This window comes from Hypomesus transpacificus, chromosome 19 (genome assembly GCF_021917145.1).
Source record: "Hypomesus transpacificus isolate Combined female chromosome 19, fHypTra1, whole genome shotgun sequence".
NCBI lineage: Eukaryota > Metazoa > Chordata > Actinopteri > Osmeriformes > Osmeridae > Hypomesus > Hypomesus transpacificus.
Window position 1 is genome coordinate 3,053,639 of NC_061078.1, and position 141,824 is coordinate 3,195,462.

Sequence of the window (141,824 nt, forward strand, 5' to 3'; positions counted from 1 at the left end):
CCACCACCACCCCTCCAACCCCCTCACCACCACCACCACCACACAGACTTGTGGACCAGCCTGCATTTATGAAAGACAAGAGGTTGGCTATATGATTCTTTAAATAATTACATTGTGAACTGATTCGGTGCAATTCCCCTGAGATCCTCTGCGTCTGTAATTCCTCTTGTCTGCAGTGTGAAGATTGACTCTTTCTGTCCACCAGAGGATGCTATCTTTCAAATAACCTGCTGACACAATTTGTTAGCGTTGCTAACTTCTCTGTATTTTAAGTATCCCTGCAAGGATTAATTTTTCTGCCGGGGTTTCAAGATTCTGTGAGAATATAGTCATGCAGTAGAATACATACAGAGACGTACATCATCCGCTTTAAGGTAGTCTTTTAAACTATACTTTGATTTAAAGAAGGTTCAGTTTTAGGCTGAAATATTTTCTGTGCTTAAAATAACTTTGTTGTGTACATTTGTCTTAAAAAGCTATGGCTGTTGACTAATGCTCCAGTGAGTTTTCTATTTGTTCATTACAGTTTGGAGGTGATGATAATGGCATATTATGCATGTATTGCTCCATAGCTTGTTGAAAGTTTTCTTACAATAGGAAGTACCTTAAATAAAATTAAGGAATAATTTAAAAGATTCATTGCAACATGCCCTCAGAAATAATGTTTATACTGGCAAATTAATCGTCATACATTGTTATGGTGCTTGGTGTGTGTTTATCTGTGTAAAAGATCGGTTTCTACCACCTGTGACTTCATTTCCACTGAAAGAGAGACAAATGGCCTATTACTACATATTGGTATGACTATAACGAGGACATGTGTTATATTACTGTCACCTTTTGTTCGTATAAAAAAAAGAGCATGTTTTTTTACATTGTCTTCTTAGTAGCTGGGAAAGAGATTTGACAAAGCAGATTCTAAACCAAGAGTTCCAGCCTTGTTTTCGGATCCAGACAGTGACATGGCTGATGTAGAAGCACAGAGGACATCTAGAAGAGTCTACGCTGGTCAGGTTTCTTTTCCTCCGCAAGATACGTCGGCCCTCAGTGCCTCCGCCGTCTCTTTCAGAGGGTGCGTGTGTTGTTGTGCACTGCGGGCGGCGAGCACAGGCTCTCTTGCAGCTTTGAGTCTAAGCGAGGCAGACTGTGAGAGGGTTATTAGTCCCTTCGCCTTCCTCAGGGCATGGCAAAGGCAACTGTGGCGAGACTGAGACACAAATAGATTTTCTAAATATGGGGGCCTCCAATAGAGAGAAAATGCAGAATCTAATATTGGGCTTCTGAATCAAACATGTTGGGGGAAGAAACAAAAATAATCCGGGACGAATCGAACCATAGGTGACATATTCAGGATGTGTCAGTGTGTCTGTCTGTGCTTGTATGGATTTACATTTTGTGAAGCCACTTTCCTTAGCTTGCCCACATTTAGACTGAATTGGTTTTAATTTGATTCGTTTGTAGATTGTGTTAAACAATATGTGATGCCTGCCCATTCACAAATACTTTGAAAGACCGTGGATGACGAGACGATGGACCAATCTGCTTCCATCCTGGAGGGAATCTAAATGTCAGGGAGGCACGTGGCGGAGCAAGACATGCAGGGTTGGAGAGGGGCAGAAGAGGGTAGACATGCAGGGTTGGAGAGGGGCAGAAGAGGGTAGACATGCAGGGTTGGAGAGGGGCAGAAGAGGGGGTAGGTGAGAAAAGAGGGCTTTGATTATTAGCTGAGAAACAGGGGTGTTTGTAGTACTGTCACTAAAGCTTGTGACATCTCAGCCGTATGTTGGGGTCTACTTTGGCAACCCTGAAGTCAGGCAGAGGAGCTGTCATTCAACGGCGTTACACTGTCGGGGAAGTCTGTGAGGGTTACGAATCCTTTCTATTCTTGTATATTTCATTGTACTTACATCGTCATGATCCTATATATTTGACTGCGCTCTCCTCCTTCCTTGTTCTTCATCCAGGAGGTGGGAATCTGTCACAGCAGATGTTGACTAAACGCTCGGTGGTCTCGGGCAAAGCTGTCCTCTGACCGTGACATCTGAGCGACATCTGAAGATGCGGCAGCCTTGTGTTCAAGGACAGTGCGGCTTCTCTGTCTGATTATGACACTTCCCCTTTCATTAATATGCTTAACCTCCAGCTTGGGTATATGTCATTTGCATGGCATTAGCATATATCTGAGGCCCAGCCATTTGTAGCTGCAGAGAATGGGGGTGGCGGGGTTTTCGGAATGGCACCTGTTAGGCATGGGGACAGATGCTGCTCCGGCAGGTTCAGAGTGGGGCCAGCAGGGGACAGAGTGGGGACTGAGCGGATGACTAACATCGATGAATCCACTTCCCTTCGGGTCGCTCCTTTCTCGATTACACTTGTTTGTAGTATTCTTCAAATGTGGATGAGTGGAAACGGCCTTTGCCTTTGCTCTTGATACTGCTGATGTCGGTCCGTATTGATATGAAGCAGTGATGCATGTACTGTAAAGGAAACTTGTAGGATTTAAGTGGGATTATCTCTTTAGCCGACATAGGGTAACGAGTCATGCTGATTCTGTTTGTGTAACAGTGCTGATCGTGGCTAGAGGTACAGTTATTTTCTAGCATGACGGACCTGCTAAGCAGTTTTCTTTCAACCCTCCTAAAATGAAGCCTTACTGGTAAAATTAGACATCAGCAGAGACACACTTGAAAGTCCCTGAAGGATAACAAAATGTTCACTTCTTATTGTGTCGCACATCTCACTGTCCAATTGTTGAGATGACCTTGTAGTGTGTACCATCATATGTTGCACCATCATAAATAATAACAATCATTTTATAACAAAGTGACATCTGACAGGATGGAAAAATGACAAGTGTGGGAAGCCCAAGACACTTCTGTCGAAGCAATTGCTTTAAAATAACTTAGTTTTCCTCTAAATCAAGAGCTTCAAACAGTATTCAGGCCAAGATAATACAAAATCCTCTCCATCATTTTCAAACAATGACATTTTTTCAATTCAGTGACTGCTTGAGTAAAAGGTCTGACTCACGATTCAGCAGTGGACTCCTGTGTTTGTGTTCATTTTGACCATGAGGTAACGTGTGGGCGGTGGGGTTGGGTTGAACCCAATCACAGGCTCACAGTGGCAGTCTGGTGGGCCTGCGTTGGTTGGGTGGAGGATGCTGCAGCCAGGTGGTGACCCTGCATGCAGTATCTGGCACATGGCACTCTGCCCAGGGCTGGGAGCCATGGCCACAGCCAAATCTCTGAGTAGCAGACTCTGGGGCCGCACAGCCACTCAGAAAAACAAGACTGGAAATATGGACACTGTCACTCTTTTGTACTGTCATCCTCACCACGACACAAAACAGTAAACACCACTTATTTTTGTTTATCTTCGCTGTGTGCCGACTTATGATAGAGATTAGAAAAAACCCTTGCTCTACCATGTGTGGATTTGTCTATCTCAGCCAAATAAAACACTCTGAAAATAATGGCATGCTGTTTAAAATTGAGCTGGATGGTACGATCCGCTATTATTAGATCAAATCAACCATAATGTTGCAATAGCACTTAGCTATGTGTTTGTGTGAGTTTCTGTGTGTGTTTGTGTGTCTATGTAGACACGTGTATGTGTTTAAATGCTACATATGTATGCACGCATGTCAAGAACTTCTGTCAGTGGATTTCTATTGTATCGTGCCCAGAATGATCAGACATGATGCGGCTTCTGTTCCCCCATCTTGCATTCCGACTGGATCTATGAGAGAATCATACCCCAAAATAGGATGCTGCTGTGACATCATGATATTACTTTCTCAAGCAAAAAGCTTGATTTGTTATGCATGGTGGCGTCTAGCTATCTCTAGTCTGATAGAATGGGGCAAAACTTCAGCTGGCCAGAGCCTGCATCCCTTCATGTGGTGCAGTGTGCCTATCTCAGCATGGCATGACTTGGCATCACAATGAGAGGCAGTATGATGATACCCGGCCTCTCTTTTTCATTCAGAAGATTACGTGACAAACAAACCGACTGGGGACTGTTAAAGGCGCACATAGAAATGTGTGCATTGAACCTAACAAAAACTGCGAAAACATCTTGTAGCCTTTTTTTTTAAATATTTTTTTCAGGTCCTCATAGTCTTCCCCGTTTTTTTGCAATTATATGTTTACGATCGACAAAATATCACAGAGCTGGACTTTAATTGATGTGGTCCAAGATGATTTCAGTACATTAACATCATGATTGTGATCCATGCATTGCTGGTACCAACTGCTTGTTGGCATTTCATAGGGAAATGTCAGAGTGACAACAAGGCTCTGCCTCCCACCCTTCTTTGCGTCTGAGCTCCATCCCTGTTGACTGACAGGCTCTCTAATGGGCCCTGACTCCAGAAAATCAGCCTGGTTGAAGGGACACAGCCGGAGACAGGGGCCGGCCCCTTGCCACAGGAACACCAGCAGCAGTCCGGGCTCCAGTGAGCTTACCTTACAACACCTCTCAGTCACTAGCTTTAAACATTGGTGCTCTGTCAGGCCAATACCAGACCATGGAAGTGGCAGAGTAATGTCTCAATGATATTGTCACACATCTGATAGAATACCTTTTTTTTAATAAACATAATAATACATGGCATGTCACAACCATGGGTTTGGGGGCTCTATTTCATCATTTTAATTAGTCTTTTAACATACCATAAGGAGCTGGTATTTGTGAATATAAAGAATATATTCCAAAACTGTAATGTTTCACTGAAGTCATAGCAAATACTCTGTTGCAAGGAAAGAGAATACTCTTGCTACATATTATGCCACAAATGGGACTAAAATCACCTGCTAGCACAGAATCATAAATCTGATCGCCACCATTCTCAACTAGTGTCACCTCAGTTACCTTCACTTCATCCATCCCTTAATGAAACAACAAACGGGGTGCTGTGATCCCACTAAGGGATCCCACTGAGGGTTATCTTGGTACAATGATCTCCCCTACCGCTTTCTGCACAAGAGAATCAACTATTGTTTGTCCTCACCCCATATGCTAATCCCAGGTTAATTATGGTCCAAACTTAATGAGCGCCTCGCCTTTCCCCCTCTGATATGTAAATGTGTGAGCTGTGCTGGGAGGAGACTGCTCTGCTCTCTGTGCGACAGGCAAGCTCCAGAGCAAAGGTGCAAGTGTGTGTGTGTGTGTGTGTGTGGGGGGGGGGGATTAGGCAAGGGAGCTGAAGTCCTGTAATGTCTACTTGGAAGCTGGGGGGGGGGCACCAAAAAAAGATAATGATGCCAAATTATTACTGCAATGCAGCTCTCTCTCCCTTTCTGTCTTCCCCTTTTCTTCCTTTTTACACAGCCATACATTTCCTCTGTTATTTCCTTAAATATCCACCAATAACCATTTCTCATTCCCTAAGGTTTAGCCACAATTCAATCCTAAAGAGAAATTGAGGATTCTAGAATAATGACTTACTGAATCCCCAAGGGCATCCTTCCTATAAAATATTGGAAGTTACAAAAACCTTGAAAACCTGAAGAAAGAGGACATTTATCATAGTAATCTAAATCTTCAACTATGCAGATTCAACATCCCAAAGACAAGGAAGAATAGAGTAGCCCAACACCAGATGCACCTGTGTCTCAAGACAGTGGTAATTCCATGTCATTTTATGTTGACCTATTTCATGACAGCATATTTTCAGACTGAACAATTAAAGTTAGGCTGCTTCCGTAAGTGAGAACGTAGGCCGAGCCTCCAGCAGTGTGCTTTTGCAACACGCACATGCCTCCTCCTTCCTACATGAGATGTAGGGGTTGGGGGAGGGGGGATCTACAGGAGGTGCGGATCCTCTCAGCTACTACAGAGAAGTAAAAAAAAAAAAAAATGCTGATTCAAACACTTGGCTTACTAAGGCTACTACTCCACGCTACTCAACCGCAACAGTGTTAAGGCATCGAAATCTCACCTATTGTATGCATACAAGAACCATCTCAAAGCAAACCTGAAGTAAACATAAAATGGACTTTCAAAGCAGACCAGAAGCAGTGCTGGAAGCAGGCATACAACCTATAGCATTAGCAAATGCAGGTAGATAAACACTAAACAAGTTATTAAACGAGTCACTAAACCTACATTATTGTCAATCATTGGCGAAACGAATAGAAAATGACAGCTTTATCTCGGATGATAACGCTGACAGGGGAGAGCAGAGTGGCAGAGATGAGTTTGTTTACTGGTTTATTGGGTCTTGATCGTATCAAATTAAGGAAACATGTGATCATTGTTCCCTAATAAAAATATTTTCCAATGCTTTTGCATTGGCATTTGATATGTGACACTCCACCTTAACTTTCAAACGGATCTCGTCTTATTAACCCTGATGGTGTGACCCCCTCGTCTTGATAGTTAGTGGCTCTGTCCAAGGTTCTGAAATCTGTGTCTCCTGGGGTACGTCACATGATTGCGCTTCCTCCCTTAGCGCGAGCAAGATGCGGTGTGCGGGCACTTCAGTCATCACCATGAACAATTCGGGTCAATGGAAAAGCGCTTTCAATACATCGTCCGGTTTAGCACACGCTGAGATTATGGAATTTGTTGTATAGGATAATTTCTTTTTCGGCTTTGCAGATTGTAGATGGTTAGTCTCTTCTTTTTTCTTCACTTGAGCATGGCAGCTGTAGATGGGCACACAGGAGTGCTACTGAGCGCTGCCCAACAAGTCGGAGACTGTTAGGAGGCTGAGGTGCTAAGAACATGTAAGCATCTGCAAGCATTTCCTCTGGTTGGAATCAAAACAAAAATGCAGAAAGGAATGCGGCTTAATGATGGCCATATCACCTATCTGGCTCTCCTGGCAAAGAAGGATGGCACGAGACGAGGTTGCCTGAGTAAGAAAAGCTCAGATAACACAAAATGGCATGCCAAGTGGTTCGCTTTGTTGCAGAATATGTTGTTTTATTTCGAGAATGACTCGAGCTCGCGCCCCTCAGGACTATACCTGTTGGAGGGATGCGTTTGCGATAGAGCGCCGTCACCTAAACCCTCTCTATCAGCGAAGGAATGCTTAGAGAAGCAGGTAAGACTGAAATTACAAGGAGTTAAGTTTAATCATTCTAAACGTGTTTTTGAGATAATGTTGTATTGTCTAAAGGCTGCAAGAGAAGCATAATTTTGCATGATGGGTCTACCTGTTTTACACAACGGTTGCCATTATTCTAATCACAATGCATTACTAAAGACGGTAAAAACTCAAGACACTTCCTGTATTATTTCCATTTCTTGAAAATAAAGTTGAAAAGCTTTAACTAGCTACAGTTGTAGCCGCTTATCACGCCAACAACTAGCCATGGATACTTTGATTGCAGTTTACTTGGCGTACAGTGTTACGTAATAACAATGTTATTTTTCCATTAGCACAGTCATTGGTGAACTTCACACATTAGTATTACATTTAATACAATAACGATACATTGCTGCCAAAGACGCCACAGAGTTGCATGAAAAGCAACATTTAGAAAAAAGACGAACAAGTTCTTGTGATCTGTAATTTTACGTCCAATTTGACATTTGAAATGAATATTTTCTTTTTTTTTGCATGATCTTCTAAGCAAATATGAGCACGCTTACGAGTGATATGACAAGGGCAATCAAAAACTTAAATACTATCCAAACTTCGTGAGTCGCCATCTTGTGGATAAGACATGCCCCATCGCTGTCCGTTTGACGTATTGATTTAATTCCTCGTGCTGATATTAATAGCATCCTACCTTGGCAACTGCGTCTCCTCGGTTTATAGTCGCTTGCTTCGTTAAATATCCCTTTTAATTATCAGAACCACGCTAACCAGAAGCCAAGCAAACCAACTATGGTTATCCCTTTGTTTTCAAACCATACGACTAAAAAGGCCAAGCAATCTTAGGCCTTTATGTAAACGTCTGAGTTCCTCGTGATTAGTGAATACATAAACATGTATCATAATTGCATAACTAAAAATCGCCTGAAGATGACCAAAATACACAACATTCAAAGTATCAATAAATAACTTTAGGATAAGTGGTACCGAAAACCTTTCTACACGCACAATCAAATCGTCAGGAAAGTCCCTGCTCACAATAGCTGCCAATAGCCAAATGCTGCATGGGACCGCAGTCACCTTCCCAAATCTACGCGGATGGCTGAAGAATGCTCAAGACAAAATATCCCAGGTTCGCAGTAATGTGAAATTATTTTACACATTTCTTCCGGGAAATCACCACACTTTTCTATTCTTCACCCACATTACTAGAATAGCCTATTAGTTTTCATATATTTTACAGTGCTAGAAAAAAAGAAGAAAAAATTGTCACAACATAAAAAGTTAATCCATTACCAGGGCTACAGCTTTCGTTTAACAAAGTGAATTCCAATCACTATCTTGACAAGTGCAAGTTGGTGTGGCATGTAAATTATTGCATTGAGTGATGAGAAGCTTTGATTAACTGTTGATTATGCAGTGGTTCTGATAGGCGGTTTCAGTCCTCTGCCATATTTATGCTGTCCCAAAATGATGATCCTCAGACATAAGAATGGGTGAAGTAAGCCTTTAGTTCTGGCAGAAAGGGAAAACACTGCATCTAGATGTATCAGGAAGCATTTTTTTGGCTTCTGTTGCTCCTGCTGTTGCCATGGAGAGAAGTCTCTAGTTTTTTGTCATTGCAGTCTTTAAACAATGATTTTGTCTTTCCTAATTTGATATTGCTGTCCAATGTGATGAACCATGCATCTTTTGATTGAGGCAAAAAAAATTCCTACCCTTTGTTGATTACTTTTGGCTACAGTGATTGCTTAAGCTAACACAATACAGTGAAGTATGGATGTTGTCATTCACTTTGAATGACATCACTGTGTTGTGACTCTTTGACTAGATTCATAGCTCTATATTAACTTGGCAGGCTAATGATTTTTTGATGTCTTTTTATTTCTGCCACAAATAAACTGTGTGAAAATCTAGTACGTAGATACTTTGCCGTGTAAACTGAAAATTCAGGTATCTACACCAGCACATCAATTCATGTAAAATGTATCCACTGGCAATCTATGTACCTACACTAAGTATACATACAGTCATATTATATATATATATGTAATAAAGCATTGTTTTGAAATGCACAGTCAGAATGACAAGGAATCAATCAATCAATAAAGACATAAAAACATAAAGAAAAATAGGTTAACCTTTTGAAGTGACTGTGTGGTGTTTGTGTGTGTCTCCGTGTGTGTGTGTTTGTGTGTAAGATGGATGCATTATGTGTGTGTGATTGTGTGTGCAAGTTTGAATGAACATAACATGATTGCTACATTGTATGTTCCTCCATATCTCAGTGGGTGCAATCCATCAATCCAGACAACTGCTAAAGGTTTAAATGAGGACACAAGTGATCAATCATCTGCTGGTTGTTAACACATGGCACATGCCCCAAGGAAAGTGAAATAACACAAAAACAGTAATTATAGTAATAAAAAAAGTAATAACATTGGATATTTTTGATGAATCTATGTTGGTCTGTCAAGCTGTTTTCTATCAATTCTACAGTAAATGTTGACACAATTTCTATGAAGTCAGTGGCTGGTTGATGATGCAATGGTGTGGGTTTGTTTGTGTTGCCTGTTGTTTTTAGTCAGACGGTGTAGGGGTAGACACTGAATGTAAATCCCTGACCAGTGGTCTGTCCCTGACCAGCCAGCCACAGAAAACCACAAGAGTAATGGCCAGTCTGCTGGATCTTATCTGTGTGTGTGACACGGTGAGGGACAACACAGAGAATGGATGCCAAGCCAACTGCCACCTCACCTCACACGGCTAGGGCTTTTTATAGCCCAGGGTTTCTCTTTCTTTCCTTCTTCCCTTCTCTCTCTCTCTCTCTCTCTCTCTCTCTCTCTCTCTCTTTCTCTCTCTCTCTCTCTCTCTCTCTCTCTCTCTCTCTCTCTCTCTCTCTCTCTCTCTCTCTCTCTTTCTCTCTCTCTCTCTCTCTCTCTCTCTCTCTCTCTCTCTCTCTCTCTCTCTCTCTCTCTCTCATATTCACACCCCCAGTCCCTATCTCATTTCTTATTGTGTTCTTTGAGTGATCCACTTTTAAAATGTTCTTATTCCCTATTTAAAAAGAGCTACATTTAAGCCCACAGTTACTATGGCAACCCCTATTTGCATCTGAAAAAGTGTGTTTGAGGGGCCAACAAAATGTGCAACATGGCTTGGTATTGTGCTTCGCTTAGCAAATACTCTGCATTTGTTCAGAGATGCATTTTACTAACGGGGTTGGGGGGGGGGGGGGGGCAGCATTTAATAAAGGGTGTTCACTATCTGAAAATCAGAACAAGTGGAAACGATTGATGGGCTGCGATGTTTCTCTCCAACAGATAATGTCTCTGGCAAATATAGACTGCTGCATGCTAAAAATAGCTCCCTAAAAGGCTTGACACATCAATTCACAGGAAGCATAGATAGAAAACAAATTATTGACAAACTGTGTTATGCTGCTTATCAGGAAATATGGAACATTACCTCTCACTCACAGCTGATTCGCTGGTTAAATCCAATTGAATCTAACATGTTGGATCAGGTAATACAATGGGAACCCAAGTAAATATCATGTTATTTATAGTGTTTAGGAGGCTGCCTCGCAAAGCTGATATTTAAGATTAGCGAAAGTGTCGTTGATGTTGACTGATGGAAAGGCAAGATGGCGTTGAGTTAGGTGATTGTGCTTGTGACTATGTGGAGACAGAATATAGCCAAGCAATCGCAGCAAACATGGTACTGCTCGCACCGAGACAGAGGTGAGTTGCCCGGTAACAGATGGAACATACAGACGGTATGTAATGAATCTTCCAGGACTTCATCTGCTGATGGCTTCTCTCCCAGGAGATCAGTGTTGATCTCCACACATCCTCACCTGTTTGACCAAGAAAATATCCTGTCTTGACCTTTTGCGCCCCTACGAAACGTTCTTTTTAGGTAAAGAGTGCAGCAAAATGGAACATGATGCAATGAACTAGGGTTTTTTACAAGGCTAACGATGCTCCTGTATGCCTGTGTTTCAGTACTACTTCACGGTCACTTTCAACCATGACAACCAGAAGGCCCTGGAGCTACGGACCGAGGACGTGAAGGACTGTGATGAGTGGGTGGCAGCAATAACACAGGCCAGGTACCGTTGTGACCCTAACCCTCACCTCTGACCCCTGAGTTGTTTCTAAAACACAAGGACGATGCCTTTACTGAATGCAAGAGGCTAAGCAATTTTACAATAGTTGAGGAATACCATTGTTGTGTCAGGCACAACCATTGAAACACAGTTAAAATCTATTGATTTCTCAGATTAATTAAGAATCTTGTTGATTTGTGCTCACTCAAAGACAGGGTTATTTAATGAAGCAGGGTTTTATTCACATTTACAGTATTGTAATATGCAGAGTGTAATGTACAGAATTACAAATCATGTTCTAGAGCCAGATAATACACAGATTTTGCTGAAGGTTCATAGTATTTAGCAAAATCTTGCGACGTGTGTGTGGCTTGGTGTTGGTTTGCTTATAGAGCCTCTATCTGGCCAAACACACATTGATTTGAAGTCTGGCTTTGCTTTGATAATCCCATCATGAGCTATGTGTACTAATGAGGTGCTTACCGTGTGTGTATTGCGTGTGTGTGCGTGTAGTTACAGGAACCTGGCTACTGAACATGAAACCCTCATGCAGAAGTATCTCCACCTACTCCAAATAGTGGAGACAGAGAAAACAGTTGCCAAGCAACTTCGACAACAGATAGAGGACGGTGAAATTGAGATAGAGCGTTTAAAATCTGAGGTAACTTGTATTGTTTTTTAATGCTACTCTGTGTATTTGAATATCACGCGGGTGTTTGTATGCACGTGTGTGTATGTGTTTGTTTGGGCCTATAATGGTGCCAGGGCATGTTGGAACGTGTGTGCGAACATCTTTTAAATACAGTTGAGTTCTGAGGGGGACTGGAAGCAGGATATATGTACTGTCTGGTTGAAACCTGTTGAAACCTGTTGAAACCAGTTGAAACCTATAGGAAACCTTACAAAATCAGTGTTGAATGTTATGTTTCCTCTGCATTGTATAAACCAGATCAAATACTTTCCCTTCTCTTTAATGTGCTAATGAAGAGCACCAAATGAAACGTTGTGCTCAATATGCATGAATCAGGTCCTATTGTACCTGCTGTAGCCTTCTCCAGAGTATTATAATGAACAGTCTCTGTCCTTGCATAAGCCATGGAAAAATTTAAGACAGCAGCGCCTGCCTCTTATTAGCTCCTAGATTCAGCTTGGTAATGTCTTAAGGCCTACTGGTTGTCTAGAATGTCATTTGTGCATAATTGTTTTGCCCGAAATGTTCTCTTTACATTTTTCGATTTACAATTAAACTGTTATTTTGACAAAATGCAGTGCCATACATGATGTCTCTCGTTATTTTACGGAAAGACTTGAGTGTGTTTTGATGGCTTTGGTTAGATTGCTGGACTGCTCAAGGACAATGAAAAGATCCAGTCGAGCCCAGAGGTTCCCCCTAGTGATGATGACACTGAAATCAAGAAGATCAAAAAGGTACATTTTGGTCACAACAGCGTCCACAGCGTGCTCATAACACCACCTGTTTAAACCACCTGTTTAAACCACCTGTTTAAACCACCTGGTTAAACCACCTGGTTAAACCACCTGGTTAAACCACCTGGTTAAACCACCTGGTTAAACATATGTTAGACTCATGGGTGAGAAAGTTTACAAGTACAATCAGTGATTATCAGTCAGCAATATACATATCAACAATATGTATCAGTAAACAAAACATATAAACAATACATATCACCTACAGCAATGCAAACATCTCACAGTTCTAGACTTGAGCAGTCAACCTCCAATCTGGATTACATTTTCAACCTTTGCTGTTGCTTTGCCCTTGTTTACCTGGGCAGGTCCAGAGCTTCCTGCGAGGCTGGATCTGCAGGAGGAAATGGAAGACCATCATCCAGGACTACATCCGCTCTCCCCACGCTGAGAGCATGAGGAAGAGGAACCAGGTGGTGTTCAGCATGCTGGAGGCAGAGGCAGAGTACGTCCAGCAGCTCCACATTCTGGTCAACAACTTCCTGCGGCCCCTCCGCATGGCCGCCAGCTCCAAGAAGCCACCCATCACCCACGATGATGTCAGCAGCATCTTCCTTAATAGGTTGTTGAAACTTACTAAGACGAGTCATTTTGGAGTGATTCGTAAGGTTTAAAAGTTTTAAACCTAATTGTCCAGAGAATTCCAATGATTTCCCCCATTTTGTTCTCTCTGCAGTGAGACCATCATGTTTCTCCACCAAATATTCTACCAGGGTCTAAAGGCCAGAATAGCCAGCTGGCCAACTCTTGTTCTGGGTAAGAACTCTGTGTACTGTATGATGACTGAGAATGTGTCCAAAGTTACTCAAGAGACTTTTAGCTCAAACTAAATAATAAACTGTCTGATAAGCAGTCCAATTTAATTTACCAATAATTGCACTACCTATTTTGCAGAAAATCCCACAAGTTGAAAGCAAATAGAAATATTCCCCAATATAAATATATGTAATCCACAATCAGACAAAATACTTGATAAATATGTGTTTCTTTGAGAGATGAGGAGATTGTTGGACAGTAATCCGATGGAGTGCCTCTTGTCTCCACAGCTGATCTGTTTGACATCCTGCTGCCCATGCTGAACATCTACCAGGAGTTTGTGCGTAACCACCAGTACAGCCTGCAGATCTTGGCCCACTGCAAACAGAACCGGGACTTTGACAAACTGCTTAAGCAGTATGAAGCCAAGCCTGACTGTGAGGAGAGGACCCTGGAGACCTTCCTCACCTACCCCATGTTCCAGGTGAGAGCACTAAAGCGCTAGTGTAGCGTGGCTGTAGTAAAGTGATTCACTGCACTGTGTAGTGTCATCATACACTTACTCTGTATTCTCGGAAATCGTTGATTTTGGTCTGTGTGCTAACAATTTGCTTGGGGATGCTCTATACGTGAAATCTATACGTTCTCAGAGAAGTCCAGGAGAGGGATATGTGTTAACCCATGTGTGTCTCCCTGACCAGATACCTCGCTACATCCTGACCCTGCATGAACTCCTGGCCCACACACCCCATGAGCACGTAGAAAGGACCAGTCTGGACTATGCCAAGTCTAAACTGGAGGAACTTTCCAGGTACAACATAACTCTCCATTGCTACAGATTGAAAGTCAAGTACAGTTAAAATAATGGAGCGCTGATTTGATAAAGTATTCAAAGGCTATAGTTTTCCCGTATTCCTCGAATTTAACACATGACAAATTCAAAGTACCTAAAGATGCGTACTATCGTCACCTCAGAATCATGCACGATGAGGTGAGTGAGACCGAGAACATCCGGAAGAACCTGGCCATCGAGCGGATGATCGTGGAGGGCTGTGAGGTGCTGCTGGACACCAGCCAGACCTTCGTCAGACAAGGTGAGGCCAGAGAAACCGCCAGGCCACACACTGAGACACCATCGGTACAGGGTTCTTTTGATCTACGCTGGTGACCAACTTTGTGTGATGGAAGCTCATCCCAATGCATGTGTGTGTGTGTGTATGCAGGCTCCCTCATCCAGGTGCCCATGAGTGAGAAAGGGAAGATCACCAGAGGGAGACTGGGCTCTCTGTCTCTGAAGAAGGAGGGCGAAAGACAGTGTTTCCTCTTCTCCAAACATCTCATCATCTGCACCAGGGGCTCTGGAGGGAAGCTGCACCTCACTAAGGTACAGTCATCTACATACAGCGGGTATTCACACGGCTAGAAAGTTAATGTGTCAATGTAAGATTTTCTCTCCTGTCCCACCCTTCCACCCAGAATGGAGTCGTCTCCCTCATAGACTGCACGCTGATGGAGGAGCAAGAGGGAACAGATGATGAGAGTAAGTCAAAAGTATTTTTCTTTGTTATTTTTTTAAAAGCTGTTGTTGTATGGAGGACATTAACAATAGTGACATTGTACCATAGACGACAAAGTAAAAATAACATAAATATCCTCTGGTCACAGCCAAACCGGAGAAGAGTGGCCAGGATACAGAACACATGGACTTTAAGGTCATCGTGGAGCCTAAAGACATCCAGTCCTTCACTGTCATTCTGGTGGCATCGTCACGGCAGGAAAAATCGGCCTGGACAAGTGACATCAGCCAGGCATGTCCGGATACATTGCTTCACCCGCTCAGTTTGCTTCTTGACTTGTGTCACCCAGCTTATGATGAGCTAGGCGTAGCTTCCCCTTCCTTTGTGTGCTAACAGCGTGTGCCTTCTCTTTTGTCACACAGTGCATCGACAACATCCGTTGCAATGGGTTGATGATGAATGCGTTTGAGGAGAACAGCAAGGTCACAGTTCCCCAGATGATTAAGTAAGAGCTAGACACTAACGTAGTAGAAGCTCTCATAAATACTTTCAATATTCCTGTATAATGAAATTAATAAGACTTTATTGATATGAACATTTCATACAATAATTGCAGTTCAAGGTGCTTTAATGTGCTATATAAATAAAGTCTTATAACAATGAAAGTAGACTCGTTGGTTAAAATGAAGTGTATTTTATTTCATTTTTTATTTTTTATTCTAAATCCCCTTAGTATTAGCTAGACTTTGCTCTTTTTGTATAGTTAGACCACAAGATTCCTATATGTTTAATGTATGCACCTTCCTGCCAAAGTAAATTCCTTGTCTGTGCAAACATTCATGGCGAATAAAATCCCTTCTGATTCTGATTCTGAATCCGTGTGTTCACACCCGCGTGTGTTCGGGTGTGTTTCTCCCAGGTCCGACACCAGCCTGTACTGCGACGACGTGGACATCCGCTTCAGTAAGATGATGAACTCCTGCAAGGTGCTGCAGATCCGCTACGCCAGCGTGGAACGTCTGCTGGAGAGGCTGACAGACCTGCGCTTCCTCTCCATCGACTTCCTCAACACCTTCCTGCACTCCTATCGCGTGTTCACCAGCGCTGACGTGGTGCTCGACAAACTCATCACCATCTACAAGAAGCCCATCAGTGCCATACCCGCTCGGTGAGGGCCGGCAAGCGTTCTGTCTGGGGTTCTGCCTGGGTTCCTCAGTGAGGCTACTATGATTAAGCTGGCATGTCTTGCAAGCCATTTGTGTATTTGTTCTTTCTTGGGAGTTTACCTGAATCACTAGAATCCTTTATAGAATAGTTTGACACACAAGAAGAAGTATAAACATGTGATCTGGACATACGATCCAGCTGATTTGTTAGCTTGTGGTTTATTGAGAGAGCTTTTAAAGAATACTGTACTGTATGTGTCTACAAATGATAGGGGCCTCCATCCTGTGTGTTTTCAAATTCTCCATAACTGGCCCACTATGCTATCATATCCTCAGAGAGTGAGAGGGGGATAGGGGGAGAGAGGGAGAGAGTAGAGGTGGGAGGGGAGACAGAGAGAGGTCACACAGTTGATTCACTTCTGTGTGTTCTACTCGCCACCAAAGTAATTGGGCCCTGCACTCGTTTTTTTCTCACTGTCTTTTTCTCAGTCTCTCTCTTTCTTTTTCTCTCCCCCAAAGACCCCCCCCCCCCCCCTTTTCTTTATCAATCTCTCACGCATGCACACCAGTGTGTACATACACACTCCTTCTCTCTTTCTCTCTTGCTTTATTCCACTCTCTTTATCTCTCTTGCCCGCTCTCCTTTTCTTTCTCTCTTTCTCCCTCTTTGCCCTCGTCTGACCATCCCTCTCTCCGCTGCACCGTCACCATAGCAACCAATCACTCTGCTGCAGGACCCCACCCTCTCCCTCTCTCCCTCTCTCCTTCTCTCCCATCGTCTGCAGAGGCTCTACAGTATTAAATATTGATGGCGGTGCTTTGCGCCCAGACCCCCCTCTCCTCTGTGATTCAACCGAGGAGGAGACACAACATGGCCGCCGCCACTGCTGCAAACGCCACACAGGGCTGGAGGCTCCCCGCTCGCCCACTCCCAGCAGCCCCCACTGTGGTGGAATCCATTCCTGCCCTCTTCCTCTCTCTCCCCCCCCCTCCCCCCCTCTTTCGAGCTCAAGCTCAGTTGCTATCTCTCTCTGTCTCTCTCTCTCCACCTCTTTCCCTCTCCCTCTCTCGGTGTCTCAGTAGGCCTCCCCTGGGCTGGTTGCTGTTGGCAGCACCCGTGCCTCCCACACTGTCACTTGACACACTATTTATAGGCCTTCAGAGGGGGTGGCTCTTACTGCTAGGAGGAGGCTGTCTTAAACAATGTAGCTTAAACAAAAGAGGCAGAAGCTCCCATGGAGCCTCCGTTGTGAACACGCTCTCCCGCGTTCAAACGCCACAGCCCCGTGATTCCCCCCGCGCTGTCACCTATTTGTGTCTTAAGCGACGACTCCACAGTAAACCCCCACTCTTTTGCATCCTTGTGTCCTGTGTCGATCCGCGTTGAAAACAAGCACTATTGTTGATGTCGATTTCTCTCGCTCTCTCGTTCTCCTCCTCCTCCTCCTTCTCCTCCTCCACCCAGGTCCCTGGAGCTGTTCTTCGCCAGCAGCCAGAACAACAAACTCCTGTACGGAGAGCCTCCCAAGTCCCCACGCGCTAGCCGCAAGTTCTCCTCCCCTCCCCCACTCTCCATTACCAAGAACTCGTCACCCAACCGTCGACGCAAGCTCTCCCTGAACATCCCCATCATCACAGGGGGCAAGGCTCTGGACCTGGCTGCGCTAAGCTGCTCCCCCAACGGCTATGCAAGCATGCACTCCACCATGTCCCCCTTCAGTAAGACCACGCTGGACATCAACAAGCTGTATGTGTCCAGCACCATGGCCAGCAAGATCCCAGACGAAGGGGAGACCAAGGCCGACGGCAAGGCAGAGGAGGCCATCTTGAACAAACAAGGTCTGAGCTGCTTTGAGGAAACACCAGTAGGAGTCTGGTTGTAAGATGTTATGGGGTCACTTAATGGCTTATATTGTGTGTCTGTGTGTTCAGATTTGTCAGTGAGGGAGGAATGTGACGTGGAACCTACCCAGAGTGACGAGGCTGAGACTGAGATGTCCCCCCCAAAGTCCCCCACTACACCCAAAAATGTCAAGTCCAAAAACTCAGGTGTGTGTATGTTTACGTATCATAATCATAACACCTATAATACACATAATACGCATAATATGTACCATAATATCAACATATGTTCCCTTTTCACAATACTCTTGAATGATGTAATCTAATCGATGTAAAAGTTAAAATGTTTTGAGTAAAAAATCAACCAAGCCATGAAGTGCACATCTTCGTAGATGTATCTATATTTATATCACTTTGTATTAAAGTTTGTGTTAGTTAGTCACTGTGTAAAACCGCACCCCCAGCTAGTGTGCAGGGATGGGCCCACTAGTCAAGCAGAGTTCATCTTCAGTGCTCACTTTCACAGTGCTGGATACAAGGGATGCCAGTGCTTTTTGTGAGTAGGAGGAAGGAAACCTTGTACCTTAGCAACCATGTGCGTGTTTCTCTACGCCGCCCCCGGTGTAAGGAAGGCAGGCAGGCGGGCAGGCGGGCGGGCAGGGAGGCATGCAGGCACAGCACACTGGCAGGCTAGGCAGGCAGACAGGTGGGCAAGCAGGCAGGCAGACAGACAGGCAGTCAGGCAGGTAGACATGCAAGCAGGTAGGCAGACATGCAGTCAGGCAGGTGGACATGCAAGCAGGTAGGCAGACATGCAGTCAGGCAGGCGGGAAGGCAGGCGAGTGGGCAGGCATGCTGGCAGGTGGGCATGCATCATGCAGACAGACAGGCAAACAAGCAGGAAAACAAAGGTAGTTAAGCCTTCTGGAGTCTGGTCAGACAGGAAGGTCGGCATATAGGCAGACAGACAGATAGACAGGGAAGAATACTGGAGTGCAGTTCTAGCTGAGGGGGACACGCGATGCTAAGGTTCACAGAGTATTGAGCGTATTGAGTCGTGCACTCCCTACACCCCCTCTCCATTGTTAGCGTGTATATGCCTGTGTGGACTGCTCCTCCTCAGTTCCACCCACTCCTGCTCTGTACATAGGAGACAAGGACAAAATGCTGCATTGTAAGGCAGTGAGCATCACCTTTCATGTCCAGGAAAAGAGAGAGGAGATTTCACGGACAGGCTGTTGTCTTGAAATGTCATCCTCTGTACAGTAGTTCTTCACAATCTCCTTAGAAGTTGAGGGGATGGCAGCATTATCAATACTGCACAAGTTTTCAGTGGAGATATGGGAATGCATATGACTACAGTGAAGGTGCAATGTATTTTTCCTGGATCTGTGCTGCTCTCTAGTGGCCATGACCTATAATTATATAATGACAGATCATTTTCAACATTTATAGGCCAAATATTATTGTTTCCAAAGACATTGTATTGTTATCCCCCACCCCGGATGGAATTGTGTGTGTGTGTGTGGGGGGGATATCAGTGTGCGTGTGTTTGTTTGTACGTCACACTGCAATGTTTACTTTGTGCCACAAGGGGGCAGTCATTTTGGCTAAAAGTCTGAAATAAAAGTCTAAAAGTCTCAAACTGCAATATAAATGCAGTTTTTTGTAAAGATTGTTCAAATGTTCTATACTGTGTTCCATCCCCCAGAGTTCTCTCTGTTTTCTTTCAACAACGGCATGGTTGTGTCATCGTGCCGGGAGCTGGACAACAACCGCAGCGCTCTCTCTGCTGCCTCCGCCTTCGCCATCGCCACCGCTGGCGCCAATGAAGGCACACCCACCAAGGAGAAGTACCGTCGCATGTCCTTGGCCAGCACAGGTTAGCGACTGTTCCACTCCCTGTTCAAAACCTCTGCCTTCCTGAACCACTGTCTCTATATTGCACCTGTACAAGGACGTTGATTGATGTCATGTTTTTTATCTTGGCCGCAGGCTTTCCTACAGACCAGAGGAATGGGGACAAGGAGTTTGTCATCCGGAGGGCTGCCACCAACCGGGTCCTGAATGTGTTGCGCCACTGGGTGTCCAAACACTCCCAGGTACACTGAACACAGACTGTGAACACCGAACATCATCAGTGTACTGTAACAATACAGCATGGTTTAGCTTTCACTTTTAGAACCTAAAAACAAAAAAGTACAAGTACAAAGCGTTTTGCAACTCTTTACTCCTTTTAACAACATAAACCTCAGTTTGCTGTGCATTTTTCATGGATCCTCCTTGAAAGAAAGCAGCCCTGCATGATTAATCAATAAACACCTGGATCTAAGGGCTTTATGTCTCTGATACATTCCAAGACTGATACAATCCAACACTGATGTCTAACATGTTGTTGTTTCGTTTCTACAGGACTTTGAGCTCAACACTGATCTCAAGCTAAAGGTCATCAGCTTCCTGGAGGAAGTGATGCATGACCCCGAGCTCCTGACCCAGGAGAGAAAGGCTGCTGCCAACATCATCAGGTTTGACCCAACACAACTAGAATATGCCAACCTTTACACTTTCAGCTTTCAAAGTTTGTGAATGTCTTTGTTTTGTGTGAAGAACGCTGACACAGGAGGACCCGGGAGACAATCAGATCACTCTGGAGGCCGTGACCCAGATGGTAAGGTTAAAGAGGCAGTTGGTTCAGAGTGATAATCTCATACCCAAGATAGACGTTTGGCTCTGACAGTGTGTGTGTGTGTGTGTTGTGTTGTGTTTCTCCCAGGCTGAGGGCAGTAAGACAGAACCGTTTGAGAGCCACTCAGCCCTGGAGATTGCTGAGCAGCTCACCCTGCTGGACCACCTGGTCTTCAAGGTCATCCCCTACGAGTGAGTGTGACACGGAGACAACACACACATTCACGCCCCGTGTACACACACAACACACGACGGGGGTATTGTGTCAATTGTGTCAAACTTATCAGCTGGGGAGATAACTTGTCCGGGTATGTTGCATTCCCTGCTGTCTGGATTCCCCCAAATAACAATCCATGCGGCTAGGTTGCCGTTGACTTGTTTTTGAAAGTGCCTCATCCTGTACTCCACAGAGAGTTCTTCGGTCAAGGCTGGATGAAAAACGACAAGAACGAGAGGACCCCATACATCATGAAAACCACCAAGCATTTCAATGATGTAGGCACCCGTTTACCTCAACAAAAAATCACCTCCAATTTGTATTCTATCTCGATTCCACATGAATACATTCTAATTTGCAGATTAGTAACCTGATTGCCACTGAGATCCTGAGATGGGATGATGTGAACATGCGGGTGTTGATCATGGAGAAGTGGGTGGCAGTGGCCGACATCTGTCGCTGTCTCCACAACTACAACGCGGTGTTGGAAATCACGTCCTCCCTTAACCGCAGCTCCATATTCCGCCTGAAAAAGACCTGGCTCAAGGTCTCTAAGCAGGTAGATACTTGGCAGACATCGAGGTGTGATGACAAGCCTTTGAAATATCGCTTTAAAGGGAAAGGCCCTTTTTGTATATTCCCGTTGACACACTGTTTTAATTCTAGACCAAGACAGTGATTGACAAGCTACAGAAGCTGGTGTCATCCGAGGGGAGATTTAAAAACTTGAGAGAAGCTTTAAAAAAGTAAGTATGTGAGCAGCACGTTAAGTGTTCTTTCATGTGTGTGTGTGTGTGTGTGTGTGTGTGTGAGAGTTTATGTGTGTGTGTGGATCAATTCTGACCATCTCTGTGACCTGTTCCACAGCTGTGACCCTCCGTGTGTTCCGTACCTGGGCATGTACCTAACTGATCTGGCCTTCATCGAAGAGGGGACACCCAATTACACCGAGGACAGTCTTGTCAACTTCTCCAAGATGAGAATGGTAATCCATGTCCCTTCATGATACAAAAACCAGTTGTACAGTGCTCATCATAATATGACTACAGACTGTTCAACTCTGTACTGTTCTATACTGAGTGTGTTTTTATATTTTCTCTGCAGATATCTCACATTATCAGAGAGATACGTCAGTTTCAGCAAACAGCCTATAAGATTGATCATCAACCAAAGGTAATACAGTATGTTATGTTCAACTGTTTACGGTTTACGGTTACTGCATATCAGGTTTGGAATTGATACTGTAAATTGACCAATTCTTTCTCTCTCACCTCAGGCGGTGCAGTATTTGCTAGACAGCAGTGCTGTCTTGGATGAGGAGAGTCTATATGAAGCGTCTCTAAGAATTGAGCCCAAAACATCTTCTTGAAGTGGGCCCTGCTCTCTCCAAAGCCTATGGACTGTACAGGGACATAGTGTACATAGATGACTATTTGTATTAGATTATGTTAGAATGTGTCCCTTTAGTGTGTGTTCCTCAAAGGACTTGTGTATAGAGTCGTTTATTAGACATTCAGTAGAAGGCTAGGAAGGTTTTATTTCTACAGTTACACACTACTTTCTATGTTATTTCCTGTATTATGTCTTAATTCATCTTATGATGGTCTTTTTCAACCACAGATAAAACAGAGTACAAAATATTAACAAAATGTGAAATATATATGTATCTAAATTGAATGTTCAGTGGGGTTCCCAGTTGATGAGAATCGTGGGACACAAAGAGTATAATTATGATAATCAAATCCCACATTGTTGCTTATGCTACAACCAAGAGAAAATTCCTTAATATCTTTGTATCATACGTTATGACATCATATGTAGCCGTTTGGATTCATCCAGTACAAAGTAAACACGTGATGCTAACATGAGTCACAAGTAGGTTGCGATTATGTTGCTTTGCAACCAGCAAATGTGGCTTCATAGCGGGTGTCTTATTATTACTTATTCCTATTGGACAAGATGACTTTGCAATGTAGGCAATGTATGTAGCAAATATAATCAATTGAATCAAACCACCTAAGGAGCCAGAATGCCCACATGTCACTGATATAATGATGACAATGGCCATGGTTTATTTTCTCTTTACAGTGCATTGTGGTTTATGCCTTATCACAATCAAATTACAATAACTTAATAAGACTATATCACATAAATGTAAAATATTTTGTCCTACACTTTGCCAATGATGCTGAGATGTGCTGTGTACAATATTGTGTACAGGCAGTTTAATGCATTTCCTAATATGTAATGTGTTGAAAGCATACCCTAACGATTTGTTATCAAAATGTTCAACTCTTTTATGTGTATGATATTATATAACACAAATGTTAAAGACAACTTATAAGTGTAACACATACTGTATCCTGTCTATATAATTGTTTTAGCAGGAATATAGTAATATTGTGCTTATTCTTTAAATATTTCTATGTATTTTTTACAAAGCTTTGTATAGAAAAAACACCCAAAGCTCAAGTGGCAGGCATGTGCCACTTTCACGTCTTATCCAAACTATATAGAACAGTATGTGTAGGCCTACTGTATTGAATTCCCACTCAAGCACATGTGAACATTATTTAACAGAGACGCGTAACATGGTTGCAATGAGCAATACCCAGTGGTATGACAATTATATTTCAGTCCTATTTTAACAGCTTGAGAAGTATTTCCAGTTTTGTATAAAACTGTTTTCTTTCCTGGTTACCTCTTGTTAATAAATCTATTCTATCTCAGGGGGAGACGTATTTTCAAGTGTGTCAATCTATTGTGTCTGTGTGAGAGTTACGTATTATCACAGACAACGTTTGGGTAACAGTTTGGTCTACGACATCGCTTTCATGACTGACATGACAGAAGGAGTTGGCTCTCAATGTCATGTGATGCATAACGTGCTTTCGAAAGCATTAAATAAGAATGGCGCTGTTGAGCGCCACGTTGTTTACACTTGCTCTTTTTAATGTGGCAAATTTGACTCCTTTGAATTTACCTGAAGGTAGGCACATTTCAGAAAATTATATGTCTGGTTGTGTTACGTAGCTGACCTGCATGGAAGCTCGGAAGGGTATCACGTGCCCCTACTATGAATGCAGCTCTTGTTTTGATAACTTCGTAAAATAATAATAAGTGATAATAGCCTTTAAAGGTATTGTCGAACCTTTGAGCATTGTCGGAGTTAAACAATAAGATAATTAGCTCTGAAAGGACAGATTTTGTTACGTTTTATTCTTCACTCGCACCACATCTAACAATATATTGTTTTGTGCTTCTTGCAGAAGAATATCAGTTCAAAGAATGGATGTTACAGGTTTGCAGTAGGCTTGTGTTTATGAGCCACAATTATAGGCTACAACATATGTTATGTTAAACATTAGTCTCGGGCTATGTATATAAACATAAATCTATAGCTTGCTTTTTACACTTTAACAACAGTATTGTAACACTATTTCCCACGTACAGTACAATAGAGCGTATGACGTAGAAGACTATTCCCATCGGCTGCAGATATTCACCGAAAATAAGCGAAAAATCTACCGGCATAATGCACTGAAGAGCTCTTTTAAAAGTACACGAACATAGCAATTGCAAACATTTTACAATTCGCTATTCAGATATGTTACGTTTTTAACATATATGTTTTTTTTAACCTCTAGTGGGATTGAATCAGTTCTCTGACATGACCTTTTCTGAATTCAGGAAGACCTTTCTTTTGACAGAGCCTCAGGTATGTGCGCGAATTTTCATTGGAAGAAAGTCATTTACAATAAACTTATGGTTTTGATCCAAGCTGAGACCAAGCATAGCCAATGTTTATCTTCATCAGAACTGCTCAGCCACAAAAGGGAGTCATTTCAGTGGCGAAGGGCCTTATCCTGACTTTGTGGACTGGAGAGCAAGGGGAAACTTTGTGACCCCTGTAAAGAGCCAAGTACGTTGAATCACTTATTTTTCATATATTTAACAAATGAATGGATTTGTTTAACACACTCATGAACAGCAGTAATTGGTTTTATTGATATGACAGTTGTATTCTAAATCCCCTCAGGGTCGCTGTGGAAGTTGCTGGACCTTCTCCACCACAGGATGCTTGGAGTCTGTGACAGCTATTGCCACTGGAAAACTTCCACTTCTGGTGAGATTTATACAATATGGTTGTGTCTTTTACAATATTGACTCACCACTGCATGTTCTTTGGTTCTGAGGAATACAGTGGCCAATTATTTTACTTCATATAATCCTATTTGACCCATCTGATTTGTGTAAAAAATTTACGGAGTGAAAGTAAAAAGTTGTCAGAAAAACAAATTGTGAAGTAAAGTACTGATCCCAGACAAATCTACTTAAGTACAGTAACAAAGTATTTGTACTTTGTTACTTCCCATCTGCTCACCATTAAGTGCCCGCTGCTTGGTGATTGGAGGTGATTTTACAGTACGATAAAGATTTCCATTTCCATTATCATTTTAGTCGGAGCAGCAGCTGATTGATTGTGCCCAAGACTTCAACAACCATGGATGCCTGGGGTTTGTGACACTTGAGACATGTTAATATGATCAGCCCTTTCCATATAAAATTTTCACTTGGGCAATCTGACAGAATGATTGCAATGCAAATGTTGTGCTTGTTTCAGTGGACTCCCTAGTCAGGCATTTGAGTACATTAAATACAGCAATGGACTTATGACTGAAGATGACTATCCCTACGTAGGGCATGTATGTAATTTGTGTCATCCATGTAAACCTTTTATTAGAATTTATTTTTGGATATATATATTAAGCCATTTTCATGTATTTTCCTCCTGAAGGACAAGCTTTGCAATTTCAAGCCTGAGTTGGCAGCTGCTTTTGTGAAAGACGTTGTCAACATAACAAGTGTGAGTACGCTCTGAATTGTCCCACAGCTTATATATCTGCAACACACACCACAGCCTTGAATTATTTTGTTCATTTACTTTTTCATTTGCCACTTTGCCAATCGCAGTATGATGAAAAAGGCATGGTTGATGCTGTGGCCAGACTAAATCCGGTCAGCTTTGGCTATGAAGTTACGGCTGACTTTATCCACTACAAGGAGGGCGTTTACAGCAGGTAGTTTGTTAACATGTTCTGTCTTAGCTTTAATCAACTGTGTTTCAAGCAAAAAGCTTTCTTACTTAATATCACAGGTCACCTTTTGTGTAGTTAGTATTTCATGGTCTAAAGTCATTACTATTTCTCCTGTTACTTTTCCAGTACTCAGTGTAAGAACACTATAGACATTGTGAACCATGCAGTGCTGGCAGTGGGATATGGTGAGGAAGATAGCACCCCATACTGGATCGTGAAAAACTCATGGGGAACAACCTGGGGAATGGATGGGTAAATAAACTAGCCTACTTCTGGTTAGATTTGTGATGATGTGATGATAAAATAAACTTATGTCCGGTGGTCATTCTGTAGTACATCACTCTAGCAAGCAGACTTGTCACGGTTATGTAACCTGTTTCTTAAGCAAAGCATTATATGTGAATACATTCAGACTTTTGTTCTCCTGTTCCTTCCTCAGATATTTTAAAATTGAACGTGGGAAGAACATGTGTGGACTGGCGGCTTGCTCCTCTTATCCTGTGCCCTTGGTGTGATCCGTGAAGAAGAAAGTGTTTTGTCTGTTTGGAGGTCTCAATCATGCCTCTTCTCCGCTCTGAAAGCCGGAGGACCATCTTTTATAGGGCACAAGAATGTAAACATAGATAGTGACAGTCAGGCAGTAATGACGTTACAACAATCTCAGAGAAAATAATTCACAGCTCCCACCACATGACCACTCAGACTAGAGAGATCATAGTTGGAGCTCTCCTTGTTGTCATGACAAAGGAGGTTTACTCAGTACTTTCATCTGACCCCGAACATCTATTAACCCTGACACAGACACAATCTACTCTTATTAATAGCAAGCTCACATGAGAACATACTAACTAGTATCCAATGACTAGTTCTATTGATTAGTGAATAATGTAGGCACACAGGAAATCCCAATTTGGGACACAATCAGTGTGTGCTGAACTCAGGAAAGATCTGTCCAATAAGATACACACTGAGTGATAAAGACATATATGGTACAGTAGGGCCCACATAATTGTAACTGCAACTTTTCTTAGACTTTGTTAAAGGTATAATGTAAGATTTGTTCTGTAAAATAAAAGTTGTATCCCTTATAAACATGTTGTGTAAGCTATTAATGACCTCTGAGAGTGGTTGAGCAACACAGACAGCTCAGTGCCAGGGGAATGACGATATCTCCTCTACTGGGAGTCAGATGGCTAAGCAGTTAGGGAATCGGGCTATTACTCAGAAGGTTGCCGGTTCGATTCCTGGCTTTGCAAAATGACGTGTGCCTTGGGCAAGGCCCTTCACCCTACTTGCCTCAGGGGGGAATGTCCCTGTACTTGCTGTAATTCGCTCTTAGCATTGCGTCTGCTAAATGTAAATGTCTAATATTGGAGCCTCCCTTACATTCCAATCAATTATTGTGTTCTAGCAAATCGTCTTCGGCAAAGTGTGGCTTATTCATTGGTTTATTTTGTGAAGCCACTGTCTTTGAAAAGCTGGTTCAATTTAATGAATGTACAAATTAGAAGTGTGGCTATACATGTTCTCTATGCTCAGGTTGTGTAAAGGGACAGTTACACATCAGATGCTCTGAAATCCATTTAGGGACCTAGATGGTCTGTACAACACAGTGTTTACATTAGCTCTCAACAGACACAGCAACATGTAAATCAGGGGACACAAAACTAAACTTATTACAGGTCAACATGATACGTGACATAGGCATACTTAAGATCCAAATGAAAACACTGCATATTTGTTATTTTTCTAGCAAAGGTAGGCCTACAGGATTGGAGATATATTGGGTTTCTGACACCAGCATCATTTGTGAGTAGGCAATGCAATACATTTTATGCTTTTCATGCTACATAGGTCAGGGATTGTGTACCATAATCATTTGATCTACATAAGCCTGTCTGTTGTATACTAGGTGGTTACGTGAAAAGTTTGAGATGTCCTGGATGACGTTCATGTCCATCCAATCACTGGTGCTAAGTTACAAAACTCTCACGCCCATTAATAGTTAAGATCTTTCGCAACAAAAAAAGTTCGCTAGCTCTCAGTCAACAGAAGCTATCGTCAAGACTACATAACTTTGGCGTGACTGTAGAATATGCTGTGAAGCCTTTGTTTCTCACAAATTATACATAAAAAAAATATCATGATCCATATTAAGGAAATGACTCCACCTGCGGACAATGATAATGATGTTGGTGGACTCCGACGTTCTACAAGAAATAAGGCAAGAATGAAGCCTACAATTTTCGCTCCAACGACTGAAGGATTTGCACCAAGGAGAATTAAGTACAGCTCCAAAGACTATATTAAAGCAACTAAAAGAAAGGTAAGTTTATTCAACCAGTTTAAGACGGCAAATTGCTATAAAGTCTGAGAACAACTACAACATCTAAACTCCTTACATTTTTACCTCACTGTTTACATTTGTATAAAAAGGTGACGCATGTGGACTCCTATATTGAAAACAGCGATGCCGTAAGTGATTCTGTAAGTAAATAGGCCTACAACATGTTTGATTTCATAAAAGGAGATATTTTGATTACCTATCTGTTCACAGGGCCTACCTAAAGGTCTGTCATCTTATGAACTTGAACGATTAGAAAACATTCGACAAAACCAAGCTTTTCTGTCTACCATCAAACTGTTTGAGGTATGTAAAAAAGAAAATGGGCTAGTAGGCCATTAAGCTAGTATATTATTAGTATTTCATTTATCCATGCAAGCAAATGTCCTATTCACAATTCTAGAGATGTAATTGACCAAGTAATATTTTTCCCATCCAAAGGCAAGAGAGGAACTGAATCAGACAGCCTCACCAAAACCCTCACAGAGAGGTCGCAAGAGGTGGGTTGGCTGTATGTTAGTGTATGGTATGTCCATGCTTAGTGTCACTTTAATGATTAGTTCCACTCTGTCCAAGATAAAATAGCAGAAAGTCATGGCAGTTTTGGCTAATATGAGCATTCACCATTTGACATTCACACTGAGGAATCCTGTGTGCAGCAATTCAAAGAGCTCTGTGAGAGAAGTTCTGCCTCCTCGCAAATCCCTGCGCCTACAGAACAAAGATGCTGAGTCACTCCTGTTGCCCCCAAAAAGGCATGCAATGACGTCCAGTTATAAAGTAAGTGACTGACAGTTGTAACTCATATCTGCTGTTAAGTAAGTAAGTAAGACTTTATTTATATAGCACTTTTCATACAAGAATTGCAGCTCAAAGTGCTTTACATAAAATCAACAAAAACAATAATACAAGTGTTGATCGAACTAGCCGCATTCTATCTGCGGTCTCTCGACCGTTAAAATAGTGCAACTTCAAAAATTACATTGAATTGGAAGCCTTGTACACATTGTAAAACCTTATTTAAACTTGCGTTAAAACTGCATTAGAAGTCTTCACCAACTCAGAAACCAGAGGGTCCTATCCTAATGGTCCCACTTACCCAAGAGGACTGGAGCCCACTACCCCCAGAGCTGATAAAGCTGTGGACTGAGGTGGGAATTTATTTTTTCATCACATGAATCCTAGTTTATCTCCAACTTGCTACTTGGTCTGTGTAATGATGATGCTGTATCCTCTCATTGGTTAGGTCTCGGTAACAGAAGAAAAGCAGGCGTTGGATCTGAAAGAGTAAGTTCACAAATACTGAATGTGATGTATTTGGTACTGCGCTTGCTGTGCATGACAGTGTACATTCATTAGCTTCTTTTTTTATTTTCTTGTGATATTGTTGAGTCAATTATCACTCATTTGTCCACCTCCAAGGTAGTTCAACAAACTGATAAAAAATAAAGGATGTCATTATGACAGGCGGTAATGTGGTCCTAGGTACAGTAATGCTCTGAAACGCTTGCGGACGGACAAGACACGAGTGGTGAAGGTGGTAAAGGATCGGATTTTCTCTGCAGCCTTCCACCCTTGCACCAGCCGCCTGCTCTTGGCTGCAGGAGATAAGTCGGGTCATCTGGGACTGTGGAGTCCTGTAAGCTTCCCCCTCCATGACTCTCTTAAGTTGTGTATGCCGTCTGAATGCATTGATAGTGCCATGTTACAGTTACAAGCTGGGCATGGTAGAATAATGGTGACTATGTGGTGTTGTATGTCTAATGCTCTCCAGGACTGTGACTGGGGAGGTGACGGCGTGCTCCTGTTTGAGCCCCACCTGCATCCGGTCAGCTGCATGGCCTTTTCCGCCTCGTCCGACCTGCTGAGTCTCAGCTATGACGGCACACTGCGCAGCACCGACGTAGAGAAGGCGGTTTTTGATGACGTACGTGGGGACCGGGCTCACCATTGCGTCTTTTTTTAATGTTCCTTTTCCGCATTCACATTGGTATGCCTCCTTGCTTCCACCACCTAGGTGTATCGCGTCAGAAAAGGATTACATACCTTCGACTTTCTGTCTCGTGACTGTTCCACGCTAGTCGTTGGTGAATGGAATGGGGATGTCGCAATTGTTGACAGGCGGACACCTGGGTAACTTAGTTATTTGTTTTCTCTGGTTTGAACCTGGATTTAAGTTGCTCATCTAATAGGATAAATCTGGATGTGTATGTTTATACAGAACTTCTTACGAATCCCTCCATACGCTGGATTCTAAGACGATTCGCTGTGTCAGTGTCCATCCTCTTCACAAACAGTACTTTGTGGTAGCTGAGAACTGGTATTGTATTACAGAAGCATGTAAGATCCTCTTGAAGGACAGGGCAGTATTCCGGTGTTCAGTACATTTCTAATTCAACGTTTCACGTCGACTCCATTCAGGGTCGTGAGCATCTACGATGCCCGCTTTTTGAAAACCGACTTGATCCAGGCGGTCTCTCAGCTGCACGGTCACCCACTGAGCATCTCCAGTGCATACTTCTCCCCTAACACTGGGAACAGAGTTCTCACCTGCAGCTTCGACAACAAAATCAGGTGAACCTGTCTAATCTTAGTTCATGCTCCTATCTATAATAGCAAAAAAGGTACTCATTGCTGTTAGGACTGGCCTGTTTACATTGTGTGTTTGATTGTATTCAGAAATAATATGTACCGATATCCTTTTTTTTTTCCTCAAGGGTGTATGACACTTCGAGTATAACCTCCAATGCTCCACTTCTGACCTCGATCAAGTACAGTAAATCCTTCCACTTGCATAAACTTCCTCTCTGGCTCAGGTTCTAAACACCAGGGTTATGTATCGTTTCAATGAAAGGATGTATATCTTTTTTTGTATGTTTGCAGACATGACATGCAATCAGCGTGCTGGCTGAGCAAGGCATCCTGGGACCCTAAGCAGGAGGACTGCTTTCTCGTGGGAAGCATGGAAAAACCGTTTAAGGTGCAGGTTTTCCACGAGACCGGCCAACTCCAGCACTCTTTAAGGGACAAGGAGAACTTGACCACCATGCAGTCTGTCACAATGTTCCACCCCAGTAGGAATGCTGTTCTTGGGGGCAACTCTTCTGGACGCCTTCATCTCTTCACTGACTGAGAGAACCAGAGCCGCTGTTCTGGACCCAAAAACACGAAAGTGTTTGTTGAACTTATTGTTCGCTGAATTTGTTTGCATTAACCATTGTGTATTCAGTTTTTTTATTCTTATACTTATATATTAAATAAATATGAAGTTTTCACTTTGATGTGATTTCAGTTTGGTTGTGATGATAAAGGAAACTGGGGTCTGCTACTTTGTCATATCTCTAGATGGCAGTGTTTCAACTTGTACCAGTACTGGATCCAGTAAAAAAATAAACGGAACATGAAAGAAGAGCCTGGCATGTACAGCGATTTAAGAATATATTATATTTATTGATAAATCAATTGGATACACCAGTTTTCAATCTGATTAGAAACAATGCAGTCTTAGTTGAGGGTAACAAATGTAGAATACGTGCTTATAGGATCATCTGTGGAACAGGATCAAATCTCCGAGTCACAGCACTTGGCTGTAATTGACTGTCATAAATAGTGGATTCATTGCAAACCACATCCGAATCACATGTCAATACACTACCACTGGGTGCGGTGGTGCCTCAGGTCACCTACTCTGCAGTAACACACAGGTCATCTGATGTCATAGGAAGTTACATTTAACTCATCATCTGTGGCACTAATGGAATATAGGCAACCTGGAACGCCACTTAAGAGACATGCACTGATCGGCAAGTTCAACGGGAGAACATGACAAACACCTCACTTGTATTACCATTGGGTCTTTGGAAATATATATTTGGGAGGGGGAATCAAACCATCCATGTATGACCATATATATATTTAAAGTTATCTATATTGATATTATTGCTAAATTATTGTCAAAAATATTTTGTCATATACATGAACACAAAAAGGTACATAGCCAGAGCTATACAAATATTCATCTGTTGCTTTGACATTCTTCCACAGTTTCAAACAAATAACTTGATCTACATCCATCGGGAACCAACTAAAATCTTTAGAAAGGAGAAAAGTACCGCGAAATATAGCTGAACTCAGTAACCACCACAAGGTTATACAGGATTAAAATTCAAACTAAATGTTAAATGTCTTATTTAATTGATATGTCCAAACGGTTTATTGCATTGATGAAATCAATTCTGGATGTTACCAGTATCTGATTTCATAGCAACATGTGGGACATGTTGGAGGATACTGACTTTAGGCAGTTAAGTAAAGTTTCATAATGTTGATGTAACATGTTTTAAGTCTGTAGCTCCACTGTTGATAGATGAAGACCATCAGAATACAGAGGAATCTTTGGTAGACATACAGTAGCAGGACGATGTCATAGCAGACATACAGAAGGTAGGCCCACTGGGAGTGAAGTGCAATGTGAACATGATAATGACTGAAAACCTCAAATATTTTACCCTCATATTTCTGCAATTGTCCATCTGGTCCACAGTGCGGAAAATGTATCATTACATTTCCAATGATAAAAAATAACATATCAATTGTTTAAAATATGTTACAAAAGAAAACCTCTCTACATATTAGGAGACACTACATCGTACAAAATAAGCCAGCATGATTTCAACATTATTTAGCATTTATAAATAATCTAATGCACCCCAGGTTTCAATAATCTAATTTGAGAAAACAAACAGTCAACAAGTGTTCTGAAGCACAACTTATTTCTTTTCTTATACTATGGGAAATTAACTTTATGAAACATTTTATTTGAGGGTAAATTTTAGGAAAGTAAAAACAACTTGTATCAAATACCCAATCTTGGTTTCCAGTGTTATAGTATTGCACATCTAGTAAAAAGGTCTATGGTATCCAATGTAAAGCATAACAGCAACCACTCCGCTTCTCTACAACTACATTTCTATGTCACAAAACCCACACTTTTACATCTAAGGTTATTTATATTTTGTAAAAGTTTGTTTCAAAAACTGATTGCTCATCTTCAAACATTGATTTGAATTATTAATAACTGTTTTATTTCCGATGTTTGAAAATCTTCAAATACAGTACAACAGTTACATTTGTCTTTACTAAGGCTTAGATTATGATTTGACGCTTGTTCACTAGACAGTATTAGCAATGACATCATGAACAGATTTGCATGACATTGGTTGAATTGAAGGAACCTAAAAAGATCATAAACCATTAGTCACAGATATTAGAAAAATATTTTTTGAACAAGCCATCTTGCGTGACAGTTTCTACATTCAAAAAGTATTCTTCTGTTAAAATCCTTTCCACCTCTTCTCTGACTCCAGACCATTACTGTACAGTACATCCATTGGTGGTGGTGTGTATTCTAATTAATAGCAGCTTTAATTATGTTAGTTTTCTGCAATGTAATGACTAACATGAAAGTTTATGGAGGTAAAATAGAAAAGGACCTTACTCTCTCTTTCACTCCTCAACTCTTCTAACTCAACACGTACCAATTCACTTTTCCGCTCAGTGCTCAACACATGCCTCATGCAATGATGAATTATATTAATCAATAGAAAATAAAGGCAACTGTTTTCTGTGATTTCATGTGTTTCTCCTTCAAGTCGATGTAGACTTTGTGACCCTGTTGCCTTGGCTTTGTGTAAAAAAAAAAAAGTTCCTTGTGATGACCTGAAATTCCAAAGTAAAACATGAGCATTGGAAATGTCCTCATTGTGATGGTTCGAACAGGAAGCTCTTCTTCTGAGCCCACGCAGGGGTAGGTCCTTGGCTTGTGACAGGAGGTGCATCATGGGAGTAACTAGGTTCATGTTTAGATCAGATCTTCACTCCCTCCTTCCTTCCTTCCATCTTTCATTCCTTCCTTCGGTCCTCCCCTTTCTCAATTCCCTTGATGATGTCCTCTTTACTTTCTGTCTTTTTTCAACTCTTTCAACTTTGTGTCTCCCTCTCTCACTTGGTTACAAGGAACCCTCCCATCCAGCGGAACTGACATGCAAACCACCTCCGGAGAGGACAGAAGTACTCAAAATGGAATTGCTGGAATTCAGGTGTCTTACGAATGTCCCTCAGGAAGGCAATGTCCAGGTCTGACTCTGTTAGCATGATGAGGAGAAGCAACAGGGCAAACAGCAGTCCTATCGTGACCAAAAACAGACGTAACACACTCAGGATGAACTTATTGAGCTCCTCCACATCACTAGGGGGTGCTGACTTGGTCCTCCCCAGCCGCAGCACCCTGCCGTCAGGGCCAAACTCTGCCACCTGACCGCCCAGCGGCGTGCCAGCCTCCGACTCCCTCTCCTCCTCGATGCTGCAGGGGGCGCCATTGAGCTGACGCGACGCGGCCTGTTCCAGGCTGTGCTCACCCACCGGCGTGGGCAGCACACTGTCTGAGGGGCTGTAGGCCTCGTCAGAGATGACCGACGAGCCTGCCGCTTCGCTGCTGTCCACCGCCTGGCTGCGGGAGCGTGGCATAAAGGAGTCGCCGTGGGAGACGGAGCGAACTGGTGTGGAGTGGGCGCTGTCTCGCAGGGACTCCAGGCCTGGCAGGGGGCAGAGGAAAGGCAGGCCAATCAGATGCAGATATCAGATGAATATAACCTTGAGACCAGCATGACTACTGAGGTTTTACACACAGTGTTAGACAGAAATCACATGCGGACATCAAACCAAATGTTTGAGGTGCTTTAAAGACACAAACAGAATTGGACCACTGTAATACATCCATCCAAACGCAGCACTACGACACCCCTAATCCATCAATGCAAGCTGAGAACCAAAGCAGACTGTCTTCATGTTTACTTGAGACGTCATCATGTCACATAATACCTGCTTAGGCTAAATACTTCTGTCTAGCCTCTCATACCCCCCCCCCCCAAACCCCCCGCAGTGAAACATTAACACACAACATGAGAAGAGGTCCCTCAAGTATCACTCTTAGTCAAGTCCCTCTCCAGTCTAATGACTTTCAAAGCTGGACATAGAAAGTTGAGTGAAAGTCAAACACAGAGATTTGCTTGCGCTGTGTGACTGAGGTGATAAACCAATCCAATCCAGTCCTTTTGAAGTGTAGTCCTTTACCTGCAGACCTGCCCGGCCGTAGCCCAGGACTGTGAAACTGAGGAGGGACACCAAGTCTGGAGGAGGCCCTGGAGGTCTCCCCAGGGCCCCTGGGGAGGGCTGGGAGCAGAGGCATCATCCCCAGAGCCTTCCCCAGCAGCCTGGGCCCCAACGACAGCACGCGCACCTTCACATCCCGGTAGCAGTGGTTGATCATGCACAAGTGTACATTGACCGTGGTCTTGATCCTGATCAGGCACTTCACCATGGTGGCGGTTCGAGGTGACAAGCGAGCACTACGCCCCGCAGTAACCTTGCCAATGTCCTACCACCCAACCTCTCTCGCTTTCTGGCTTTCTGGTTGTCTGGCTAGCAGGTTGTCCGTCCTGTGACTCCAGGCTTCTGTTGTCCCTCAGTCAGGCTGGCAGGCAGGGACAGTTCCAGGGTCCTGGGAGCAGGAATGTGGCCTACTTGTGGCCAAGTGGTTACCTACCCTCCCATTGCTGACGTCCCTGACATTCATGGAGAGGCCCTGACAGGGGGGCTATTTTCAGATAGGATATTATTATCTCTGCAGATACCAATGCAGACAGGGCAATAGGAGAGCACAAGGGGTGGTTTGAATGCTGGACAGGGGGGTGTCAGAGTACAATAAGATGGTGTATGATGCTACAGACATTGTGTTAAAGATGGGCAAGTTCACCATAATGCACCTCACCCACAGAGCAGGATGTAACTGAAACTGTAGAGTTGACAGCTTTTCACTTAAAATGAAAATTACTGCCCTTTAGAAACACAGGGACTGTCTCCTGCAGTAACTGCCTCAGCATGACTACTTAAAGGACAGTAAAAATGACACAGAGGAAGATAGATGGGTGGCTCCTTAACTTCACTGTATGTGTGTATGTATGTGTGTGTGTGTGTGTCTGTGTGTCGGTATTGTCTGACTCAGTGTGGAAGACTACTGACGGGGATTGTGAATGACAAACGCAACTGTGGCTCTGTTCTCATGGAAAGGCACTCAGGTTACTTCACACGGCGAGAAGTGTGTGTCTGTCAGTCTGCATGCGCGTCTGTTTGTGCACATCAAGCAGTGTTAAAAGCCCCAAGAATAGAGCTAATGTAGGGCTCTTATCCACACAGATACAAAGCACGCCAGATATCTTTGATTCGGCTCAGTGAAATGATCCCCAACTATTCACATGATCTAAGCATATAACCTCTAACACTGGCCCACATCAGTGGGTTTATCTACACAATATATGACCCTGAGGCCCAAATGACAGACTGTGTGTGTGTTGCAGGGGCGTAGCCAGAATAATATTCACTTTGTGATGTGCACCCGGTGCATAATCTTTCAGATGTATTTTCGTTTTTGGGTAGGCCTTAGAACAAATTGGGTAGGCCTGTGCCTACCCCTGGCCTACCCCTGGCTACGCTCGTGGTGTGTTGTCGTGTGTCAGTGCGTGTTTTACCCTCCATGATGGAGATGTGCACAGCTCTCCGTCTGGTCCTGGGGACACTGGTCAGTCTGGGGCCATGTGTAATGGACGGGCAGCTCCTACTGGGGACCAGACCAGCCCTGTGGACACACAAGCACACAGAAACATGTCTTACAACTGGGTCTCAACCCAGTAACCCAGATAGTTGACACCTACTACTGAAGTGTCAATAGATTACCAAGTCTCACCTGTGAATTTCGGGTGGCTCCCGTTTGATTTTGGCACTTTGCTCCATCACTTCTTTGGCGACCCTGCCACTGAGAGGAAGATGAGGTGAATTCGAAAATAAACCGTCAAAAATGCTCAAAATCAAAACCCATTACCTCAGTGAGCCACATCTATCCACTCTAATATCATACCTGTATCTAAAACGACTTCCCTTGAAGAACAGATTACTGCTGGAGACAGTGCGAACCTGGCTGGACTTCTCCAACCTGCAGGCATTCAAAAAAAAAATGCCGGGTTGGTGTAAGGGAAAGATTACACACTCCTACTTTATGATGAAGATCAACTTCCACACCATGGATATATATGAGTTGGCTGGCGTGACTTACTTATAGAAGGCCTGGTGTTCCACCCCACACTTCCACAGGTGCTTACAGGCCTCCGGTGTGGGGGCAAAGTACGTCAGAATGATCTTCTTGTCCTGTTGTTCAAAGAACAGATCATGAGTCTCAGAAGCGGGTGTGTATTTTGTAGAGTGGGAACCTACATCTGATCAAAATCCTTCTTCAGTCATGTCTCGTTACCTTCTTATGTATGAAAACATCACATTCCCAGCCCCTCAAGGCAGGCCTTCCATGCATAAAACAAGGCCGCAATTATTTTTTGCCCGGCAAGGGAAAAAGAAAGCCGTCTAAATAATGCACGCACCCACCTCTTTCTGATTTGCATATATATGGAATGTCTTGGCCTCAAACTTCAGTTTAGTCACCTCGTCCCTGGACAGGGGAGAAGGCCTCAGTTAGAGAGGAGAACACAGAGATGGGAAGTATGATCGATTAACGCTCATGTTGAAGCTGTCAGTCCAGGGCAGAGCACTGCAGGATGGAAAGGATTAGGAAATGTGTTTTGTGCATGTTATGAATGTATACAAAAATACTGAGAAAAGGTCTTCACCAGCACAGATGCTGTCAATTCATATGACAGTAAGATATGGTACATAGTTAGGTAACTGATAAATATCTCTGATGGTGAAAGATAACCAGGCACCTGACATGCTGCTTGATGGAGGCAAACAGACAAGCCAGAAAACAACACAGCCATTTAGTAAAGAGGGTGTACTGAGTGTGTGTGTGTGTGTGTGTGTGTGGGAGGGGGGGGCATTTGAGACTATTAATCTGTACTAACCACTTGAGGAAATGGACTCTCCTGTTTCCCTGGAGCACAGTAAAGCCAAAGGGAGTGAAGGCCAGGAAGGCAGGGTTGCCCGATACATCCTGACAAACATCGAGGGAATTATGTCAGCATTTGATACAAGCTACTACAAGACTGACCAAGAGCTAATGTACAGTACACTACAGATAATGGCTTCCTCTTGTCCTGGTATTGCTACCTTGCATGGGTGAGGGTCAACACCAAACGTCTCCAACATCTGAGCCTTCTGCAGGAAGTTCAGTTCTGAGGTCTCTGGACTCTGTCCTCTGGAGGAAACACAACTTTTCATCAACCTGTCCCCTGGGGCCCATTATATAAAACACATTAGCAAAGAATATAGTGACATTGTATTCACAGGGAAGCCAGAGACACCACACTAGAGGGTAGTAAAGTACAGAAAATATGTTGTCTGCATGTGTTGTTCCGTCAGTGATCTATCTGAACTTTTTGTAAGTTAAAAATAATGCCTAATAGCAAAGAGAAAGAAAATGAGAAGAAGACTGAGAGAGAGAAAAACCTAATGACACAGCAGTATCAGAAAACACACACACACACCCTTATATTTCAAATACACTGCATATCATATCAAGACCCAGAACTAGACGGATAAAACATTGCTAGAAATAGAATAGTCAGCATATCAAGTGGCTATGGAATTGAATATCTGTGGTCTTGAATACCTATTTATTCATATCGTATATAATTTCGTTAAACAAAGATGACCTTGGGACACTGTGTGCTTTAGATTTTATTGAAGTAAGTTAGTATTTCTTCTGTAACTCTTTCCTGTTTGATATTTAACCTGGTATCTATTGTAAAATGCATACAGTACTGTGTGGTCATTAATCTCAAGGAAACTATTTTATGCAGATAGAATGGAATTGTCATTCCCTATGCCAGTACAGTACCAGGAGAAAAAAGCAACACATTTCTAATCTTTTCTCCTGAGACCTTGAGGAGTTTGAAATCAGACATTGGAGATGATGGCCAATTTAGCATGGACGACAAAAGTGTGTGTCGAACGTAGAAACTGGTTGTTGGATTGAACAGGGAAAACAACCCCGACAGGTGTCACCTTACATCAGTTCTGTCTTGTGGATGTCAGAGATCCTTCTCTCCAGTTTCTCCGAATGCTTGGGGAAGAACTGGAACTTGGAGCTGTAGCCCTCGGGGTGCTTCCCCGGGTCGTAGTCGCCGATCTCCGCTGGGAGAGGAAGGACACAACACACACGACTTAAGGAAGGCAGCAGGAGACAGATGGTCTTTTTTTCACAGGAAGTTAATTTGGAACTCTAGTCATCTTGACTAGTGGCAGAGGTGAGTCTACTCGTTGTGAAGGGCTTTGGGCAGTAGATGTTAAACAGGTTCAATGTATCTAACTTCCTATTGCTTCGAAATACTAATTTGTATGGATCCTGTTGTCACGGCAGCAGAGCCTCCACACCGTTGCTTAGCCAAGATGTTTCAGCTGAGCTTTTTACGCAGCGGCGGCATTGAGATTCTGGTAGAGCCTCAGACAACAAGCTGGGTGTGACAAGGGAGCCTGTCCTCCACAGCGAACTGCCAGCTGAATGCCAATGAGCCTGCTGCCTGCTCACCGTCCCTGCCTGCTGTCTCTCTACCCTGTCAGTCTACGCAGCCTGCTGTGTCTCATGCCTACCTGCCTCTTCTCCTCGTCTGCCTCTCCTGCCTATCTGCCTCGTCGGCCTGCCTGTCTGTCCTGCGGGCCTGCCTTTCTTGCTTGCCTGCCTCTCCTACCTGCCTCCTTCTGCTTCCTACACGCTTGCTTGCCGGCTACGGTGGCTGAAGTCTACACAGCAGGCCTGGGCTCTCCATTGCACAGCCCTTTAGATGTGATCACAACGCTGACTTAACATACTGACAGATGTTCGTTATAAGCCTGCAAGGTCATCCGAGGTTACTGAGGGAAGCTTATGGATGCCAAGGACTTGGTATGATACCCTCGGGCGTGAGAGGGAAGGGCATTGGGGTTGTGGTGAAAGAAGAAGAGAGGGGAGAACAGAGAAGCCTAAAACAGAGCAGAGTACAATAGAGTATAATATAAGACTCCTCATCAAGCAAACCTATTTTTGAAAAAAAAGAAAATAAGTTTTCAACCTTTTGAAAAATATATTTGTTCAACCTTTCTAAACCTTTTTATCAAAACTTTTTTTAAATATTTTTTCAACCTTTTAAAACTTTTTTTTCACACAGTGAAAAGAAAGGAGAGAGGCGGTGTACTGCTATTCTTAGGTGCTTGCCTTGAAGTATGTAGGCAGCCAACATGGCAGCATCGGAGGTCTTGCACAGGAGGCGGCCATGATACAGATCCCTCTTGATCTGCAGGAAGACGAGATATCTGCACAGGAACACAACATCATCACTGACTCACAGGACATACGGTGCAAATATTCGATCAAATGGCAAAGCAAAGAAAACAAACAACTCCTGACAAAACTATTCGCTGTTTTTTTTATCAACACTGCTTCCCTCATTGAAATGGATATCTAGAAACCCAAGAGGTTCTTCATTCAGTATAGCATTCCCTCTGTGTACGCTCTCCACAGCATGACATACTCATGTATAAGTTGGTGTGCCTAAAGTTGAGACGATTTCTGAAGTAAAGTGTTTGAGAAAGGTACACAGGAGACAGCCTGAGGCTGAGCACTGGGGAGTATGTGTGAGTTTGAGTTCCTGCCTCTGGCCTTGGGGCCCTGGAGACCAGGAGTCCTTTTGGAACAACAGAAGTACAGTAAAACAACACAAAGAAAGGATGTCTCCTCTATTCAATCAGGTACCTCATCACTCTACTCCAACAAGGATGAATTCCCCTTTGTGTTATGAACACATCTGAAATGAATCTTTCATCCCAACGCAAAGAACAATGCTGCATATTGTTGAATACACAATAACCTATTACTTAAGTTGCACAGGTTTGCATCACATATGCAGATCTACACAGCTATGAGTGTGTGTATGTGCCCAGGTGTTAGGATGTCTTAAGGTATGTATTATTATTGTCGCACGTGTGTATAGTCAGCAAGGGCCCCATGCCAGGTCATTCGTATAATAAGCAGACAGCATACTGTCCTCTGCCCCCTCTGTGACTGGGAACACTCTATTCCCAACAGTGGGCTAATTTTACCTCCGCAAGTCTACCCACCTTATCTAATAAATATATGGAAACCAGGCTTTTAGTCCCATCTCTCTATAATTAATACATTAGACAGTCTCTTCTCCACTCTGAACCATTAGCTGCACTTCGAACCACTACACCACACCCATACGCACACTCAATGGAAAACGATGATCAGTATGGATCATATGGGATATATTTGTATTATTCGTATCACAAGAGTACATTCTCTTGGTATCATCACTTGTGATTCAGTTATGATTCACATTTCCTTTTTTCTTATTGGTTTGGTTGTAGCCCTTCATGAGTCATCCAGTAGTTCTAGTTTTCATCCTTTGGATTTGGTCAAACCCTCAAAGTCTGAAGTCAGCCAGTGTTTATTTCACACACCACTGATTTCTATTCTCACACAGCAGCAATGCAATAAATACTGTTATTAATCATTATCTCAGATATGTCGGAAGTGTGTGTGTGTGTGTGTGTGTGTGTGAGAGAGAGAGAGAGAGAGAGAGAGAGAGAGAGAGAGAGAGAGAGAGAGAGAGTAACACACACAGACGGTTCTCTACGAAACCGCAGGAGAGACTAGGCTGGCTTCGACAGATGGTAGAGGATTTTGAAGTTTTACTGGCTGCTGTTATGAGAGAGGAGAAGGGAGACCGGCTGCTGACTGGCTGAAATGTATGGTGGATATCTTTGTACACTGAAGATGCACTGTGTCAAGCCCTCCAGAGTATTAATCTGACTGTCACAGTGCCCTCTATGAGCACAAAATAACCTGGAATTGTAGCTTGTAACAAAAAGAGCTCAAACTCCTTTGCAAAAGAAAAATACTTTGACATTACATGAAAACAAGGTTGAGGGCATGAGAGTACGGTATTTGATACTTACTCCAAAATATGCTTGGTTTTACCTGAAGGAAGAAACAGCATGAGCACCTTAAGCTACATTACTTAATGTCAAATTGTTCTCTTGTGCGTTGATAAGGCAGGGTAAGGCTGCCTCCCTGCTCTCCTTTTTTGGAAGATCTTTCCATCATGCCTGCCAGAAGCTTACCTAGTGATTTCCTCCTTCAGGGCGGCAGGGTCAGGTGGGTAGAACTTGACTCGCAAACACATGGTGAAAGGAGGCTGGGCTGAAAGGACAAGGTCACAGAGGGGTTGTTGAGAAAATGAATAAGTATCACATCACAGTCAGTTACTTGGGTTTAAGCTACTGTAGATGTCATGCTCTATCAAAAAGTGTGAATATTATCAAATCTAATACTCACATTTCATTTGTTTGGCAATTGACTTTGTAAACTCCAACCAGTGCTGAAAGACCAAAGATGAAAAATAACTACGTTCAGAAATTTTTCAGACCAGCGTGTTTTTTAGGAGTTAAACCCCCAGGAGGATGGCTCACATTTGCAGGACTTCAGTCCAGACTAAACTGACAGAACAGGCTTACTGCTCAGCAGCCAAGCACGATTACTTGTTGTCTGCAACTGGAGGGCATTCCAGAGCCACGCTCACTCTACCTACTCCTCGTTTATTTACATCACATGCTGAGGATGTGCTCCCACCCAGGGACAGTAGGGAAGATGAAAGCCAGCTCTTTGGAGGACTTTCAGAGAAACACTTGTTCTCTGTCAGCTCGCTAACAATTAGGAGGAGAAATGCTCAGAGGGGCTGAGGGAGCGGAGGCATTGCTTTTTGTTGACAGTGTGAACCGCATCTCCCAGCTTCCACCTGTCTCTTCCCATGATGCTCTGCTGTGGAAGGCTGAAAGGGCTTCACTGGTACACTATGGCAATGAGTCATCATAAACGTCACTACCTGATCAACTTCTGTAGCTATTTGACAGCCTGTGCAGGAAATTGACAATGGTTCTAAGGTGGGTTGAGTGACAGAGAGAGAGCTTGTTCAGTTTCAGAGCCTTGATAGGAGATTTCATATCATTGCATCAATATTCTACAGAAAGGGCCTATGACACTTAAAGTTAAACAGCTATACTTTAACAGTAGTTAAAATCATTATTATTCTAACTAAATTACATAATTCTATACATTCAGCCAACACCTATTGGCCTCGGCAATTAGATATGGGCATGTAGGTAATACTTATGCCTATTCAGGACAGACAGAGACTGTACCTGACGCAGTGAGAAATGGCATGCAGCTCCACTGTGAGATCTTGATACATCTGTCCAATAGCCGGCTGCCCTACTCTGGTTAGTTCATGGACAGATGAAAGTGATAGATGCCAGACAGAAGAACATCCCTCTGTCTACCTACAGGCCATTTCTACATCAACTCCTCCTCCTCAAGGATGCAGTTCTAAACTGGACTACAAAAGTGTGTGTGAGTGTGTGTGGGGAAAGGGAAAGAGAGAGAGAGTGAGAGAGAGAAAACAGTGAAGAGGGGGAAAGAAAGTGTGAGAGAGAAAAAGAGAGAGGGAAAAAGATGTACAGTACACTACTATTGTGACTGCATGCATAAAATCCATCGTGGGCATGTGTTTGTCAGTGAATGCTCATGAATCAGTCAAGAAGACAAGTTAACACACACACACACACACACACACACACTAATCACCCCTGGCTGGGATGGAAAACCCAGATGGTGTTGGGACTGCTGGAGGGAGACATGAAAGAAGTGGAAAAGTAAGAAAAAGAGAAAGAGGTAGAATTAAAAATGTAAAAAAAAAAAAAAAAAATGCTGTTGAGAGTGGAGTGGATAGGAAAGCAAGAGAATGCTAGAGATGCTCTGTGGCTGAGGTTGGGCTGTCTGTTCACACTCACCCTCTGTTTGTCTGGGTCCACATATCGGATGCCGAAGTAGTCCTTCTCCAGTAGGTTGAGGTGATGGCAGATGAGGTCAAAAAGGTATTGTCCTTTCGCATCACGCTGCAACACAACAGAAAAAAACAAAATAGATGAATCTCGAGATGACTCAGCAATTGAATTTACCAAATGACACATAATTGTACCAGACTGTAAATTCTAGAAAATATCGCTAAGGAAATAACTGAAGAAACATTTGAGAAAAATACGAACAAGAAACAGGAAAAAGATTTTTTGCCCAACTGTACCCTTTTTTGAGATCAGATGAGTAAAGTTTCAAAAACTGACACCAGAAAGTAGTTAATATTTTACCGCCCCTCAGGAGATGTCTGAGTATAATCAAATATTCATACACGGCAAACGCCATCTGTGTGATGTCTCAGTGCAATCTCCTCTGTTTGGAGGAAGCATGGAAGTAGATGGAAGAGGTATGGGTGAGAAACAGCAGAAATGGAGTGGAAACACACTTCACCTGCAGTGCAGTGCAGTCAGAGGGAAACGGAATGGGCCCGCTGCCCAGGCATTGGGTGACTGGGCTGAGCACAAGCCCCTGCAGCGTTTTCAGCCTGCAGCCTATCTGGTGGTGGTGCACAGCCCAGCCCAGCTCCTCCACCCCCCTCCAGAGCTGTGTAGTGAGTAAAGACGCGGTCTGACACAGCAGCAGCTGGATAGGCCACAGGTGTCGTCTCAGCCCCCTCTCTGTCCTGTTCTGCTGTTGTTGCACTTCATGGTGACTGATACACTGGCCAGCACAGAGGCTAGAAGCTTTTACAGACAGTGTGTGTGAGAGAGAGAAACTGAGAGAAAGAAAGAAAGAAAGAAAGGGGAAAGAGAGCTAGAGAGAGAGACAGAGTGAAACGGAGGTAGAAAATAAAGAGAGAGAGAGGGGACTAGGAGAGAGAGAGAGAGAGAGAGAGAGAGAGAGAGAGAGAGAGAGAGAGAGAGAGATGGACAGACTAATTCAGTCTTGCAGATTGTGCCAAAACAACACACAAAATAGCCTATTTCAGAAGCTACGCCAAACATTCCTGCACTTTATTAGGATTTTTTCTGTCCTTCTTAACTCTGTATCACAGTCACAGACATCCCCTGTTAAAGGATGGTTGATGGCTAACAGCCTTTTGACAGCGCTACAGCAACACTGGAACAACATTTGTGCACATTATCATTCATGTCAGGAGCTGCAGGAACGAGAGCTCTGGTCTGGTATAATGGCTAGCCTCAAGGCTCAACTCTGGAAAATGACTACTAACACTAAAACAAACATTAAGGCAAAAAAATAAAAAAATCTAAAAGAGAAATACCATTGGTAATTTACTTTGAAAACTTCAACCAGTGCTGAAAGACCAAGGATGAAAAACACCATCCAGTATTCAAGATGTTTATTTACTTACGTAACAACCAAGTGAACCATCATGGATACATCGAGTTTCCTGGCAAAAACTATTGATAATACAGTAGACCTTCAGGCTACTTCATGGATATCAGTTGACTGTAAGTAACCATGGCGGACCGTGTGGCTGCCTCCATGGTCTGACCTTTTCCAAGGGTCTCACATGTACTCGCCCCTGTCACTGTCCCTGCATGTCATTGTCACCATGGACTCTAGCAGCCACGACAAGTCCGCTGACTGGCTCTCCTTATAAATAGAAGCCCGTACCAGCACGTAGGTTCACCAGTCCCAAGCCTCCATCACTGGGGAAAAGAGAAATGCAGAGAGATAGATGGATGCATGTACACTATGGGAAACATACACACACACTCATGCACACACACACTCATGCACATACACACACACAGTACAAAACCATGCCTCAAGCACCTCCGATACCTGTAAGGCACTTGGGTAACATTCCTTGGATGCAGACTCTCTCCCACACTATCCATCTGTCTCGCCCTGTCACGTAAATTTCACCAAAGCCAAGAAACACCCCACTCACCTATTAATCACAGTGTTTGTGTGTGCATGTGCACGTTTGTGTGTGACGTTATTGATGATGGCCATCCATCCTTTGTGGACTAACTACACAACACAGAGAAAGCCCTAACAATCTAACAGTGAACAATTACGACACAAGATAAACAAACCGAGGACAAAATCTGCATAATTTGTTCATTAGACTCAATGGGTTTGATAAAACAAGCACAGCAGTGGCCGCATAAGCTAGCCTGAACACCACTGCACAAACAGCTGACCTCACCTGGCACACTTCACATGCTAATGCGGTTAATTCAACCCACAGCACCTTAGGGATGGAAACAACAATGCTAAAGCCGAGATGTATTGATCAAAGGTAATGTGTTTTCTATAGCATGACTATGGTCCTTTAGACCTAGGTCTGCAGAGTGATGGAAAATAATAATAATGTGGATGTCAACAAGCACGTTGTTCTGCTGCTTAATGAGGATTATGGAGTGTATAATGAAGTCTTGGGGATTTCTGTCTTCCGCCATATTTCGGTCTCCTCCTCACCTCTTTCTGCGTTGTTCCACAGTAATGGCCAGCTTCTGCAGCAAGGTATTGATGACTGGGGTTATTAAAGCGTTAACGAGTGGACTTGCAATAGAATGTCAATCCACATCTCATTTCAGGATGAGCAATAGACAACTTCGGCATTTCTCCTTTTAAGGCTACGTAGTGTCATTGTAGACCATAAGGATTTTTTTGTGAGCTTCACTCTGGCCCAGTTTGATAATTACAGCAAATTACGAAGGGCATTAATCCCAATCCCAATCAAATTGATCGCAATCCCTTAAGGAAGTGATAATTTACAAGAACGCCCCACTGCATCGTCTAGCCCCTATCCCAGTGTACTTTCACCAGATATAATTAAGCTGCTCTCAATTTGGCATCTCCTCACCAGTCACATAAGTCCTTAAGCCTTGCTTTCAACTTCTCCTAAGATTGTCCCAATTAATACCTACGGCAAGTAGTTTCCAGCTTCAGGGAGCAATCCATGTCATTTTACAGAGAGAGGGTTCTCTCTGCTAGGACTATATAGAGAAGGAAGGAAAGTGAAAAAGAGAAGGGAGGGGAGAAGGATGGAAGGATGGGAGGGGTGTTGAACGGAATGGAGGTGAGGAGAAAAATTGGGTGGGTTAGGGGAAGGTAAGTAAGGTAGGGGAGGAGAAGGGAAGGGCTGAGAGTTAATTTATGTGAATCATGATTTCTGGGAATCATGAGGTTAGTGGGAACAGTGTTAATTCATGCAATTTGATTTGAGCTGTTGGGCCATCCCTTCATGGCACGGACGAATAGTGTGTGTTTCATTCACCCAAAGTGCTCTCTGCTCTTGGCACATGCTCAAGGAGTGGGGTGCCAGTTCGAGTTTGTGTCTGTTCATGTGTGAATATGTGTATGTGTATGTGTGAGACACACTTTGTGGTCTGCTCTGCCCCTGTCTTGGAGGTGGGGGTCTAGGGTGGGCAGCCCTGACATCAACCGCCGTGACTCATGGGTAATGGGATTAGCAAGGGGCTGTCAGAGAGGAAAGGAGTGGAGCGGAGTGCCGTCACTGCTTTATGGAACGTGCTACCGCTTAATCATAGCAATAATAAAAGTGACAAATAGAAAGAAAAGAAAAAAGAACTGGGGCCAAATGACTCGACTGGTCCTTAGTTAGGGCATTAGCATGCTTCCCTTCGCCCGGCTAGGCCTATCGCTGGATTAATTATTAAAATGGGTTCCATATCAGCCAAGGAAAGACAGCATCAATAAATGATGGTGGGATCTTAAATCGCAGGATGGAAATCGTATCAACTGAGGAAAGGAATCTAAAACAACACACAGCGATCTTTGGGCTCGAGGGAGGAGAAGCTGTTGGGGATGTCTGCTTACATTAGCCGCTGATTATGACAATTTATCATACTCAGCTTCGGGAGGGTGTGGGGGGGTGGGTTAAGGGGGGGGGTATGTATATATACACATATGCTGCCTTGCCAGTCAGCATATATGTGCCACTGGGATAATCTCTTAGTTGCTCTCTGCACTCAAAAGTGGTATTTCAAGAGCATACACTGCTAAGCCATTCGAGGGCTTACTTTGAGGAATTATCACATGATATGGTTTGTATTTATTTCAAGTTCATGAACCAAAGAGTATAGTGGAAACACTATAATTTATCATGCGCTACAGTATCAAAAGAAGATGTAAGATGTAACATGTAGGTTACTGTACATAGCTGTGGGCATGGAGTTCCTCTTCACTGTAAACCAACAACTACATTCCAGAGGATTTCCCATGAAGGACGTCATCACTTCACACAATAACAAAGTCATATAGTACCACAGCACTAACTGGGTCTCCACTGAAGGCGAGAATAGCGCATGGTGAAGCTGTGCCCCAGAAACATTAAGCTAGGCTTTCTTTCACCAGCCTTTGATCAGCCTGGCCTTGGTGCAACTGAAGGAGCTAGGAAGAAGCCATTGTTCCTTGGGTGACACAGTTTCCATCCGGCTCATCAAACACACAAGAACGTCAATCTTTTTGCAGTGATGTCGGTTTGTAAGAAATGCTGAGTATGGATGAATATAAACCAATGCAATACCATTGGGATCATTCAACCCTATGGCCAGGGATTAGAGGCACTCATCTGCACATCATTCCTAAGGATTGGTGTCTACAAATCTATATTTAGCAGAACAGCTATGTTGTAGATTAATTTGATGTATGATGGTGATCCATACTTGCCCTATATTGCTCATCAACATCATCTCTAACTCAGACAACACCATGTCAACAGGTCTTCTGTACAAATGTAGAACTTGTGATGAAAAACCACTCTCACCACACCCAAAGCCAACAAGTGTAGTCTTCAGGTGGACAATCATCGATGCATGTCGCTTAATGTCTTCTGGCTGTCAACAAGAACCATGTTTGCATTCAATGTCTGTCCCTTGGAACTCTCAAATGCTAGGAGGGGAGATGGAAGAATTCCTCGAGACACAGTGCATCTTTAAGAATGAGCCATGTTATGCATGCTATTTGGCCTTGAAGTGGCCCTGTGGGACTAAGCATCACAGGGTATTAGTCAAAGTCAGTGTTGGGGTTCTTTAAGTCATTTCTCCAGTGAACAGAGTGGCTGTCCTTAGGGGCTCCATTAGGGGGATGATATGGCGGGACCACATAGTATCCTCCCACTCACGCATGTGCAAACACTGTTGTGGGCAGGGGCCAAACCGCTGTTCCTGCTCCTTGTGGCTGGATGCATGCTCTGATAAGAGATCTCTCAGCGATGAGAGGGGAGGAGAAGAGAATCTCCTCCTTTTTTCCTTTACCCTTTTTCTTTTAAGTGCGTCATTCAGTGTCCAGGGGCTCAGCCTAAGAGAGGGTTGGAAGGTGGATCTCAGAAATGGAGCCTGTTAACTCAGCATCTGCTTTCTCTGTCCTTCCTCTCACTCTCTGGCCCGTGGGTCTGAATGCTCTTACAGCCTGTTAGACCCACTACATTTTGTCATAAAATATAAAAATGTTATTCCATTCCTGGAATTGCAACATCGCTCAGTAGTAGAGTCATTAACGTAGATCTATAAAACCACTGTCGGAATAAAATAGTTGGACTGTCAGGTATGTCTCTTGTTTGTAACAAGGTTTTTTTAAATGAAACCAATTGTGGTTAAACCGTAGTCCATATGTAACTTTGGGAGTCTCTTTCAGTCTCAAATACCATTCTCCATGTCCTTATTTATCTCACTGAGAATGTATAGCACACTTATGCACAGATACTGTACTTACAGACGCTTACACAGTTCAAGCCATGAGGGGTCTGGAGGGTTGTGTCCACTCCGAGTGTTAATCTACAATGAGTGACTCTATGTCAGCTTGCATCTCCTCCACACACTCTGAGCAGCACACAGCCGGCGTGGAGGTTAACATCCCGACGACGGCACGACTTACCATCAAGGTAGAGAACAACGATGGGGGCTGTCCTCTGGATGGAAGAGGTCACAATGACATTCTCAGGAAGAGACAGGCAGACACCTATGAAATAACCTGGATGTAAGAGTCTCACGTGCACGTCCATACACAGTGAGCTTGCAAGGTGAGGAGATCTATACGGGCACTGTGACAGCAAACAATCGCAGCATTAGAGAACTGATGGTAGAGACGGGATCTAGGTCGTGAGAATGGAGATGATTGAGAGCCGTTTGGGAGAAACGATGTGGTGGAACGTTATATCTCAGCTTGAGATTCTTAAGAAATCAATACATTATCACTCATGTTTTATTAGATATTTGTGCTGGTGGCTGTGAGGTCCTTTTCAACGTTGTTAAAGCCAAAGAAAAACCAAAGCCCTCGAGTCTAGGGACATAACTTGCAAATTATCTCACGTCTGAGCATTGCCACTTTGAATGGCGCTATTTCAGGAATTAAAGGTCATTCTAAATTGGACCTACTCAAGGACATTAAACTGTGCTAAAAAATCTGGAGCCTCGCCTCTAATCATAAGAGACATGCTGCAAATAGGAATGAGCTACGTTTTTACTGCTCATGTTGCCAACCATTCCAACGTCTCAGCAGTTAAGCTCTATTGAATCATCCTCTGTTACCTCCAATTACACTACTCGTTATGATACTCGGACAAAGGAAGCTGGCCCAAACTGGTCAGTCTTTATTTTTGTAAAGGGGTTTGTTTAGTGTCCGACGGATTTGAATCAGGCCTATACGCAGCATGAAATCATCCATTACAGACATATGAAATAACATATATACACTCTATTTTCTTTTGCACATTCACTGTTCAACAGAATCTCACAAACAACCCCTTACTCACATCCACACATACCATGCCCAAAGTTGATGTCTGAGTGAGATGATATGCCAATTCAGTAAAGACAACAACAGTATGGCATCAGTTACTACAAAGATCCCTTTGTAGTAACCAATCAGGGGATGTCAGTCAACTGCACAATGTTTATGCATGAAAAACAAGACGATGATCCGGAGATCCAGGTACAGATACACAAATGGGACTAGCGTTCTGATTTAAATGATAGGGAAGACAGATTTGAGCCTGAAAAAAATCTCTGCTTCAGATCTGCATAATCAAGACGTGCTACAAACAGTAGGTTAAACATGGTGAACCGATAGGAGGTTTGAGAGTGGGCCTCCAGAACGCTTTGTATTTTGAGATTAAATTCAGGAAAATAACCCGTCAAAGCCTCAACTGCACACAACAGTGGTGCTAACACACTTTCATTTAGCATGTGCGATGTGTATATACATCCAGAATCCATCCGAGTCGCAGTGCCAAATCAGGCCAGTCAAAAAGATATAATTTCCTGTATCAAAGTAAGCTTAATGGAAAAATTACATTTTTAGATGATCAATCAGTATGCAAATGTGTGATAACATTCTGTATTTCTTTACTGATGGGCTTGCGAGGGCGAGAACAAATGTCAGGCCTTGGAGCTATAGCATTAATTCCAATAAAGTGCATGCAGTCATACTCCGTCGCTTGTGAACAGCAAGAGCTGATTGTTATTAGCCTGTGGGCTATCAGAGCTTGCAGACACCACAGACTGAGTCATTATATCAGTGTCAGTGAATGACAAATGGCCTAGCATGGTTAATGTTTTGAAAAAAGATAATGAGGGAAGAAAATTGTTTATTGTACTAATGGAAGGATCTGTGGAAGTTTGGATTGGGAGATATGATCTAAGATAGACTAGTCCAGAAAGTACACTGTGGCCAGTTGACATGTCCAAACACACCTTAGTCTTATGAATGATTCAAGACACTGCAAAGCCCTGGGTACAAGATGCTACTGGCATCATGTTTAATTAAAGGCAGCAGCTTGGACGCATAGCTGGGTCACAGGTAAAAAGACATCCAAGGGATTCTATGGCCTCGGATGTCAGCAAGAAATCGAAACCACAGAAAAAACTAGAACTTCACTTGACTTGCTCCCTAAAAACGAACAATTGTTCAATTACTCCTAACCAAAGAGAGAAGCACTGTATTCCTCAGACTCTAAAGGATCACTTTTTGAATTAAAGTCAGCCTTGATTTGACAGCAGCAAAAGCCAGCCATTCCCAAGGGTAGGTGGCCAGTTGTGAATGTTCTACAACGGCAAAAGTAGGATGAAGAAACAGTAACTATTGGTCACAATGTTCTCCACAATAAATCTTGAGGTAGAAGATCTCAATGTTGAGAAAATCATCCATGCCACTAACAACCATGACATCGTAAAATTCAGTCACACTGAATCTCATCAGTTACAGACAGGCCTACAGAGACAAATAATACGGAAAACAGCAGCCACAGATTTATTGTATTAGGCCTAGTTCTATGCCTCTTCCAACAATACAATTATTCTACACTGTAAGGGATAATATCTGGCCAATAAGGAATCCTTATTAAGGATATTATGTAATTCTATTGGATTTGAATCACTCCAAGTGAGAACCATTTTAGAAGCTTCACTAAGACTTGAAATACATAATCTTTGATATGTTCCAGAACTGTTTATTGCTGAAAAACTACATTAAAACGGACCAGGGAGACAGCTTTAAATGTAACTGCTTTGTCACCTGCTTTTTAATATAAGAGTTTCCTTAACTCCAGATGTCTTATTTCACGAACATCTTATGATAAGTCTAAGTATGAAACTGAGCCAAGCTAAACACAGGAAGCATTTGATTCGATGTACTTTAAGCAACCAGGAGGTTGTGGGCAGTATGTTGTCTTGTATAGTGGCTGATCCTGTCGGAACCTTTCTTCCATCCCACCAATGTAATCCTGCAGAGTAAGCATGCTTTCAAGGGATTGCTTTCCAGCTCAGATGTGTCAAAATAACAAATAAGCCACAGAGTGAAATTGTGTCCTGTAGCCTGAGCCTCTGGATACCTTGGCAACCTTGAATATGTTATGTATATACTGTATATTGCAAAGTTGTTTCTCAGGTCATTCAGCATATAGCCCCCAAAAATCTTTGGTTTTGTTGTCTTAAAATATTTGTAGACGTGACATTACAGGATTATCTGTGAAGTAAATTCTCTGACATTCTAAATTCTAATGTTTTTTTAGAAGTAGTCACATAGTAAACTAGTTGAGATCCCATTGGTACAATTATCTCACAAGTCTTAAAAGTTATTCGATTATTTTTTGTGGCAAGAATGAGTGGCTGCCCTAACAATGCAGTGAGGCTAACGGGAGCAAAATGCCCAAGGGGCACTTTAAAAAACAATTACACTCCGTGTTAGGCAGTGTAATGACAGTCCATTTAAAAGATTAACTCAGGGATCACTTGAAAAATAAGCTATTACAAAGCTGAGTGACTACCTCTTCTTCAATCAATGCTGAGGTTTTCAAACATATTGTTAAGCGTGACACTTCAAACAAAATGCAGTTAGCAGTTAAAAATGCAGTTAGCAGTTCTGTCCGACTTGCCTGTCAAACCATCAGGAATTTAATTTCACTGCATTTCCATAATTAGTTTCCCCCAATTCTCATAATTAGTACATAATCTCTTCACTGTGCCTCCACAGCAGCACCTAGATAATGTACAGTCGTGGCCATAGATTTTGGCAATGACAAATGTGTTTTGCAAAGTTTGCTGGTTCAGTATGTGAGGAAAATGTTTTCACGTTTCTATGGAATACTGGAATACAATAAGACACATTTCATATTTTGTAAAGCTTTTTTGGGGCAAAAATGTTCAATATATGCAAAAAGTCCCTTCTTTTACAGCAGTCAATCTGCTCTTAAAATCCAATCAGATTGATAGAGTGCTTTCACCTGGCTAAAACTAGTTCACACTTTCCCCTGTGCTGATGATATGACTTACTGAAATTATGTGAGCAGTCATTTTATGCCAAGGCCCAGCAAGCTTTGCAAACACAAAATGTATGTCGCTCCCAATACTTTTGGCCACGGCTGTACATCTGAGAGCACTGCAACTAGAGGCTGTCTGACACAGTAGAGGTCCTTCCTCTGCAAAAAAGAACCAGCAGTCAATAACATTGCCCTGACAGAGCAGTCAGCAGGTCAAACATGTTACTGATCACAGCCCATGATGGAGAGACCGCCCCTGCATCTGCTGTGCTTGCAACCTGACAAGGAGCCAGAAGGACATGAGATCCAATCCACCGGCCCCAGATCCAACAATCAAACACTCTCTGAGGAACAAAGACAAAGATCAACTCTTTTTTTCTGCACATGCTGTAATTATTTGGGGTGGAAATTCCCTCTACAAAATAACGTACTGTATCTTCAGCAATATCGGTAGTACAAGGACGTATGCTGTTCAGTTGTATCTACAGCTGATCTTGTCCCATCTTTCTGTGGACAGTGTGAATGTCAATGCATTGTCCAATACTCGGGCTTGCTGCCAAAACATTCATTGTGGGGAAACTGAGCCAGAGCAGCAGTGAAACAATTTACACTCTTGCACATCTATTACAGGGTGCTGTACATGGAACTTTAATAGGTGGGGAAACCTGAGAAAAATTACCTTGTAACTTCAGGAAGTACACACAAGCTTGAGCAAAGGGCATCTATGTTCTACTCTTCTATCACTTCAATAAATTTGCTCCAAAGTCCAATTCATAAACAGATTCATACACAGATTAGGGTATGTATATTGATAACCGTTTTGCCTCAACATAAACTAATGTAAATGTGTGATTTGTAACATAAAGACAGAAATAACAATGGTAGAAAATGGAAGTGTGGCTTTGATGAACAGTGAGTTTGTCTTGAGCCAATGGCCTTGCGGTTAATATCAACCACTTGTGTGGGTGTGAATAGCAAGAGTCTAAGGAAGATTGCTGCCCTGTGTGTATGTACATGAAGCAAAAAAAAGACACATAACCCAGATGAACTAAAGCCTACGCACCACTCTGCATGACCCACAACCATTCAAAAGTGTCTCATTTAGTTTGGTAGCGTTGTTTAATCAACCATGACTTTTATTCTGTAGACAGTCTTCTTTAGTCTTTTACATATGAAAGTCTAAGAATTTCACTTAGGAGATTCTGTCAGCGCAACGCTAACGGTTTGTCTAAAGCCATGGTGACAACCTAGACAGGAGAGTAAGGCATATTCTTCCAGAATATGACCTGACCATTTGTTATATGTACTTGGTACTGTGATGTGTGACCTGTTGTTTCCCTGATGCCTTCAAATACAATATGCGTCAGAGATTTTTTCTCATCAGCGGATCTCAGTGAACCAAATGCATTTGTTCATTCTTTACTTCAAATTTGAACCATACGTAACTTCATCCTCGGGTACCAAAAGAAAGCCAAGGAAACATACACTAGCCACAATACAGTACTGTCTATTGTCTGTGAAACTGCTGGCAAACTCACCCATATGACTTCCGTGCTCACTGGAATAATAATAACCACCCACACAAGACCTTTAACACTGCATATGGAACATAGTCTTTTTTGAGGCTAGCAAAGCACCCAGTCTTTGAAAAGTAGGATAGTGTAGTATCTGGAGGCACTACAAACCTGAGGTTGATCAGAAAAGCCGAATGGCGAACATCCAACATGAAACTAACTTGATCTAGGTCAAGTTAGAGGAGGATTGTTACAGTAGGCCGGCAGTCTTTCCTGCATGCTCACTGTGTTCTACAGATTGCCTTTCCCCAGATTCCTCAGATTGCGCATGCTAATCCAAATACCCATGTTTTATGAATGTTCTTTTAGTGTAGAGATGGCTGTTGATTATATGGTTTACATCAAATATTGTGTAATCAAAATCAGAATCAGAAAGGGATTTATTCGCCATGAAAGTTTGCACAGACAAGGAATTTGCTTTGGCAGGAAGGTGCATACAATAAACACATCTTAAATTAATCTTAAATGTAAATATATGGTCTAACTATACTAAGGATACATAAACTAGCAATACAAAGTGGAATACAATTAAAATTAAATATACAATAAAATAAATAAAATGATCATGAATACCGGTAGGCCTATGTGATTTACAGTAAGATTATGTTATCATGGCACGTGATCCTCAACATCAAACACCTGTCTATATGGAGCTCCAGATAAGCACAGGTCTTTGTGCCCACGAGACAAACACATTATCAAAGCACTTTTATTCTCCCTCGCATTCTGTTGAGCTGTTTGTGGGCATCCAAATCTTCTTGCCCTCATTTCAGAAGTATGCCGAGGGGCACTGCTCTGAACATAAAACCTTTTGCCAACTAGGCTTCTGGAGTTGTATCGTCTGGTTTATTTTGAGACACGTTGTGTATTATTTCCTGATATCCTTGGTGTGCCTTCTTACGTTAAGAAACAACATTCCATTTAACACTCCAGCACTCTCATTTGTCTCTGTGCTTACAGTACGACAGGAGAACAAGTCAATGTTGAGGTCGAAGGGAGAGAATGTGGCGAGGGTGTGACAGGATGACCAAAACCTTGCCTCGCCATCTCCAGGGAATCAAAGCAGGGGGAAGAAGCAGAACCTGTTCGAGGACAGGGTCAGTGCTCAAGGAGCTGCCAAGAGGAGAGACGTATTGCTTCTGCTTGGCACGCTCCAAACAGGGACCTGCTTGAAAAAGCGCTTTATTTACTCTGGGTGGTGGGGGTGGGGGACTCTGCCAGTTTGTGGGTAAACAGAAAAAATCCAAAGACGCGCGATCAAGCGAGAAGGGGCACTGTCTCCCCTCTTACGTTCTGAAGCCTGGGAATAACTTCACCTAGCAAAGAGCCGTGCGCAGTGAGAACCCAGTTGCTTTTTGAAATTCAGGAAGAGGGCGGCATGTACTTGACATGCTTGGGAGAGCGCGGTTCTATCACTGTAACATACACTGCCACACTGTGCTGTAGTCAAAGAAAGTGAGTCCATTTTGTTCTTTCTCATTTGTTGGACCAGAGTTGATTTTGCACTAGCTCCTTCCAGCTCCGGGCTTCTTCCAACACTGTCACATTTCATCCATAGCTTACTGCATATCTTTGATGACAAGGGTTCCTCCAAATCATGTCGTCTTACTAGATAAAAGTCAAGTTGAATTATGTCAATATATCCAACGTGTTAAATAACATTAGTGACTTAGTTTGAGATGTTGCATTTTTTTATTACATGCTCACCCAACCTTTTCAGGAATAAAGTTGAAGGTAAGTTAGTATGCCTACTAGTAACTAAACTCTGCCTTAGATTTGCTATATAATTCAACACAATCCATAAAAAAAAAAAACATGAAATGCCAGATTTCAACATTGGTTAAAATCCTAACCCCCACATCCCTTGGTATCCGGCAACAATAAAAACCAAACATGCACTGATGCAAGCCTCTGAAAACAAGGTAAAGGACAGAAAGATTGGGTCCCAGTTGGATCATCATCATGTCTCAGTGTCCATTATCACACTCTTCAGTGGTCCTGGCCAGTGCTGGTGGTGTATGAGGATAACAGGAATGGACCTGCCTCTGTGCCTGAGACGTTTAATAATGAGAGCTGAGTTGGCAGGCCCACAGAGATTTATCTGCGCATACTCCACCCCGCAGCCCATAATGCAGAGTGACACACTGGAGGAAGACATGCTCTTAGATTAGCCGCACAAAATGAGCATGCCTCACAATGGTGCTCTTCTGTCACCATTGAGAAATAAATTGTGTTTTTAAATGAGCAGTTCGAAAATAAAGGCAGCTCCATCTGCAGCTCAAGGCCACAGCAAGTTTCCTTTTCAACAAAGCATTTCCTTAAAGTATCCATCACCAGAGATAGGTATTGTAACTTGTCAGCTAAGGTCCCAAAAAATGATAAGTATGAATGAATATATTCTGGTATGTTCGCAAGTAATTATGCTGCAGTACCTTTCTATTTTTTATCTGTCATACAGCCTGGGCTCCAGTCAACGAGAGGCAGTTTTAGATTGAGAATGATTAAGAGACGTTTAAGAGAAGTTTGGTTGAGCTGTAGGGTTCAGCTACATTCCCCCAAGGACAACCCAGAACACCTTCAAAGAGTGAAAAACAATATCCAAGCCACAATAAAATGATAATTTGTCTATTTTTTAAGGCAAACTAAAATCCATAAAAACGTTATTACATTTTATACAATGCATTTTATTTTACTTTTAGTGTCCTCAATTCAATTCACCTAATTAATCCTAAAGGAAATTCACACCTTACTAAAATAATAATAAAACACAAGTAACACACAATATAATATACACAATAGCATCTATCAAATTTCAACATAATTGAAGTGTCATATTCTGAAAACAGGTGAAAACAGCAGCCAGTGTATTTTGGCCATATAGAATATATACTTTAATATGTTTAGAGAGGTAGTAGTAATTACATCAGGATGTCCTTCTGGCTCTGTCTCTGCTTGATTGTACATTACATATTGGTCTGAACTGGATTAATTCAACTGGAATTGAATCTGAAGAACCAGCTTCACCCAAGTATTGTGCCAGCTGGCTTCAGGAACAGGGCACTGCCCAGCTGTTTCCCTGCCATAGCAATGTGAATTGGATGTTTTTGTACAGGCACAGACCCCCCCCCCCCCCCCACACACACACACACACACACACTCAAGAGCAAAGCCAAATTGTGGCAGTTAAGACAAACTCCACCGAAATTCCAAACAGGAATGATAGTCCCAGTAGACCTCAACAAAAATGACAGACAGGTAAAACTGGCACGAAACCCAATTTCTTTTTCCAGAAAGAAAATGGGACAGTTCCAGAACTGAATTCATTTGTGAGGGGTTACTTTCCTGACACATCTTGTCATAGTCTCTCATATCTATCTGGCAAGTTAATATCTAATGTGTCACTGCAAAGTTAAAGGCAATGGTTTCAAGGTATCTGATTCCCCATGCTGTTTTTCAATAAAATCTCTTGTGGATAATGGAAGACGAGTAGCTAGGCTCACGTCACCAACTAAAGGGAAGTGCAATCACTGAGAGCAGGCACTCCATTAACGACAGACACTTAGAACACCTTTCAATTAACATCTCCAATACCTCTAAGACTGCAGTCAGTGGACAGAAGGAGGATTGAGGAGAGGAAAGGAGAAGAGAAAAAAAACTACCTTTAGGGCTGGATATTTCCACAGGGTTATCTTTTATCTCTATAACAGAGTTGGGTAGTACTGTAGCTAGGCCATATTCTATCCATGCCATGTTACAAATGTGTAGTTATTTCGGCATAATACAGAACTTGTGTGCTACAAAATAACCAGTCAGTGTAAACCCCCCACTTAAGAATCAAGAATATGAAGCACATCATGAGGCAAAGTAAAAACAACAATTAAAGTCCTGTCAAAATGAAAACATTTCACTTAAAAACACATAGCTAGCAGAACATCTCACATATCATTTTATAACATACTTCACAAGCTAAAATTATTATGACTGTCATAGTCCACCAGAAAAAGAGCTTGCCAATTCAACAAACCATGAATCTGTATTGTTTTCTGTCTTCTTCTTCTTATGTATTTGGCCAGGCTGGCCTTGTAGTGACATGGGGAACCTACAGAGCTTAGATTTAGTCATTTAGCAGACGCTCTTATCCAGAGGGACTTACAGTAAGTACAGGAACATTCCCCCCGAGGCAAGTAGGGTGAAGCGCCTTTCCCAAGGACACAACGTCATTTGGCTCGGCCGGGAATCAAACTGGCGACCTTCAGATTACCACCTTCAGCCCGCTTCCCTTACCGTTCAACCACCTGACTCCCTCTGAGTTTGTCCTCATCCAGTAAGTAATGAGGTTTGAAGGTGCTTTACTGATGAGCTCAGATGTCAGATGAAGGGACTGTCAGGGACCAATCATGCTCACCTAAGCAGTCTCCTTAGACAGGAGCCAGATTTCTCCCATAAGCACTTTCATGGTAGTCAGACTCCATACGAGAACAAATCAATTTTCCATCCGTCAGGCACATTTGGAGGTGTAGGGAATCTGGAAGGGGTTGTTGCCATTTTGCATGGTCAGCTTACTCTAGCGTTTGGCATGAGACACTGACCTCAGTGTGTGTTCGCCTCACTTATTGTAAGCCATGTTCAATCATTTCTGTATGTTCACACGGAGACAGAAAATTCACAATGAAGATACCCAGAAAATCCAAATGTTACAGGAATTTCAATGCTATTATACATATTTCACATCATTCAGACAAAACTAGACTGCGGTCCCTGAGGTCTGACAGTGTGAGTCAAACAGTACATTTAAGTAGGAGACACAGTACGCACATGTACATTTTGCGGGGTATTTTGCTTTTTGTAACCAAAGACAAGACCTTCTATTGCTTTTAGGAACAATGTTTTCATCAGGTCTCCAACAGAGCCTAACCACAGCCTTCTTTACAGGTAGGCCTGAAGAGAACGTTCTAGTTATTTAATTGCCAGGTTACGCTTCATTAGAGCAGAGGATATCTACACAGATAAGACATGGTACCCTCTCCTCATTACAGATGAGCTGTGTTCACCTGGAGGTGCAGTCCATAATTAACACATCTGTCCATCTCCTCCCCAGTAGAACCAGAATATAGAACTGTAATAGGCTTATCCCCAGACTAACTCTACAAAGGTCCATCTCTGCTTCAATGAAGCAGTCCCCTCTGTGATTGATGACTGGGTGATGGATGATTGATTTTAGAGGATGACTGAGGAGCTTTAGACTTTAGACACCGACGCAGGACGTGTGCGGGTTATTAATGGTGGATATTTATATCCGGTTTGGCTATATCTATATCTGTCTCTCTCTTGGTTTGCTTGACACTCTAACCACGGAGACAGGGGCGAGGGCTGGGACTGGCCTGCGTGACACAGCCCTCCACTCTCTCTTTGTGCTGCATTATTCTCCTCTATCAAGCCATTTTTATACATTTTTTATTTCCCCCCATAATGCCTCGCTGCAACCGCACATGCTGACACCCCAGGTTTTATTTGGGATTTTTTGTTGTTGCTAAAACATCAGAACCTGGGTTACATAAGCTGTGGATGAACGAGACGTAAGGGATCTTTCCTGTCATCAGAGCCCCACACGCTCACACTAATAGGGTTGTCTGAGGTCCCAATGCTGAGGCGAGGCTCCATCCGACGCAGCTCACCTGGCTTGGGTCTCCTCCTGGAGCCGGCAGCAGCTGGATGCAGAACACTCTGTGCACATTAATGGTTCATAAGCAGAGAAGGCGTGGTGAGGACAGTGTCTAGTCAGGCAGCAAGGTCGCAACGACCTCCACAGAGGAGGGATGCATGAGGAGCCCTTTGGGAGGAAGTGTACTGTCAGAAGGATGATTGGCAAGAGCAGAGGGCGTGAGACAAAGAGAAGTTCTCAACCTTGCTTGATCTTGAACAAGCAACCAGCCCCGGTGGGTGCAATACAGTACACAGTTTTCAAATCTGAGGTTCCAGACTGCCAGACCATCTCTGTCTGTACAGGAAAATAACACCACCACACCATAATAGAACCTCTCTCACAGACATCCATCAAGTCCCCTCTGTTGGGAGGCAACCCACTGGAAATTGGGCTACGACAGAACATTAACCCCATTTAGGAAGTTGTTCATTTAGGGGCTAACCTTCCCAGAGGAAAGATCCAAACTGGGGTAAAGACGGCCACACACCACAAGTAGATAAACTGGAGCACCTGACTCTCGGCACAGATGACGGCTTCACTGCTCTAATGCTGTCGACGGGTCATGGGGAACATGTGCTAAGCACATGTATTATTTGAGTGGGTGAGTAGGCTATGACAACAGAGTTGTGAGGTGAAGTTGTCAACATCAGAAGGGCCAATGTGCCTCAGTGTGTGGCTGAAAGAGGCTGCCAGATTAGGCCATATTAGGATGGCGGGGTGCTTGGCATGCACGGTCTTGTGTGAGCAGCGTGTCACCGCTGGGCGGCCGCAGAGTCTGGGCTTATAGCAGTCTGACGAGAGCAGCTGGAGAGCAGTGACGTATTAAGCTTGTTGCCATGGAGACCTGTGGTTCCCCAGCGTCACTGAAATCCAAGGACAGGACAATGTCATCATCACAGCCTGGCATCCTGGGAGGCATAACTGTGACAAACTGATTAACATTCACTCAAACAAACTGTAAACGTTATATTGTGCCATGGTTTATTCATTGTATATTGTTGTAAGCTTATCTTCAAGCTACAACCTCCATTATGCAATCCAATACAAAGTTATCTGAACTGTCAAAAACATAATTATTTCAGTAGCCAACACTTAATGCAATGTTTACAAGAGCTTGGGGGTAATGAATTTGCCGTAGCCACCTCAATCTGTTCCGTGAGAAACTGATATAAAGGTCTTGTCAAAGCATCATAAACGTAATGTTTTTCTCTTCTTCACCCAAGGTTTCTGACTGTTCATATTGCATGAGAGCACCCTGCCATGCTACAGTAATAATATCACCATACACAATGACATTTTGCCTTTTTTTCTACACTTTACAACGTCCAGCACCTTGGGTGAGTTAAGGCCTCATAAGGCTATGTGCCATTCAGTATGTATAGATGTATAGATGTTTTGCAATTTGCCCTTAAAAAAAAAACCTCAAACTCAAAGAATCACCTTGTCACTTTGTATTCAAAACTTAATCTTAAAAGTTACATGAATCCACAGCCCCTGTCAAACTAACAGTTCCGTGTGATTCTGCATTGCCACTTCAAACGATGACTTGAGACATTAATTTGAGAAATCAGTGCCAAAGCAGAATAGATGGACATGTTTTTTATTAACTCACAGGACTCCTTAACATCATCATCATCCCTAAAATAGTTTAGACACAACATAATTTGTCTCGGCCCAAGAATCAAACCAGTAACCTTCCACTTAATAGCCAATTCTCTTACCGCTCAGCCATCTGACTACTTTGTTTTGTTTATGTTTTTAGTCTTCATGGTGTTTTGTTTGAACCCTGTCGAGCTGATGCTCTTCTGTTGTCGAGGCTAGGATGAAGTGTTTCTGTGGAGCTCATTTGAGAGCCAGATGGGACTGGAAGAGGGGGACAGCCATGGACAACATTGCCTTGAATCTCATTACTGTGCCAATGGAAACATTTAAATTAGGTAAAGAAGGGGGGTCTCATGTTACTGTTGGTGCTATGCAGACCTGGGAGGATTCATTTGAAAAAGTCTGTTATATTCATTCAAATGCTGGGCAAGCCTGTTTCATAACATAGTACATAGCCCGTTGTCGTACAAACCCATGTTTGGAAATCACAATATAGAACTTGGCTGTTCATGAAACTACTCTTAAATATACCGTAGTCGAATTGCTGGAATATAATGGAGGATTCGAAAACAACGTATATCAACTTACTAAAATATCAATAACTTGATAGTTTCCTTCCATCACTCTCGTTACATGATGTTCTTCAAAAATCACAAGGAGAGAAATCCACTGCAGCACAAATTACATTCCAACACATTACTACTGATCAGTGCGGTGCCAATCTATCCAATTTCTGTGGCGCCTCCCGATCTGTATTTGATACTGTGGCCTGCAGTAGCTGCAGTCATTAAGGAGATGATGGAGAACGTGTCTGGAATGTATTCACCCCCAGCTGTGGCACTGATGATTTACAGTCCAACTATTGTGTCTCTGTCTAAGGAGGAGGCTGGAAGAAGTTATGGAACAGCCAGAGACACACACGTACACACATAGGTGCACACTCTCACACATGCACACACATACTCACACACATACAAACACTCTCACATCTACACTACAACTCCAGTACTCAGACAGGTTAAGCTACACCTTAGAATCAATACCATGACTGTACTTAGCAGTTATTGGAATGACAAATAAAGTAAACTGCTTGATCTAGTCTGCTGTATACTCCTTTATGCACCTCCTCAACAGTATGTCATACAAAATGTCAATATGTAAAAAAGGGAAACGCAGATACAGTACCGTATATTACAATAAAGAACCGAGTAAAGCTGTCTGTGACTGTGAGTCATTCATGCCATCCACCTATCTCAGCTGAGAGAAGAGGATCTCCCACAGGCCAGGCAAACACCGACCCCCTCCTCTTTCATCTCCTGCTCCACGCTCACTCACACACACACACACACACACACATACAAGACAAGAGAGTGGCTAAGCAGCCCATATAAACTCCCTCTCCCAGGGAAGTTTGGGTGTTACGAAACAAGCCCCTCTCCTTATTCAATGCAGTGCCTGGAGCAGGAATAGGCGTGGGAGAGACTAGCTGACGCGAGAGACAGACACATCGACAGAGAAAGAAAGACAAAGACAGACATAAAGAGAGATAGAGAGAGTGGGGGTATGCAATGAGAGGGGGGAGGCCTAATAGGAGAAAGAGAAACAGACAGAGAGAGAGAGACAGAGAACTTCAGTAAAGTGTCTGTGTGTATGGAAGTTGGATGGGTGAGTTATATCTATTGAGGGTTGGTTAGGAAGGTTCCTAGCTAGACGTGCCTTTGTAGTGCACCCTAAGATTAAAAACCAATTTAGCCATGGTGAGCACCAAGTCTACACATTATTACAGAAATATTATTAATCATGCCCATAATCATGCAATGAATGATTGGGTATAAATGGTTCCAACGCACTGGGATTGCAAACAGGGATTTCTATACATTGAGCTTTGTACAGTGAAGTAACACTGCCTAAGAATCCAAGCACTGGAGAAGTTTACATTGGCACACAAATTAAACTCATAATACACGTTGTTACAAATGATCTATGTAAAATAGAGGCAGAGAGACAACAAAATGATACACCCCTATACATAATACATCTTGCCAGAGTGATGATTTTTCACGTATTGACTTATTCCTTGCTCAAACCATTAGGTTCCAACCAAGATCCAAACAAAGTGTTAACAAAAATGTCATGCAAAGCCTCCGACACTGTGTGGGAGGGAAATACGGAATTGATCTAGGTACCAACTGCAAGCAGATGTACAGCCTTTCCCTACTGAGTTTAGGAAATCTCAACACAGAAAACTGAGCAACTGAAGAGGAGTGTTTCAACTTGCGTTCACTACGTTTCCTAGGAGCGGCAGCTCCAGCTGCCAGAAACACTCCATCCTAGCCTTTACAACAGAAGAGCCACATGCCCGGCCTGACAGGGTTCAAACAAAACACCATGAAGACTAAAAACATAAACAAAACAAAGTAGTCAGATGGCTGAGCAGTTAGAGAATTGGCTGTTAATCGGGCGGTTGCCGGTTCGATTTATGGCTGAGATAAATTATGTTGTGTCCAAAGTAATTTAGGGATGATGTTGATGCTAAGGAGTGCTGTGAGTTAACAAAAAGCATGTCCATCTATTCTACTTTGGCACTGATTTCTCGAATCAAAGTCTCAAGTCATCGTTTGAAGTGGCAATACAACAAGTGTTGCCAAATCAACTAGAAAATGACATTTCAAATTTGGGTCTGTAATCCAGTATAGTCCTCTATCCAAAGACCTACCCTTGAGGGTAATAGGAAGGAAAATGGATGGGACATTGTCTTGGGTAAATGGAAAAAAGATAATTCGTAACTCTGTGAGAAAAACAGCTCTCGTGTTTTCCATGTTAATCAGTCAAATATTCACACAGATGAGGATCATGAGCATGACCACCAAAAAATCTGGAGACAAAATCCTCAAAAGGCCCAACATAATCAGACCTGATGAATTAAACATGAAGCACACAGAAACAACACTATTTTCAATTTCAGTCATATTGCCACCATCATTTCAGAATCACCACTGTCTCTTAGCTGTTTTCCAATTTTCAAAGATACTGTCCTCCACAGCAAATTGCAGCACCCTCAAATCCGCCCCGTCACTCCTTTCAAGTTCGACATGAAAGCAAGAGCCTAGGCTGTGTAGCCGAAACACTGACACTGCACTACACTATGGGATAATATGTCATTTCTTGTTGCGAAATGGTTCCACTGAATGCATTTTAAGATGTTCTAATGTGCTTTAATTCCACCACTGAAGGACAGTCTTTCAATTAGAGCCAGTCATGGTGAGAATCTGCTGTCCACTTCCCCAGCAGTCTGATCGCTATCAGTCTCTGAAGATCTGCAAAACCTCTAACAAACACTCACCTTGGTGAGATCTAGTTTTGTCATCCTCAGTACCATTACATATTGGTCTGGATTGATGTCCTTTTGGGTTTATGTCATTTTCAGTTTCTGCTTTTGTTTTAACAAAACCTCTGTCTCCAATAGTGTGGAACAAATTACATTTGAAAAAAACAAGGTTCATTAAACAAACCCAATACATAAGACCTTGCCTTTTTGGCAGTATTTTAGGCAATAAAAACATCCCTATGTCTTTTTTTAGGACACAACTTGAGAAAAACATTTGTCAAGCGAATGACCCCTCCACTCCACATGCTTCTGTTTAACAGGGGGAATGTCGGACCAGTCTCTGTGATAGATAGGGACATGTACTCTGGTGACAGAGAACACAGACTCTTTCTCTAATGAACCATACAGTGGGAGGGGACATCAATGGAGCTTCCATAACCTACGTGTAACCAGGGACTCAGAGGCCAGCTTTGAGGCCCTGACAAGGTTGACGCAGGAGCTAACCAAAAATGAAATTAGGTTTCATTTCTAGGGATGTGTACAGAGAATGCATGATATGAAAAGGAAGGGAAAGGGATGACAATAAAAAGGCCAGAATCGCAAGAAAATAATTTAATATAAAAGCGAGTGTGTTTCTGTGAGAAAGAGAGAAGTCATTACAGTGTAAGAAGTAATCCATTCCTCAAATTCCACTGACCTGCAATAGGTCTGTAATCTTTGAGATGCGACGGTTCTCATAGGAGCCCAGAGATTGTTTAGCAGTTCTGCTGGTCCTTTTTCCCATTTTCTCTTGCATGCTTCCCAACATAAGAAATACATTTGAACATCAGCTATGGTGAAATGAGCCAGGGAGTTAGATGCTTATAGGGTAGTGCACCAAATCAATAAGTAATAACTATTGTAATTACATTGCTTGAACATTTAATTCACTAACCCTTCACCAAAAACGTATTATTTGGACTAAACTCTGTTTGGTTTGTTTGCATGTAATTGTGAGCTTGTGATTGGACCACCTATGTGTAATCACATTGCCAGACCCCACAGTGTGTGTCACTGAGCATTTGTGTGTCAGCACACACGTTTTGAAGTGTGTGTGTGTGTCTGTTCATGATGAATGATAACAGTGGGACAATGTCAATAGTGATGAGGACCACCATGGTCCCGAGCCAAACATAGGCCATCTGTTTGGGCCGGGCTGGAGAGGAAGCAGTCAGAAGGAGGCCAGGTATTCTGGGTCACTGGCACACAGAGCTGTACGAGGAGGGAGACTGGCCCCAATAACGGCATAACACAAGTGTAGGCAGGTCATGTGATTTATGTATACATATATAAAGGGTTATATGCAGTATATTTATATTATTTATGTACTATATATACATGCACTTGCTTTATTTGATCGTATCGGAAGTTATGTTTGACTAGAGAGTAGATTTTCCAGCCATAGCCATGGTTTGAGTAATGATAAATGTCCTCAGTGAGCAGCATGCAGTGTCTTTATTGCTGTGTCATGTACAGTGTGTGTGTGTGTGTGTGTGTGTGTGTGTGTGTGTGTGTGTGCGTGTGTGCGTGTGTGTACTGTAAAGTCCTGTGGTGTCAGGTTCTCCCTAGGATGGCTCATTAATCTGCAGAGCCGCAGTGCTAGAGAAGAGAGAGGAAGAGGGGGTGAGACAAAGAGAGGATTCTCTGGTGCTCAGGGGCCAGCCAGGGACCAGGATCTTAGGGACGGCGAATGGGAGAGGGTGACAAAAGGGGTAAGGAGGTTTGGTGTGACTAAGATCCCAACTGTAAGTGAAACTTTCCTTAGTGTTATTCATATCTCAAACGTACAGTCCGCTATGGGGACGTTTATTTGTATGACGTGTGCCTTGTCTTATAGTCAGTTTAAAGAATGTCAGGCAGGACTAACCCCTGAAAATGATGCAGACAAGTCTATTTTTCTCCAAATAAATGGGCGCCTCTTTTGCTGCTCTGTGAAAGTACAGTACAAACCGCCACTGCTGACTGCTGAATCCTTAGGCAGTGCAGCAAAGCTGCCTCTGTGACATCACCATGTAGGAGCTGTTGCAGAATGAGGAGGCAGATTATCCTATTGCTGCTGCATCCCAGGCTCAGTGTAAACACCACCAGCAACATGTGTGCTATTGTAGCACTCGAAGTTAAGGCCCCATTAAAAATGTACTCCTGGCACACATTTTAATAATTAATGTCTGGCAAAGCAACAACGCTTGAACTCTTTAGCATGCTTTTTTACCTCACTCTCAGCCATAGTTGCTGAAAAAAGCATGACAAACAGCTAACTGTTATTTGGGTTTGTGTATTTTTGTTTGCGTGTGAGCGCATACTGTACATGGACATGTAGTAGGAAGCCTTTGGCTGTCTTCAAATGCTTCTGGATCATCAGGGAATGTGTGGTTAAAGGTTCCCTTCTGTTATGTTGGCAAAATTTGAAGGTTTAAGGTTTCACATTTTGTCTTCCCCAAAGCTGGCACTAAACCAGGATGTTCTCGATGAAGCCTAATGTCTTTGCAGCTACAGTCTGCAGCTTAATATTAAGCACAAATTTCTTCAGATGCATTTTTGTAGAATGAGGGAAACCGCATTAACGTATCAGTGGCTTAAGGACCAAACACCCCCCCAAAAAAATTATAATCAAAGTTGTTATTGTTTTTCCATTGTGAACACACCACAATTATCAACATGTAACAGCAGCAAACACGCACTATACAGAAACCTGGGCAAAAAAAAGAAGTTAAAGGTCACAATTTAAACACATACACATAAATAATAAATAAACTAGGAAAAATAGGATGGGGGGGTGTTGGCTGAGATCAACACCCCGAAATTTCAATCATTTCAAATAATCAGAGCATATTTGCTCAATGGAGATCCCTGGGCATCATCAGTACAAGTTACAGAAGTGACATCTTTAGATGTACACTGATGCACATCCAATATGTAGGAGATTATTTTTATTTTTCTACATATGGATTAATATGGTATTTTGTAGGGTACCTTTCAAATCTAAAAGACATGTCTTTACCAAATCTCAGCTCAACAGCCTACTTTGGGTTGTCTAAAGCACATTCTACTTTTATTCTATATTAAGCCTGAGTGGTTAGGAAAAATCAATTTAAGGGTTCGGCATAAGCAGTCCATGGATTTTTACGGTCAAAACGCTCCCAGCTGAATACCACGTTCATGTGATATGTAGTGTGAATATGATCAATTAATGAGTTTTCCGGACAAGTATATACTGAAATGGATGACAGACAAAGCTGTCACACGGAAATAGAATATGAGTTTTAAAAGTTTAGAGAAGACTTCTCAAATATTGGTAACATCCATCCAGATTAAAAGTGGGAAGAACCCATTTAGAAGACAGAAATCCATTTCAATAATGCTTCAGAATCCTAATGAGAGAATCTCCTTCCAATTTTGGCATTTAGCTTTCAGAGAAGTCGGAATTCTGTTTGTGCTGCATAGACTGAGTCTTGCCTGTTCCCTATCATTTCTGCGCAAGGTGACTCAGTTATACTGATGTGCATTGCCTCTGTGGGATCAATATTACAACTGAGGCATAATTCATTTAACGGTGTATCCATTTATGAACACTCATATCAAGCAACAGTACAAGGCCTCAACAGTGCATGGAAATACATTTCATTTGTTCTAGTTTGACCAATGTAAAAAAGAATAATAACAATAATTATGTGATTCTAGAATGTTTCCCTGTTCAAATTCTATAGATATACACAGTGAAGTCTGTGCAATATACAAAGTTGACTAACATGCACTCAAGAACTGGAGAGCCAAGTTAGCGTTAAGTTCAGCTGATAATGGACATTTTGTAAAAGGACTAACCTCTTTAGATGCTTTCACCTCAATCTGTCTACTCTGTATCAGGTTCTTCTTGTCCTATCTTTCCATCCTTTCAGTCCATATTTCCCTTCCTTTTCTATACAAGAGTAGTATGGATTGACTACAACGTTCTGCTAAGATTATAATTTGACCAGCAGGACAAGGAGAATCCCTTCTGCCTCTTTCTCTGCCTCTGTCTGTCATTCACCTGCGGTCTTCTCATTGGGCCAAAAGGTGTGTTGCGCAAACAAGGCTTGTGCGACATTCGGTGAAACACTGTTTGATGAGTAGGAAAACATCCTACTTCTGCGTGACTAAATGGAACTGCTTCTGAGATGGATACTAGGTGGGCTGAATGGAGCTAATGAGGTGTGGCCCCTGTTCTGCTTTGTCACACCCCAGGAGGCCACTCATTCTGGGCCATGTCTCCAAAGGGAGTCAGGAAAAGAGAAAAAGAAGCTCTCACTTTAAATTGCCATAAAGAACTGTATAGGCAGCTATTCACATTGTCGATTATCTAACCACTGATCATAAAAGTCTACAATTGATGATCTCAACCCCAATTGTTCAGTCACTGTTTGTTCACAAACTGGCAAGGCTAGTAGACTGGAAGGAAATATAAGACGTTCACAAGATTGGTGTTTGATCCTGTTCCATTTATCTTCAGAATAAACCAGCTAAGTGTCCTTGTCACATTATAAAGTAGGCTTTCTTTGCGTTTGTTGTCATATCATACAAATGTGAGAATGGTGATGGTCTTTTTGTGTTATGTCATTGCGAATACTTGTGAGAAAAATATTTTAAAGTAACAACCATCAAAGAGCAACTGTTACATATCAGGAATCCAGGCAGACTAGAAGAACACAAACTCTCTCTCTCTCTCTCTCTCTCTCTCTCTCTCTCTATCTCTCTCTCTTTATCTCTTACACACACACGCACACACACACACACGCGTATGCACGCACACACAGCTTTTTACTGCTTCAGGTGTAGATTATAACTCTACTTATTGATTCTTTCCATTCCAATATAACACAAGTACTACAATTTATCAGTACATTTTTGTAAAGCTCCGTTTAACAGAGCAATGGGACGTTGGAGACATATATAAGGAATAGATAACAGTCAGATTGTCTGTATTCAGTCACAAATATAATTGACTAGCCATACGCAATGCAGATAAAACGCATTCTTGTGTTCACATTAATGCTGCCGTCATGTGATGTTCACAGGTATCCGCGTCTCGGAAGAAATCGGCATATGTCCCATCAGCGCAGAGCGACAGGCGAAAGATGCATAAAGCGTCAAAATAGGTTAAATAAATATTTGTGTAACTGACCTGAATCGTGCAGGTGTATTCCGAATCATCCAGCAGCCTGACGGTACAGTTGTATTCTCTTTCCAAATTCCTGATGCTGCCACTCATCAATCGACTCAGCATCTTTGTCTGCGTGTGGGACAACAATAAACTGTTCACAACAGAAGTATGTCAGATTAACGACGTTCTTCTTCTTTGGTCCAACACCTGGATCGCAACAAATGCAACCTGAGGCGGAGATTAGGCATCGTTTTCAATATAGATATCCTCACAGTGTGTTCCTGGTTGAACAACCACTGAATGTATCAGTAGCTAAGTGAAAAGACGGTTATGGTTCAGTCAAACACTTATCATCATACCTTTACCCTCGTCTCTACTGCTTGAAATGATACTGGGCGGGTCTGCGGGCGCTGAATGACGTGCCTTAAAACCAACGACAAGCGACGCCTCACATTTCTTTTTGGCCACAGGTTGGTCTTCCACACGCTGTAAGCCTTCCAAACCGCGGTAAGGAAACATTCTAACTACCTGGTGGATGTTTCATTAGCACAAATATCCTCAACACTCATATTACATGTTCATGCCCTTATTGTGAGTAGCTATAAAGTGCCTATAGTTGAAGTAAAACACCGTTTTTATGCCAATAGTTTCCGTCATTTTGTTGTACTCTGTCACAGTCACACGCATTTTTTTTTTACCATTGAGCGCTTGATGACACAAGACGTGATAGATAGACTAGCTCTCTGTTAAGTGATGCCCAAAATATGGTGTAGACCATATAGCCTTATAGAAACAGATTGGAAAAATCTAAAAGCTTTATCACAATTCCCTGCGTAGCCTACTGGCTCCCTCTGGTGGTCAATGAAGCTATACAAACTAAAGTCCTCATTTTGGTATGCGTATTCAATCTTTTGAAGTAGGCTAACTTTCCAACCCAAAAGAACTACTGCTATTTAAAGAACTTGTAATCAATCTTAAATAAAAGTGAGCCTATCTGCCGTGACATTGTTTTCGCAATGCCGTGACCCGGATTCGAACCGGGGTTGCTGCGGCCACAACGCAGAGTACTAACCACTATACGATCACGGCGAGCTACGATAGGCGTGAATACCCTTTAATCAATTTAGACACTAGCCCTATCGGCAGGGTTCTATTTATGGAGGGGGGCATGGGGGGGGGGGGGGGGAGGGGGGGGTTGACCCCCCTAATTAGGATTAGGAACCCACCCCCCCCGATTGTTATTGCATAATTCGCACTCTGCCTATCGGACACAAAAAGCGTTTGGATTGAGTGGACGTGAACAACTGAGAAATTTCGAATGTTTGCCGAATGTATTTGTTCATCATGTTCATTTGAATCGTAATAAAGACACGAGCTTTGCCTACCGGCAGTACAGAGAAACAGCAAGAAGAGGACAGTATTCAGAAACATACAAAATATCCCAAATGCAGCAAGACAATGAAGTTTGTCAATTGACACATTGTCTCGTGGTTTAGAATTGTGTGCTTGAGCAAAAGTGTACCCATCTGCCGTGACATTGTTTCGCAATGCCGTGACCCGGATTCGAACCGGGGTTGCTGCGGCCACAACGCAGAGTACTAACCACTATACGATCACGGCGAGCTACGATAGGCATATGTCTACACCAATCAATTTAGAGACGAGCCCTATCCGCAGGGTTAAAATTACGGAGGAGGGGCATGGGGGGGGGGGGGGGGGGGGGGGGGGGGGTATGGGGGGCATGGGGGGGGGGGGGCGGGGGGGTATGGGGGGCATGGGGGGGGTTGACCCCCCTAATTAAGATTTGGACCCCCCCCTCCCAATTGTCATTGCATAATTTGCACTCTGCCTATCGGACACAAAAAGCGTTTGGATTTAGTGGACGTGAACAACTGAGTAATTTCGAATGTTTGCCGAATGTATTTGTTCATCATGTTCATTTTAATCGTAATTAAGACACGAGCATCACCTACCGGCAGTACAAAGAAATAGCAAGAAGAGAACAGTATTCAGAAACATACAAAATATCCCAAATGCAGCAAGACAATGAAGTTTGTCAATTGACACATTGTCTCGTGGTTTAGAATTGTGTGCTTGAGCAAAAGTGTTCCCATCTGCCGTGACATTGTTTCGCAATGCCGTGACCCGGATTCGAACCGGGGTTGCTGCGGCCACAACGCAGAGTACTAACCACTATACGATCACGGCGAGCTACGATGGACTTGCACCGGGTGCCATTGATTTTGACTTTAGAGCTATCGGACTACAAAAGGAGTTTGACTTTTGTGGACGTGAAGAAATGAGTAATTTTAAATGTCTGCCGAATAGATTTGTTTATCGTGTTCATTTTAACCGTAATAAAGACACGAGCATTGCCTACCGGCAGTACAAAGACATAGCAAAAAGAGTACAGTATTTAGAAACATTCAAATTATCCAAAAGGCAGAAAGATAATAAGGTTATTTATCTCGTGTTCTATAAGGCTAGAATTGTGTGCTTGAGTAAAAGTGAGTCCATCTGCCGTGACATTGTTTCGCAATGCCGTGACCCGGATTCGAACCGGGGTTGCTGCGGCCACAACGCAGAGTACTAACCACTATACGATCACGGCGAGCTACGATGGACTCGGTTGTCGGCAGCGTCAAAGATGCCTTTTTGAAACTCACTTTCATTTTCTATAGTAGTTTAGGTTTGTTAATATGATACTGAATGATTGAAATGAATGATCTATGATTGAACCTAGATCACCTGCGTTTGGTCATCCGTTATTTGCTATTTTATCTAGAAAAATTACAACAAAATTAATTATTAAGGATTTTGGAGATTCTGTACTGAAGTTTACCGAAGACAGACACAGATTAATCACGCAGCCTTGTAATTATATGAGAAAGTAAAGTTTGCATCTGATTGTGCCAGGTACATGCTCAAAAGAAAATCATACAATTGATAGAATGCCAAACAGAAGTCAGTTATTTGACTCGTGGCATAGCCTACAAACTTCTATTGTTTCCCTTATTTCGCCGCTAGAGGACCTTCTATTTCAAATAGTGTCTCATCAAAAGTTGCTGTCGTCATTCTTTTAAAATCGACTTATTAACCTCATTTACTGTCTTTAAAAGAAAGGTAGCTTATGTTGTTGTAATGACGAATAAGAATAGCATGCAGACATAGCTGTTTTTATTGTTGTTGCAGTTTCACCAACAATTAGTGTAGCGATATTATATCATTGGGACAGACTGGGACGTAGGCCTATATGTTGCACCATTCTGGTCAAAAAATATATCAGACTGCCGTTTTCAACGAACCATCGTCATTTAGAACTTAACTGTTGATCACATATTTCCTGCACTTACAATAAACAAGCTTCATGTCAATTAGAAGTCAAATGTTACAATATATTGACCATAAACGGAACACTGCCCTTGCTTGTGATAGTGTTTATCATGTTATTGGTTAATGGTAGTATGGTTGTTTATAGTAGTAGTGTGTGTGACAGTAACGGTGTGTGTCTGAGAGGGTGAGAGTAAGGGTGACGCTCAGCTGTCAAGTCATCTCCTGTTTCTGCTTCCTTGGAGGTAACACTGGTGTGAATATTCAGTGGATGATGTCACAGTTTTAACACCCCAGTCTTACAAATCCAAGCCTAGTTTCCACAGAGACTTGTCAAACATCAAAATAAGCCGCAGAATGGGGGTGGGAGTGGGGGTGGGGTGGGATAGAGCACCCCAGGGCAGCCAATGACTGTAGGGCAGCCAATGACGGTAGCTCAGATGTCAACACATCATCATGCAAACAAGCTTGAATCGAAGACGTCATGTCCATTTAGAACGGAACAGTCTGTTCTGTTGATGTCCCCAATAACAAATCATATGTGTGCTGGGCACTACTGAATTATGTTGGATCTATTCCCTGGCATAAGCTTGTTTCATATATTGTATCATATATTCATCATGATCTCTTCAGTAAACAATGTATACACGCTAAAGTTTGTCAGTTTGGAAACCCTCCTTTTTCTCTGACGTGAAAACCGCGTCAGAGAGGGCACTTTCCAAGACCAGTTCCTGTAGTGGTGAAACAGCACGCGGAAGTACTGATGGCTCTTCACACACAGCACCTGTTGGAATGTCTGTAAGCTCTTTACAGAGGTTGCACCTGCCTGAAAGGATGCAATTGCTCAAATTGTTTAGAATTGCAGGAGTGCTTTCATGTCCACACATATTTCTCGTGGTTTAATTTGCTTATGTGGTAGGTGGCCCACACCTGTTTGTCTGATGCACTGCCATGCTGTAAACACTATTTTCCAGATGGCTTTGAGGGTATTTATGTAATCAAAACTAAACAACAATGTGTTCAATTAGCAGAAGTTTGTGTCCAAAGCAAAGGGGTATTAAACCTGTGACATTTTGTTTTGCAATCCAATGCTCTACCTCGGAGCTGCACCCATCCCTTCCTAGATGAAAGACCTAAAGAGCACATCACACATATTCCAAACTGATCAAATAAAAATAACATTGGAGTGCCTCACTGTGGTTGGAGTTCCCTGGTTGTACAAATGCTTTGTCTCAGTTGAAAGAAAGCTTAGTGAAAATGTCATAGCCACACAGTAAAGGTCACTATTTCTGATGTCTATGTAGTGAATTAGGGCCGTAGTGGAATCGAGATTAAATTACAGTGGTTTGGTCAGCCACATAACCTGCAGCCCATCGTCTCAGGTTCTTCTCCGGGCACAGTCCTCTGCTCATGTTAGACTGTAATTATATGGTGGCGTGAGGCCTTTAGGTCCCCAAGGTCCTTGTTCATTAACTGCCTCCTTGGAATTGATGAATCGGCTGTTTACAGTATGCGTCTCAAATGGCAATTTAGACCTCTCATCTACATTTAGGAAAGACACCCTTAGATGGTTTTGCTGTAGTACATCCTGTTTGAAGGAGACTAGTGCAACCCTTTTGAATAGGCAAAGTTTTATAATAAAGCTAAGCAAGTGCCAATAATGTTGTCCCTACTGTATGTCCCCTATAAATCTGTCAAACAAAGCCACTGGACTATAGGAACTGCTATATATAGCAATGCACGTGGCAGAAAAAAACGTCTTTCTATGAGACCATTTATAGCCATTTGCTTCTAATGAGTTTGTTGGATAAATGACTATGGAGAATTCAATACATTATAAATGTTTTTTTCTTATGCTGTATGTCTTGTCACCAGATCACATGTTTGTTGGTGAGTGATTTGTGGGAGAGAAAAACTAAACTATTCCTTTCTGAGGAAAGGCTGTGCCCCATGGCACGACCTTTCAATGTCTAAATGCTTTAAACACCCTGTTGTGCTTTGATCAGACCTAACACACCCCTTCAAGAATGCCCAGCTGAGAGCCACCATCTTTGTCCCTGTGGCTCCAGTCAGAGAGCACTGAACCAGCTGCTGTGGGAGGCTCTGCAGATCATGTTTGTCCATCATACGTTCCATTGGGTAGAAGTGTGCGGAATGATTAGGCTAGATCATAAGCACAGTCACTGCATAGGCCTCCTTATTATGAAAAAACGTCCTTAATGTTATTAAGGACAAGATGGAAATGAAAAAAGAGTAAAAATAGCTGCACTGTAGTAATAGATGCATGTGTAATTTGATAAGAGTCTATGTAAAGTAACATTAGAGGAATTCTGAATAGTAGCTTTGAACTTGATTTATGTTTCAAACTTAAGAAGCTGGAATTCATAGTGATAGTTCCAGTTACAATCAGTGCAGTGAAATGTATATGTTGAGTTGTCAGTATGCAAAAGAATAAGAGGAAAAGTGGTGGTTTCAAGTGAACTTTGAGTGCTCTTTCTTCAAATGTAAATTACACAACATAAATAGCAAAGTGGCACCCAAGTGTTCTTGAATAGTTAGAAGAACTATATAAGGCTGTTCTATTCCTATTGTTTCTCCTCTGGGGGTCTGTGTCCATTGTAAGACAATTAGACTTCAGGCCAGCCAATGGGCTGTCCCCTACCATGTCATGACTACTAACTCTGGGCAATTGGATGACAGAAATGGGCAACAATTTGATAGCTTTTTAGACAAAGTGGTAGTACCTCTACTTTAGTCTGTCCTAGTGCTGTTGTCCTATGTCACTATTTTCCATGAGCTGTTTCAGAATCAACAAGCTCTTCTTTTTGCTTAGGAAGGTCAGTGTAACCAAGCACTTTTATTTTGGAAAGTAAAGCAATGTGACGGGATGCTTAAATTTACAGCTCATTTTAATGGGCTTTTAAGGAGGGTGTCATCCTTCTGATTGACAGGATCATATGATACTTCAGTACAGACCTCTTCCATTCCGAGGCATGCCCTTTGAGGAAAAAAACGGGTTACAAACACATCCTGGTTTTTAGAATGAATTGACGAACGAGTAACCACATCTGCTGACTGTCTAATGATTCCATTCCATCTGAAACTACCAACAGGAGCTTACCGTGGAATCAAAACCTCCAAAATGCTGGAAAGAAATATCATTATACTCTTCGAGAGACTGGTTATAAACTGCGTTTTCTTTTCAGTCCCAGGATATCGTAGTTATCAAAACATTTGGAAGACCAGTTTTGGAAAATGTGATGTGCTCTTGTGCCTATTTGCAGGCCTGCTATAAATAGGGTGAAAGGGCTACGCATGCTCATGTTTGATTGTAAATTGCAGTGGCTTGAGCTGAAGCAAAGCGGGTCTCTTCTGAAGGACAAAAAGCTACTTTTGAGTGGTGAGTTGACTAGTTACAGAGATCGTATGGAAACTAGATTGATTACATTTGGCAATGTCCTGGATGTGTCATCAAGTGAAGGACTTATTCGAGCAACTTATTTCTGGAAAGCATCTCACATTTTGATGTATGATTCAGTGTTACACTTGAGTTTCTGAGATCCTGCTCCTCCTATCAATCCCAAATTCTAAACCATTTTTTTTTTTTACATCAGTTTGAATCAATTATCCAAGTTCTTATTGTGACTTTTTCTTTTCTTTCAGTTGCTCCCTGGTTTACATCAGACAGGGAAAGAAGATAAACACTTTGTAACAGGACATCTGAGGAATTTCTCCTGAAAACAATATCGGTGGTGGCCTGAACTTTTTACTGGGTGGATATGGGTTCCAGGAGGGTAGTGACACGCTCTTACTCAGGAGATGGAAGATCTGGTTTTAACAATGGGGATGATGTCACTGGAAGTAGCAGATCCAGTGGTCTCAGTTACCTCTCTGGTGTCAGACCAGAAAACAGGTAAAACTCTCCATTCGGATAAATGATTGGGACAGACCAAAAACTTCTGTATCACATATTCACTTCAAATCAACTTAATGGTTACTGTGAAACTATGTTTGCATACTTCGGCTGTATTGATCTGTTTGGTTCTTTGTTAGTTTCCATGGTGTTTGAACTGTTTGAATGCATTGTTGATAAGAAACACTTTAACACTCTGCACTTGCTTGTAAAAAAAGAAGTGACTGTGAGGTTAAGCTATATATAAACTTCATTGCATTGCCTTTAAAAAATACTAAACATTCAGCAAAATGTCTTCACGTCTATTCAAAAACAGGACAACAACCTTACAACAGCCTTCTTTTCTACTTGGGCCTGGTTGCATGACCAGATTTAAGTAGGAATAAATAAAACACATTCATTGTAATTGAACTGAAAATTAATCTGGATTGAAAAACAAGAGGCAGTTATGTAACACCTGACAGCATTAATAAGTGTTTATTTTTTCATTTTTAGAGTTGTTGGTTTGTTTGGTTTCCATGCAGGCAATTGGCAATGTGAAGTCATGCAACATTAGCGCACTGTCCTTAAACAGCACCATATCAGAGTTAACTGCCCCTGTGACTGAAATAGATGACAACACCAGACAGAGATCAAGTGACCATACATAAGCACCGAATTAATGATGCAGTCCTCATTATAGGCTTGAAATTCATCAATGTTCTGTCACCCATGGGATGTTAGTTACCGCATATAAGCATGCTTCAATACATTCTGTATTGAATTCATCAAACAGATGAGCATGTATGTCTCATCACTGTAAAAAGATTTCATATGGACAAAGAATTGGCAGAGTGTAAGCGATTGAAAGATCTACACCTAAAACCACTCAAATGTACATTACAAATGTACTTACAATTGGACAAAAGAGTACAATTTGGTAATAACTGACGTTGTTATAGATATTGTTGATGTTATAAAAATATAACTTTGTCCATATGTATATCTTAACTCATGTCTAAACATACATGCATAGTGCCTGATAAGCTGCTTTTATTTGCCTCCCCTCTGCATAGCCAATCACGTCACAGGTATTCTCAATACAGGCAATCAAGGTACTGTAACTAAAGCAATCGCTCAAAAATCTATTTGACCTTACCCTTTCACATTGTACTGACACTTGACATATATAGTGTATGTGGTGCTACAGTATAAAACAAAAAACAAAAAGCAGAAGTTACGCATCAGACTAACCATCTCAATGGTTGCAAAATTGCCTGAGATTGAGAGAATGTGTTTACAGTTCAGCTAACCAGCTGGCTGTGTTTTTCAGGAGTACCTTCTGTAGTGTTATGGCACATTTAACGGAGGAGACCCAGCCATCCTTTGAGTCAACCTTAAAATCTAGAGCAGTGTCTGAGGCCAGTAATGTGAAATTCATCTGTGTGGTGACAGGTAAACTCTCAACGGTGCAACACTTTATCTGTAACTATGTATTAAATGTAAATGTATGTAATGTAATATGTCCTTTTTCAGATTTTTTCCGTGTCAGTTTATTGTAACAATGTACTGTCTTTTCATTTATTTTCAGGTAATCCTGCTCCCGAAGTCACATGGTATAAAGATGACGTACAACTGGACAGATACTGTGGACTTCCTAAATATGAAGTCTCCCGCAATGGACAGAATCATTCCTTGCACATTTACAAGTACGTGTTTTGACAGTTAAAATGTTTGTTGTTTAAAGTTGATGACTGCAACATTGTTTGCATTTGCTATAACATGAAACGATATTCCCTGTAGTTGCACTTTGGAGGATGCAGCCATTTACCAAGCATCAGCACGGAACAGCAAAGGTATTGTGTCTTGCTCTGGGGTTCTGGAGGTGGGAACAATGAGCGAATACAAGATCCACCAGCAGTACTTTGCCAAGCTCAAGCAGAAGGCTGAAAACAAGCGCAGGGACCTGGAGAACCCCAAGCTGTGGGAGAAGGAGCACCATGGGCCTGGACGTCAAGAGCAGCTACGGACCATCAGTCCTGACCGCTCCCAACGGAAACGGCGGTCCCCCATGGAGGCCAGCCTCAGCACCCCTAGTTCCATTGAAGAAGAGGGGGCTGAGGAGAACATCTCTGTCCCAGACAGTGAGTCAGAGGTCAGGCTACAGGAGACGTCTACAGAAGGAATAGATAATTCCATACCGGTGACTAATGGAACCGCATCCTCTATCTCTGGTGGACAGCCTGCAAAAGAAAATGGCAGCAATGGCCTCACATACATATATGATTCAGTGCAAAAGACCTTCTCTGCACAACCACCAAAAGCACCATTTGCCAAGAAGAAGATAAAGATCTCTAACGGAGTGGGGCATGTGAATTCTGATAGCCAGGTAGAGATAGTGCCTGACGACAGAGGCATAAGTGAAGAGGCCAATGTGTCAACGTACCAAATCGATTCTTCATACTCACAGAGAACAGACGATGAGGCAATGGAAGTGGAAAGTTCTGCTCCAGATGACATACAAGAGAACAACAGCAGTGTGTCTGTGTTGCAGGAAAAGGTTCAAGTTGAAGGGACAGCCCCCTTAAACAAGGATCCGTCTCTTGACCCTTTTACTGCTGTGTCTCCATCAGTGAAGGAAATCCGAGGAAAAAATAGTGAAAATGATGTGGAAAAGGAGAACACTCCGAATATGGAATCTAAGGAACCTAAGGTGGAACGTGAGGTAGAGTCTAAGGACATTTTAAAGAATGTGGGTGCAAATTCACCCATCTCGTCAGAACCAAAACCTAGAACTTCAGTCACACCCATACAAGTTTTGAATACGTCAGTAGTGGAGGTTAAAACATGTCCAGAAGATGGTTCAATCATGGAGGTAGATGTGAAGTCATTACACAAGCCCTTACAACTAAACCCCATAAACAAGCCCTCATCATTGGAACCCACACACGAGTCCTCATCATTGGAACCAACACACAAGCCGTCATCACTAAAACCCACACACAAGCCCTCACTACTAAAACCCACACACAAGCCCTCAGCATTGGAACCCACACACAAGCCGTCATCACTAAAACCCACACACAAGCCCTCACTACTAAAACCCACACACAAGCCCTCAGCATTGGAACCCACACACAAGCCGTCAGCATTAGAACCTAAACACAAGCCCTCACCACTAAAACCCATAAACAAGCCCTCAGCATTGGAACCCACACACAAGCCCTCACCACTAAAACCCATAAACAAGCCCTCATCAGTGGAACTTTCTGAATTAGAGTCTATACACAGCACTCTTGTAAATAAATCTAAAGTTACTGTGGAAGACCCAGCAACAGTTGGTGTTGGGGGTCTGTGTTCTGATACTTCCATTAATGGAGCTGCAGCTATCATGGGCCCAGACTCTGTAGCGACCCCATGTGACAGAGAGAATGGATTTCCCCAGCATCCGTGTGAACAGTCAAGAGATCAGCTGTCTGGGAAGGAAACGAGCAGCAGTCCAAAGAATGCGTCTGTGTCTCTGCCTCCGCTGCGGGCTGAGGTGAGTGGCCCTGTTCCCTATGAGCTCATGAGCGCTTTGCGTTTCCAACACAAGCCAGATCAGTAACACAAGCACCCCAGGTCTATTTTTAGACTTTACAAGTATGCCTCGAACTGACAAGACGTATGAGTTGTGACGCATGCGTTAACAAATGTAATAGGTATATTCCCGCTACACATATCACATGGTTGAAGAGCACGAGCACAGATATCAGTGAGCACAAAGGCCACAGGAGGTATTTGTTTACAATATGTGCTTTGTGTAATCTAGATTTAGCTATTAGTAATCCTTGTCTGAAAGCATAGCAACTGTTGGTAGTCTTGGTGAAGAAGCATTGAATCACAATGGAACAGATGGTGTTGTGATGATGCTTTAAAAGGTCTCAGATTTGCTACGAGAGGGACCACTTATGACCAAGACATGTTCTACTCTTGAGTGATGAGTATTGTTGCACTGTAGTTAGTAACTACGTTTTTAGTAACATTTGGCAATAAACCCCCTCCTTTGTCACACTGCTGTGATTCAGATGGATCTTATTGAGGAGCTCCAAAGCGCATTATCTACATTCCATTCTTCCTATGCTAAGTCTTGAAATACCCCCTCCCCCAACTGAGTCAAGGCATGGCTTGTCCAGTATACCCTTCACTGTGCTAAATATGCATCAGTGAACCCTGAGTTGAAAAGAAACTGCTGTCCACTCCTAAATGTTTAAATGTATATGAATCACTCTGTATCTATATGTATTCCAAATGTAATATTTGATATCATGTATTCCTAACTGAGTTTGATTCAAAACTTGATGTATTGCCCCCCCCCCCCCCCCCCCCCTCCTGTCTTCAGCCTTTGTTTGTTTATTTGTTATTATGGCTCAGGTAACATAACATAGCAGTGTGTCAGTTGCGTGCAGGATTCAGGGGTTATTCCATCCACAGATGGAGTGACACATGACACAGGCATCCAGTTAAAACCTATTGTGCTCATCTTAATTTCAGATCCCCTGCTGCTGTGTTGAGTGTGGATTAGAGTGAATCTTAAAACAACTGTTAACAGCTTTTCATGGTTGTCCCAAGTGTGACAACAACATAAAACATGACAGTCCTGCTAGCACTAAAATTTTCATATTATTCTGGATTATTATAGTTTGATCGCTGGCCTTGTGCTTTCTATCCACAGTGAAGTATAAAATCTGTGTTTGGACATTGAGGCTAATTCAAGAACAGACTGTGCAACTGATTTACAACTTAGGAAAAAAGTGTTACACCATTTTGTTGAGTAGGTGCCAGTTAGTGTGTTTTTCAAACGGAGTAGTGCTCAACACGTGAAATAAATAACAAGATTAATTGCGTATTTTAATATATGTAGATGGCTCATCTTTCTCCTCTCTGCTTTAATCTCTGATTTACTGAAACCATGGCGTCAGCCAAAAGCACTTGATATCCCTTTCCACTGAATATACACATCATAAAGACAGTCTAAGCAACAAACAATTAATGTGTATAAATCGCTTGTATATTTTAAAATTGTAGTCTAAAATGATAACATTTCTCACAGTTTCTTTTATAGTTTATTTTATTTTATACTGACTATGATCAGTGTCAACTGTTTTTTCCATTACTTTTGATATCTGTCGCTTTGGCTATGTTGTAACCGCCTTTGTGTTTATGCATGTCCAGCATAGTTATGGATAAAGGAATAAGTATTTACAGCATGGAAACCTCTGCTTGTTTGTGCCTCAAGGTTACACAGGCCCACACACAGACGGAGAGGAATGAAGCACCTGTCAACCCAGAACCTTTAACCACCCGCAGTGAGCTGGATGTACAATTCCTGCCACAGCCTCCATCGGAGAGAGAGGTCACGACAGATGCCAACCAAACTCCCACTTTGCACAATGCTAGCCGAACTTCCAATGACGAAATAGCGCAGAGCACATGGGATCATTCCGGAGGATCAAGAGAAAGTCATACACTACCTTTTAAAGAAGCACTTAAGTCACCCCTTGAAAGCCTGGGGGATAGTGAGAACTCCTTAGGGTGTAACATTTCACCCACACTCCTGCCAGGCCAAGTTGAGAAAGCTATAAAAACTGTTGGTGGGACAAAGATACAAGATGAAAAGATCGTAGAGGGTACTGGTGGACTACGAGTGCAGAAAGACAATTTTGCCTCTTTGGGGGAAAAGGCTGAAAACGAAACTGACGTTGAAATGGAAAGAACTGTAAATCAACTAGAAAACCAAAATGGTAACAATAGTGTAATGGATGTAGCAGGTGTAGAGATGGAAAAGAATGTAGCAGTATTGAAGGCTAAGAAGTGTCCGGTTATACAAAAAAATAATTGTCAACATCTAAGCCTTGAGACCATCCCCGACAGCACACAGCTAACAGATACAAATTCAAACCCTTCAGCACAAAAACCAAATGACTCTAAAGACCTTCCAAAACCTGTAGCCAGTATCATGTCAGTTGCTGACCTTTTAAGGGCACAATTGAAGGCATTTTCCTCTACACTGATTAGCTCAGCAACACCCATACAAAACCCTGTTCACTGTTTTAATGCAGATCTTCAACCAACACTCCCCCAATCAGCAGCAGTTCAGGATATTGAACCAAACCCAATGATAAGAATGGATGACACAGAATTGATTAAGAATTCGGGAAAACCTAAGATTGGGAAGGAGACCAACAATTGTTTTCTTTCTGCTGGTTCTGATGTCCCGTCAGGCCTTGAGGAACATAGACGTGATACTGAAACTAAGCTAGTGCAGTCCACCAGCATTGTCAGTCCCACAATTGAGACCTCAACCACTGAGTTTGATATTCCTTCTATTTCTATTAGAGACAAACGCAACACTTTTGAAAACAGAAATCCCAATATGGCAAAGGAAAATGATTGTGTTATGGATACAGGACAGGATGCACCTTTGGAGAATAAACCTAATGTGTGTCTAATTGGGCCTGAAAGTATACAAATAGACTCTGCTTTACTCACTCAAAATCCTAAATTGGCCAGTGGCGTTACCCTAATATCAGTTCCGCCGCTCGATATTTTCCAAGAGCACAAGCAAGTCCAAGAAAATACCACAGACGAAATTGATTCTTTACAGTCTGTACTGCCAAAGGTCAGCATTCAACACCATCAGGTTTCTTGTCCTTCAGTTCTCAGTTCACTTTCTTGTGACACTGAAAAACTTTCATATACAAAGAAGCCAGAATGTCTAATAAATACGACCCCAATAGTGCCACCTTTCAGTGATAACTGCTTAAAAAACACTCAGCCAGATACAGCAATGTTTGTAGACCAACTAGAGGGACATCAACATGATATGCCACAACTCAGTTCACAGACAATGCAAAGACTGGACTCTCATGTGCCTGCTTTAGGTCCTGAGACACAGGAGCCAAAAGTTCCCACAATTAATCTGCCTTGCTCCAAAACCAAAGATATCAAGTTAGAGGATACCAAGATGGACTATTTGGTTTCTGTTTCAAATATCGAAGAAAACTCTTTGTTTCGAAAAGGAGATATTGCCTCTCCCCTTCCCTCAGCCACGCCACAGGAACTGGCCTCTGGGGCTCGCCGCAAAATTTTCATCCCCAAATCTAAAGGGGACGATGCAGACACTACACCACCACCTGACAGCCAAAGTCCAAGAGAAGAGGTTCCTAGGAGGACCAGCAGGCTGTCCCCTGAGACCCCTTCCTTGTCCCCTAGTTTCTCCCGCAAGTCACCCCTGCTCCAGCCTCCGAGCGGTCAGGCCAACCCCTTCCCTGCAGAGAAACGCTCCCCTCTGCCCAGCAGGAGAAAAGTAGCTTCTGATGCCCCCAAACAGATGCAGGAGCCTGCTCAGACCGACACTGCCAAACCTGAGGAGAAACCAGCTGAGAAAGACAAGCACAACCCATTTAAAGGTGAGACTTCTGTTATGTTGATGCAGTGTCAAAATTATGGATTGTGTTGTTCTGTGTTCCGGAAGTGGTTTCCTCAAATGAAGGGAACCACTGCGGCATTCTTTCCTTTGGCTCAGCTGCAGTAGGAAGTGTTATGAAGAGCCTCTGTGTACTCTCAGCTTGTTTGCTTTGACACTGTCACGCAAAGGGGGTCAGTTACTCGTCAGAGATTAACGAGATAGGCTTTCATTGATATGGTATCCATATTTTAAGAAGGTGCAACATGAGGAAGTGTATATGTTTACCTAGTTGTTCCTGCTGGGGGTCCCTGTCTCATTGCAGCTCCTCAGGTTATCCGTAAGATTAGGGGGGAACCTTTCTCAGATGCTTCAGGACATCTGAAACTGTGGTGCCAGTTCTTCAACGTGCTCAGCGACTCTACTATCAAGTGGTACAGAGATGATGTGCAGATTGCTGAGGTTAAAAGAAGGTACTGTAAGCCTCAAGTCGGCCTTAAAAAAAAAACAAGTACTGTACACCCTTTGCCGTTTTTGAATCTACATCTCCCATTTATTTCCCAGTGCAGGAGATGAGACTTTAGTAGCATTAGCCATTGTCCAGACTTCAAGCAGAGACTGTGGCGTTTATGGATGCACAATCAACAATGAATACGGAACAGACTCAACAGACTTCCTTCTTAGTATTGATAGTATGTTGTCTGATTTATATCTATATAAGTTCCAAATAATTATCATTACGTTGGAAGTGCCATTAATGTTTTATTAATCCTTTCTCCAGTTCTCGCCGGCATGTTTTTGCGTGAGGATCTAGAGGGTAAGAAAGCATTCTCAGTTAATGTGATTGATATTGTGCTAATTTCTTTTTCATTATTTCCCCCTATAAACAATGTCCTTGTTTGTTCCCCTCTGTGTAGTGGGAGAGGAGATTGAGATGACACCTATGCTATTCAACAAGGGACTGGTGGACTCCGGGCTCTGGGGTAGCAAGTTCTTTGGGCGAATCATGATGACCGAAAATCATATTGGTGAGGGCTGCTCCCATAAGACCTGTAGGGCAAAGGTCATCTATGGCCTAGAGCCTGTGTTTGAGTCAGGGACCACCTGTATTATCAAAGTGCGCAACCCGATTGCCTATGGAGCCAAGGAGGAGGGCAACCTGATAGAAAGGAACTTGGCGAACACCCAGTTGGTAAGGCCCATTTATTATTTTGTTCCTTTCCAATGCATTGTCCATATTGTACATGACAGACGTAGATATAATAAGACATGACACAAGTTATCAATGCTGTGAACTTCTCAACAGAATTGTATTGCAGTGCAAATATTGTGTTCCTCAACAGGAATGTAGGATTCACAACATTGCTCGGGAATACTGCAAAATCTTTGCTGCAGAAACCAGAGTAATAGAAAACTTTGGGCCAGCACTGGAGTGAGTATGACATCATTTCAACACAAGCCAAAGTATATACATTACTCATTCACTTTACATCAGTATTCACTCATACCCACTATTATGTTTTGAAGAGTGATTCCACTCTACTTGATGTACCGGCCTGCAAACACCATTCCTCATGCCACAGTGGAGGCCGATCTGACGGGGGTCTATTTGAAGTACTGCTTTCAAGATGCTACAGGCAGGCTCATCATGAGGGCAGGTTCAGAGGTAGAACAGAAGTGCTGTGCTCTCCAACACTGGGTCCACCAATGGACCAATGGCAACCTACTGCTCACTCATCTGGAAGGTACAAAGTGGAGTCCAGCTGAGCTGATTAACATAACTTCTCATTTTAGGTATGAATTACGAAGGCTGTGATTTCATTTTGTGTAATTACATTGCAGGTGTTGACACCAAGATCACCAACATTGGAATTTCCATCCAAACAAAAGGGTTGGTATCTCGATTTCCTGGTCTGTTGCTTTCATAGGAAAAAGAGCATTTGATATCATTTAAACTCTCAAACGTATTTGCATATTTATAACAAGTTGTATCTTCTTGTGACTAAACCGAACATTACTAAACTAAAACATTTCTCACTATTGTCCGACACAGGTATCAAGGTCTCACTGCTATGGGGAATCCCAAGGTTTTTGAACAGTTTGTTTCTCAGCATCAGTGTAACTACTACTGCGGCCTTCTCAGCCTGAGAGCCCTAAAGGCTGTGGAATTGCTGCAGACACCCATCAAACCAAAGGGCTCCAGGAGTCCCATGCTCCACCGCAAAATGACACCTGGCTCCTCCAGTCCCCTGACACCCAGAAAAACCACAGCCAGTCCCAGAGTGTCTAGAAAGTCAGAATCTGAAGACACCAAGGCCAACACCAAATTCAAGGCTGAAGAGACTACCAAAGTTGTCGGGTAGAGTTATTTTATTGTCAAAGGCTTGATTAAATTAAATTGATGACGGTTACTTCATGCGTAAGCCTGGGCGATTCTAGGAGCTAACCTGAGACCAAAGGCAGGTGACCCTGCTCCCAAGCTCTGACTGAAATATGCAGAGTCCTGGATTCTCAGAGATATCGGAAGATGGAAGCTTTAGAACAATGTTACATTTCAAAGACAATGGGTTTAAACATGATGATGATGATGATAATGATCTTTATCACCATCCAAATGTAACCTGTTGATGCAATCATTTCATTGCATAGATTCCCAAACAGATTGTCTGTACTCTATAAAAGTTTTATATTGTACCGTATAGCAATTATCATTTTATATCACGAAGTGTGCATCCCAGCTTTGTCTCAGGTTTCCAAAGGTACATCAGGTTGGTGTTATTTGTACTGTTTTTAATTGATCTAGTGGGCTGATTTATATAGATTTATGAGGAGCTCTTTTTTTTATTCAAAGGGGTAGCATTGGGATCAGAGCGAACAATCTTTAAAAGAAAAAGTAGCTTGGACTCTGGATTCTGTAAAAGTAACAATAGTATGTAAGCTATAGCTCATCTCAGAGTCATATTTCATGTAGACCTATTCCATGACACTGTTATACAGTGGAAAATGACTGTGCTTTTTATACTGTAACTATTCTAACTGGTCATGTTACAGTGTTTTCCATTTTTAGAGTCTTGTTGAATAACACGCTGTCAAAATAAAATACATCACATTTAAAATGTACTTTTTTCGTGTTTCAATGCAACTCATTTGTTGATGAGTTTGTTTCTAAGAATTTGAGCGACCTGAAAAAACATTTAACATGCCTCAGTCATAGGAAATATGTAGCAGGCAATACCAATGTAATCAAAAGCATCCTGCCTTGCCTATAGGACATAGGTTGCCTTCTAAATGTATTGTCTCAGTAGGTGAGGTTCTCAGTATCTCACTGACCTCTGCTATCTGAAAGGGCAAAGTCACATTCAGTTCTGTCATCACATAGCCTTGATATACTGCACCACGGTGTCTATGAATAGGATTGCTATACTGAAGCATGCGACTGATAATAACCCAATCGTTTATTATCAAACTTTTTAAAGTATTACAAGCATGAACAACATCTGTGAGACACAAATACTCAAAAGTAATACAATTACGACATTTTCTCGGAACATGTAGAGGATAAGGACATATTTGGTGTTTATTCTCAACAATAACACTACTGTAATACATATTTTATGAATGTATCCACTCACTCAAATGTTGACATTTAAATTGTTGAGGTTGGCTTCACATTATGCCCAAGAGCATTTATACCGTATCTCCAATCTGAATTACATTCTGCACACTAGATGTCAGACTCACTCAAAGTCAATTCAGGTCCGTTTGCTAAGAATTGTTTTCAATTGCAATTTAAATTATCCTTTTAACCTCCTTGCTTGTATGACTGTTTTCTTTTCTTTTTTTGTGTCATACCAAATGACTAACTTCGTCACGATCATCATTTGTAACTTTTAATTGCGTATGAGTCACTGATCACGTAAGCTATGGCTGCGCTTGCATGTGTCCACCACATGGTGTTCCCCTCGTGCTCCTTGTCAGAACGCTGTGTCACATGTGATAATCATTCTGTTAGAAAGGGTCAGGGACTGTCAGCAGGAAAACACGATTGACTGACAGATCTCTTTGATGCTGGAGGATTCCATTAGACAGAAGGCATTACTCACTTCAAGTTTGAATGGATTTGTGACACATCTGAAGGGGATCTCCTTGAAAGCAAGTCGTAAATAATAGAGCTGTGGTGTGTTGTTAGTGGATGTTTGGTCTGATAGCACTGCTATCAGAACAATAGGGGTTCGTACTGATGAAAACCACAGGCTGAGCAGTCCAAGACAGATGTATTTGATGTAATTGGCTCATACTGCATTTTCCATACCATTATTTTTATGTTGCACACTGGTACAAGGCCGTAATCATAATATATATGGGGGGGGGGGACACATCCACTATATACTGCACTTACCAAGTGTATTTAAAAACGTTTACAATTATGCTGTGTAACTGCCAAAAATATCCCAAATTTTCAAAGCTTTATCACTAAAATACAGTTTTTATTAATACAGGTCTATATTGTTTGCACCCAGCAACTTTCTCATGGCTCATTAGCAATGTGTGTTTTTCCCACAGGCAGGATAAGAGGTGTCGGAGCTGATGACTCAGTTCGGGAGCACAGAGTTTAGGGACTAGAGAGCCTTTTAGAGATTAAAAGCTGGACTGGAGGTGTTGACAGCTTGGGGAGATTCCGGCCACTATGGAACACGACACGTCTGCCATCTACTGTTAGTGCACTCACTGTGTCATTATATAAGAAAGGTAAATTAAAGGCATGTGTAGACACTTTATTGATTGTAAACTTGCTTTGCTAACTGTCCCTCTGGTCCAAACAGAATGAAAACATTCAGTTAGTTTTAGGAAAGTAAACTTTCCTTCTTCACTTCCAGACCAAACTGTCTCTGCAAATCCAACTAATGTGATGGTAAAAGCGTTTGAAAACCATTCAAGCTGGAATGCATACTAAACGATATATAAAGGAATTCTACCACATAAATACTCATTTAACTGCCTGGTGGCCAAAACCACAATTGTGTTGCCTAGAGGAACACATTTTTGGATATACTTAGACTTAGATTGTCTTGGTGAACCCACAACTTTCATACCATGTCCCTATCAAGCCACTCAGTTGTTGCCTCAATGAATGAAACATTTGCATTTACTGTACTGTTGCCTTGAATTTTCAACAAATGATTTACACTGAGCTTTGGTTTGGGGGTTCTTCTCAATGAAGCCTTCCCCAAAAAAGAACATTATGTTGATGCCAAAAATTACTGTCCTCCCATCTTATCTACTCACTTTGTTCAGCGGAGAACAGAAAAATCTTATTTTAGGCCCACTCAAACATCGGAAAATCAGACATTCCTTAATCCAAGCAGATTTCTGTAGGAAATGATGGAGTGAAACATGTATTAACATAACTCTTCACACTGAATTTAGTGAGACTGATAGGGAGAGGTAAAGAGCATTGACTCAAGTCAATTATAGTAATTTGGGAACAGAGATTCATGGCAAGACACTGCTTAAAGTGAATATTTAACATGTCTAATGATAGAAATACCACATGTACTTAATTTAAATCACCTCAGTAGACCTCAAATAGCCGAGTGTCCCAAGGCAATCTTAACTAATAGGGACATTTTGAATTTATATATGATTCCATCTCACAGAAGGAGGAATGCAATGAACATGATTATGATAATCTTGGTAATTATTGTGTGACATTTTATTAAGAATATTATGAATGTATTCTTTATGTTCTGTACAGTAAATATGCACATCATACACCAATAAATACTGACATCCCTATAGACAATAGCATTAGACTTCAGCAGAACTATAAAGGATAATTTATACATGCATAACTTTAATTTATAATAGCAGCAGTTATAAGCAGTAGTCAGCATCAGGTCACACATCTAATTCAGAGCAACATCAATCACACAGTGTGACACAGTGTATTGTCATTGCATTGTATTTTCACAGATTGGAAAAAGGAAGACTTTTATGTGATTCATAAGGACATGGGTCAGGACATGGGTCAGCTGCAACCGGTTGGACGTTGAACTCACATTGCAGTGCGTGTCCTTAATTATAATTGGATAAAGGATGTGATTCTGACTATTTAAGCAGATTGCATGGAAAGCATCACACGCTCCTAAATGTCACAGAACAGATGGCATTTGAAAAACTTTTATCTCTAATCCACAAAACGTTACAGGCTGCTATTGTCTCCCCACTGTCCCTGGGCTGACTGTCAATGCCAGGGTAATCTACCCCAGTGCAGCCTGCTTTTGCTGACTAGGAAATAATGACATTCTGATACAGATCTCTTAGCCCATGCGCTGGTCCCTCTCATGATAAAAAAGGCTAAATGTTGCAGGGAAAACTAAATATTGACTAATTATGCATTACGGAATTTTGGGGTAATCTTTAGGGGGTCATCTGTTCTGAGCTATCACAAGATCTAATCCAACTTCAGGATTTGTTCTTCAATTTGATCTTCAACTCTGAAATTATTCTCTCAAAACTAAAAATGCTTCTGTCTACTGGATCATCTAGAGTCTTTGTGCATGAAGTAAGCAAGAAAGATTCCTCAAACGAACCTTTTCTTCTGCATATATAAGAGGCATGTCAGAACATCTCCATTACAAAACTGCATGTTCAGTATAAGCAGTTTTCTATTTCAGGATTAGAATAGTTGTTTACACAAGAAAATATCTAAAACAGTCATTTTAATGATGCTTTTACGCCACAAGTTTCTATGCATATCCAATATACTTGGGATATTCTCTCTCAGAAAACTATGTAATGTTCAGACTTTTTGTATTGTAAAAGGTGTTAATCTAGCTCAGAGGAGATACTGCACTGTTTCATGCCAACTCCTAACACTGCCTTTCTGTGTGGGCAATGCCAGGAACTCTCTCTCTCTTTCTCTCTCTCTCTCTCTCTCTCTCTCTCTCTCTCTCTCTCTCTCTCTCTCTCTCTCTCTCTCTCTCTCTCTCTCTGTATCTCTTAGAAATGCATTTGTCAACAAAAACACTAGTTCTATGCCCAAATCAGAGGCTTAATGTAAACCTATATGAATGATATCATCACGATACTCAAACACTGACAGATGCTTTGAAAGTTATGATTCAAAATAATTAAGTCAACATCAAAATACGACAGACTGGTTAACAATTGAAGAAGGTCAATGATTACATATGTGTATTCAAAATGAACTCCTCCAGGAAATTGGATCGCGCACATATGTGACAAAGAATATTTACTTGATATTAATTATTATTCATACTGTTTACATTGTCTTGCGATTGCAAATATATCATATCATGAACATTTTCCACACATTGAGAATACGCTCTGCTCAAAAATCAAGCCAAGAAGAGCTTTGATTATCATTATGCTCAACGTTATAGAGTTTTATTTTTTATAGGTGATGGACTCAAGTTTTAAGTTTTATGTCTTTTTGAACTTAAAGTGTGATTTTTTTTCTCCCAACGATTGGTATAAAAGTCATCAATAAGATACATTCGTACAATCATAAAATAATTTAATTCCAGTAATTATCTTCTCTCTAAGTGCCCAAAAAACCTACTCACTTGTTACTGAATTTGCGTTGGTTCCCACGTTTGCTCGAGCCCAAATAGAGAAGCGACACCTCAACAAAAGACATTTCATGTGGGCGGGACTTCCGACTGAGTGTACCCGGAAGATTTGGATGCAAGTTTTTCTGTAACGTGCATCCATATGTCGACCTATTTTATTATAGATTAAATGTAATATAGTTGATTTCAGAGATTTATATCCGAAACAATGTTGTCTTTAGATTTCCTAGATGATGTGCGTCGCATGAATAAGCGGCAGGTATGTGGCTACCTAAATATCGTTCATGTAGGAGTATTGCACGAATGAAAGCAGCTAACGGCTCGGGCTGGCAAACAGGGAAGCTAGCTAGTATTAGAAGCTGCCTTGCTAACTAGCTACTAGTGAGACAAAACAGTAGTATCCTACTGTATGACTAACAAGTACCCGTTATTCAAGCAAGCCTTATCCAGTTCGTTAGCTCATTTCAAATGTGTAGATTTTTCTATATTTGTGTGAATACAGCATGGTGATGAATGAATAGGGCTTGCTGCTATTTTTAGCTACTGTACCAAATAGTACTGTAACGCTATCTAGTTAGGTTAGCTAGCAGTTGTATTCATATCTAGCTGTCTCTTAAGATCTAAAGTTTCTATTTACGTGTCGGTTTTACAGTGCAGACTCATCTAAGGTATTATCAGAAAAAAAGATTTATAACTTGGAAACTCTTACATTACTTGCTAGCTATGTAAGTCTAGTCTTAAAAGCCTGCATTATTATGGAGCCCCACATTCTAGAAGAATAATTTAAATTGCATCCTGCTGGTTAGCAAAATAATTCCATGTGTCTCAACATAACACATAGAAGAAACGACTAATAAACTATTATGTCTCTCTTTGTGTTCTCCAGCTCTATTACCAAGTGCTGAACTTTGGTATGATTGTGTCCTCTGCGCTCATGATATGGAAAGGATTGATGGTTGTGACGGGCAGTGAAAGCCCCATTGTGGTTGTTCTCAGGTAAGTCCATGTATGTAGGGGTGAGGTGACTGAGCGGTTACGGAATCGGGCTAGTAATCTGAAGGTTGCCGGTTCTTCACCCTACTTGTCTCGGGGGAATGTCCCTGTACTTACTGTAAGTCGCTCTGGATAAGAGCGTCTGCAAAATGTAAATGTATGTAGTCTAAAACCTTGAAATCCTATATTCTTACCACTAACAATCATGTATTGTTTGCAGTGGGAGTATGGAGCCAGCTTTTCACAGAGGAGATCTCCTTTTTCTAACAAACCGGGTGGAGGACCCCATCAGGGTTGGAGAGATTGTGGTCTTCAGGATAGAGGGCAGAGAGATCCCAATAGTACACAGGGTGCTGAAGATTCATGAAAAGTAGGTTGTGTTAACATTCACAATTTGTCTCATGCATAATTTGACTGCATTATCATGTAAATACTTCCCTTGCTGTGGTGATACCTAGCATATTTGCAGAACATAATGATGCTGTGTCACAGCTTTGATAGCATTGACACTTAACAAAACTTTTTTTTTTTTTAAGGGACAACGGAGACATAAAGTTCCTGACCAAAGGTGACAACAATGCAGTTGATGACAGAGGGCTGTACAAGCAAGGGCAGCATTGGCTGGAGAAGAAAGATGTGGTGGGGAGGGCCAGAGGGTAAGCCTTTCTCTCATTCAAATACAATGGAGATATCTCAGTGGTAGAGCTGGTTCTAATCCCTGCAGATACATTGCTATGGATAAACGTGTCTGCTAACTGAATATACAATATAACAAACAACATTTGCTGGCTTAACAACATTTGTGTTGTGTACAAATCGAATGAAATAATCAGGCTGTTTGCAGAATGATCATATTGAACAGACTCCAGGGGGAAATCAAAATATCTGTGCTCGTTAGTTGGTACTTATCTTTTAATCAAGCAGAAAGCTCACTAGGTTGAAAAACTAAATTGGGGTATTGTTCTGTTTTACGGTTAACGTCCATTTTATCTTCAGGTTTGTGCCATACATTGGAATTGTGACCATTCTGATGAACGATTACCCCAAATTTAAGGTAAGGGAACTGATATGCAATTGCTGTCTACAATTAAAAAATCTGTGAGGAACCATCAACTCAACTTCAGTGTCTCTTTTATCCCCAGTATGCTGTCCTTTTCATGCTTGGCCTGTTTGTGTTGGTCCATCGAGAGTGAGGGGATTACCAGACCCGTACTGATCGATCCCATGAAGGAAAGCTTCACCATGCCTTTCAAGACAGAATTATGTTTATTACAAAGATGAACTTGCTTTCTTTACCATCTATTTGGCTTTTTTTGTAGAAATATGGATTGTGTGTTTATATTTCAAAGTCACAGGTGTAAAAGTATGTTGTTGAGATTTAAGTTGTAGAATGAGAAGCCAATTTCTTTTTTCTCAAGATGTGAAATTAAATGGTTAATTGAATCCCGTTTTACTAAGGAAAGCATTGCTTTGGGTAAAAATGAACTTTGTATGATAAATGAGTATGTGTGTGACAATAAAATAATCTGTTACCTCCTACAGTTGGGCTTTGATTTTGGACCATAAATATCCACTCCATAATAACTTCCTGGGTGGTGGGAGTGGGTTTAAAAATATGAATGGAAAGAGAAAAAGAGAGTAAGATTAAGAGACATGGAAGGGAGACATGGTGTCTCTCAAAGGTCACCCAAATATAACCATCTCTTTATATGTCTATTCCAATCAACGTATAGTGGTAGGTAAAGTACCTGTTTTACTATGACTTTGAAATTGATCTGTACTTCAGACTCCAGCTATGTCACTCTGCCTAATTACAGAAGATCTAAGGAGCAACCTTTCAATACTATTCTGATTACGTAAAAAGGTACCCTGATTCATGCTTGTGATCTTTTAATCTTACAAATCTGACTATATGTCAAGGCTGTATACTCTTGACAATTTCACAATTTGTCATGTTGCAATGCTGAAAGGTAACCCTGTCTTGAATATGGATTTAAGCTTAAAATTCTATACTGAAATTCTGCTTCCATGATAGTCGTGCAATAGTGCAGTTCTGACTTTGTGTAACACAAATGACAACAGCAGGGTTAATAATGAATATGGTGAGATTCTGAATGGCAAAGGTTGAGAAACGGACAATGTCAAGCAGCTTCTACCCTCTGAACTTCCAATTTAGCACCCTGAAGTGACAAAAAGGACGGTCTGTCTAAACAGTTTTAATTTTGTGGTGATAATCAGCAGGTCCTCCTGTCCTCTGATGCTAAGGCTGGCCACAAGAGCGTGCCACAACTGGTCAAATGTCACGATCATCACAGAAAAACCCTGCAGGGTTTCTTGGCAGGAAATCCAGTTTGTACCAAAGGGAAAGCTAAACCGATAATGAAGCATGTTTACACCTTTAGGCACCTATACTCCAGAGATAAAATGCCATGGGTAATAACGTTTCATCTGAATAGCAACAGAAAATGGGGGACTGTGATGTTGTGGGCTTTATTATTAAAATTGTAAACTCCAATACAAGTGTTGTATGCCAGGTTGGACAAAATTACAGTATTTTGTCTGATTTATTACATTTTTCAATTTTAGAATATATACAGATGTTCACACAATCTTTAGTGACGTTGCCTTGAAAAACGGTTGTCACTATACAAAGTAAACATACACGTTTCCCATGTAGGCTACTTTATTCCATCTTCTAACACAAAGAGGAAATTTGGAAGCAAATAGCAATACATGCCTGAAAACTCCACTCTTGCGTAAAGGTCTTCGCGCGCACGAATGTGATCCAGTAAATTAAACATTGAAAATAAATGAGCCTGTTTGGTCAGTGGTCACCACTTTAAATTGCGAATTGCTCTGCATAAAACATGACGCCAAAGCGAAATCCCACCCCGACCAGAATGATATAAAAGCAGGACCAACTTCAGTCCGTCACGAACAACCGCGCCATCCTCATTTGGAAATCTGCGTCTTGAGGAGTTCAGCATTGAAGTTCAACATTTTTACTGTCGACATGCCAGGGATAAATTTGAACAGTTTTTGCCAATTTGGTTTCTTTACTTATCTTCTAATATTCTCTTACATTTCTGTAACATCTTCGGTAAGTTTTGATTTAACTGAGCTAAGAAATAAAGTTGCGAAAATTAAAGTCAATCCGAGAGGGAATCTATGGGCAACAGGTAAGACATTTTTTAGCATCCAAGGTTGTCCTTTTTGCTATACACATTCTGTACACTCCAACACGCACTTGAAAAATATATTGTTCAAGTGGGTCACTACAAGGCCTTTCACTTAACAACATCATTCTAAAGTATCTAACTGCTAAAATAGATGCAAGCAAATATGTTTAAAAAAAAAGTGTTTTCTGTCAACTGCAAGGTCATTTTATGGGCAAAAAGAGTGTGATGGATAACCCAATGCTGCCGTCACCTAACGGACAAGGCGTTGATGCACTGGAGGTGGCCATGAGTCCCGAGCGGAACGGGCTTGGAGACCTTTTTCAGGAGGTTCTTAGAGTGGCGTTGCAAGCCCAGGTAGACACAGAAGAAAGTCGCTCGAAAAATCAGGTGAGGTTGGTAAACGTGCCAAAAGTCTGGGACCCATTGCTAAGGAAGAAAATGAAATGTGGGGCTACGTTTGTGACTGACATGATGGCACACTTTCTATTCTAGGAGACCGGATTGTTGATGAAGATTTTAGAGAGCTACATTCAAAACAGCAGAAAGTGACGCAGGAGCTTCTCGTGTAGCCTACCTGCATGCATGGACCTGGCTGAAGTCATTCGGTCAGACTCACTTATGGGTTGGCCAATATACAAAGACGTTCATCGATACCCAATGCTTAAATCATGATTGTATAGTTCTAATATAAGTTCTAATAAGTTTACAGTTCATTAACATGCCATCTGCAATATAAATGGTCACAAAAGGATATATATATATGTATATTTATTTTGCTGTGCTGCATTGTACTGTTGTTTAAAGAAAATATTTATATTCAATAAAACTAATTATTTGCAGTGTATGACAAACGTGGTCATGAATGTTCCTAATAACAATTTATTTCTCTGTAATACCATGTTGTCTCTGGTGTTTTGGTTCTGAGGCTAAGTCAATTGATTTGGTTTTCCGTGATAGCTCCACTACAAGTTTGAGATCATTCCAACATTAAAGATATCTAAATCACAAAAACATGACTCATTCCATAAGCCTTGAACAATAGGTGGTATTGACTTCACACAGCATTCCCTTCAACACGCAGCATGAGCGAGAAATAACTTGCATACTATGGGAAAATAACAGTAAATAAGTTAGTACAGCTTACATAAATACCAAATGTGGGCAGGTTATATAAATGTATTCATATGTTAGTTTTGGATATTTTCTCGAAGTGAAAAATAAATCAATATCACATTTATATATTTCCCTGTCAGCATCCAACCCATATTCCTTTGGTTTTTGCCTGGAAGAATGATCTCTAGTTCTCTGGATCATTAATGCTAATGTAATATATTCCGGTTCTATTGCTGCTGTAATTCCAAGTATTATAAACGTCAGTGATAACATATTATTGTATGTTTTACGTGTGTGTGCTATATCATTTGATCTTGAGTGACAGCCATGCAACAGTGTGGTCACTGAGTTCCCTTGACATGTTACCCAGCAACACACTATATGACTCATTCATAAGTCTTTTGTGGCTTTGTATACAAATACTGACTCAAAGTAGGCTTCAACCAAGCAAAACCCCTAAGTCAAAGATGCCATTCTGTCACAATGCTGTATTGCTCTGTATCCCCCATAAAGATTTGTTGGCAAGAAAAATTTGAATTACTCGCTTTTTTGGCCAGAGCTGTGGTCATTGTGTGGCACAAAATTATCTGATAAGAGACACCCAGGGTCATTAACATTCTCACCAAGTCAGTGATGGCTGTTGGATATGTATTCTATCTTGATTACTGTGCAGACTTCTATGCAGAAGGGTTCTATGCCCTGTGTCATATATTATACTGCTCCCAACTGTGTGGTGTACAATGCTATTAACAAAAAGGGCCAAATGTAATCTCACTCTTAATCCCTTCTGTTGAAAGGCCAAAATACGTCATTATCTCAAAACCCCAAGTTCAATCATTTACAAAGTTAATATTTTTCCGATGTTAATTACTCTATTCATTTATTTTTCTTTAATAGCAACCTAGTGATGGTGGCTGTTGAGGGAAGTAAGTTTATCAAAATGTAAACAATTTACACAAAAAAACTAACACAGACTTATCATTGGTGTGCCTCTGAGTCCTATATTTTATCTGTGATACAACATAATAAAAAAGGATTGTATTTAGAACAGTGGTATTTTAGCATCACTAGTTTACTGGGATACATTTTTCATGATTTAAAAGTGCATGACTGAATGTCATTAGTGCTAGACTTGTTGGGTAGGCGGTGTTCCCAGTTAGGAGTATGGCGTGTTAGTCTGGCGACAACATAGATCTCTAATGACATATGCTCTCTCTCTCCTTGGTTGAGAAAGATTGAATTTATCATCTCAGTAGCCTCTCGTTGCTTCCTACTCACTCATTATACAAATCCCAGATATCCTTCTCTTGCATGGTAAAGCACATGCAGTAATCTCTGTTTCCTCCAACATTTGCATGCACAGCTGTGACACTTTCTGCTGCAGGCACGGCAGATATTAACCAGGTTAATGATAGCGAACTAACAATCTTATGGTAGAAGAAGCAGCTATTTGGCATCTCAGGAATACATTGATGTTGATTGGATGGTTGATGCAAATAGAGACTTTATTTGATACATGTCCTATATGTATATCACACACAACTTTGCACATTAATATTTACAGTATTATGATTGTCCAAGCATAAATGAGAATGTCAAATTATTCAAAATAACTTAAACAAAATGCCAAACCTGCCTAAAATTACATAAAAAGTAAAGACTGGGAAGTGGTTAACATTTAAAAGACAACCTCTTCCTATAAATGCTTGCTTCACAGATGAAAAAGTTTATAATTTTTGCATGACTGACATACCAATTATTTGTATTTTTATATTATTTTATTTGCCTTGTCTTGCCAAATGACCTCGTCTAACTCAGTCATTAACATTCTCTGAGGGCTTCCTTTCACTGCATCATGCTCTCAGGTTTTAATACCCGTGGCTGACAAAGATTAAGTTAGCCAAAGATTTAGCTCAATAAAGATCCACTAACACTTTACTTTAGTCCAATACCTTGATACCTAAGGTATTGCCAATTTAGTTGCATTTCCTGTGTGATTTATCTTAATTTTTTATTTATTGTTAGCTGTAAGTTCTTATCCTAATGATTAGGCTGCATCTTGGTTGTAGAACGTATATGGTGTGTAACAAATTGTTATTGTAATGTAACAAACAAATCTCATCAATAATATTTCTGAAGCTTACAACTGAACTACAAAAAAAGTATGATCACTCACACTCTGTATGTCAACACTTGAAAGTTTATACTGCCACCCTGTGGGGAGTTGTCGTTTTGATTGTTGAGTCTAGAAGATGTAGGCTGAACACGTTCTAACAGGATTAGGTTTTAGTCCCACGGTGGGCCTACTACTGAGCTGGAAATAAACGTATTCCAGTTATGTAGTCTTGTAATGCCTTGCGATTGCAAATCTCCTCCGACTGGAACTACAGTTGCCACTGCAACTCGGAGAGTTCACAACCAAATGCAAGAGTAGTTTCGGTTCTTTCAGGAGACTGCTTCCTTGTTTTGTTTGCCCAGTCTGTCGTGTATTGGGATGTGGTGTGTTAAATGGTACGTTATAAGCAGCTATTATTTACATCACAGTTAAAGTTGAGAGATTTTTCTCAATTACCAGACTTTGTCACACTGTTATTGTTTTGATGATCTCACAGGGGCATGTGACTATGCCCACTGTATTTTCCAACATGATTGGTTGAAATGGGATGAATTGAGTCAGTGGGCTGGAATGTGACAGCCATTTTATTATCATACAACCGATTTTATGCAGTAAATCTAATTTTAATTGTAACGTAACCATGGGGCAGTGTGGGATTACTTCATCTAAAACCGTCTTGGTTTTTTTGAACCTCATATTCTGGGTAAGCAAGCGAACACAACAGCTAAAAGCGATGTGATGCGGCGAGGTTGTTGATCTTCGCATAAAAAATCATAGCACCAGCCAAATCGACGATTTTGCTAATCTAGGCAAGAACTACCAAAACTGCAAATATATTGCAGCCTTTTATTGAAAGGAATTGTTCTAATATTCTATATATTTATATTGTATTATATTGAAGGCTAAATAACATTAGTTGAACGTTTGTGCATTTATGCGATGGCCAGACTGCTGCAGGATTCCCCTGCTACTGGTTAAATTGTAACGTTTTATTGTCTGATCTATGATAGTATCAGATAATTAGAATGCTGGGTAGTGATTTACTCATCTCATCTCCAGTAAAAGTGCTCTTCTGCATGTATCACGCAGATTTGTTTGGGTGCAGTTCCCCAGCCGATGTAAGAAAACGATACAGGCCTGCTGCAACGACTACAGATTAAATCCCCCACCCCCCCTTCTCATTATGTTTTTCTCTCACTGTAGGCTGCAGCTGGAATTCTGTGTTACATTGGCGCATATGTGTTCATCACCTATGATGACTACGATCACTTCTTTCAAGATGTATACACCTTAATCCCAGCTGTAACAATAATAGTAGTGGGGACTTTACTGTTCATAATTGGCTTTATTGGTTGCTGCGCCACAATACGAGAAAGTTCCTGTGGACTAGCAACTGTAAGTAGCTTTGAAAAACAGATGGTTGACCTCAATATTGAGGCTCTAACGTTACATAACTTAATATTTCTTTACATCAGCATCATAGTGTCATTTGTATCCGCTACAGTTTGCCGCTATACTCCTGTTGGTGTTTGTCACAGAAGTCGTTGTGGTGGTACTTGGGTACATATACAGGGCAAAGGTAAGTTACATGTTATATTATATATTGCAGGGCGTCTTCATGAAATTTGTGGTGTGTCAGCAGTAGTACCTTGATAATCATGAAATTAATTACATTCTTGTTTTAAGCACATTTTCCACTTATTGACATATGTTATTTTAGGTGGAGGATGAAGTCAATCATTCCATTAAGAAGGTGTACGATGAGTACAATGGCACTAACACTGATGCTCCTAGTCGTGCCATTGACTATGTTCAGAGACAGGTGAGAATACACTTATGTCCTGATATATCTAAATAATTGCACCATATTCAGGTTTAAGGAGCAGTGTGCTTATACTATCACTTTAACTTTAGCTTCATTGCTGTGGAATTCACAACTATGCTGATTGGAGGAACACCACCTGGTTCAAGGAGTCCAAAAACAACAGTGTTCCCGTCAGCTGCTGTAAACCCAACATCAGTAACTGTACTGGGACTCTGACACATCCAGGAGACCTCTACCAAGAGGTAAGGAGGAGAAACACAGAGAGAGAGAGAGAGAGAGAGAGAGAGAGAGAGAGAGAGAGAGAGAGAGAGAGAGAGAGAGAGAGAGAGAGAGAGAGAGAGAGAGAGAGAGAGAGAGGGGAGGGAGGGGGAGAGGGAGAGAGAAGGAGACCGACCAGTTTTTTTTATTTTATTGTACATTTTTCTTTTTTATCTAGGGTTGTGAGGCTCTTGTTGTGAAGAAATTGAAGGAAATAATGATGTATGTCATTTGGGCTGCCCTGACTTTTGCAGCAATACAGGTAAAGTGTAAAAGTCTACTTAATTATTGGATTTGTTTTTGTAGTGTCAAAACCATGCAGACATGAGAGCATGGTGAACTGAGCTGCAGTAATTCCCTGCAGTGAAAAATTACTCTGCAGGCCACAGTGGCATGATTTTCAAAATCAAAACTCATCGTCTTTTGTGTTAATACCACTGCCGTCTTCCTGTTCTCTTCTAGATGATGGGGATGCTGTGTGCCTGTGTGGTGCTGTGCAGGAGGAGTCATGACCCAGCTTATGAGCTGCTCGTCACAACTAACACCTATGCTTGAAGAGGACCCTTATTCTGCAATGTATCCATAATAATAAGAAAGCCCCACCGGACACATCCATATTAGTTTTTCAACTGTTGTCAGCTCAAGAACACCTTGCACAATTCATGATCATAGAGTACACTGGTGATGGGTAAAGGTCAAAGGTCACTAAGATAGCTATTTATTTATTGATGAGCATATTATTACTGTTCTTACTTTTCTATTTTAAATGTGATTACTGTGACATACTGTAAGGCTGAAAGTGTAGGCCTGCATGGCAAGTTGATATTCATGAGTTGTCTCATTTGGCTCTTGATTTCAACCGGCCAAGTCTGTGTTTTTTTCTGTTCCCACATGGGGTACATAAGGGATCTGTCAATGAAACTACAGTTTAGCACAGTGTAACGAATGTATCCTATCCTCTTGTGTCAGTTTGCACTATAGAGAGCTCTGGAGCTGTTGGAGGTGTTAATGACTTGTCTAAACCATTATATGGAAGCCAACCCAAATACTACTGAAGTTTAAGTCAATCCCATCACCAGCTCGAATCCTGTAGAAGTACTATCAGTATTACCTAAGAAAATCCATGTACTGTAGGTATTGTTTCGTGTAGCTATGTTTTAATCACACAAATTCCAGTTGGGAAGTGGTTCAACCACTTTGATGATAAAAAACAAACTAAAAACATTTCTACTACGTGGCATTGTGTACTGTGTTGTTGAAACATACCCTAGAATATTCAGTAGATTTTTGATGTTCAGTTGTTATTTAGGATTATAGTGCAATAGAACAAATGTGAAAAATGTAACCATGTAAATAGATTGGGAGACATAAGTAAGACTGAAATAAACGTATACATTTAAACAATATATATCTTTTAAATACTCATTCTACAGTGTGGTTCAGTGGAGTTGATCTTATTATTTTCCCAACATGGTAATATTATATTATGTGTCCATATCCAAAACATTGGTCAATATTAACATCTTTAATATTTTAAATGGTTATTTAAATACTATTTAGTTTACAGTTGCCATTACATTTTTTAGTTGCAGTTTGTAATTTGTCACAGCAAATTATTTTAATGTTAACGTGATATGTCAGATTTAGCTTGTATTGGATAAATCATGGTGACATACATGACACACGGGGGCAATGTGACAGCAAAGTTATTCATGACGTCCATGATGACTCATTTTTCCTGTCCGTTCGGTGAGTCATCTTCACTGCTGTCATCTATCACTGGGAGCCCCTGAATGAAGCACTAATTTAATCTTTGTCCCAATTGAAGAAGGTGTTAAATGTATATGTTGAAATGGAATAAAACAGTTAATTTTCCTGTTAATCAGATCATTGGTTTGAGAAGGGATAATACATAAAGGAGAGGGATCTCTTACGCAAGTCAATATCCTTACGGCCTGATCTGAAAGCAAACAAAAACGAAACAAAAATGTATCTATCTATAGATTTATCTATCTATCAGATTATCTATCTATCAGATTTTCTTTCTAAAGGGAAGCCTATTGTGTGATTGTAGTTCCGGTGCTGGATGTATTGTTCTTTTTACACACTTGGGAGTGTGTATCTGTGTAAGAGTCTGAGTATGTGAGAGTGTACGTACTTCCCCTCTGTGTGTATGAGACCATGACTAGATTTTGGCTAGATAAGTCCCAGGGACTAGACCAGTCTGACCATTCCTCTCTGCTGTCCACCAGCCATCATCCCCTTGCAGTAGCACTACCAACACGTCCCCCCTGGTCACAGATAGCTCATCTGAGTCCTGGGGGTGAACAAAAACACGGAAGAGAAAGTCAGTTCTGTAATACAATAAATGAACATACACTTGGTAAACATGATGCTGTTGGTTAGGACATCAATGCATAGTCACCTGTGCAGCATAGTTATACTGCGCCACATAGCTGTCTTCGTTATCGGTTTTGCTCACAGATGCTGCTATGTGTTGAAAGTCTGGTACTGGTGTGACTACTTCATCTGGATTAACTAAAACAGCCAGAGAATACAGGTAGTGTTAAGCCTCTTAAAAATACATCATAGGCCTTTAAATGCAATTATCAACTCAGTACATTGGATTAGGAAATACATCTATTCTAGAGTAGCCTATTTTGTGTTGACATTAACAATGCCATTTGTTAAACAGTAGGCTTATGGAGGAAGAAGCTAAAGCTTGTATATGTGGTATTATATTGCAGGGCTGCCAACTCTCACGCATTGGCCGTGAGACACACGCATTTCAACCATTTCACACGCATTTCACACGCTCTCACGCCACAACTTGTATATCTCACGCTGAAAAGGCAAAGCCAACCAAGTAGCCAAGTGGCCAGGGTGGGGAATCGGGAGAGTTCCCGGTGGGCCGCTTCACTTTTGGGCCCCGGTCGAGGCACCAAATACCAAATCTCACTCCAATGTTTTTCCAAAAGTTGGCCGCCCTGTATTGACATTAGCCTATGCCTATATGGTACACAACGGCAAGTGCTTATACTGACCCGTAGAAAGAGTTGACTGTAAACTGTCGTTGATGTTTAACTTCAAATCATTATTACTCCCTTGCAGTACACTGGAGAACCTGAAAATGCAATTTGCCCAACAACCTTAAACACAAGTTGTGTTTTGAGCCGTGTAGATATATGTATTATCATTTGTGATGTCTAACGATGTACATTCGTGAAATGTGAATTTACAAAGGTCATAGTTCAACAAAATCGTTTTAAAGTCATAGGTTCATGAATCTTGATCACCTCTTTGACATCTCTCCGCGTTCAGGGTAAGCGCTGCCCTCGCTTTCCCTCGGTTGCATGCTTTGATAGTAGTCCTCAAAGACTATGGGACCTACAAGGTAAGGTCAATCTTTTAGGGTGTCAAATAAATGATTTGTTCTATTTTGGTCTAAATGTATTATGGCGAAATCTGTTGCAACATCCCGCGCTTGAATATTAAGGTCCGTTAAGGAAATAATTCAGACTGTCCACAAACCCATATGAAACACAAATGCCTACACAAAGAAAACGTTCACACATTCATACTACTGAAAACTCACATCCACTTATGTGAAATGCTCTCATCAACACATAAAATGTGTGAAATGTTCACAGGCGCATTTATATTACTGAAAATGTACAGACGAATGAAATGCTTGCACAGACGCATGTGAAACACATTCACAAAATCATATATGAAACGCTTATAAGTCTTAAATTGAGTAATAAGGAAGCTATTTCCCTTTACGGAAGTCAGTTGAGTAGTTAAGCAATTTTACAGAAACAGGAGCAAAAAAGTTTTGAAAGGTTGAAAAACCTTTTTCGAAAAAGGTTTTGAAAAAAAGTTTGCATCATTGATAAGGACTGTACTGTACTATGTTGTCTGTCTCTTTTTTGTGTGTCATGTGTGTGAAACATTTGACGTATTGTTCACCTGGTGGACTTGTACATGTTGACTTCATCTCTATAAAACTGTTATTGTCAGTTGTGATGTCGCAGCTTTCCAGTGTCTTCCTCACCTCCTCATAGACCTACAAGAGAATATTACAACACTTACAACACTTGTGCATACCCGGTATCCTTGTACTGAATTAACTGATCGTTATTCATATTAATATTGTTTTCTAATATTTTATGCTCATCTAACTAACCTCATCATCTTGGACACACAGTTGGGAGAAGTGATTGCAGTGATCCCACAAAGCACTCCTTAGCACACTGATGCGATCTACCTCCTGCTGTTGAAACACCTGCAACACACACAACCTTGATCTGGCAAAATACATGGGTGACAAAGAGCCTTATTTTGATCATGAATAATAACATTGTATTATTTGGTTGTTTAATCACACATACACAATTTATTTGCCCTAAATTTTGTTGAGTAGTTCACACAAAGGGGATATGGTGAGGTCATCCTGTGTTACCAGGCAGTATGTATGCCATGCACAGTAAAGTTGTGACAAGCTGTGTACAGATAACTACCTCACATGTGCTCTTGTGAGTGCCCTCCCAGTCCAGCCGGACTTCCTCTAGATGCTCAACATTAGTAACATATATTTTCTCTGGGGATGACAAGGCATTTTATAAATAACTTGTCAATTTCTGATCTCATGCTATGAATGTCAACAAACATTTGTATATGTAAAATGGCTCAGACCTGCTTCACTGGCTGCTAGTCGGCACTGCTTGGCCTTGTGCTGCACCTAAAGCATGAGAGTAAGAGAAGTTAAGATAATTGGTTTTGTTCAAACGTACCAAAAAATTGACCTCCCTACAAGGAACAAGGCTGTCTCAGTTCTCCTTTAATAGAAACACATCATTATTCCTGTCAGTAAACTCTCTGTTCCTGTCCTCAAGTTACATTAAACTGTGCACAAAGCAAAACAATACGTGTTCCCAGGCCATGGAATCGTTTGACAAAACTTTTAATTAAAAATTGTTTTACTCTCTAGCAACTTTCAACAGTATTTATCAATTCAATGCTTCACTTGATTTCACCAAATCATAAAAGCACCACTTCAACAGGTATCCTGTTTGAGTGCAGACCTTTGACACAGTTGTATTGCCTGCGGTGTTGGGTCATGATGCAGGGGACTGTAGGGCTAAGTTTACCAGTACCTTCTCTGACTGCTTCTGTGTTGTGGCTGTGCAGGGGGTCCTCGCCAACACTTGTTCTGCTTCATCTGACTCTTTGCATTTCTGTTCATAGGTCCTCTTTGACTGGGAAGGAAAGAGGCTTTATGAGTCCTTCATGAGGCATTCTTCAATACACTGCTGACATCTGGTATTTATAACCAATGTACTGACCTTGACTCAACCCTTTGTATCATGAATCTTATTTATTGTAAATACTTTCTGTGATCTGTGCTTGTGTGTATAAGTGTACGTTTGTATATGTGTGGGTTTCAGTTTCATTCACAGGCACGGATGCTGTAGTCAATTGTATTTACCACCCATTTGTCTCTGTTGAGTGAAATTACACCTTAACATCCTATTCCTGTTCTCATTCTTCTTTCTAAATAAGAATGACCTTTCATGTGTTTTTTTGACGCAGCTTCTCAGTTGCTGTGTAATTTGTGTGGATGTACCTCCATGGCCTTCCTGTAGAAGGACACCTTCATCTTCTGTACCTTCTCCATGATCTCTTCGAACTGTGAGTGGAAACCAATAGTAATTTCAGTAGTCCCAGTTTTTATATAAACAAAGGAAAAAGGACTAGGGGGTACTCCATCAAGCAGGTTATTCAAGATAACCGCTTAAGTTAACCCACCAGCTGATTCACAATGTAGCAGAAACCAACTGGCAATTTTGCTACAATGCTGGGTGTCAGCTGGGGAGGTAACTTACCTGGGTATGTCACATAACCTGCTTTCTGGAATACCTCATGGGCATACAGTATGTCTTATGTATACAAAACCTTTTTTCTATGTTCCTTCTGTCGTTCTCTGAATATCTCGATCTTCTTGATCTCATCTTTCAGTATTCCAGATAGGTGAATATGCAGATTTCCGATGTTCTCGATTTCTTAAAAAAGAAAAAAGGAAAAACTACAGCCAAATAATGGTTTGATTTTGTGACATCATCATGAAACGTGTTGTTAGGTCTCACTTACGGGTTTTTAACTGATTGAAAGATGTCCTTAAGGTGCTGAGAAAATGAATGTTGTGAAGATCAACTGTTTTTTTTTTTTACACAAATGATGCTGCTTTTTCACTGCAAAGAGTAATTTCCTGTATACACAATATCAGACTGTATGGATACATGCTGTATTGGGAGACCTGAGGGTTCTGATGGGTGATGAATGGAGAGGCAGACACCCTTCTTTACCTGATCTCCGTTTGTAACCCAGCTTTACGCGCTATCATCACTAGGTCCTTTCCGTACCTCTCTTCAGCCATTGCCCTGTGCATAGCAACAGACTTGCTTTATAAGTTGTAGTTTCAGTTATTTTTGTGTTAGTCTAGACAAGGCTAAGATTAGGGAGTCCATTTTGGGCATCTTGTGCACTGCCCATTAAGGCAGTACTGTTCACGATGTAATAACTCTCTCTTACCTCATTTTTAGTAGCTCTTCAACGTCTTTGCACATACGTCTGCCATCACAAAGCTTTTGAATCAAAATCTCATAGCCAGAATGGTTGGTGAAATCCGTTCCCTGCAATGACATGGCCATATAAGGACTTTTTACAGTTAGAACACCATACGTGTTACAACACACAAGTCCAGTGAAATATTTTGTCTGAGCGTGACACATATTATCCTGCATGACTAAAGACAAATGTGGAACTTGCTTTGAGAAGCCATGGAACTTGGGTGACTAAAGAAAACGTATCCAAAACAACATACATAGATTGATTATGATGCCCTTATATGTCAATATGCAGAGCTCAACTTAAACTTTTTGTAAAAAACAAGGAAATTAATATTAATTTTTAATCTTGTTTTATAGCTTTCTCTTTCATGTTAAAAGAAGGCAGGCTGATTGCAGAGGTGTCTGAGATGCAAATAAGCGAGTCAGGCGGTAAGTTGACCAAACCGTTGTTAGGAAGATGAGGCCTTTCTCAGTACATACCACAATTGAGAACATTCAGAATCAAAAGTACTGTGTTTGAATCTCTTGGTTAGTCTTTCAAATAGGAAGTTGTTACATGGATTAACATATTGGTTTGATGCTGTAAAGAATTGCAGTACAGCTTATTCCTGAAATATCCCTTTACGAACTGAAAAAATGATACATGACAATGCATCTGTATGACAAGAACAAAAAAACAAAAAAAAAGCTTGAAAGATAAGTAACTGAATAAACTGAACTTACCCAAAAAGCGTCTTTAAACAGTAAGGGTTTCATTCTGTTGAAGTTCCTCAAATTCTAAGTAATATACTTTTTAAATTAAAACTGGATTTAGCGATAAAGTATGAACTATACACGAGACTTGATTAAGAAAAGGAGCCTGGGCCGGCGAGCAGGCTGGTGAAGTTGTTTTGTGGCCTCCTCTGTGGCTTCTCTGTAACTTTGAGTGTGAATGAGGAAGAAGCACAGTATGATGTCACAGACCACAGACAGCTTCTTGCGTACTGTGAACAACTGGGAAGCTGAATTGAGTGTGAGTTCAATAATCCATACATATCCATATCCATTTCAGACCCAAAATGATTATGTGAATTACACATTATGTTGGGGAAGATAGTGTAATGTCTAGTACTGGTAAGAGTTGAAGGGAGAAAGTTACATAGTTTAAATTAACCTGAAAGTTACCAAAAATAGAAAACATTTAGATAAATATTATCTTTGAATATTTTCTTTTAACAAAATGCATTTAATGTCTTTGCAGTTGTTCAAATTGACAGCATCTGTTTTTATCAAGAAATCTACCCTGCCATCTGGTGGTTGCAAGTAATACCAAGACAGATAATCTCAATTTAAATCTAAATGATCCTAAATGAAGTGGGCAGCCATTAACAAGAAGTATCCTAGTCACATGTTTTCCAATTTATCATATGAGAGAAATACACTTTGTGCGGACTGATTAGAATATACCACAAGAGGGAGACACAGACCTGCCACTAGGGTGCAATGTCCCGAGTCCTCATGTACAGATTCCCAAACCCTCCATTTACCCCAGATCTCCCAATCACAGAGACTTCTCTAAATTGTGCCCCAGGCATCACTCTCAGCGGACATGAAAACACATGGATGAGCACATAAAAGCCTATTGATTTTCCAAGTGAGAAGGAAGGACTATGGGTGTCTCTCACTGATCGGTCAATAGGATGTGTGAAAATCTGAAGGCTTTCTCTCTCTCAGCTAGGAAATCACTTGTCACGATAACACACCTACAGACAGGTTAAAGGGGTCATTTACAATCAATAGAGACAGTCTGGAGCTGGATTTACTGGGCTCTGTTGAGCACGACAGTAGATACCAGGTTTGAGAGGAACAATTTTAGATTGGTTAGGTCAAGGATTAAATCAGCATTAAGCAAAACAACCATTAAGCTAAAATTGTTTATATTTGCCAACTGTCCCTACCACATTCTTAGGGATATTGTATTTGATACAGTGCTCTAGTTGTGCCTACCAGCTCCGTTCCCCAACCATGTTTAAGAGCAGACCGAGAAGCAGACAGGGAAGTGGGGGTGGTGGATCTGACCCCAGTGCGGAGCTCTCTAATGGAAGGGGATAATCGCTGGGAATCAGCTGTGCTGTTGGTGACCAGCCCACATGCAGGCACAGCCTCCTCACAGAGTGGCAGTTATTGAACTGTGACAAACGGGCCGTGTCAGGCCCTCCTCCCCCTCCTACCTGAGGGATTCACTAAATGACCTTTCCATTGCTAAACCACTGGTGTATAGAGTTACACTCATGGCCTATTTGCATGGCCCATTGTGACTTCAACTTCTTTTTTGTATTTTAGTATTTATTTCTGTCTCTTTTGGGTTCAAATGTCTACCCTCCAGGAAATACTGTACAGTACTTGGTGATGCATATGAAGGGTTGTATGAAAACCTTCAAGCCAAAGTGTACTATACTTTGGATTTTGAAGGACTGTGGTTGCCTGAGCGCGTATGCATGTCCGAGGTAGTACCCTCTTAAGCAATGTGTGACATTTCTGGTTTCACACTTTCTTCCCCCTTCATCCCAGATAATCCCCGGTTGAGCGTTGGCACCGGTTCTTTGTCCTGTGCTGTACCCTAGGAGCCAGTCAGCTGTGGCCAGAGTAGCCCCCCTGGTTGGCCACAGCCCTGCTGAAGAGGAATGCAGTGAAATGAGCGTTAGCCACATTAGCGCAAACCTGTTAGGATCCTGACAGATGGATTGCTAATGATGTGTAGGCCGCAGTGCGGGGCCTGTAGTTGTTAGTGAGATGATCCACAGTGGCTGTCATAATACAGTTGAAGACCAGCAGCTGGGGTAGGGGGTAGAGGGGGGCAAGCCCCGAAAACCTCCACAAAGCAACGAGGGGCTTTTTTTTCTCACATTTGATCTAAGTCTGGCTCGGAATTAAACATTTATTAGCTTGGCTGATTCAACTATGTCATTCCTAAAAGCGCCAGGCTTAATCAATTTGATCCTCTGTGTCTGCAACTCCCTGTTATGAGTGTAGCCACCGGGATCTGTGCAATGCTTTACAAACACACACACATGCATGCAGACACACACACCCAACGTGTATGTTTGTTCATATGGATTTTCTGTTGTATAAATATTTGATCAGCACTGATGTCACAGGATGCACACACAGCCACAAAATATGACTGATACTGTTATTGCGTTGTGTTCTGTCCTGTGGTCCCAAGAATGGAGATCTGGGTTTTGTGGAGTGGAGACAACAAATAGGGCTGATTGTGCCAGTTAACCCCAGGAGGTGCATGCCACAAGCAGTATCTCCCTCTCTCCCCCCTGCCTGGTGCTCCTGACAGACTGGAAGCTGGTGTTGGACTAATTTGTCCTGCAGCCATTCTCTCCTGAGGGACCCCTTTCCTCTTCTCTCCCTCCGGCTCTCCATACTGCCCTGCACCTTGCCTCTTCCCCCTCCCCCTCTCCCTCTGTCCTCTACCATCCCATCCCATGTTTCCAGCCCCACCTGGCCAGATGCTTCTAGCCTGGCCTCCTACCAGCCTGGTGTGTGTGTGAGAGTGTTTGTGTGTGTGTCTTTGTGTGAGTGTGTGTGTGCTGATTGAGAGGGAGAAGAGCAATGCTGCTAATTTGCTTGGTGAATTAATCAATTTGACAGTGGACAGAGAATCTGCTTGAACTATACTATGCTCTATGCTATAGAATTCGACTCGTTTTTGTTTGTGGTTTTTTGGTCTGTGATTGGATGCCGGACTGTACAGTTTACTTTGTATATATTCAAGTAGCTGTTTTTGAATAATGAAGTAAAAATGCTAGTTGCCAAACAAAGTGTAGTGTACATCTGGCATTATGCTGTATTTCAATCGTCTTTCTCCAGCTCGCACTTGTGATCATGTAAAGAGCTCTAATAGAATCCAACAGCAGGTGGGGCTGTTGGGATGTTTCAATGTTTCACAAGACCTTTTTCCATGTTTTCCTCAGACATTCCTTTTGTTTTCTGGTTAGTATCACAGAATGCTCTGAAGGCTCTTGGTGAGAGAACTATCACTGGCCACTCCCCTGGTCATCCTGTGCAGGGGAAGATTGATGACAGAGGGTAAACAACCCACTGTGTGTGTGGGTTGGTGTGCACTTGTGTGCGTGCGTGTATGCATATGCATTTGAGGAAGGAAGGAGAGAAAGAATATTTGCAAAACAGTAAATACTAGATTATTTAAGTGACCACAATCAGAACCACCTGTACTACCAGGAGGCTGTTAACAGTGTGTGTGTGTTTGTGTGTGTCTGTGTGTGGAGGTTGCGGGTGGGGTATTTTTTTGTTTTCTAAGAGTGTTTCTAAGAGTGTTTCTAAGAGTGTTTCTAAGAGTGTGTATACAGGTATGTCTATTTGTGTACAGTATGTATATTTGTGTCCCAAGGGACAAAGGCTATCTACCTTCCCCAGTATGTGTATCTGAGTCAGACTGACAATCCTGAAAGGTTTATTTGATGTATCAGTCTGTCTTTGATGGTCCAAGCCTCTGAGCTATGCAGGGTTCCAGACAGGGGATGGAGAGCACTAGATCACAACTTTTATTGCTGTGGTAAAACTGAACACAGCGATTCATATCTGTTGCAATGGATCATCTGTGTTTGACTTGAGGCGCACATGTAATTAACACGGGCCAGAGGCAGCCTAAGTGTTTAGCTTACCTCCCATCTCTCCAACACGCAACCTCTCCGAGGTGCACAGTGGGGCTGTCCCTGACTCCAAATTTCCACTTCTCTGTTTCCGCTTTTCATTCCCAATCGGCGGTTAGTCCGAGTCCCTTTTCCCTGCCTCTTATAACGACAACAGTGTATATGAACAAGCGGTTTATTGACCTATTAGACTATACTAAAATTGTGAGTTATAATACGGGTGGATGAAATCAAGCATTCTGATTGGTTCCGGGGTGTGCATTATTGAGCGATAAATTAATGTAGTCAGTATACTGTACTGAAGTATTAGTTCTCACCTGATGACCCTGATGAGGAAGTTAGCCAGGTGGATGCGTGTCCTGTCTGTCGCAGCGTGGCTCCATCCATGTGTGTTTGTTTACTGCGGGACCAGGTATTCCTGTTACACTGGTGTGTTGTGCTATGCGGCGGTGTGCATGATTATCGACCGGCGTGTCATGCAGGATAAGGCCCGGCGTGCCTCAGTTGACTGCTTTGCGGTCAGCTCTGCAGGGCTCAGGCCTGCGGTTAGGCTGCAGACAGCCAGGGCTGTGTAAGGAGATCAGCTACTGTGTGTGTGTGTGCGTGCTTACACGCCCCCACCCAATCCCCCCTCTCTCTCTCACCCTCTGACGCTCCTTTCCTCCTCTGTATCTCTCTCCTACCCAAATGTCTCACTCTTTCTCTCTCTCTCTCTTTTTTCCTCTCCCACCGTCTCTCTTTCTCTCCTGTTTCTCTCTCTCCATCCAAACCCCCACTCCCTGTACCTGTACCCCCCCCCCCCTCCTCCTGCATGCCTCCAGCACTTGGGCAGTGCCCCAGGGTTCACCTCAACTACCCTTCCTAATGGCCCCTGCTGCGTGAAAACCGTCTCTCCAAAACACAAACACGCACAACACACACACACAAACACAAATACACACCAAACCACAAATGCATCCCAGCCTGTGCCCCGAAGCTAATGGAGCGGTCTGATAAATGGTGGAATTAGCCTGAGGGAAAACTGAGAAGCATCACAGCGTTGTGATTCAGCACTGTGCCGGCGATACCGGTGAGGTTTCATCAATTCTGCATGGGACTCAACGCTGAACGCAAACAATATCTGACTAAGGTTTGCCACAAGCATACCCAGAGCTCCATCTGCCCCCCCCCCCCCCTTTTGTCTGCTCTCTCTGTGTTGTTCAAGGTTCAGTCGTTTTAACACAATCCTAAAGGAGGGATGACATCGTACTACATCAGACCTTTAGTTTGATATGATGTTTTATAGTGGCTGTGTTCGATTTTGTTGTAGTAAACCACAGCAGTTGCCAGTGCGCTGGTTGGTGTACTGTAGGCTTGCAGTCTTTGTTGCTGTAGCACAAAACACAAAACTAAACACGCTTAGTATGATGGGATGTACAGAGACTGACTAATGTATGCTGTCTAACCCTAAACCACAGCAGTTGCCAGTGCGCTGGTTGGTGTACTGTAGGCTTGCAGTCTTTGTTGCTGTAGCACAAAACACAAAACTAAACACGCTTAGTATGATGGGATGTACAGAGACTGACTAATGTATGCTGTCTAACCCTAAACCACAGCAGTTGCCAGTGCGCTGGTTGGTGTACTGTAGGCTTGCAGTCTTTGTTGCTGTAGCACAAAACACAAAACTAAACACGCTTAGTATGATGGGATGTACAGAGACTGACTAATGTATGCTGTCTGGCATGCAGAATGGGTCAGGGGATTCATGAGTTTATTTGAATAACACTGAAACCTCTTTAACCCAGAATTGAAAGGCCTAATTAGTTCTTATCAAGTGTTTGTTCCATCTTCCATCCATGATTTATGCCACTTCATGCTTTACAGAGGAGTAGGCTTGGTCTACTGTCTTGAGTCATATTAGCATAATATGTGTCTTAGCCTCAATGGAAAGAAATGCATCAATTCACATGAGTTCATTTGTAAGACTTTTAGCAGTTTGTTTGCCGTGCAGGTGTCTGTGAGGTCATAACAGATTGCGTCAGTTTAGTTGATGTTGTGTTACAGGAACACCAATGACATCAGTCATAGGTGTTCGATAGGATATCGTCATGATATCGATTTCATCCATTGTCTTCGAGCAAGGTACCATCCATCCGTCTCTGTTGACGACAAGTGCTGCAGAGATCAGAAGTGTGGGCCGATTCGATTTGTCAGCGAAAGTGGTCATTTCTCAGTCCCGCGCCGGGCAGGGCGTTTCAACCGTTCGCTCCACGGTCAGAGCCTCTTGGCAGGCCATTCCTTCTCAAGCGTGGCGTGGCACGCATTCATTACCCCATGACTGTTGGCCGGCTGGGGTCCTCCGCTGTTAACCAGGCCTAATCAGCTGCTGTGATGGCCGACACATCTTTCACCAGTTGACTTGTCATTAACTAAAAGCACCACGGAGTTTTACTCTCCATTACCACTCCCCTACCCGCTTGCATAAATCATGTTTGTCGTCTTTCACAAGCTCTCCTCCCTCATACCGCTCTCCTCATGGGACCTGCTCAGGGGCCCGCACTTTGCTCAGGGTATTATGCATGATGGGGACAGTAACGCTCCCCTTTTTATATTCAGGCTAACCAGCCATTTGATGGTAAAGGGCTTGGGCCAGAGCAACAATGGCAACCTCATCATTTAAACTGTTATGATCTTTTAATGTCTTGTATTACTGCGTCTCTAACCCAGTCATCGCCACAGGCGATGTGATATCGCTTTCAATGAGAAGAGACTGGGATCATTTGTAATAGCGTTTAAGTCATTTGTTGTGTGTGTTTTTCTAGAGGAAGGAGTCCCTGTGTATTTTTATCTGGCACATCGATCTGGTTCCCCCCCTGCCCCTCTCCGAGTGGACGCCTTGACCTTCAGTGTGGGAGGTATCACTGAGCCATGTGACCTCCGCGCTGGGCCATTGCCGTGCTCCCCTCGTGAGCGCACACACACAGACACACACACACACACACACCCACATCCACACACACACTAGCATCTACACAATCACACCCCCTCTTCCATGGGAAGAAAAAAAGAAGGGAGGGTGAGGCAAGGTGGGGAGGGAGACTTGAGAAACACAAGGTTCCTGTTGTCTTTGTTTGTCGTCAGCACCTTCTCAGGCGGTTGAGGTTTCGCCCCTCTCCATGCTCACTCGAGCGCTGCGAGGGGCTGCTGTGTGTCTGCGTGTCTGTGTGTGTGTATGCGTGCGTTCCTGTGTGTGTATGCGTGTGTGTGGAGTATTGTATGTGTGTGAGGGAGGGGAGGAGGTGGGGGGCTCTGGAGCTGCAGGGCTATGTATTGATGTCCGCTGCCCCCCCCCCCCCGGGCCGGGCTGTGTGGGATAGTGTGTCAGTAGGACAAAGACATGGCGCCATCAGTCCTGCTCTACGCGCCAGTAACTAGAATTAATTACAAACCAATCGAATCCGTTGCAGCCAATTGGTAAACTAATTGGTAATTTCAGCTGGACATCTTACTGTGGTGATTGGCGGGGTCCTGGACGGGTCCTTTCAGAGGGACTTTTGTTCTCCACGGCCGTGCCTGAACAGAATAGCCCTTCTTGCCGCCGGGTCGGAGGGGCCCTGGTTCAGTCGCAGGGACCTGCTTCTGGCCTGTCTGCTGTAACTGCCCGTCTTCCTGTTGGTGTTTTCTAGGCGGTGGACCTGAGGTTCATGTTACAGCCACTCTGGAGTGGCTTGCGATGGGGACGCGATACGGCCACAGCCACCATGGCCCACCAGACATTCCCCTTAAATAAGGCCCATTACCTCGGAGCGAAGCCCTATTCTTCCAGCCCCTTTCAGGGTTGTTCACTGTCTTTCAGTTTTTGTTTAGCAGTGGTAATGGTTACTAACGCCAGAGGGGGTTTGGAGGAATGGGGGGGGCAGTAAATTGGTGGAAACTGGATAACACTATAGCAACTCCTACTATAAAGTTGTGACCCCCCCCTCCACATACACACACACATGACTAAACAGCTGTAAACCCTAACACTATTTATTGCTATCATGTCCTTGTGTGATTTGTAAACTCTGATAAACTTTCTAAAGGGCATCGCTGTGTTTCCATCAGCTGTCAACGTGTCTCACGGTGCGTCTTTGGGAGGAAGTGGATGAGAAGGAGATGAAAGGCATGTGAAGGTGCCAGGTTTCTGAGAAGCATCAATCTCCCAATTAGGCCTGAAATAACCTGGCCAGCCCTGGCTCTTCCTGCCTGGGTATAAGAGAAGGAGAGAAAGGGGTGAGAGAGAGGGGGGAGAGAGAGGGGAGAGAGAGAGAGAGAGAGAGAGAGAGAGAGAGAGAGAGAGAGAGAGAGGGAGGGAGAGAGGGGGAGAGGGAGTGGGAAAGGTACAGGAAAATAGAGAGAGGAAGGAAGACAGATAAACAGAGAGAGAGAGAATAAAAGAGGGGTAATGAGAGAGAACGAGGCAGAGGGAGAAGTATGGGTAAGGGGGGGGGTGTTAGAACCCTCAGCCTGTCAGCTTTGGAACAGGAGAGGCCAGGCAATGTGTGTATCTCTGTGAGTGTGTTTTTGTAAGTGTGTGTGTGTGCCTGATTCTATGTGTGCAAGCTTGTTTGCAAGTGTGTGTGTGTATGCGTGTGAGGGCGTGCGAGCATGGCACTGAAAGCAGAGAGAGGGAGTCTGGTCGCCATGACAGCTCCACATCTGGCTGACCAAGGAACACTGAACAGCCATTAGTGTCAGATGAGCGACAACTGTACTTACTTCCATGCAGATGATTCCTTCATCTGACCATTGGCTATCCTTTGGTTAATGGTTTGGTAAATGGTTGGTAAAGGTTGAATTTTTCTGTGCCCTACTCGAGTTCAGCATATCCCTGTGGTATGGCTGAATTCCTTTAAACCCAATAGCACATTTAGTCTACGTTTTGAATAAGGGTCGGAATAGTTTGGACAACTTCCAACAAAAGTTGAAACCCAGATGCCCAGACGAGGGAACTGGCCTATTATGACTGGGTAACAATCTCCATGAATAAAATAAATAACTGCAATCCTCCACCCCCCTCACCCCCACCTCAACCTTGCATCATAAACATACTCAGTCAATGGAGTAAACTGTAATTCATGGTAATCCACCAGTTTATTGGTTTTAACAGAATGACCGGTACACCCATAAATTGATTAAAGCATAAAAGTGAAGGCTTTTAAGCAGACACCCCAATTTCTGCTTTTAGAACAGACTGCACATTGATTGGTTTACCAGTGTTTTGCATAAGCGCATGGGTTTGTTTCCCATAAGGGCAATAAGTCAGTTTACTGGTTGTAGCAATGTTTTACATGAGCTAGTTTGGAGCATAACATGAGGGAGGTAGTGATGGTGATCTCCAATCATGGTGATCGTCTTAATCAGTTCTGTACGCCAATGCTTTTCAGCGTTTATGCTAGCTTTCTCGTAACTGGAATCAGCAATCACACAGTGTGGCTGGGAGTTTTCACCCATTACATTAACACTGCTGATCTATGCAGGATAAACTGAATTGCAAACTGGATTAGCAGAGCATTCCCGTCTTAAATGCCCCAGTCTACACTTCTAGAATTCTAGGCAGCCCATTGAAGCAAAAAGAGGGATCAATCGCTGCCCAAAAATAATTTGTTTAATTTGATTTGTAGAGATTTGCTCTCCTTAAGCAAGGGAACAGTGGAGGCCTGGGAGAGGGGAAAAAGTGTGGTTGGAGTCTGCTGAAACATTGGTTCAATATGTACATTATTCTGGAACCTGACACCACAGGAAATAGATATTGATCGGTGATGACCATTTACTCACTTTGTGTGCAAGTGGGGTGGTTGGCTCATGAAACTTTGCCATTGCATGAGGCCAAGCCTCTTTGTACATACAAGAGTTCACTGTTTCCTCACCTACGACCGACTGTCGGCTAAAATGGGATTCAGATAGCTGGTTGGGGTACAGTCCTGTGCTCCTGCAAAGAGTTATTTATGTATCCATATTCTCTGGATTTTTGCATTATTCAAGTCATAGGAAAAAAAGAAAAAAAACCTTCTTTGACCGGGGCTCTCGTCTTGCATTAACGTCTGCATTTTTATCAGCCCGCAGTACCCGCCATGGTGAAAAATTAATCCAGGGGCAAATGCATCAACTAGTCATGCATGTGAAAAGTCTTTAAAACAGACACTTGGCTGGTGCGGCTCGTGGGCTCTCCTTCTGGCTGACATCATCCTCCTGCCTTCGTAAATCTAAACACATGCCTGCTCCCTGCTTCTGCCACCAGCCCAGTGTAACTCTGATTTCTGTGGTGAATACCCTAATATATGCCACAAGGGGAAACTCGTAAAGGAATATGGATGCAATGTTTAAGGGTGCTGTGACAATTATTTTACTTTTCGAAAAACAACAAATGACACAATAAACATTCCTTTCTCCACTGACTCGTTAATGAGCCATACCCCTGTAGAAGAACAGACCCACAAAGGGTTTCAAGGCATGTTGGTTCTCAGCCCTCAGCCCGTCTCACTGATGATGTCACCCAGCAGTCAAACAGCCGATGTAATGTATTATTCATGGGGGAAAATGTATAGTTTTTATCAGTCTCATCCGGGGAGTTCCATCAGCATTGATTTGCAAATCAGACAGAGGATGTACAGTACAGGATGCAGGGAAGACGGGGAATCCAAGAAGATTTGACCGAACTGATACTGGTGTATTTAGTCTTGATTGATGGCCTGATAGATAATTTAGGATTATATGGTGTGTAACCGTTCACCAGACCTACAGTCTACAACAAAAATGTACATATGATGAAGAATTTCTGCTTTCAATTAATTCAGAGAATTACCATCATTTTTATAGTGCATTATAAACATGACTGAGTGTGTACAATTTGGCCGGGCCTGTTTGTGAGATCGAGATGAATGAAAATGACTGTAAGACAACTCCACAGCCACCACAGCCTAACCCAGCAACATGCACGCCAGACCAGACTCACACCCCAGAGGTGAAACTGGAGAGTGGCCTAGACCCCCACAAACCCCCTTAACGCTGAGGACGTTGAGAGATGGACGAGGAGGGAGGAGATGGGGGGGCAGGGGAGGGGGAGGGAGTTGTAACAGAGTAAAGACGAGGGAGGCTGGTGGTGGGGGTCGTGCTCGGCCCCCGCTGGGACTTGCAAGGCCTAAACAAATCCAATCTAGCCCCCCTTACCCCCCAGGAGTGCTGCACTGACCTTGCTAAACGGACCCCTTCAAAACAATAGCCTGAGCAGGCAGGCACGCAGGCAGGAGAGCAACAGCTCACACAGACCCACCAGTATAATGAATGAGGGGTTGTGAATGGATGACTGTGTGCACTTAGCGACAGGCGCAGCGAGCCTGCTGGGGGATGATGAATTGACAGCAGCTCTGCTGGGCTGACGGGCCCAGTCCCCCCAGTAGCTGCCTGCCAGGAGGGACAAAATGTTACTCTGAATGTGGTCTGCTAGGGTGAGAGGGGAGAGGAGAGGAGGATTCCGTGGGGATGATGATGAAGCACGACTCTCAGGTTTCCTGTCTCTGATGTAAGGCTTGCCTGGATCGATGGCCCCATTGGGTCCTGGCCCAGCACACTCTTCCCCCTCCCCGCCTGCTCTCCTTATCTCTCCCTGCACATCTCTCTCTATCTCTCTCTCCATCTCTCTTACTCTCTCATGGTGCTTTCTGTTTCTCTCGCTCTCTTTCTCTAATGCTCTTTCTAACTGTTTCTCGCACTCATCTCACTTCCAAACCTCCCTCTCTCCCTCTCTCTCTCTCTCTCTCTCTCTCTCTCTCTCTCTCTCTCTCTCTCTCTCTCTCTCTCTCTCTCTCTCTCTCTCTCTCTCTCTCTCTCTGCAGCCTCTCTAGCCACCTGCTCTCACTTAGTCATGTGAGCAGTCCCACCTCCTGGCAAAGAATCTGTTTTTTTTACTTGATGTGAATCCATCATATTGCATTGTAGTATTACAGTAACATGCTAATCAAACATCTTTATTTTTCTCTTCATTTTACCTGATGGAGTATTCCATTCTTACAAGTTCACACTAACACTCAAAGAATAGTGGCACAATGGCAAATTGATGCTTCTCAATTCATTGAATGTAGTCATTGTATTCATCCAACGATGGGACAGTGTACTCTGTACGGACTGAGGCAGTCTCATGTACTGTGCCATCAAGATCAGTATCATTATATCCTCCGTAGTGCAACTTCCTTGGACATACCTCCATGAAACGTAATATTAGAAGCATTGTGGTCCTAACGAGATTCCACAGGGTTAAATAAAGATCAGCAACACTTGGGCTGCGTATGAAGGCCTGCCTTAAGTATTGAGATGAATGGCTTTTTAATGGCCTTTGGGGAGCTCTGCTATCTAAGGCCAGATCAAAAGGGGCTGTTGGGGGTGGTCTTGTCTTGGAGTGGCCCAGACGCACTCACTGGGTGGCTTAGATAACCCCCCCTCCCCGCCCCCGCACACACACATCCGTGCACCCCCTTCCCTGTTTAGACTCTACAGCAGCACTTGTTAAAGATGAACAGCCTCTGTGTTGAAGGAGCACTCTCTCTCTCTCTCTCTTTCATTTTCCTCATTAGCTAGTGCACAGTGCCAGTGATGCAGTTGGTGATTAAGATGTCGGTGACTTGGTGTCTTGGCCAAAGCTCCTACCTTTCACATGCAAACACAAACACACACACACACACACCCACTGCACAAGCTAAACAGACTTCCAAAGGTGTAGAATAATGGCCACATCTGTAATGTTCTACTTTGCTCGATAAAGTTATGTCGTGTTTGGAGGTGTTTCCTCCTCTGGTTTATTTTGGTTTGGTGTGTGGGTTACGGTTGTGAGGGGCCTTGGGTTGTTTGTCTGTCTGATGGACATGTAGCCTGAATGTAATGTTCCTATAGGGGTGTGTGGAGACTGAGAAATGTCCGTAGCCTTGTGAACAGTAAACAAAGCTGAGAGGGAGAACTGTTTGGGAGAAAGGTTTGAGAACATTTTGAAACACAACATAATGGAAGTTTGTTTACGTAAGAAAGTTGACACATTCAAAGTTTGAATTAACGATTTACTTTTTTGTCTCGTAGTCACATTTATTTCCTTACTCAAGTAAAGGCAAAAACAAACACTTTGGTGAGGTTGGAGAAGTTTGGGCTTCGCCCCTCTCTGAACACGTACAAAGTATCATCAGCAGCTGGTGCAGTAGTCTGACAAATTAATTACATCTCAGAGACACCACAAGACAGTTCAGAACGAGACAGCCTGTCTCTTTCTATTTGTGCACACGGTCTCATGTCCTGCCTTGATCTAAGTCTCTCTGACATGTGACATAACCGTGGCGGACACACTGAAGCGGATCGCACATGAGAGCAAGGCTGTCTGGGTAACGATCTCCTGTATTTGTGGTCGGCATGTCTCCCACGAAGACCATGTGGCAGCCCAGGCACCCTTCTGTGTTGGCACCAGTCGCATAAATATTTCACCTCTCCCAAACCAAGCTGTCAGGGGGCTGGCTGACTCGGGCAAATAATTCATATCATCTCCTGTCAAACATTTCCTGTGTCCAAGAGTGTATCAGGTGCTTTCATCTCCAAGAAGGGGATATAAGGTGGGAGAAATAGAGAGTTATATTGTGTGGTGTATAACCAGTCCTCTTACATGCGGTAAAGTTGTATCCCAGAGCCGGAGGCAATTTACCACAGCCAAGGTGCTGTGTGAGGGGCTTGTGGGTAGGCACTTTTTTTTTCGCTTCACCCACAGTACCGATGATTTCTCCTCCATCTGTTGACAGAACCGTGGCAGACCCGGCCTTGGAAGAGTGACAACTAAAGATGTAGAGTTAAGGCCATAGGCTGGACTGTGTGGGTGGGAGGGGCCCTGCTTCATGTTAGAGTAAGCAGCAGGCCAGCAGCGCCTTCATTAACAGGCGCGGAAAAGGCCTGGTCTGAAGCTGCTGACTTCCGTGTAATTGGCTGGATTGGGGAACACAGCGCTTATTCACGACAGGTTGGTTGGAGAAGACCCCAGCTAAGGAACAGGGGTTGCAGCAGTCTCTCTCTCTTTTTCTCTCTCTCTCTCTCTCTCTCTCTCTCTCTCTCTCTCTCTCTCTCTCTCTCTCTCTCTCTCTCTCTCTCTCTCTCTCTCTCTCTCTCTCTCTTTGCCTCAGGAGCTGGAAAGAAGAGAGAGGTCTGTGATAAGCTGCTGTATTAGCTGTTTCAATAAATACTCTGTGAGGAGAACATCAACAGCTGGTCTTCCACGCATGCCAGGATGGCAGAGCGGAAAGTGGGCGCGAAAGGCAATAATATTTGAGAAGAGATACATGTGCTAGTCAGTGAAGGAAGCCCAGTGCTGACTCAAGTCTTTGATATTCTTCTATTAGAATTCCCTTTCCTCTCACTGCGCAGACCTTTTATTTCTTTCTCTCTCCTCTCCTCCCTGTTTAGCTAAAATAGAAAAATATGTTGATTTGACAGCTATTCTAAACAGTTGCTTATAGATTTGGACCTCGTCACATTTTCAGATGGACATTCATATTTAATTAGCTGCAATGAAGATCTTCACACTTTCCGGGGTCCTGAGACGCAGGCAGGTGTGTAAAAGGCTGTCTGTACACCTCCTCTGAGCCCCCTGTCTCAGGACCCTCTCCCGGGTCTGGCCCTCCTCAAGGTCTGACTCCATTAGTTCTGACTGATATCCCTTTCGCTGCTCCGTCGAGTGTGAGAGGATATGAGCAGAGCTACTCTCTCCGTCAGGGGGCTACACACACACACACACACACACACACAAACACACACACAAAAACACACACAAACACTTACACACAGGCACACATACACACACAAACACTTACACACAGGCACACATACACACACACACACACATACTCAGCTCCTCCAATGCACACATAGACACAAACACATACAGGCGCACATACATCCCCCCCTCCAACAGACACACACACACAGCACACACACAGCTCCTGTAAGGCCTCTCATGTCCCCACATGGACTGGGGGCTGCCAGGCAGAAACATTCAGGCTGCTAATGTGTTCCAGTCATCCAGTGAAGCAGATAATCTTCAGGCTCTGTGAGACCAGGCTCATCTCTCCCTCTGGTGTTGTCGATGTAGCACTCCTCTCTGTGGATCTGCCCTGTCGCTAAAAGAGTGTGTGTGTCTGTGTGTCTGTGTGTTTTTGTACCTGTGTGTTTGTCGTCTGTGGGCACATCCATACTGGATATTGGTTTTAATCATATGTTCTATAAAAATGTAGAATTGTTCAATTCAATTAGAGTGATTTAATGAGTAATCGTGTTTTATGAGTTGGGGAGAACATCTAAATCTCTCACATGGGATAGTCATATAGCTCTTTATATAGCAATATGATCAAATCAATGACTATCATGATGACAGACACTATAGGACTGCAGAGCTCACTGAAGCACGTACAGTACCCATGCAGTCAATAGTGCTATAAAGTGAGATTACTGTTCCACAGTTTCTGCTGAGTACTATGTATACAATCTCAGAACAATACAATGCATGATTATTATCTGAATGATTGGGACCAATAATGTTAATAAGTGCTTTGCCAACTGCGATAATATACAGTATAGTCCCTTGCCCCCGTTTCAATGCCTTGTCAATTCATCTGAATGTCTCTTTTTAAATTAATAAGCAGTATGCAGAGAAGCCGTGTGGAGGTGTTCCCCATAAGGTTCATTGCGGTAGACAAAACATGCAAATGAGTATTTAACTACATTGATTAAACCTGAACCGTGGGCAGGATGATTTATGATCATTTGTGTTTATGCACTGGGAGGAGACAGCCAGGCCACAAATCAACACGAGCATCAACATCTATCTGTGACCGGCCACAGGGCTTTGAGAGCATGAACGTCACTAGTCTTCCAGCAGATTGAGAGGGAGAGGGAGTACAGCAGAGATACACAGAGAGACAGAGGGGTAGAGTGGGAAAGAAAGAAGGGGTTGAGAGAAAGATTTTAAGAGAGAGAGGGGGGGTGGGTGGAGAGAAGGAAGGGGGAGAGAGAAAGAGAGAAGAGGTGGAGAGAAAGAGTGAGAGAAGAGAGAAAGAAAGAAAGAAAGAAAGAAAGAAAGAAAGAAAGAAAGAAAGAAAGAAAGAAAGAAAGAAAGAAAAGAGAGAGATGACGACCACAATGCGATGTAAAAACACAAAAGAGAAAAGAGATACTGGGAGAGAAACAGACAGAGAAGACAGAGTGAAAGAGGTTCAAATCTTGTTAAAATGTCAGGTGCCCTTGGCCAGTGGATGACACCAGTCATAATCTTTAGGTCAGAGACAAGCACTCTGTTTAATGACATTAGCCGTGACCGTAGAATGACTGCTTTGTTCCTGGGTGTGAGAAGGGACACAATGCACTTCTTCAATGTCCAGTCCGCTGACATCTCATTTTATATGGTCAACCAGTCACCCCCCCCCCCCCCCCCCCCCCCCCCCCCCCCCCCCAATTTATTACCGTTTGTAACCTTTTGTTTTGAGAAGTGACGGGCAGGATATGGCTCACCTGGGAAAAAGCCACTGGTGTTGTGATATTTGTGTTTACATAGGTCAAGTATCTTAAACCTACGCCGTATAGTGTCTGACCACTTAAACAAGATCTCCAATGACTTATCATGATAAAAAAAGATACACGTAGATGCGTCTTCAATTACCATCACGGCATGAGGAAATGACATCACAACACACCGCAACTATCCTCTCCAGTGGCTGACCCCGGATATTAGTCAGATAGCGTCGAGAAGCCTCATTGGCTTTTAATGACGTCGTCAAAGGTCTTCCTCGCCGTAATGTTTCACCGTTAGAATAACAAGCTCTCTGTCACAGCCAAACACAGGGAGAAGGTTCAGACGGCGTTATGGAGTGCCAGTGCAGTGACTCAGGACTCTGTGTTTGACCTCTTTCTCTCCCAGCCAACGCTGGGGATCAGACTCTGTAACCATGGCGCCTGGGGAGAACTTCTTTGATGACTGCAGATTTATGGAGTTGTTTTACTCCTGCCCGTAGCGCTCGCTAACCACAGCTCAGCATGGAATCCTCCTCTGTCACACGATTTATACCTACGGAGAGTTTTTCTTTACAGAGAATACTGACTTTATGTGTCCGTGCGACCGTCAGAGGGGCAGTTGTGATGCTTTGGATAGATTGCGTGTCCACAACGTTTTCATTGAAGATAAGATCTGACAAGGACTTCTAGACCTCTGCTTCATTTCCATTTGACCTTTTATCCGGCTGTTGTCTGTCACTGGTCTCTCGGGCCATGTCCCTGTACACCGTCCCTGTTCATAGACTCATAAATGAACGCCTCGCTGTGGAGACACATTTATGATTGTAAACTTCAAACAGCAGGGAACTGTCATTGGAATCATCAATTTTGAAATGATGACTTTTTGTATCCTGCCCAGTGTCATGTGAGAATGACTGCTGCTTTCACTCAGAGATGTGACTCTCTGGCAGCGCTATAAGAGATTGCCCGGGGATAAGCGTGCTGTTTCCACGCGTGACAACTGTTGGTGGTATATGCCTCACCTCTGAACCCTGGCCCTCTCCTCACTGGAGCCCCACTGCAGGCTAATCTCTAATGCCTCAGTGGTTCCACTCTAATTCATTACTTCCCTCTCCTCTCCAGCCATGCCCACATAAACAAGATGCTCCCCCCTGACCCACCAGTGGCCCTTACCAAACCGTGGCCTGAATTTGATCTTCAACACAAAACCGTCTTTCCATAGGGAGACGCTGGTTGTTTGTCTGTTTCTCCAATGTCTTGGAGACTGCCACTAGGAAATCATACTGATGTAAAAAACAAATGCTTTGTTACTCTAGTTCTGAGCATTAACTGAGGCAGAGAAACAAGAATTTCAAGGGAAAGCAGAGGCCTAGCTGTTTGAGTTATAGCGACATTGAGAGAACTCCAGTCTATTAAGCTCCGGCAGGGTTGTATGATGGAGGTCTTTGGAGAATGAACTTGAATAAATATGACAGAGTGCAGCAGTTTGCTGGAGATATTTGTGTTGCATAATGTAAGGCTCAGTAATGGAAATAGTAAAAAGTGACCAGCATGATATAAAACCAACCATTTATTTTCTTTCTTTTCCCCCCTCTAAGATCGTGTATGCTTTTGAGGCATATTTCTCAACAAGAGTAAAACTAGATGAATCTACATCTGATGTCAGTGATGTTACCGGCCTAGGTCATTCACTAGGTCCCATTTACTGCATTAAAAATGTGATTTGCAAATATAATTACTCACACATTGATATCTACTTAACACAAACGTCGAGGAACATCACTGGCATTTTATATTGAGTTACATGACTCCACACCCGACTGCTGGCAAGTGGAATGTGCAGGTTTACATCAGTGCAATAATTATGAGAGATACGTGATTTTATTGAGAAGCACGTAAAAGTGTATTGAGCATCAATTTTTTTTAAATCTCATTTAATCCCTGGAAAATATTTGTATTCGATAGCAGAGGAAAGGAAGGTAGTGTCGACAGTTAGTTTATATATTCCAGCCACACAGTAGGATTGATGTATCTGTTGCTTACTGATTCTCACACATAATTTGTTACGTGTTTTTTTCCTTTGCGGGGCTGCCAGCAGACTCTCGTGTCTTCCATAACTCTTGCCAAAGTGAAAGATTTTTAATTAAAATGGACACAGCCGGCTGAACCGAATGGATGTCTCAAATAGTATTCCCACCTAACGAAGCCCATCAAGACCTCGGAATCTCAGGTAGCAAGCAATTCCCGCTTCCTTAAGAACTTGTTAATCACATCTCCTTCTTCATTCAATTATCAACACCTACAGATTGATACATTCATATAGGGCTGGATGTGGGAGGAAAGTACGGTTTTCAATGGTTTCCAGCTCGCTTCTGGCTTGTCATCTGTCCAGTTTTCTGTGTTATATGGTGATGTGTCTATGACCCCAAGCATTTGCCATATTGGATTTCTTTATTGCTCACCTTTGATCCTGTTCGAAAAAATTAACACTGGTCTCTCCATGTGAACCCTGCATGTGTGTCCATCTGTGTGTGTGTGTGTGTGTGTGTATTAGTGAGTGACAGTAGGTCCCATTTTGTACAAGAAACCACGTTGGTTGTGCAGTGCTGGTTGGTGGTGGGGGGGTTGATGAAGCTGGGGGTGGGAAAGGTTGCAATTCTGGGTGTAGAGGAGAGGTTGAAGTTGGAAGGTCATGTTCATAAATTTGAACTAGTGGGCCAGGGCCTAATTGAAAAGGCTGGAATCGGAGCTTGACCCCATGAACTGTTGCCCCCAGCCCCTCCCTCGCTGCTCCCTGGCTATTCAGTCATAGCAGTCAGATCTATGGGGTTGGGCCTGTGTTTTACATGTCTGTATCACCCCCATATTCAAGTGGTAAAGTTAAAGTTTTTCCATACCTTTTTCCAAGCTTTTAGGACTGGTCCTAGCATTGGACTTTGACATTTTTCAGACGACAAAGAAATCAGACGTATAAGCAGCCAAAGCTGTGTAACTTCAGACCGGCTGGTCCTCACATTGTGAGCATGTGACACATCGCAGCCTTTTGAAGGGTGACACCGGACCGAGTGGGCACTCGACAAGAAAGGACTCAAATCTGTCATTTCACACCAGTAGGAAACCCATCCAGGGCAGCCATTGTATGGAACAATGGCTGGGAGATGGTTCTACATATCATTTTGACACGTTGAGCTTATGACAGGGACAGTTTTACTGCTGCCATAGCTGGGAGGTTGTTTGGAGAGCTTATGTTTCTCTTGTTCTCTTTCTCCTTCTGTCTCTCTTTCTGTTTCTCTTTCTGTCTCTTTCTTTCTTACTTACTTTCTTTCTTCTCTTTCTCTCTCTATCTCTCTCTGTTTCGTTCTCTGTGTCTCTCTCTCTGTTGCTCTGTCTCTCTCCCTCTCTTTCTGTCTCCATGTTTCTCTCTCTCTCATTCTGTTGTTCTCTGCCTCAGGGCTTTTTCTTGGCCTTTGTTTTTTTTGGGGTGAAAACGGAACAGCTGTCGATCACACACTCCCAACCCTAACGGAAGACACTGTCCATGTCATGCATGAGCCACCCTCTCCTGGTGTAGATGAATGTAACGTCTCAGAAACAATTCTATTCTACCAACCCTCACTGCCCTTATCAATATGAGCATTCTGCTGTGAGGGATGCTTTACCTCTGACCCCTCCCTGATCCCTCAGCTGTTGAGCCCTCGGAAGTGTGAACTCACTCCAGAGCCCCACTTGTCCACTCGGGGTCTCAAGGCAGTCGTAGGGCATGAGGGGGGCAGGGGGGGGGGGGGGGGGTGCTCATCTTAAAGGTGTAACAGAAACAATCCCATTAAGAGGTGGATCGCCTTTCACACAGATTACTGAACATCTGCCACTCTCGCAGGCCAGGGGCAAGGTCCCCCGACTGCTGACCAGAGCAACACACACCCGAACACACACACATCCTAATTAGAGACTGTGGCCCTTTGACGCCCTGTTCCCCACACCTCAGCCGAAAGGGATCCACATCACACAAAGCGTTGTGACACCTGCTATTTGTATAAGCCCTAACCCTACACTTTACAGAGGCAGCCACCTTTGATTCTCCTTGTCATCTCCATGTCCCCTCGATGCTCTATAGTGTCAGTCACCGTTTTGTACCTGTCGTCTTTCTCCGACAGCAGCTTCCTATAGCCTTTAGCCCCGGTGTTGTGTTGTGCGCTGCTCTCTGTGGAGCTGGGTGTGTGTGTGAGTGTGTGTAATGTCGCCTCACGTTTGCCTTGGGTGAAAGGTGAGAACTCTGAGAAAACGTTCTGGTCTGCCGGAGAGACCTGCTTGTTCTGCACGGTTGAACGGTACCAGGGGGATTCTGAGGGGACAGAAAAGGGGAACAGGGGGGGGACGACTGAGAAGGAAGGGGGACATACAGAACAACAAGGTTCCGTTTGGGTGTTTATCTAGAAGGCTGGACACAGAAGGGAGAAGAGGGAGAAAATGGAAGGCAGAAGGAGGAGACAGGGAGACGAGGTCAGCGGTGCCCCTCACCTTGGGCAGCTGTGTGGCTGCACGGCCAGTCTGTCTTCAACGCTTCTGCCAGTATCTGTTTCAAAGACAGCTTCTGTCATGTCACTGGAGCCTTGGGGAGGGGCCGGACAGGAGATGAGCCCTGCGATTGAGACGTGTCCACCTGTAAACATCTCCACCTCTCCCAAGCACCACCCACTCGGCATGCTGAGATTGATCTCAGCCTCTAGGGCATGTCACTATTTACAGGTATCATGGGATAGTGCTGGTAAAATGTTGACATGTGTGAAAAGGATTCACTGTCCAAGACAAAGACCTCATTGTGTTGTTGTTTTCAGTGCAGGCATATGTCACTCCTACATGCTACATGCTGACGGTGTAGTTGGTTGGTGTACTGGAAAAGAGGATCAAGGTACACTTTTTTGTTTGTACGTGGAAGAAGAAAAGTTTGATGGTGAATTTACCTTGTGTGAGTGTGTATGTCCAATAGAGATGTGTTGGGCGGTGGTGGGTGGGGGCTGCTAAAAAAGTGGGGACTTTCTAACAAGCCCATAGGTGGGGGAAGTGTGTTGAGGTACTGTGGGGTGTAAGGAATAAAAGTTGCATGCCTCATGGCTGTCTTCAGAACAACACAGATGCGCTTAATTTATGGCCACTTTCTGTGATTGGAGAAGAAAGCTGGGGATCGATTCGGGACCCCTCTCTTTCACCTGTTAAGAGCTTTCCTCATAATTGGCTGCCGCTTCTCTGCCAAACCAGCGTCCTTCCCCGTCCCACAATTGTATGTTAAAGTATGTGTAAACCAGGCCTATTTTTCTTCCCTTCAGGCTATTGATTTTTAAATGAAGTATCAAAGAAAATCAATAGTAATCAACAAATAGAAGGCAACGTGCTGTAGTGTCACATCCAAGGGCTCAGCTTAATCAATGTTGCTGCCTGTCACAACATGGAGGGGGGATGGGGGGGGGGTTAAGTTGGGGACTTGAACTGAATGGAAAGTAAGCGGGACGAGGTATCTGTCATTGGGGGAGAGGAGGGAGGTGGGCGGAAGGAAGGATGGCAAGTTTGTCTGAAGCGCATTGCTCTACATTACCCCCCCCCCCCCCCACCAACACCACCACCACCAGTCTTGTTCCGTTGGCCTGTGACAAAAGTGTCTCCACCTGATTGGGGTCCTGTGGTGTAGAAACATTACAGTGCCCTCAGGCCCCAGATCATGTTACCCCCACAGTCAAGCCGCACCAAAGGATCCTGTCCAAGATGCTTAATGAATCTACAAGTGAACTGTGAAACAGGTAGTCTTATCTGCCACCGCCTGTCAACACCTCGCCATCTGTCACTGTCAGAGGTCTTGTTACACATTGCATACCTGAATGTTGAGAAAATGTTGTTGGCACGTCACCCCAGAAACATATTCAAAAAACGATAGCAGACGAGCATGTTTGGAAGATAGTACTCATGCAGAGGATGAGGTGTAGGTCATCGGTCAGCGAGGTTAGTTTCCTGCACTTTGCCGTTCCCCTTTTCTATAGGCTGGTTACTTTTTTCTTGAGATAAGTGAACGCATAAGCTCACACAACACGCGCTATCTTTAGTCGTGGTAAAAGCTTTTTTGCTTTTCAAAGTACATGGATTAACATGTCACTTGTCATGTCACAAATGTGTCAACGAGAAGTTCATAATGTAGCAACACCGCTCTCCTTAAAGAAATGGAAGAATTACTAAATCATTTAGGTGGATGTGCTGTGCGTCAGGCAACGTCATGAACTATTCTCCTTGAAAACATTCGGTGACAGTGCCACAATGCAGCGCTCCAAATGGACCGATTCCACATCCACCCAATGACGGAGCGGTCAAAGTGCGTCCAGCTGTGAGAGTGGTCCTAAAGACAGCTTCGCCACCCATACGTCCTGTGACTCCTACGTCCCTCCTACCTGTAACTGTGACCCCCGGGGTAGACGCTGCACTCTGGTGTTTATCAGAAAATGGCCGTCAGGTTGACTGCTCTAGTGAAGGGACCCCCCCCCCCCCACACACACACACACACACACACACACACACACACACACACACACACACACACCCACCCTGGTCGGCCAGCCTGCTGTGCCAGGCCCACCGGTGAGAAGGTGACAACATAAGGGGGATTCTGTTCCCTGTCACTCGCAACCCCAAGCCTGCTGTTAAAAGGAAAAGGCTTTTAGAGGTTGTAAATGGGAATGGGGGGCGAAGGGGGTGAGACTGTGTGTGTGTGTGTGTGTTTTAGGGCAAGCATGTGTGTGTGTAAGTATGTCTGTGTGCTGGGACAACCATGTTTGTGTGTGTGTGTGTGTGTGTCTGTGTGCGGCAGCTGCCTAGGTGAGTACAGGAACACTGTGAAGGCGTGATTAGCCTTTTTAATGGACCGTAACAAATAAGTTGAGAAACACTTCTTACTGCTTACACAGACCTATTGTCTGCAGAGATTACTGTCACAGGAGCATGGCAATGTTGCTGTGTCCCATGTGCTTCAGTGCAGAATCTGCTGTGTTCTAAACATAGCATATTCTACTTTGCCAATGCACAGCCTTGTTCTAGTATGGTGTGCTAATAATAACTCAAATCATAATTGAATCTTGAAAAAAAATGCTTCAAATGTATGTCGACACAGAATACTGTATTTTAAATTGTTTATAATGAGGCATTTGCTATCTCTGCACCTAATCCCCCCCCAAGTGATATGACGGCGTGGTCCCACAACATTCTCAGAAATTTGCTGTGGTGAACGCATGTGCTCACAGGGCCTTAAAGTAGATATATGAGATCTGTCACTTTCTTGTAAGCAGCATTAAATACAAAATTCCTCACAGAGCCCTTTTTATGACACACGCTGTCTGCATACATCTCCAATAGAGGTGAATGGAGGGACAGCTCTTGATGAATTGATTATTACTCTAGCTTTGAAGCCTTGTTTTTTTTTTTTCTTTTGCCCCGACTGATTACTAATATTTATAACCCCAGCCTATTTTACTGGGCCTGCTGTAACTGTAATATATTGCTTAGCAATTGGTCCTCATTTAACCTTGGGGATTGTAAAGCTGTCAGGGAGGAATAGTGTAATATTCACCTTGATGAAGGGGCCAAATATGGTTCTCACTGGCCTGAAAGCTGGAAACTTTGGCGTTTTTTGTGTCTGAGGGAGATTAGAGAGGAAGCTCAGGAGATGGGCTGGTCTTGTCCGTGTGTGGCTGACTGGACCTGAACTCCCTCTGAGAATTCTGAGTGCCTGGGTCTCTTATTTGGTACTTTTGAGAGCCCTGGATGAAAGAGAGAGCCTTTCTGTAGATTGCTGTGGCTTCCTCTGAATATGTGTCATTCTTGTTGTCAGGGTAATGCATGATTTACTGTTATGAGAATCAATTTTTTTGCACTGGATGATTCCAAAGTGCGGAGTGCGTCTCTGAGCAGTCTTCCTCCCTCCCTTCCTCCCTCCCTCCCTCCCTCCCTCCCTCCCTCCCTCCCTCCCTCCCTCCCCTCTCTCTCTCTCTCTCTCTCTCTCTCTCTCTCTCTCTCGCTCTCTCTCTCTCTCTGTCTCCCTCTCTCTCTGTCTCTCTCACACACACACACACATGTTCACACTCACACACGGTGTGTGTTTTCATTCTCCCTCTGTCTGAAATAATGAAGTAATCATTCCGTCTCTCTGTCCTCCATTTTTGTCTTTCTGAGTCAAAAAAAAGGTCCACATCCACTTACCATGGACAAATACATTAGAATTCTTGACTTTGTCTTGGTCTAATGTTGTTTTCTTGCTTTGTGAAACACGCATAATTCTCCATTACTGTAATTCTCTTGGTGTGTGACAGGGATCATACACAAATGCCGCCATAATCAGAGCAAGGGAGAGAGCCTCGGGCCTGTTTATTAGATTACAGCTCATCTGCAGACTACAGCACACACACTGGCCTCTAATGCCTTTCTCCACTGAGACTGGTCTTGTCTAATGGTGCTGTTGTGGGACTATGCCTATTGCTTTAACCCAGACTGCAACACTGACTGCCTTGCCCAAATTACCTTGCCCTGCTTGCCCTTTCCCAGTGTCCAGCTGTGTCGAGGTCTACCCGCCTGTCCGTGGTGTCATCACCATGGGGAGTGTGATTGACAAGTGAAGGCCCTCACCTGTCACTGGCAGGGCGTTGTGGACTGGCTGGCGCCGGTCCAGTCTAAACAGGACTCTCCCCTCGGTGTCTGAACAGGTCTGCTCCATGCTCAGCACGTCCCAGCACAGCCCAGCACAAAGAGAAATCAGCCATCCATCACTCACCCTGCCACACACACACACACACAGACAGACACTACCGGGTCACAGTGAGTCAGGGGCTATCAGGTCCCTTGTCTGTGTATCACAGTGAGAACAGTTGTGTGTGTGTGTGTGTGTGTGTGTGTGGGGGGGGGGGGTGGGGGTGAGTGAGTGTTGCAGGAGGTGGACCATCTGTTTGGCTGGTTCACAGTGTGCTGGATATCCCCTCCGTTCTGGCCTGCATGCCGGTTGCGCAGATGTTTTGGTTGTTTTTAGCACCGCTTTGTTTTTGGTTTCCACTCCACTGTTTAGAGTTGAGGGATTACCGGGTAGTTCACCGTGGGACATTTGAAGAACTGTTAGATCGGCAGAGACACAGGCACCCCTGTAAAGCTGTTTTTTGCGCCAACACATTTACATGCTGTTGATGGCATATTGTTCGGATGGATATTCACGATACCTTGTCAGATGAAGGAGATCACCCGCCCCCCCCCCCCCCCCCCCCCCCCCCCACCCCTTATCTGCTGTGAGCGTTGGAACTCGGAATCGATATGCCGTAAAGCATCATGCATCTCCAGATTGTTTGTCTTTTATTAGTGTGGGCGATAGTGCCTGTGAGCTCATACTAAACCACGCCCGCTCTTTGTTGCGAAACCCATCTCGTGATTTTCGGCTGTTCGACAGTTCATGTTAAGAGCTTCATAACCGTTGCAACCTTAGCCAACATGGCCAACAACAAACTGCTGGTCGAATCAGACAATTAACCGATCATGTTTCATCTACAAGTGGGTCTCCATTTATGTTCTAGGACATCCTGACCCAAAGTTTTTTCACGATTTAAGGAGAATTGTCTCAAGCATGACATCCATTGGCCTATTCCATCACATTCAAGAAATCATTCTTTGGCAGATAAAATGTTTATCTGTATCTTGAGAGCAACAATTCATTAGACTTAAGAAAACTTTGTAGAGATATTCTATGACGATTGGCTGGTCCGGTTGACCTCCCACCAGCTGATAACAGATCTCAGAGCTGGAGTGGCAGTGATTGGATGGTCTTATCTGCTGTGACAGGTCAGCATACTGACAGCTATCAGCTCTGGCCTACCTCAGCCCTCAGACACAAGATATTCCACACTGGGGAGCCAAGTGGGATTAAGTCAGATTTAAAAGATAATATGCGCCTATATTAAATATTTGCAAGTTTCCTGAATGTCTGACATATTTGTTGTTGTTGAACAATGCCCCTAGACTTAGTTTAACCCTGTCTCAATCACTAATAAGCAGTCGTAGAAATGGCCTTCTAGAACAAATTTGCTAAATGTTATTCTTGACCGGGAAGTGTAATAAGCCACACGTACTCCATGTGTTTTGAGTTGTCCTAAGTGGAGTTGTGTGTAGAGCAGTATTGACTTACTGGTGAGAAACAACCTTGATCCATTACTGCATGGCCATTTCCAGGTCAGGCCTAGCCAGAGACGACGCAAGGGCAGAGGGAGAAACCAGGAAACCAGAGACAGGGCAAATAAACAAACGTGTCAGCCATAGCAAGGCCCTCTGACCTCTCCTGTCCCATCTGTTTTCTTATCTACTCAAGGGCTAATACTGAGAACAAGTGACACCTCTCTCTGACACTCACTGTTTTCCTTCCACTTACCCAGGGTGAAGAAGACATCCTGGTGATATGACAATGTAAAGCAACAGTACGTTTTTTCTCTCTGATCTTAGCATAATTTTATCACCAATGGCAACTTTTCTCATAATTTGTACCCCAAAAACGCGACAGTGAAAAACATATTGATAAAGTTGTCTTGGGGATGATGATGATGATTACTCAACACAGTAGCTCATCATGGTTGTAGACATGGAGACAGCAGTGTGAAAGAGGCTGCAGACAGATTCATGCTCGAGTCCGGCACAAATCTGTCCAGGGGACAGGACAGTAGCCCTATGACGGTGAGCAAGGGGCACGTAGCACTGTCCCCTGTGACGAATCATTGCCCTTGTCTCCTTCTAATCAATAAGGTCAGCTGAGATGGATTACAGCAGCTGCTGGTGTGTTTATAAAGAAATATACTGTCCTTTCCCCGTCCCCTTTACCAGCTGTAATTCTCCGTCTAACTTGCTGTTCAAGGAATCACAAGACACATTGCCCATGTTGTGGGGCGGATGGATAGAGAGTTGATGGTGCCAATCATTGACAAGGGGGAGGAGCACCGACGCTGTTAATGGATTTCCTAAGAGAGAGAGACAGGAGATGGGGAGGGCGGGTCAGTAGAGGGGGGGAGGGTCCGTAACGAGAGAGGAGGAGCCCAGGAGGAAGCAGTAAGTGTGCAAGCTGTCAGGGTGGAGGAGAGTCTGCTCCAGTGAGCTGCATCTGCCGGCGGGCACGGGGAGCCAGGCCTGGGGGGGTCGGGGGTCAAAGGGCTAGGCATCCTTCTGTAGGGTCGCCCAGATCACATATCCTCTGGAGTCAATAGACTGCTATCGGCGTTACACCGCTGAGCTTTCACAATAGCCACGACTCCTGTCTAGAGGAGACACAGAGAATGCAAGAAGTAAAGAAAAACTCAACTTTTTGTTATATTCGATTGTGTAATGGTGGAACATTCTGAGAACAGTTCTTCGACTGTTGGACTCACCCAACATGACAAATAGATGGTAACCTATGAACCCTCCTTGTCATTACTCTGAGTCAGACACAAGGTTTCTCCTTAAGCCTTTTGTCATCCTTACTCTGTGGTTGAGTGTCGTTCATCTTCCATCTTCATGCCTGGGTCTTTGGGGGGTGGAGCAGCACTGTGAACCAGACAAGGCAGCACTTCCTGTTCTAATCCCCACCCAGATGTAAACAAACACAGTTTCCTTTCCCAGAGCTGGACAACCAACCAACCCCTTGCCTGGCTGCCTGGCTGTCTGTCTGTTCAGGGGTCAGGACCAATCGCTCCTAGTTTGACCTAACCACCATCTCTCATGTCATGGAGCCACCCTACCTGAAGTTTGTTTTCTCTTCCCTATCTGATTCAGTGTCTACTTTCTGTCCTCAAAGGCATAGGACGAAAACCGAGCAACTCCCCGCCCCCATCAGTAACTGCCAACCTCCCACCCCCCCACTCCCCCTCTGTGTCTGTGACCCCTCTACGTTCCTCCCTAGGTGACCGCTAATGGTTTATTTTGTGTCAGACCACAATTTGCCCCCCCCACTTCAAAAATTCAGGACAAATTTCTCTGTTGCCGGACCCTCACCAGTCATGAGCTCATTTGTTTACGTTTGGACCCCGTGTGTTTGTCACACCTTTCAAATAAAAGGTAGCCGAGATGGACAGTGTTTACCACACGACGGGGCCTGTCAGAACCCTGCGGGTGGTAGATCAGTCCTCTGAGGTTGGTGTTTGCTCTCTCATTTGACAGTTGTCATGGTCCCAGGCTCCCTGGTGTGGCTTACTGGAGCCTGGTGGGGTCCGAGTCAAGCAGGAGGCAGACTCCTTATAGATACAGACTCCTGCTAAACATAGACTCCAATAGAAAACAGACTACTGATGGCCGCACACTACTGATAGATAGATTTCTGTACGACAGACTCCTGCTCAATATTGACTCCGCCTCAACACATCTACAGTCACATTCGTTGTCTGCTGGTGTGGGGCGAGTCAGTTCATCAGTCCTGACTCAGGGACTGTTCACAGTGCTACTACATCAACACTCAATAGATTGATGTTATCAGCGTAGTACTAAGAAGAAACCCACTACATCTCAACCATAAAAAGGAACCACTACGCGCTGCATGCTAAAGGAGAGAAAAGCTCTGATTTGGATCCCAAGCCCTCATCTCTCTACAGATCTCCACTAGATGGCTCTGTTAAGAAGAGCCACACGCTCCCCCCTCTCCCCCTTGCTGAATTCTGACCCCCTCTGCAACAGCTCACTGTGGTCCCGTGACACTCTGCGCTGTTGAGACTAGAGGTGGGGGGAGAAAAAGAGGCAAAGATGGACAATGTTTAGGCATTCCCTTGCCGTGCGCTATGAGTTTAGTCATTCCCTGCCGCCACAGTGAGAAGGCTTTTTTAGCCCCCCCCCCCCCCCCTCTTCCCCTGTTTTGAAACTAGGGCCCTTGTTACCAACTGTCTGTGTGAAGGAGCTGTCAGAGAGAGGCTCTATTGTAGTGGTGTATAGACAGATGACCCTCTGTGTGGGGTGCCCTTGTAAACCTGAATTCTCTCAGTCATGGTTGGAGTAGAAAGGGGAACAGGACAAAGGAGGGGAAGAAACAAGGAAGACTAGCAGCAGGCCAAACACATATTGAAATAAGGTTTATGGAATTGTGGATTCATGCACTGAGGGTGTTGTAAATTTGTTAAGGAAAAATGTATACAATATTTATTGTTGGCTGTTTACATTTTGACAATCACACACTCACTCACACACGCACACACACACGTACACACACACACACACAGCTCCTTATTGTAAATCATCATATTTTTATTACCAGGTTATGTTTGTGTACAGTCACATTGGCTAATTGGCAGGGGCATTTATAATTTAACACTGTGAATTCAACAGATGGTTTGTGCTGGTGTTGTTTTATGGAACACCTCAGGCTTTTACCATGGCTTGGATAAGCATTTGTTTAGGTCTCCTCAAGTGCATGCCATAACATGTCATTTTCTATAACACCACAATAAATTGAGCTAGTATGGACTACCTAAGAACAATGAGCAGTGTTACTCCTATTTATAGTTGCCAATTAACCTTGCCAAATATATTTTAGGAGCACATTTTGTAGTTGGAGTTTGTGTGTGGGAGTCTGTGCAGAGTGTGTGTCGTTTTTTGCATTACGTTTTTGCACTTGGGTGAATATTTGGATGTCTGCTTGTGTGTCTCCCTGCATTTTTGCATGTGTGTGTTTGTGCGTGTGTGTGTGCGTGTGTGTGTGTGTGTGTGCGTGTGTGTGTGTGCAGGAGAGTGTGCTTCTGTACGTTAGTTGAAACAGTAGCAGGCTGTCAGGCCTAAGGCACAGTGTTCGCAGGGCCACCCTGCACCACTCCCAGTCCCTCTAATGAACTCCCAGCCAGTTGTTCCCCATCTGTTGCCTGAGGTCTTAGGGCTTGGGGACTCCTCCTCTGCCCCTCCTTTCACCACTCCTCCCTCCCCCCTCCACCTCCCCTCCCCCTCCCTCCTGGACCAGCCTGTTGGCTAATTAGAGTTCAGGGCTGAGGAAAGGGGAAGGGAGCAGGGGAAGTACAAAGACACGTCTGGCTGCCCACCGGCCCCGCTCCGCCCACCGGCCCTGCTCCGCCCAGAGGACCGCTGTCATTTCTGGCCATTAGCCTTTGCGTTAGCCTTCTGATTAGCCTGTGGAACAGACACAAAGGGGCAATAATTGGATCTGACTCCTGAACTGTGTCATTCTGGGTTGGGTTGCTCCTCTCTTGTTTGTCTGTAGTCTGAGGCCCCCTGAAAAGCGCCACTAATCTCAGTCCCAGGTCAGTCCGTGCCTGGAGGAGAGAGAAAAGAGCAAGCCTAGTCAGCATCATTTCCTGTGATCTATACCGTATGACCCTATCGGTCATGCTGGTGATACATGCTTATGAAGACGCTCTAACTTTCTGACGGGCAGTATCGATTGGATGGCAAGACATGGCTGTTCCGGCCTGTTAGCTGCCAGGTTGATGTGTTTGTCCTGAAGCTAGCTCCAATATACCTCACACAGCTTGTTCAGTAGCCAATAGCGTGAGCGCTCACTGAAACCCGAATCCTTGCCCCATACCAGCACGGCATATTTTTGGCTACCTCATCACAAAGAATCTTCTTTGCACCTTCTGTGATGGACAGAAAGGAGCTTACATGCGATTGAAGCGAAAGCTTCTTCCACTTCCAAATGAAATGCGTTCAGGCTTGTCAGGGTTTAGAACAAAGCGCCCACTCAGTCCCAACTGTCATGTCAGAAAATCTGGATTTAGATTGAGTGTAGATCTGTGGATCTTTTAGATCCGTTTGAGACAAAGCATTTCTATCATCACCCATACAAACTCCCCCCCGAAACCCAGGAAGTGTGATACGACACTGGCACAGAAGGGCCCA

At 42.9% G+C, this 141,824-nt stretch overlaps 9 protein-coding genes and 4 non-coding genes across 16 annotated transcripts; 7 read left to right on the forward strand and 6 right to left on the reverse strand.

Annotated features, from left to right (window-relative positions):
* The first annotated feature begins 6,214 nt into the window (after positions 1-6,214).
* On the forward strand, positions 6,215-23,514 carry LOC124481830 (ras-specific guanine nucleotide-releasing factor 1). The gene is made up of 27 exons (XM_047042082.1): positions 6,215-7,054; positions 11,059-11,165; positions 11,676-11,823; positions 12,498-12,590; positions 12,959-13,212; positions 13,327-13,406; positions 13,697-13,890; positions 14,108-14,217; positions 14,382-14,500; positions 14,630-14,790; positions 14,883-14,946; positions 15,072-15,214; positions 15,346-15,428; positions 15,843-16,091; positions 17,555-17,928; positions 18,022-18,138; positions 19,643-19,813; positions 19,927-20,033; positions 20,344-20,456; positions 20,539-20,599; positions 20,705-20,808; positions 21,027-21,111; positions 21,195-21,392; positions 21,500-21,579; positions 21,701-21,818; positions 21,938-22,006; positions 22,110-23,514. The coding sequence occupies exons 1-27, from the start codon at positions 6,779-6,781 to the stop codon at positions 22,200-22,202; spliced, it is 3,771 nt and encodes a 1,256-aa protein (XP_046898038.1). The 5' UTR covers positions 6,215-6,778; the 3' UTR covers positions 22,203-23,514.
* A 179-nt stretch (positions 23,515-23,693) lies between these two features.
* On the forward strand, positions 23,694-27,020 carry LOC124481748 (pro-cathepsin H-like). Its single transcript, XM_047041939.1, has 12 exons — positions 23,694-23,822; positions 24,103-24,134; positions 24,287-24,392; positions 24,481-24,551; positions 24,651-24,755; positions 24,873-24,959; positions 25,295-25,350; positions 25,458-25,539; positions 25,632-25,700; positions 25,808-25,914; positions 26,059-26,184; positions 26,372-27,020. Exons 1-12 carry the CDS (start codon positions 23,744-23,746, stop codon positions 26,445-26,447), a joined length of 996 nt encoding a protein of 331 aa, XP_046897895.1. The 5' UTR covers positions 23,694-23,743; the 3' UTR covers positions 26,448-27,020.
* A 974-nt stretch (positions 27,021-27,994) lies between these two features.
* Positions 27,995-31,486, forward strand: wdr76 (WD repeat domain 76). Of its 2 annotated transcripts, XM_047042287.1 has the most exons (14): positions 27,995-28,258; positions 28,369-28,407; positions 28,490-28,582; positions 28,718-28,776; positions 28,936-29,056; positions 29,323-29,427; positions 29,523-29,563; positions 29,762-29,915; positions 30,051-30,203; positions 30,294-30,409; positions 30,498-30,596; positions 30,698-30,850; positions 30,994-31,047; positions 31,160-31,486. In XM_047042287.1, exons 1-14 carry the CDS (start codon positions 28,076-28,078, stop codon positions 31,407-31,409), a joined length of 1,620 nt encoding a protein of 539 aa, XP_046898243.1. In that variant the 5' UTR covers positions 27,995-28,075; the 3' UTR covers positions 31,410-31,486. The 2 variants fall into 2 exon arrangements, with proteins under 2 accessions (XP_046898243.1, XP_046898244.1); XM_047042288.1 differs by lacking the exon at positions 28,369-28,407.
* A 270-nt stretch (positions 31,487-31,756) lies between these two features.
* Positions 31,757-71,778, reverse strand: frmd5b (FERM domain containing 5b). Its single transcript, XM_047041977.1, has 14 exons — positions 71,403-71,778; positions 44,180-44,284; positions 42,669-42,711; positions 42,455-42,533; positions 40,527-40,624; positions 39,346-39,469; positions 38,444-38,531; positions 38,239-38,327; positions 37,766-37,829; positions 37,443-37,534; positions 37,248-37,322; positions 37,077-37,145; positions 36,862-36,968; positions 31,757-34,869 (listed from the first exon to the last, which is right to left on the reverse strand). The coding sequence occupies exons 1-14, from the start codon at positions 71,502-71,504 to the stop codon at positions 34,277-34,279; spliced, it is 1,728 nt and encodes a 575-aa protein (XP_046897933.1). The 5' UTR covers positions 71,505-71,778; the 3' UTR covers positions 31,757-34,276.
* A 620-nt stretch (positions 71,779-72,398) lies between these two features.
* trnah-gug lies at positions 72,399-72,470 on the reverse strand. The gene has a single exon. It is a non-coding gene; the product is annotated as a tRNA-His (tRNA).
* Positions 72,471-72,929: 459 nt separating this feature from the next.
* On the reverse strand, positions 72,930-73,001 carry trnah-gug. The gene has a single exon. It is a non-coding gene; the product is annotated as a tRNA-His (tRNA).
* Positions 73,002-73,517: 516 nt separating this feature from the next.
* Positions 73,518-73,589, reverse strand: trnah-gug. The gene has a single exon. It is a non-coding gene; the product is annotated as a tRNA-His (tRNA).
* A 331-nt stretch (positions 73,590-73,920) lies between these two features.
* Positions 73,921-73,992, reverse strand: trnah-gug. Its single transcript has one exon. It is a non-coding gene; the product is annotated as a tRNA-His (tRNA).
* A 3,732-nt stretch (positions 73,993-77,724) lies between these two features.
* On the forward strand, positions 77,725-89,164 carry alpk3b (alpha-kinase 3b). Of its 2 annotated transcripts, XM_047042493.1 has the most exons (15): positions 77,725-78,111; positions 78,375-78,624; positions 79,680-79,718; positions 79,937-80,058; positions 80,195-80,312; positions 80,407-82,144; positions 83,882-86,054; positions 86,376-86,523; positions 86,615-86,742; positions 86,832-86,867; positions 86,968-87,242; positions 87,394-87,482; positions 87,578-87,795; positions 87,893-87,941; positions 88,104-89,164. In XM_047042493.1, the coding sequence occupies exons 2-15, from the start codon at positions 78,491-78,493 to the stop codon at positions 88,411-88,413; spliced, it is 5,577 nt and encodes a 1,858-aa protein (XP_046898449.1). In that variant the 5' UTR covers positions 77,725-78,111; positions 78,375-78,490; the 3' UTR covers positions 88,414-89,164. The 2 variants fall into 2 exon arrangements, with proteins under 2 accessions (XP_046898449.1, XP_046898450.1); XM_047042494.1 differs by lacking the exon at positions 79,680-79,718.
* A 4,562-nt stretch (positions 89,165-93,726) lies between these two features.
* On the forward strand, positions 93,727-96,177 carry sec11a (SEC11 homolog A, signal peptidase complex subunit). Its single transcript, XM_047041935.1, has 6 exons — positions 93,727-93,904; positions 94,532-94,641; positions 94,859-95,008; positions 95,175-95,294; positions 95,635-95,692; positions 95,781-96,177. The coding sequence occupies exons 1-6, from the start codon at positions 93,854-93,856 to the stop codon at positions 95,829-95,831; spliced, it is 540 nt and encodes a 179-aa protein (XP_046897891.1). The 5' UTR covers positions 93,727-93,853; the 3' UTR covers positions 95,832-96,177.
* A 1,400-nt stretch (positions 96,178-97,577) lies between these two features.
* On the forward strand, positions 97,578-98,845 carry nmbb (neuromedin Bb). The gene is made up of 3 exons (XM_047042423.1): positions 97,578-97,817; positions 98,017-98,204; positions 98,310-98,845. The coding sequence occupies exons 1-3, from the start codon at positions 97,652-97,654 to the stop codon at positions 98,364-98,366; spliced, it is 411 nt and encodes a 136-aa protein (XP_046898379.1). The 5' UTR covers positions 97,578-97,651; the 3' UTR covers positions 98,367-98,845.
* A 2,316-nt stretch (positions 98,846-101,161) lies between these two features.
* tspan3b (tetraspanin 3b) lies at positions 101,162-105,095 on the forward strand. 2 transcript variants are annotated; one of them, XM_047042398.1, is made up of 7 exons: positions 101,162-101,441; positions 102,250-102,441; positions 102,551-102,625; positions 102,767-102,868; positions 102,961-103,113; positions 103,308-103,391; positions 103,592-105,095. In XM_047042398.1, the coding sequence occupies exons 1-7, from the start codon at positions 101,439-101,441 to the stop codon at positions 103,682-103,684; spliced, it is 702 nt and encodes a 233-aa protein (XP_046898354.1). In that variant the 5' UTR covers positions 101,162-101,438; the 3' UTR covers positions 103,685-105,095. The 2 variants fall into 2 exon arrangements, with proteins under 2 accessions (XP_046898354.1, XP_046898353.1); XM_047042397.1 differs by lacking the exon at positions 101,162-101,441 and adding an exon at positions 101,515-101,749.
* On the reverse strand, positions 104,750-110,691 carry LOC124482066 (proline-serine-threonine phosphatase-interacting protein 1-like). Its single transcript, XM_047042396.1, has 15 exons — positions 110,482-110,691; positions 109,721-109,821; positions 109,495-109,569; positions 109,280-109,314; positions 109,085-109,191; positions 108,756-108,818; positions 108,286-108,387; positions 107,825-107,870; positions 107,650-107,729; positions 107,316-107,414; positions 107,099-107,195; positions 106,426-106,516; positions 106,174-106,253; positions 105,555-105,667; positions 104,750-105,446 (listed from the first exon to the last, which is right to left on the reverse strand). Exons 1-15 carry the CDS (start codon positions 110,512-110,514, stop codon positions 105,315-105,317), a joined length of 1,254 nt encoding a protein of 417 aa, XP_046898352.1. The 5' UTR covers positions 110,515-110,691; the 3' UTR covers positions 104,750-105,314.
* Positions 110,692-141,824: the final 31,133 nt, after the last annotated feature.

Excerpts from the sequence above, each read along its gene's own strand:
- LOC124481830 (XM_047042082.1), top strand. The coding sequence starts at position 6,779 with ATGCAGAAAGGAATGCGGCTTAATGATGGCCATATCACCTATCTGGCT. Across the intron at positions 11,166-11,675 it reads GCAGCAATAACACAGGCCAG|TTACAGGAACCTGGCTACTG; the intron begins GTACCGTTGTGA and ends GTGTGCGTGTAG. Across the intron at positions 21,393-21,499 it reads GGCTCAAGGTCTCTAAGCAG|ACCAAGACAGTGATTGACAA; the intron begins GTAGATACTTGG and ends TTTTAATTCTAG.
- LOC124481748 (XM_047041939.1), top strand. The coding sequence starts at position 23,744 with ATGGCGCTGTTGAGCGCCACGTTGTTTACACTTGCTCTTTTTAATGTG. Across the intron at positions 25,701-25,807 it reads ACGTTGTCAACATAACAAGT|TATGATGAAAAAGGCATGGT; the intron begins GTGAGTACGCTC and ends TGCCAATCGCAG. Across the intron at positions 26,185-26,371 it reads ACAACCTGGGGAATGGATGG|ATATTTTAAAATTGAACGTG; the intron begins GTAAATAAACTA and ends TTCCTTCCTCAG.
- wdr76 (XM_047042287.1), top strand. The coding sequence starts at position 28,076 with ATGATCCATATTAAGGAAATGACTCCACCTGCGGACAATGATAATGAT. Across the intron at positions 30,410-30,497 it reads GTTGACAGGCGGACACCTGG|AACTTCTTACGAATCCCTCC; the intron begins GTAACTTAGTTA and ends ATGTTTATACAG. Across the intron at positions 30,597-30,697 it reads TTTGTGGTAGCTGAGAACTG|GGTCGTGAGCATCTACGATG; the intron begins GTATTGTATTAC and ends GACTCCATTCAG.
- frmd5b (XM_047041977.1), bottom strand. The coding sequence starts at position 71,504 with ATGCTGAGTCGATTGATGAGTGGCAGCATCAGGAATTTGGAAAGAGAA. Across the intron at positions 42,534-42,668 it reads AATTGCCAAACAAATGAAAT|CCCAGCCTCCTTTCACCATG; the intron begins GTGAGTATTAGA and ends TTGTCCTTTCAG. Across the intron at positions 37,323-37,442 it reads GAACACCAGGCCTTCTATAA|GTTGGAGAAGTCCAGCCAGG; the intron begins GTAAGTCACGCC and ends GAATGCCTGCAG.
- alpk3b (XM_047042493.1), top strand. The coding sequence starts at position 78,491 with ATGGGTTCCAGGAGGGTAGTGACACGCTCTTACTCAGGAGATGGAAGA. Across the intron at positions 79,719-79,936 it reads TCTCAATACAGGCAATCAAG|GAGTACCTTCTGTAGTGTTA; the intron begins GTACTGTAACTA and ends TGTGTTTTTCAG. Across the intron at positions 80,313-80,406 it reads CATTCCTTGCACATTTACAA|TTGCACTTTGGAGGATGCAG; the intron begins GTACGTGTTTTG and ends TATTCCCTGTAG.
- sec11a (XM_047041935.1), top strand. The coding sequence starts at position 93,854 with ATGTTGTCTTTAGATTTCCTAGATGATGTGCGTCGCATGAATAAGCGG. Across the intron at positions 93,905-94,531 it reads GTCGCATGAATAAGCGGCAG|CTCTATTACCAAGTGCTGAA; the intron begins GTATGTGGCTAC and ends TGTGTTCTCCAG. Across the intron at positions 95,693-95,780 it reads ACGATTACCCCAAATTTAAG|TATGCTGTCCTTTTCATGCT; the intron begins GTAAGGGAACTG and ends TTTTATCCCCAG.
- nmbb (XM_047042423.1), top strand. The coding sequence starts at position 97,652 with ATGCCAGGGATAAATTTGAACAGTTTTTGCCAATTTGGTTTCTTTACT. Across the intron at positions 97,818-98,016 it reads AGGGAATCTATGGGCAACAG|GTCATTTTATGGGCAAAAAG; the intron begins GTAAGACATTTT and ends GTCAACTGCAAG. Across the intron at positions 98,205-98,309 it reads AAAGTCGCTCGAAAAATCAG|GAGACCGGATTGTTGATGAA; the intron begins GTGAGGTTGGTA and ends TTTCTATTCTAG.
- tspan3b (XM_047042397.1), top strand. The coding sequence starts at position 101,687 with ATGGGGCAGTGTGGGATTACTTCATCTAAAACCGTCTTGGTTTTTTTG. Across the intron at positions 102,869-102,960 it reads TTGACTATGTTCAGAGACAG|CTTCATTGCTGTGGAATTCA; the intron begins GTGAGAATACAC and ends CTTTAACTTTAG. Across the intron at positions 103,392-103,591 it reads TGACTTTTGCAGCAATACAG|ATGATGGGGATGCTGTGTGC; the intron begins GTAAAGTGTAAA and ends GTTCTCTTCTAG.
- LOC124482066 (XM_047042396.1), bottom strand. The coding sequence starts at position 110,514 with ATGAAACCCTTACTGTTTAAAGACGCTTTTTGG. Across the intron at positions 109,192-109,279 it reads TTTCAATCAGTTAAAAACCC|AAATCGAGAACATCGGAAAT; the intron begins GTAAGTGAGACC and ends TTCTTTTTTAAG. Across the intron at positions 107,196-107,315 it reads TGTGTGTCCAAGATGATGAG|GTCTATGAGGAGGTGAGGAA; the intron begins GTTAGTTAGATG and ends ATTCTCTTGTAG.